Raw genomic sequence first — 121,896 nt, forward strand, 5'->3', positions numbered from 1 at the left:
TTTTAAGTGTATACCCTGATTTCTATACCTTTAATTAAAGGGATTTCAGTGACCAAGTAGTCCATCCTATACCCTGAAAGGAATCCCCAACATTACATCCCCGACAAGGAACCATCCTTCCACTGCTTGATGATATCTAATAAGGTCTGTCTGTCACTCCCCCAACTACCCATTCTACTTTTGCACCACAATATTTCTTAGGGAGTTCTCTTAACATTGAACTTAACTTTGTCCCTTTGCAACTTCTATGCACTGTTCCTGAATTCAACCCTCTATGGTCAAACAGAATAAGTCTAGTTATACTTCCACATTCTAAATATTAGGAGGTGACAATTGTCCCCTGAATTTTTCACTTCCAGACTAAATACCCTTAATCTTAGAAGGCAGCTAGTCCTACCTTCTCTCCTAGATAAGGAAACTAGGGCCCAGAGAAGGGCGCCCATCCTTACATTCAATTCCTCCTAATAGGTACAGGTGCCAGAATTTTAACCTTGCCCATCTGACTCCAAATACAAAGGCACAACAGAATAATGATAATGGCCAGTATTTATATAACACCTACTATGTGCCAGTCATCATACTGCCTTCCCATTTTATTTGTATATAAAAATAGTTTTACACATTCTTTCATTCTTTTTTTGAGGCATCAAGGTATATTGGATGGGGATAGAGGGTTAAAGTCTGACAGAGCTAGGTTTGCATTCTGCCTGTGACACAGAATAAATATCTAAGGTCTTTTCCAGCTCTATCATTTTCCCATTCTAGGTTTTAAGGTGAGTAAACCCAGGAGGGGGCCCATGGAACCGAGAGTTAAATCATTTCTTAGGCCACATTGCCCTCTAGGGGGAAAATCTCAGAACTAACCCTGCAGCCTGACTTAAGAAAACTACCATATTTCCTCGTGTATGCAATGCACCTTAATTTGGGGGCCTGAAATTTGAAAAAAAAAATGTATTATAAAAAGTTATTGAACTCAAGTTTTATTCATCATTAAATTCAAAGACATTCTGTTCATAGCTTTTAGGCATTTTGGGGAGCAAGTCTGGTGCATGAATACATGCTTAGTCTCTTGGGATTCATGAACCTAAAGCACCAGTTGTGTCCTCCTTTGAAATCGGTCACTTCTTTTTCATCAGCAATTCTTCCTGCCTCTTGCTGAACCAAATTTGTGAACACAGAAATTCCAATTGCCCTTTCCTCTACAATTCATATCTTCCATTCCCTCTCTGAATCATCCTATGTGACTGACTTGCCTCTCATGGCCTTCTGCTGTGACATTTTCAGTAGGGTTTTTTCTTCCTGTAGCCAGTCTTGGATTATTTTTCTCAGTTGGAAGAAGATCAAACTGACATTCAGCACTGTAAGAAAATCTTTTCTGAGCCATTTCTGGGCAGAATGTGGCAAAATGTGACCTAATATACTGGTAATAAATGAGAAACAATGAATTCAAAGACAACAAGCATGAAAAAAATGAGAAATGTATGTAAAAAAATCTACAACCAATGTATAAGAGACTCCCAGTTTTTAGACCCCAAACTTTTCAAAAAAGGTGTATCTTATATGGAGAAATACATAATTAACTATTGTAGCTTACATTTAGGGATACCATGTATCCATTAAGCCCTTTCATATACATATATATATATATAATATGCATATTATATATATATATATATAATTTATCAATATTGTGCTATTCCCTTGAGCAATTTTGGGCAATTAAGCTAGTCCTGGCTTTGGAGTCAATAGGAAAGAAGTTCAAAGCCAACCTCAGACACTTGACTAATTACTTGTGTGACCTTGGACAAGTCACTTAACCCTAATGGCCTCGCATTCAGTGTCATCTCCAGTTGCCCTGATTCATATCTGGCCACTGGACCCAGATGGCTCTGGAGTAAAAAGTGAGACTGGTGACTTAGCACAGCACCCCCTCACTCAAATCCAATTCATATGTTTGTCATGGTATCATCTTCCTGAAATTGTGATCTTCAAAAATAAAGGACAAACATTTTTAATATTATTATTCCCTTACAGGCATGGTTCCCTGGCTTTTAGAGTTCCATGTTCTCTGATACAGTGATTCCAAAAAGTCTATCATTACCTTTGGGACATAGAATACTCTTTGATCTTGATGCCATCTAGCCTTTAGACTTATAGGCAATTCCCAGTATGACTTGATACTCAAGCTTTTTCTCAGCGATAAACAGAACAGAGAAAAATATAAATACAAATTCACTGGAAAAGTGATGTGGATATTGGAGTTCCCCAGAGCAAACTGTTTTTCCATTAAGATGACTCACCTTGTTCCCTGTTAATACACTCATCTCCATGTTGTTGTTCAGTCATTTCAATCATATTCAACTCTTCATGATCCTACTTGGGGTTTTCTGGGCAAAGATACTAGAGAGCTTTACCATGTCCTTTTCCAGTTCATTTTACAATTAGGAAACTGAGGCAATCAGATTTAAATGACTGTCCCAAGGTCACAAAGCTAGTATCTGAGGCCAGATTGAACTCAGGAAGAGTCTTCCTGACTCTAGGCTTGGCACTCTATCCATTATACCAGGTCCTAGCTACCCATTTTATCTTCATAGTCAGAGTAGAAAAGCCAGTTTACAGAAAACCAATAATCTAGTCTCTCTGCCTTAATGAACTGTTTCCCCTGTAGCCTCAGAATGGCATCAAGGCTGGCATCCTTGCTGGAGTTATTGGTAACATCTGCTATTTCCCTGCTCTCATAGCTCATCTGCTCTGCTCATCTTTGTTGTGATAACAACCTCTCATCTTTAAGGATCATGTTTCCCTTTCTAAGAAGCCCTTGTGACCTGACCTCACCTCATATCCAGGGAGGGTCAGAAACTGGTTCTAATTTGCAAGGTTGTGGACATTCTCCCTCTGTCTATTAATACATAATGTGATTGCCAATATGTTATTAACAGATTGTTGGTTGACCTACCTATCTCTTGGATGTTAGCCAAGGAAGCAACTAAAGATTTATAGCATATTTCTTTCTGCTCTTAATTAAAAAAAAAAAGATGCAATTAGGTTTTTGGTCCTGCCTACTAGCAGAGGTTATTTGAAAGATTGGACGGAAAGGATGTACTTGATGACTGAAGAGTTTATCCAGCATTTCCCAACTTTTCCAGGAGACTTTTAAATACATTGATCAAACTTAAATTGGGGCAGCTAGGTGGCATAGTGGATAAAGCACCGGCCTTGGAGTCAGGAGTACCTGAGTTCAAATCCAGTCTCAGACACTTAATAATTACCTTGCTGTGTGGCCCTGGGCAAGCCACTTAACCCCATTTGCCTTGAAAAAAACCTAAAAAAAACCCCAAAAAACTTAAAATAGAGGCAAAATTTCAAGTTCTTAAAGAATGCTGGGAAAACCTCCCCTCCAGTGGGTAGATCCCTACCCTTTAGGTCTCCTTCTGGCCTCTCCAACTGGAGCTAAAAACTGGGTCTCATTCACATAGAAATTTTTTTTTCCAATTAGTTACAGCTAATGATACCTTGGATAGAACACTAGACCTACAGTCTAGACAGAGTTCTAATCTTGCCTCAGACCCTTAATAATTCTGTAACTCTGGACTTGTCACTTAACTCCTGCATGCCTTAGTTTCCTCAACTGTAAAATGGGAATCAGTCAGTCCTATTTCCCAGAGCTGCTATGAATATCAAATGAAATAAAATTTGTGAAGCATTTAACACATATAGGCACTAAATAAAGGTTTGTTTCCTTCCTTCTACTGATGCCTTTTGCTTTTGCAACATTATTATTTCCAACCATCATACTCCATTTCTACAAGGAAAGGTGGGAAATGTTAACACTCTCCTTACCTCTTTCTATGTATCATCCTTCCTGGATGCTCCATTTATTTTCTTTGCTCTTTTTGCATCTTGGAAGTTCTGTTAGGAACAGAAAACTGCCAACTTCATCTCTACTTGAGCTTTTTCAAGATGAGCAGATTGGAATTTTCAAAGACTGTGATAGGATCAGAGATTAAAGGTTAGAAAGAAACCTGGAAGCTATCAAATCCTTCATTTTACCAGTGGTTTGCCCAGAGGTCTCTAGTAAATTCCTGAATTCAGGATTTGAATTTAGCTAGGCAATACAATGGTTAAAGTACTGGACCTGGAGTCAGGAAGACTCATGTTCATGAGTTCAAATCTGACCTCATTAACTGTGTGATCCCAAGCAAGTCACTTAACTTTGCCTCCTCTTCCATAAAATGAGCTGGAGAAGGAAAAGGCAAACCACTGCCAAGAAAATCTCAAATGGGGGTCATGAAGGGTCAGACATGAGCTTTTCCTCATGTTCAGAAGTCAGATTTTCTAGAATACCACAATCATAACTAGGACATTGATGAGACCCCTGTGCCCATATTCTTTTGATTCAAGGCTCCTCCTGCTTCAGTGAGAACTGCTTTGGCTCAAACACTAATGCCAGATATATGCTTGCCAAAAAAACTATATAATGGAGAGCTCAAACAGGGCAAGTGCTCACAAGGAGGTCAGAAAAAGTGATACTGAGTCACCCTGAAGGTCTCACTGAAGAACTTTAGAGCATGGGATACACTGGCACAGGACTGCCTAGCATGGTGCACCATCATCAGTGAGGTGCTGCACTCTATGAGGAAGACAGAATTGAAGCAGCTCAAAAGAAACGCGACATCTGTAAATTTAGAGTACCCACCCCAGGTGTTCACATGGACTATTTGTGCCCAACCTGTGGTAGAGCATTCCAAGCTCATATTGGTCTCATCAGTCACAGTTGTACACACTGTAATTTCTCTCATAGTGATGTCATTATGGTCTTCTTCAGTAACAAAAGATAAGAACCAACTACCTCTAAGCTCAGTGCTGTCCTGGATATTCAAGGACAAAGAATGAAACAAATCCTACTTACAAGGAACTAGCTTGCAAATGAGGGAGACAATAAATAAATAAATATATTTATATATATATATATATATATATATATGTATGTATACATATATATATAATAAAATTATACAGTTAAATTATAAAGTGAATGACTGCAAAGTCTATAATGCAAGATAGGTTTGGAAACCATTGTGGTCACCCCCAAAACCACTCAACTGTATAAGAGTTCAGAGAAACATTAAAAAAAAAGACATGGATGACCTGATATAGAGTAAATAAAACAAAGAGAACAATAGACTCCTCCCTACTTCCTCCCCACACCCAACCACAACACTGTCAATGAAAAAAAAATATTGAGAAGCATTTGAACTGAGATTAAATATAGTAGCCTATTGGATTTATAGGAGGGAAAATAAACCCCATTCCTTTCTTTTGGGATGGGGTGTACGAAAATCTACAGAAGCTTCCTACACACTCTGTCCCCACCTTGTCACGGTTCATTGGCATCATTGCCACAGTCACCCAACTGCTTTCCCTGCTCCAGTCTTTGCCCACATCAATCACCCAACAGGCATTTCCTTTGCAAAATTTAGACAGGTCTAATCACTAACAGGAAAGTAATTTTCCTTAAGCCAAGATCTAAATTTGTGTATTCCTTCTCCTCTAATTCCAGTGGCTAAAATAGAAACCCTACAAAGTTTGGTACAGTATAGATATATAATATAGTAAAATATAGCATAAATAATTACTCAAACATAGCATAAAAATATGACATAATATAAATATAGCATAAATATATTTTTCCATAGACAATATAAAATTAAATACAATACAGTAAAATTCAGTATACATATTTATTCTTATATATACTTATAAAATATAGTATAATGCAGTCAAATCAGTATAAATATTTATTCATATATAGAGTATAATACAGTATATATTCTTTATACAGTATGGAATATAGCATAATACAGTAAAATTCAATGTAAATGTGTTCTTATACATACATATAAATACCAAGTATAATTTAGTAAAATGTAGCATAAATATTTCTTCAAATATACAGCATAAATCATAGTATAATACAAATATAGCTTAAATATGTTCATATATACAGTATAAAAATATATAGTACAATACAAATTCAGTATTTATTCTTATATATACTTTTTAGTATATGTATAGAAATACATAGTTTTCATTTACATCCTCATTGTTTCCTCCATTAGAATGGTAGCTCCTTGTGAATAGGCTTTATATGTGAATCCCCAGAATCTAGCAGAGTGTAAGGTAGACGCTTGCAGATGCTAAATAAATGCTTGGCAATTGATTTGACACAGTGATAGATGTAATTCCTGTTCTAGTTGGTTTTGCTTCCTTGTTTTTCGTTAAAAGGATGGATTCTTTTGGTGTGGTGGTGACTTGGGGGAGGTATTAGGGATCTTTTGGAAAATGGAAAGTGACTCTCATAAAAGCTGTCAATAATAATTAAAAATAAAATCCAAGCCCCTCCCCTGTCTATGTGCTTGCCTTCCTGTTGAGTCAGCAGCCCGGCTTCCTGTCAGCCCAGTCGTCTTCTCTGAAAGCTCCTTTCAACCCTAACAACTTGCTTAGTAACAATCTTCTTGAGGAATAAGGTGGAAAGGAATACGAGTGTACTAAGAACTGTTAGAAATCTTTTCTCACCTAATCCTCACAACCCCCCTGAGAAGTGGATAATATTATTGTCTTCTTTTTACAGATGAGGAAATAACAATTAAGTGACTGGCCCAGAGTCACAGAACTGGTAAGTGTCTGAAACGAGATTTGAACTTAAGGTCTTCTTGACTCCAAGCCCACACTCTATTCCTTGTACAGAACAATAGTTACTACCCTGCTTTTGACCTGTTAAGGGAAAGGCCGCTTCATTTCCAGAGCAGCAGCAAGGTGGTGCAGTAGATAGGAGTGCCGGGTCTGGAGTCAGGCAGATTCACCTTCCTTAGTTCAAACCTAACCTCAGACATTTACAAGTTGTGTGACCCTGGGCAAGTCACTTTACCCTCTTTGCCTTAATTTCCTCATCTGTAAAATGATCTGGAAAAAGAAATGGCAAAATTCTCCAGTATCCTTGCCTGGAAAATTCCAAATGGACTCACAAAAAGTTGGATGCAACTGAACAATGACAGCAAAGTATCATTTCTCAAGGTTTCTAGAATCAAACCAGACTTCTCTTCTTTGCTTCCCTTAACCAATCAGTTTGCCTTGACCTTCAGTCCCAGGCAAAGATTCTTTTGAATCTGACCACTGACATGGAACACCTGGAAAAGACTGAATAAAGAATTAGCTGGGCCAGCCAAAAGACCTACTGAAAAATTGTATCTGACAGCAAAGGTTCAATGAGATATCTTCAATGAAATATGCTTTATTGCTCCTTCAGAAAGGAGAGCTCTGAATAAATTGATATTGTCTAAATCTTGCCTATGCCTCAATTTTTTCATCTATAAAGTAGAAGTAATAATCTTTGTTCTACTTGGTTCAGGGAGTTTTATAAACACTACCCAATGTAAGGATAGTAGGGGTGGCTAGATGGCACAGTGGATAGAGCACCAGCCCTGGAGTCAGGAGTACCTGAGTTCAAATCTGAACTCAGACCTTAATAATTACCTAGCCATATGGCCTTGGGCAAGCCACTTAACCCCATTGCCTTGCAAAAACTAAAAAAAAAAAAAAGTAAGAATAGTGGTGACAACTTGCATATTGGATATTGCGTTTTAAAATTCATAAAAGACTTATTCCATAAAAATCCTGGGAAAGGAGGGAGAGAAATGGTGAGAAAAGCACAGATTGGAAAGCAGAAGAACTGTAGTCAAATCCTGGCTCTGCCACTGCTAGAGATCACAGGATCTAAAGTTCCAAAGTGTGTGACCTTGGTCAAGTCATTTCCTCTCTGGGACCTCAATTTTCTCATCTGTAAAATAACAAGGTTGCATTAGAACACTAAAGATACTAAGGATTTAAATCATATGAACCAAAAAAGTAGGATGAACCAAATTTTGCCAGTGAGTTGACAGGACTTAATCACTACTAATTTTTTTTCTTTGGTTTTTGCAAGGCAATGGGATTGAGTGACTTGCCCAAGGTCACACAACTAGGTAATTAAGTGTCTGAGGTCAAATATGAACTCAGGTTCTCCTGATTCCATGGCTGGTGCTCTAACCATGTGCCATCTAGCTGCCCCTGGACACTACAAATTATAACTCACATTGATTTAAATATGCTTTAAAGTTTGCAAAGTGCCTTACAAATATTATTTTATCCTCACAACAACAACCCTGAGAGATAAGTGCTAAGTATGTTATAATTCCCATTTTACAGATGAGCAAATTGAGGCAAAAGAGGTTAAGTGACTTGCCCAGAGTCACATAACTAACAAATGCCTGAGACTAGATTTGAACTCAGTTCTTATCACATCTAGACACAGCACTCTATCCACTGTGCCACTTGCTGTCTCATGAGTAGTGGAGTCATAATTTAAATATACCCTCTATTGATTCTAATTCTGTCTTTCTTTCAATACCCCTACAGTGTATGAGTGGTCAGATGGATAAAAGAGATAATGAAATACCAAGTAGGCCAGTCCTGAGTGGATAGTAAGGTGGGATGGGAAGGTCCTTTAGCATTCTCTGGAGCCTGACAGCTGAGAGCTCCTCCCTCCCCCCCTCCATCTGCACCTCTGGCTTTAGGTCTTTATCTGATTCATTCCTAAATAGCCAGAGTTTCTTCCTTTTTTTTTTCTGACCAATATATGAATTGATCACCTGAGTCTTATATGAAGTTCCCTTCCTTGGTCCAGTTCCAGAGAAACTGGTTTCCCATTCTGACTTACTCTCTGGTTTTTACTTCTATGACCCTGAAGAAGTCATTTAATGATATGAGTTTCCATGTCCTGAGAAAAACTGCTAATTGCATAGTGTTTTATATTTTGCAATGTATTTTGAATCAGATCCCATCTGAATCTCAAAACAGTTCTATGAGGGAGGTACTAAGGTATTATTGTCCCCATTTTACAGCTGAGGAAATTGAGGATCAGAGAGGTTAAGATACTATCCTTTGGTCACACAACTGATGAGTATCAAAGACAGGATTCAAAACATGATTTTCTTGAATCTCTGAAACAGTCTGTTCATTAAATCGTCATGTCTTTCTCTGAAAAGTGTGGGGATTGGATTAGATGAGATTAGAGCTCAGTCTTCTACAAGTCTATCCTGACTAGACCTGATGATCTAAGTAGCTACAAAGACACTACAGCTGTAGTTCTCTGGGCCCTGATGAGAGACAACCTTCCTGACTCTAATGAATACTAAGTGATTTCTGATATCTATATCTGTAATCTGGAGCCTGCAGCATCCATCCCTCCCATGGTCTAATGGAAACAACACTGGTCATAGAGTCTAAGGACCTGGCTTTGAGGTTCAGTTTCTACTATCTGTGTGACCTGGGACAAATCCCAACCTCTCTGATGCTTCCTTTCCCCATCCGTCATATGAAAGGTCTGGACTAGATCATCTCTGAAGTCTCTTTCATCCGAGATCTGTCATCTATGATCCTTTTTCTCTGAAGGAGGATGGTACCTCTGACAGGAGCAACTTGGGGTCCAGAGAAACCAGTTGCCATGGAAACAGAACATGAACTTCCAGGCAAAAGAAGTCCTTCTCTGATATGCTAGAAGAGAGAAGGCCAAGACCCAGGGTGTAGACTGGGAGAAGGGTGGAGTCCATCCAGTTTCATTGTTCACTAATAATCAGGGCTCAGTATATTCAGTATATGATGTGATAGGAAGGTAACATCCAGATTGACTCCCTGAGGATAGGGATAACCAAACACTTGGTAAGAACATTTTTCTTTCATTCAGCAAATGATTACTGAGCTCCAGGACTCTCCTATGGGTTGTAGCAGTGCACAAAGATACTATTCTCTAATGGAAAGAAGCTCATCCTACCAGAATTGGGAGAGGGAATAAGGGCAATAAGGCATGATGCCCAAGATTTCACCTTGCTCAGCCTCAATTTCCTCATCCGTAAAAAAATTATTAAAAAGCTGAAATTTCTAATGCTCTTTAAAAGTTTACAGAATGCTTTACAGATGAGTCTTACAATTGTTAGTGGTCACATGATTACTATGCCCATTTTACAAATAGGAAAACTGAGGGTGAGAGAAGTGACTTAAACAGAATCACTATTAAGTTTTAGAGACTAGGGTGGCTAGGTGGTGTAGTGGATAAAGCACCGGCCCTGGAGTCAGGAGTACCTGGGTTCAAATCTGGTCTCAGACATTTAATAATTACCTAGCTGTGTGGCCTTGGGCAAGCCACTTAACCCAATTTACCTTGCAAAAACCTAAAAAAAAAAGTTTTAGAGACTAAATTTGAACTTAGCTCTTTGTAAATTCCCAGCCCAATGCTTTATCCATTACACCAATATCTGTCATAGTAACAATGGATTGTTGTAAATGAATTCACACACACACACACACACACACACACACACACACATATATAAAGTACTTTCAAACCTTGAAGCACTTTGTGAATGCTGACTTTTACTGTTATTGTTGTTATTGGATTTTTTCAATTAAAATTTTATTTTATTTTTTCCAATTACAGGCAATGGTAGTTTTTTCAACATTCATCCATTTGTAAATTTATGTTTCACATTTTTCTATCACTCTCTTTTCCCTTCCCCTTTCCCATGGTGGCAAACAGTCTGGTAAAAGTTGTACATGTATAAATTGTGTTTAACGTATTTCTATATTATGTTGTGAAGGAGGGATTAGAACTAAGGAAAAAGAAAAAAAACATGAGAAAGAAAAAAAGTTTTTAAAAAGTGAACATGGGGTGGCTAGGTGGTGCAGAGAGGCGGCTAGGTGGTGTAGTGGATAAAGCACGGACCCTGGAGTCAGGAGTACCTAAGTTCAAATCCAGCCTCAGACACTTAATAATTACCTAGCTGTGTGTCCTTGGGCGAGCCACTTAACCCAATTTGCCTTGCAAAAATCTAAAAAAAAAAAAAGTGAATATGGTATACTTTGCTCTGCATTCAGACTCCATAGTCTTTTCCCCTGGATGTGGATGGTATTTTCCAGGACAGGTCTCTCAGGATTGTCCTTGATCTCTGCACTGCTGAGAGGAGTTGCATTTATCATAGTTTATCATCCCACAATGTTGTTAACAGTACAATGTTCTCCTTGTTTCTGCTCACTTCACTCGGCATCAGTTCATGCAAGTCTTTCCATGCCTTTCTAAAGCTCATAATTTCTTACAGAATAATAGTATTCCATAACATTCCTACATGATAATGTGTTCAGTCATTCCCCAATTGAGGGACATTCCCTCAATTTCCAATTCTTTTCCACTACAAAAGGTTTTTGTTCATATAAGACTTTCCCCATTTTTTAATGATTTCTTTGGGATATAGACCTAAGTATTGGTATTGCTGGATCAAAGAGTATGAACAGTTTTATTGCTCTTTGGGCATAATTCCAAATTGCTCTCCAAATAAGCTGGATCAGTTCATAACTCCACCAATGCATTAATGTCTTAATTTTCCCACATCCTCTCCAACATTGATCACTTTCCTCTTCTGTCACATTAACCAATCTAAATCTTGTACCCATTCTAACCTTATTTTGGTATAGGGTGTGACATATGTTCCATTTTTGCCATACTATTTTACAGTTTTCCCAAAAGCTTTTGTCAAATAGTGAGTTCTTATTCCAGAAGCTGATGTCTTTGGGTTTGTCAAACAGTAGATTACTAGTTGTCATTTACTGCTGTTTCCACTGTAATCCACTGATCCACTTCTCTATTTCTTAATCTGTCAGTACCTGGCAGTTTTGATGATTTCTGTTTTATAGTATAATTTTAGATTTGGCACAACTGGGCCACCTTCCTTTGCATTTTTTTTCATTGTTTTTTTATTGTTGCTATTATTACTAGCTATGTTGGACAAAAAGTCAGTCTTTTAAGTCAGAGAAAGAACCATCACTTGATTTTCTTAACTGACTATTCAGTTGTTTCACTGTGTCTGACTCTGTGACCCCATTTGAGGATTTCTTGCTAAAGATACAGGAGGGACTTGCCATTTCCTTCTCAAGCTTTTTTCAATAGATGAGGAGACTGAGGCAACCAGAATTAAGTGAGTTTGTCAGGCTCTCACAGCTCTTAAGTGTTTGAGACCTGATTTGAATTCATGAAGATGAGTCTTCCTCAGACCTAACACTTTATCCACTGTGCCACCTAGTTGCCCTGATTTTTCGAGAATCATTAAATTCCACTAACAAACATTTATTAAGCTCTTAATATGTGCCAGACATTGTGCTGAGTGATGAATACAAAGACAAGGCAAATACAAATTCCCTGCTTCTGAAGAGCACACAGTCCAGTGGGGAAGACAATATTCAAAAATCTGAGAACAAATAAGAAAATAACTAGCAAAAGGAAGGGATCTGAATTAAGGGAGATTGGGAAGGACTTCTAAAAGCAGGTAGAATTTTAGCTAGGACTGAGAGGAAGCTAGAGAAGCACATTCTTTATTTTTATTTTATTTATTTATTTTTTGCAAGGCAAATGGGGTTATGTGGCTTGCCCAAGGCCACACAGCTAGGTAATTTTTAAGTGTCTGAGACCGGATTTAAACCCAGGTACTCCTGACTCCAAGGCCAGTGCTTTATCCACTACACCACCTAGCCTCCCAGAGAAGCACATTCTTAGCAGGAAAGACCATTTAGTTAATATTCAGCAGATTAGGAAGAGGTGTGAACAGCTGAAGAGTGACCTCCTTGTTTGTTTGTTTTTTAATTTAACTTTATTTTTCCCATGACATGAAAAGGTAATTTCCAACATTCATCCATTTACAAGTTTATGAGTTCCACAATTTTTCTACCAACCTCCCTTCCCTCCCTGTTCCCCAAGACAGAAAATAATCTGATAAAAGTTATACTTGTACTATCCTGTTTAACATATTTTCATATTAGTCATATTGTGAAAGAGGAATTAGAATTAAGGGAGAAAAAACCATAAGAAAGAAAAAACATAAAATTAGTTTAAAAAAGTGAACATAGTATGCTTTGTTATGCATTCAGATTTCATAGTTCTTTCTTTAGATGTGGATGGCGTTTTCCATAACACACCTCTCAGGATTGTCCTTGATCTTTGAATGCTGAGAGGAGCTGCATCTATCATAGACAATCAACTCACAATGTTGTTGTTAATGTGTACAATGTTCTCTTGATTCTGCTCACTTCACTCAATATCAGTTGATGCAAATCTTTCCATGCTTTTTTTTTCTTTTTAGTTTTTCACTATGCATCCATTAGCAAATTTATAAGTTCCACATTTTTCTACCACCCTCCCTTCCCTCCCTCCTAATCTTGGCAGCAAAGAGTCAGGCAAAAGTTGTACATGTACATTTGTGATTAACATGTTTACATATTAGTCATTTTCTGTAAGAAAAATTAAAGAAAAAGAAAAAACCTTAAGATAGGAAAGAAAAACATAAGAGAAGTTTTTTAAAAAATGGACATAGTATACTTTCAGATTCCAAGGCTCCCCCTCCCCACCAGATGTGGATGGCATTATCCATTACAGGTCTCTCAAAGGTTGTTTTGATCTCTGATCTACTGAGGGAGCTGCATCCATCATAGTTGAACATCTTACAATGTTGTTGTTAATGCATACAATGTTCTTTTGGTTCTGTTCACCTCATTCAGTCTCAGTTCATACAAACCTTTCCATGCTTTTCTAAGGTCTGATCATTTATAATTTCTTACAGAACAACAGTACTCCATTCATATATGATAACTTGTTCAGCCATTCCCCAATTGAGGGTCATCCCTACAATTTCCAATTCTTTTCCACTACAGAAAGAGCTGCTATAAAGATTTTCATGTATATGAGTCTTTTTCCATGTTTTAATAATTTCTTTGGAATATAGACCTAGTATTTTGTATTGCTAGATCAGAGTATCTTGTTCTTTGGACATAGTTTAAGATTGCTCTCCAGAATGCTTGTATCGGTTCACAATTCCACCAACAGTTGCTTAGTGTTCCAGTTGTCCCACAACATCTCCAACTTTGATCATTTTCCTTTTTCGTCAAATTAGCCAATCAGATAGGTGTGAGATGGTACATCGTGGTTGTTTTAATGTTCATTTCTTTAAACAGTAAGGATTTGGAGTACTTTTTCATTTGATTATAAAAAGTTTTACTTTCTTCATCTGAAAACTGCCTGTTCATATCTTTTAATCATATATCAATTGGAGAATGACTTATAATCTTATAAATTTGAATCAGTTCTCTATCTGATTTAGAAATTAATCCTTTACCTTTTCCCCCTCCCTTTTATCACCACCTTCTTCCCTTTTCTTTCCCCTTCCCCACCCCCAAATTCCATGTAGGGGAAATTTCTAAACTGAGGTGGGAATGAATGTTATTTCCTCTTTGAGCCAAATCTGTTGAGTGTAAGATCATAGGATCTAAAGTATGACTTGTGTGACCTTAGTCACACCCTCCATTCTTTCCCTCTACTATTAAGTCTTTTGTGCCTCTTAATGAAGTGTTATTTATCTTCTAATGTCTGACCTTCTTATCCCTGAGTAATCATTTTTCTTTTCCCAAGTCCTTTTTGTTTTATAGCTGTCTTATATCCAGTCTATCAAAGTACATTCTTTTCAACTATCTTGATAGAAGTACAATTCTCAAGAGCCATAAGCATCCTTACGTCGTAATCAATTTAAATTCACATCCTCTTTTCAAGAACAATCCCTGTCACTATCCCAATAGATATACAACTTTCAAGAGTTGAGTATGATCACATTGCAATCATTTTATACCCATATCCCCTTTTCAGATATCCTCCCTTCCATTGTTCCAATAGGAATACAAACCTCACTTAATCCTGATTGCCTTGTATCCAGGGCCATCTCCAGTCATTCTGATCTGTATCTAGCCACTGAACCCAGATGGCTCTGAAGGAGAAAGTGAGGCTGGTGACTTAGCACAGTACCCCCCACTCAAATCCTATTCATGTGCTTGTCATGATATCACCTCCCTGATGTCATGGTCTTCTTTGAGAATGAAGGACAAAACACCATCCTCATCATCAAGTTAACTAACTCCTCTATGGTGTGATAGGGAAAGAAAGTGCATAGTTAAGAGTATAAACTAGAAGGAAGGATGGAGTTAGTTTTATTGTTCTTTAGCAGAGTTCAATATTTAAAATACAACATGTGATCTGAAGACAGAATGAAGGTGAGGATCTCCCCAAAATAGCTCCCTAAAAATGGGGATAATCAAACACATGGTTCCCTAGGTCTCAGTTTCTTCATCTGTAAAAGAAGGGAGCAAATTTAAACTAGATACCCTTAAGGTCCCTTCAAACTCTTGCTGTATGATGGTTTGAAATACTGAATTGTTGATCTGACTCCTTCTGGGGCATTGTAAGTCTGCCAGAACCAAGCAAGTGAAATGACTTGACTAAGGTCACTCAAGTCATACTTTGGATCCTATGAACCTATATGAGCAGAGTCGGGTATTAAATGCCCACCTTATCTCTTAATTCCCAACCCCTTTCCAGCCCTCCTTTGACCAAAGTCTGATTGGGTCTAGTGTGAATTTCCATTATATAAGGTGAGTTAGTGTCTCTCTTCATAGGAAGGTTGAGAAAATCACAAAAAAGGAACCAAAGTTCTGACAATTTCTCTCAGAGCTAGAGAGAATTCCTTGAGATTTGCTTCTTTGGCTGTGAAATGAGAGAGCTACTTAATCTTGTTGGGTCATGGAACCCTTTGGTAGTTTGGGAGAATCCTCATAATACTATTTTTAGAAACATAAAATAAAATACATACAATGAGAAAGGAACTTGATTGTAATGAAGTCATCAAAATATTTCTTCAAAAATTATGAAATTCGGGCAGCTAGGTGGCACAGTGGATAAAGCACCAGCCCTGGAGTCAGGAGTCCCTGGGTTCAAATCTGGTCTCATGTGGCCTTGGGCAAACCACTTAACCCCATTTGCCTTGCAAAAAACTAAAAAAAAATGTCAAAAATCATGAAACTCATGAAGCTTATGAAGAACCTCTAGGTAAGATCTAAGGTGCCTTCCAAAACTAATTATTCTCCTATCTAGTCCTGTCCGATCTCTTCCTCTGATAGATGTCCAGAATAATCAAATAGACTTGCCAAAGCTGACATGAGGAATTAAAGGAGGCCAGGCAGTATAATGGATAGCATATAAAATCAGGAATTTTTGAGTTCAAATCCTCAACTGTAAAATGAGAATAAGAACACAGCTTTCTGTGGGTTTTCATAGGATTGTTGAGATGCTATTTGGCCAGTGATTGCTGAACAAACACCAACTATTATGAATTTATATCATTATTGTGATGATGGAGTCAAACCTCCTTACATCTAAAACTAGCATTCTTTGAACCCCAACAGGGACACTCAATTATCTACCTCTCTAGGAAAAAACCTTGATAGCATATTCTATAACACTACGTATATTTATTAATATCAATTAAAGTAATTGAATTGTTCTCCAAGGATTGCTGATTTGATCCAGGCAGATGCTCTAATCAATCCAATCCAATAAGTATTTATTAAGGGCCTATTGTGGTGATTCAATGAATAGAGCACTGAGAGTGGAGTCTCCAAATCCAGTCTCAGACAATTATTAGCTGTGTGACCCAGGGCAAGTCACTTAATATCTATTTTGCCCTAATCTACTAGAGAAGTAAATGGCAAACTGCTCCAGGATATCTCCAAGAAAACCCCATGGGGGCACTATGTGGCACTGTGGACAGAGCACCAGGCCCTGGAGTCAGGAGGACCTGAGTTCAAATCTGACCTTAGACACAATAATTACCTAGCTGTGTGACCTTGGGCAAATCACTTAACCCCATTGTGTTGCCAAAAAAAGAAAGAAAGAAAGAAAGGAAGGAAGGAAGGAAGGAAGGAAGAAAGAAAGAAAGAAAGAAAGAAAGAAAGAAAGAAAGAAAGAAAGAAAGAAAGAAAGAAAGAAAGAAAGAAAGAAAGAAAGAAAGAAAGCCCCATGGATAGTATAATCCACGAAGGGTTGGGTGACTGAACAATAATTATGGACTAATTGCTAAGAAGACAAAAGACAAATTGAAAGCAGTCTTTGTCTTCAATAAAGTTATATATTAGTAGAAGATACAACATGTAAACAATGTTAATTAGAGATAATTTGGGGAGGAAGGAGAAGACATTACCAAGGAGATTAGGAAACTATTCCCTAGAAGATGGCTCACAAGTTGAACTGTGAAAAAAAAGAGAAAACCAAGCTTCCTGTAATAGACGTCTTCTGTTTCATGTACAACCCTTCCCCCACCCCATTCTACATATATATATATATATATATATATACATATATATATGGAAAAGGCAGCTTGGTGGTAAAGTGGATAGAATGGTTATTCAGGGGCCAAGATGACCTGAGTTCAAATGTGACATCAAACACTTACTAGCTGTGTGAAGCTAGACAAGTCACTTAATCCTGTCTGCCCAAATTTCCTCATCTGTCAAATGAACTAAAAAGCAGGAAATGGCAAACTATTTCAATATCATTGCCTAGAAAATTCTACATAGGAAAGGACTGAATAACAACGGAAAGTGTATATGAAAATGCCCATTTTATGGAGTAGTTGTTAAATTCTCATTTTTAAAATTAAGGGAAAATATCCAGATTAGTGGTGAAATAAGAAAGGAATGCTTTTCAAGAAGAGACGACAACATGTCTCACTGTGAAACAGGGAACATTTATATAATGCTTTAAGGTTTACAAAGTGCTTTCCAAATATTACTCCATTTTATCTTCACCTCAACCCTGGGAGATGGATGCTATTATTGTTCGCATGTTATATATGAGGAAACTGAGACAGACAGAGATGAAGCCAGTAAGTTCCCATGGCAATATTCAGACTCAAGCCTTCCTGACGCTAATTCTAAATTCACCATTCAATCCACTTCACCACCTAGTTGCCCTAGTGAAAGATTTAAATCCCAAGTTGAGGAGTACCTGTTTAATCCTAGAAACAATAAAAAGTTATGGAAGATGCTAAAGCACATAGGCAGGCTTGTACATGAGAAAGATTATTTTGGCAGTTGAGTGGAAAAAGAGACTAGAACCTGGAAGCCCAATCATCAGGTTGTCATAATAGTCCAGAAAAGAGATTATGAGGTCCTATGCTCCCTGGGATGTGTGTATGTAGAGAAAGAGGAAGGATCCCAAAGATGTTAAAGAAGTAAAAATCTTGCAAGACTTGGCAACTAACTGAATAGGGGGGTGAAGGAGAGGGAAGAATGGAAAGTCAACTGCAAGCTTGGGTCACTGGAAAAATGGTGATGCCCCCAATCAAAATGGAAACTTTGGAGGAGGATGGGTTGAAGGAGAAGATACATTTGGACATATTGAGTTTGAAATGGGGACCTCTAAATAGAAACCCCCTGCAAGCAACATGACCAAGTTCAGGAAAGCAGTGAGGACTGAATTAGTGAGTCATCTGTATACATATGGAAAGGAATAAGCATTTATATAGAACCTACTTATTCACTAAGCACTGTGCTAAGTACCTCATAAATATTATTTATATATAATAATTGAAACTTTGGGACCTGGTCCTCTATAGAAAGAGGAGAAAAGGATTCTAAGAATGACTTCACAGAGGAGTAAAAGTATCAAGTATCACAGAGGAGTATGAAGAACACTTAGGGAAATTGGGGGTGTTGGTGGTAAGGGAACAAATATTTATTAAGCACCTACGGTATGCCAGACATTGTGCTAAACACTGCTTTACAGACATTATCTCACCTGATCCTCACAACAATGCTGGGAGTGAGTGGTCTACCCTATCAAACCATAGGGACTATTACCACAGAGGGAAAATATCTGAAAAAAAGTTCACTGGGTTAACTTTTTTCTCTAAAGAAGCAAATTCCAATTTCTCCATAGTAGATGACCTCAAGAGTTGTTCTGTTTCTGTGCATAAGCTCCTAGTTCTGCTGGTCATGGGTTTTGGTTTTCAAGTCAAATCAGTAGTGAACTGGTTTCAGTTTTACAAAAGCTTTCACCAATAACCTTATAGAGTAGATTTTTTCATTATTAGTCTCCTCAATTAACATTTGAGGAAACTGAGGTCCAGGGGCACTAAAATTACATTTCTAGTTATGCCTGAAGATTCTTGTTCAACTACAGATTGGATTGAATGGTCTGTAATTTTTTTAAAAGTTTTGAATCAGAAGGCAAATCCCAAATTCTACTGATTGACTGACTTCCAGGACCCTTTGCCCTACATGATGATGCCTCAACTCTTATTAAGCAGAATTGTAGAGTTTGTGAACCAGATCCCATTTTTTTCCCCATTTACACAGAATCCAGGAAACTGCATGAAATAAAAATTAGAAAATTTACTTGGAAAAATAGAATAGGAAGGGTGGGAGACACTGTGTAATATGGCAAGAGACCAAGAGCCAGAAGACTTGAATTCTAACACCAGCTCTGCCCAGACTCTCTTGGTGACCTTGACTAAATCACTTGTTCTCTCTAGTCCTACATTGACCTTTAAGGTTCTTCCCAGATCTGGCACATTATGAATCACCCATTGACTTGGTACAAACAACAGAGAACAAAAAGTACCTTCCTGTTGGGTTCCTGCCCTGCCCTGTCCTGTGCTTAGGCGCCTGCCTGTGTCTTAGCTACCAATCAGCAGAAGACCCTTTGTTTAACTCCCTCAGCCTGACCCTGGGGAAGAGTCCAAGTTCCAGGGATTTGCTTCTCTAGGAAGACCCTACAGATTGTGAGTGATTAAAAACTTAGTGATTTGTTTATTTAAAAAGAAATTGGAAGCAAAGATCCATTTGCATTTAAAATGAAAAAAAAAATAAAAGGCTTTGAGTTGCTCCTTTAGGCTCCATCTGTCCTCCATTTTTACTAACTGTAAAAGTCCTTCTTGATTAGATTGTGCAAGCTTCCAAAACACTTGCTAACCTTGGGTAATTTTGGAAGAGTTAAGGACAGGAGCCCTGGATTTGGGGTTACCAGGACAAGTTCCAAATATACCAGAGTTGCCAATGATTACCTGGATGACTTTGGGTCAGTCACTTTTCTTCTCTGAGCCTCAGTTTATCTGATAGACTAAATGTTTAAGGACCTTTCCTATTCTGATCCTGTGAATCTAGGATTTGATTACAATTCTTTTTGCACCTAGCATGGTGCTTGATATAGAGTAGGCCTTTAAATGTTTGTTGAACTTGAACCATGGGAGTTCTTCTAACTTTAAATAATAAGATCTCATTTTTAATAGAACTTTAAGGTCTGCAACATATCTTACTTGGGACATTAACTTGCTACAAAAGCAGATGTAATGTGGGACTTCCTATGAAGGGGTGAAGGCAATGACTAAGTATAAAGGGTAGTAACTTGCTAGGACATTGCTGTTCTCCCATCTTGTAGATGGAGAGCAGATATCAGAACTGAGATCCCAAAGGAGCTGAGCTAGGGAAGCTGCTGCCAGTCCCTGCTCTCTAGCCCATCCACTTTCATGGACTACTGAAATGTATTTACATTTTGGTGTTCTTGTAATTAAAAATTCCTAAACTATATTCTCCCTGACATCCTTTGCAATTCTACCACAGATTCTATGATACATGATAACAAACAAGATTCTATGACATATAAAAATTATATTAACAACTTACACTATATGAAACCAGTCAGAGACCTTATCTGATCTGCTTGAGAGAGGGCCAAAGTTTTTTAGGCCTTAAGTCACAACAGCATGTTTATATTGGGATCTTTATCATAATTTTTTGAAGCAGAAAAAAACCCTTACAAAAGGAATATGAACCTCTGAAACATTAAATATTCATGATTTCAGGCTATATCTCTGAAATATGGTGCCAAATAATAGGTGATATTTGTTTTTCCATGGCAGGAGCCAAGGATGGATTGTTCCAGAGGTGGCTCTTCTACTCACTGGCAATGAGAACCTGCTACTTGAAGCAACACCCAAATCTCACAAGTAAATCATCAGGCCTGATGTGGTATCATGTATGATAGGATATTTCTGATCTGGTTTGCCCAGGGAGAGTCCTCGGACCTACTCATTACAGAGGTCTATGTGCTGGCTCAGGTTTGCATCAGCCCATGCCTAGTAACAAGGGTGCACCATGTTTGGAATTTACAGATGATGCCCTAGAGTTTGCCAGAATTATTCATGAGCTAAAGTTTGGTGTATCTATGAAAGATCTGGGCTATGATCATGGGTGTGTCTCCTAAGTTATAGAGGTGGATAGAATACTGATCTAAATCCTTAATTGCTATTTTTTTTCTCATTACCATCATTTCCTAATATATTCTTCTCATTTGCCCTTCCCAAACAGTTGCTATTTATATAAAAAAAGAGAGAGTAAGAAAGAAGAAAAGAAAGAGAGAAAGAGAAAGAGAGAGGGAGGGAGGAAGGAAGGAAGGAAGGAAGGAAGGAAGGAAGGAAGGAAGGAAGGAAGGAAGGAAGGAAGGAAGGAAGGAAGGAAGGAAGGAAGGAAGGAAAGAAGGAAGGAAGGAAAGAAGGAAGGAAGGAAAGAAGGGAAAGAGAAAAAGCAGTTCAGCAACACTAACACATAAGCCAAATCTAATATTAATGAAGTGTTCTGCATTCAGACTCCCAATTACTGTAAAGAAGGAAGGGAGGTACATTCTCATATCTTTTCTTCAGAGTCAAGTTTGGTTATTCTGCTTATAATGACTCACAATAGCTAGAATTTATATAGCATTGTAAGGTTTGCAAAGCATTTTATGTATTGTAACTCATCTGAGTCAACAACCCTGTAAGGTAAGCACTTCCTCATTTTAAGATGAAATTGCTGCAGGGTGGCTAGGTGGTGCGGTGGATAGAGCACTGGCTCTGGAGTCAGGAGGAGCTGAGTTCAAATCCAGCCTCAGACACTTAATAATTACCTAACTGTGTGGCCTTGGGCAAGCCACTTAATCCCACATTGTCTTGCAAAAACATTAAAATAAAAGATGAAATTACTAAGGATGAGAGAGAGCTTAAGCAACTTGCTCTGGGTTAAGTATCTAGGAAGCATGTGTTTAGTATTTGAACTCAGGTCTTCCTGACTTCCGGTCCAATATTCTATCTACTGAGCCCCAAACTGCCTCTTTTTATTCAATGTATAATTTCAATAGTTTTTCAGCATTAAATAATCCAGTCCAATTTCCTCAGGATGCCATTCATTTCATCTTTTGATATCTACCATGAACAGTTTTTTGGACATGAATATTTTGTTGTCAAAAACCAGCCATCTCAATTTTCACTGCAATAAATCACCAGACAGTTTACAATCAGGGTTGCTGAGTAGAAAATGGGGTAGAAGAAGCTAGTCTGAGTAGCCATCATCCATCTGACTAATGTGGAATTAGTGCTCACATCTCTTATGAATAGAGATCCTGCTTGTCTATATGGGGCCGCTAGATGGCGCCATGGTGCACAGAGAAACTGGCTTGACCTCAGAAAAACTCGGGAAAAACTAAAAAAAAAATCTTCCGAAGTTCAAACTTGTTGGATGACCCTGGGCAAGTCACTTCACCCTGTGTGTCTCAGTTTCCTCATCTGCAAAATGAGCCAGAGAAGAAAATCTGTTTCTTTGCCAAGAAAATCCCAAATGGATTCACCAAGAGTCAGAAACAACGGGAAAATGAACGCTAAAGGAAAATCCAGTTGTACAAACTAATAAAACTCAGATCTGGAAAGAAATTAAATCTTCTTTACCTCTTAATTCTATAACAATTGCTTTACTTCTTTTTTCAACTTCTTTTTGAAAAAACGTTGATGTCATTTTCTACTACTCCCCCAGTAGAATCATCTAAGCATATTATTATATGCCTAAAATAATAGCAATATTTATATAAGCAGCTTAACATTTTCAAATACTAATATATACATTCTACATATGTGTGTGCGTATATATGTGTGTATATGTATATATAATTTATGTGTGTGTGTATAAATATATAAACTTCATTTGATCCTCCCAACAACCCTGGGAGCTAGGTACTATTATTGGCACCATTTTACAGATAAGGAAACTAAGATACAAGGTGAATGCCATAGGTCACTTAACTAAGTATCTGAAATGGGATTCTGTCTCAAATTTTCTTGCCTCCACAATATACTTATTGTGCCCCTTAATGTCCATAAACAAATGCTTTGTAAAATTTCTTCTATTTGCTCTCTTCTCTGTGACTGCCATCACCCTGGGGCAGGCCTTCAGACCCTTATACCTGAGTTATCTCAATAGCTCGGTGGTTCATCTCCCTACCATGAGTCTCTTCCAGACTAGAGTCCATCCTCCACTCAGCAGGCAAAGTGATCTTTCTAAATTCAGATCTGACCTTGTCACTCCCCTTGCTCCTCCCAGACTTCTGCTCAATAAATTCCAGTGGTTCCCTTTCATTTCCAGGATCAAGTAAAATCCTCTGGCATTCAAAGCCCTTCATAATCTGGCCCCCTTCCTACCTTTCCTATCTTCTTTGTTCACCCTCATATACTCTCCATCAAGTGACTGTTCCTCACACACGACTCTACATCTCTCATCTCTTGGATAGTTTCACTGGCCTAAAATGCTTTCTCTCCTCATCTCCTGGCTTCCCTGGATTCAATCAAATCCCAGCTAAAGTGTCACATCCTAAGGGAAACCTTGCCTAATCTCCCTTGACAGTGCTGTCTCCCCCTCAGTTGATTATTTCCCATTTATCCTGTGTACAGCTTATTTGTACGTTGTTATTTGCCTGTTGTTTCCCCTCATTAGACTGTAAGGTTCTGGAGGGCAGGAACTGTCTCTTGCTTCTTTTTGCATCTCTAGGGTTTAGCAATCTGCCTACCCTTGCTGCTCAGTCCTGTCCGACTCTTCATGACCCCATAGACTATATAGCTCACCTTTACTGTCCGTGGGGTTTTTGTGGGAAAGATACTGGAATACTTTGTTATTTCTTTCTCCATTAAGGCAGAGGTTAAGTGATGTGCCATTAGTAGGTGTCTGAGATTCCATCTGAACTCAGATCATGCTGACCCCAGGCCCAGTTCTCTATTCATTAAGCCACCTAGCTTCCTCTAATCGGCCATTTGTTGCTGTTCAGCTGTTTCAACTGGGCCTGACATTTCATGACCCCATTTGGGGTCTTCCTGGCAAAGATATCGGAATGGTTTTCCATTTCCTTTTCCAGCTCATTTTACAGCTGTGGAAACTAAAGCTACAAGGTAAAGTGGCTTTCCTAAAGTCACACACAGCTGGTGTCTGAGGTCACATTTGTACTCAGGAAGATGACTCTTCTTTTTTCCAGGCCCAACACTCTATCCACTGGGTCCACTGGCTGAGTGAAGAGCACTTTGTAGGCACTTAATGATTCTTATTGATTGGATGACTGATTAAATACTTGTTGATTGAAGAGAGTCTTCTCTAAGTAACAAAGAAGAGTTAATTAAAACAAACCAGCCCTGTCTGACATAAGACTGCAATGCCCTAGGGCCAGGGCCCAGCCAGGCAACACAAAAAGCCCTTTGGGTGGGTGTTAGGTGGTGCACTGGATAAAGCCTGGAATCAGGAGGACCCAAGTTCAAATTTGGACTCAGACATTTGACACTTAACCATGATTACCTCCTATCCTGGACTATCTCCAGTTTTCCTGACTCCTATCTGGCCACTGGATCCAGATGGATCTGGAGGAGAAAGTGAGGCTGGTGACTGAACTCAGCAGCCCCCCTTCACTCCAATCCAATTCATGTGCTTGTCATGACTTTACCTCCCTGATGTCCTGGTCTTCTTCAAGAAAGGACAAGGTAGCAGTATCTCACATACACTCATTGTTTTCCCAACAGAATGCAAATTCCCTGAGGGTAAGGCTCTCCTACTTCAATTATCCACCCCCAACTAATCAATTCACTTTCTGCTTTCAGACCTCACAGAGCCTTAAGATTGGGGAGGCTTCTGATGAATTTACCTGGGGCAGGAATTCTTATGTAGTTGGCTATAATTGGACTAGCAAACGGACAGGAAGGGGAAGGGACAGGATATGGTTGGGGACCAGTTGGAACCCAGTATGGAATAATGTGAGATATGACAGGGAAGGGAGATTAAGCTTTTAGCCTTGGAGAAGACCAAGGGAATCTTGATTCAGAACTTTAAATATTTGGGGCAACTACAGTGGTTCAAGGGATAGAGCTCTGGTTCTGGAATCAAGTATACCTGAGTTCAAATTCAACTATGGACATTTACTAGCTGTAGGACCCTGGGCATGTCACTTCATTTCTATTTGCATAAAAAAAGCATCTTTGCCAAGATAACTTGATGGACTGTATAATCCCTGGGATCATGAAGTTGAAAAGTGTGATAGACTGCCTCAGGAAGTAAGACCTTCCCCAAGACCAAGAGGAGGCTGAATGATGTTCATGGGGAACACTGTAGGAGGAATGTAGGTCATGGTCAAAGACTTTTTGAGGGTCCTTCCAGTGAAAAGGGCACTGATTCTGGAGTCATAAGCTATCAGTTCAAATAAGACCTCTCATGCTTACTACCTGCAGCCTTGGGCAAGCTTATGACACACAATAACAGTCACTTGTACTTGTCTCCTATTTTGCAAAATGAAAGTATTGAGCAAGATAGACTTCCAGGTCTAAGTCTATAATTGAAGATCCTAAGTGTTTTGTTTTTTTTAAGAAATATTTTTTTACCCATTTTATGCCATTTAAATTATAACAAATGGGGGGGGGGCGGCTAGGTGGCCCAGTGGATAAAGCACCAGCCCTGGAGTCAGGAATACCTGGGTTCAAATCTGGTCTCAGACACTTAATAATTACCTAGCTGTGTGGCCTTGGGCAACCCACTTAACCCCATTTGCCTTGCAAAAAACCCCAAAAACCTAAAAATAAATAAATAAATAAATTATAACAAAAGGGAAACTGACTACTTACCTCTCTTTCCCGCCCCCCCCACCTTCCTATTTCCCTGTACCATCATCATGTTCCTCATTGAATCTGGGGAACTGGTGCTCCCAAGGCTTCAATCCTTACCATAGGTCTGAATTTTTGCCAAAATGATAATATATTCCATTTCTACAGTACTTCGAGGCAGCAAAGCCTTTCTACACAACTGGCCTTTACCATTGAGGAAACTGAGGCACAGAGCAATGTGAAGTGGCTCCCCTGTAGTCCCAGTATGGGAAAGGAGGCAGGAATCCAGGTCTCCTGAATCCAGATTCTGCTTGTTTTCCCACCCCAGCATCCTGGTGAGTTCATGTTATCAACTTAGATAAGGTTTAAAACCCAAATCAGATGAATGCCTTTCATCCCATAGAACTAGGGAAGCATTTAAACAAAGGGTTATTTTTTTTAAAGGGGTTGATTAATTTTAAACTACCACTCTGTGCAAGTGAGACCTATGTGCTAATTATGTGAGACACAGCACTAAGAACTGGAGGGCATAGTTTAATATCCAATGAGTCAAATGAGCTTTTTTCCTCTTCTGTGTACACATTCCAGTTTTAAGAGGAGTCTTTTAAGTGACTATGGCACTAATGAAGGGGGGTTTGATTTCCAGCTCTGGGAGCCTGAAAATTATCTCTCAGATGTATCTTAGATACAGCTGTCTGGAGCCTAGTTTCTGTATGAAGCCAGAATCTAAAAAAAAAGACAATCAGAGTTATGTTCCTGACGCCACTGTTGACTCACTAGAGAAAGATGTTATAGAATCAGAGATTCACAGCATGTCAGGACTGGAAAGGAACTTAGGTGTATTCTGCATTTCTATGTTGGAGCAGAGACAAGAGCATGGGCTTTGGAGTCATATGACTGATTCACTTACATCTTATGATCTTGGGCAGTCACTTCATTTCCCTGAACCTCAGTTTCCCTGTCTGTAAAATGAATTGATTGGACTGTATATCTTCTAAGGTAACTCCTGTGTCTAAATGTATCTATGATCTTAAGTCAGTACCCCATTTTACAGGTGAGGAAATAGAGGCTCTAAAAAGGAGAAAATAACTCACATAACCAGGAAGTGTAAGATCCAAGATTCAAGTCCATTTCTTCCAACTCTGGAGTCTAGTACTCTTGTCACTGGTCCAGTTTGGGTAAGCTGCTCTCTTAATTGATAATATACCAGACACTCATAAGGTACCCAGTATATATTTTAGAAAAACCTAAAATCATAGATTTAAATCTTAGAGGACTTCAAATCTCAGAGAAAACTGAGGTCCAGTGGGTCTAAGATCATATAGGTAATAAGGAACATGAAGATTTGAACTAACATCTTCTGACCTCAGATTTAGCACTCTTTCTAAAAGGGGCAGTTAGGTGGCCCAGTGGCTAGAGCTCTGGCCTAGGAGTCAGAAGTACAAGAGTTTGAATCCAGCCTCAGACACCAAAAACTTACTAACTGTGTGACTTTGAGCAAGTCGCTTAATCCAGTCATCTCCCATCATCCTGATTCATATCTGGCCACTGGATCCATATGACTCTGGAGGAAAAAATGAGACTGGTGACTTACCACAGCCCCCCCCTCACTCAGATACAGTTCACTACTTGTCAGGGCATCACTTCCCTGATATCATGGTCTTTTTTAATAATGAGGAACAAACATCATCATCACCACTCTTTCTACTTTATCTTGTATGGACAGAATGATTTTTTTTTGTCATTGTTGCCCCACAGGTAAAACAAAACAAAGAACATTTTGAGAGCTTTTTGAACTACTTTGATCCCAAAACCAGAGAGACATAAAGAATGTCTTGGTACTCATTAGACATGGTTAGATGGACTGACATAAGCCTTGCCAGTGTGGTGTTGTTTTGTAACAGGCCAGGCAAGTCAAAACAGACAAGAGCTAATTCCAGAGATGTGGGACACATAATTATTTCTCATTGAAATTAATTATTAGAGACCCTCCTAGCAGAGGCTAGAGGAAAAACTGGGAGATATGTGGCAGATGAAACTACCTGAACTCCCAAAGATGGTAAGTCAGACTAAAGCCAGCCGAGTCTTTTTTAAAACTGAGAAAAATGCAAATCTGGTTGCTTCTCTCTCTTGTCTGACAAGAGAAAGGCCAAGACGGAAGCCCAAGGGGGCAGCTAGGTGGCACAGTGAATAGAACACTAGCCCTGGAGTCAGGAGGGCCTGCGTTCAAATCCCACCTCACACACTTAATAATTATCTAGCTGTGTGGCCTTGGGCAAGTCACTTAACCCACTTAAGTAAAATATTAAAAAAAAAAGAAAGAAGCCCAGTTGACTTTTTTTTTAGGTTTTTGCTAGGCAATGGGGTTAAGTGGCTTGCCCAAGGCCACACAGCTAGATAATTATTAAGTGTCTGAGGTCAAATTTGAACTCAGGTACTCCTGACTCCAGGGCCAGTGCTCTATCCACTGTGTCATCTAGCCACCCCCAAATCACTTAACCCTTATTGCTTCATTTTCTCCTCTGTAAGATAAAGGAAGCCAGAAGCAACCAGAGGTAGCAAAGATTAAGTAGAGTATTACAGGCATGAGGAATAGCCAGGAAGAAAAGGCTCAACCAGAAGATGCAAAGTCCTGTATGAGGAGCAGCATAGATGGATGGAGGGCAGGTGCAAGATAAGAAGGAGGGAAAGGAAGGTAACAAGCAAACTGGAAAGTTAGGAGACAGCCACAATCAAATGAGGCAAAGAAGCAGTGGCAGATATTCAACCTTTGCAGCCAAAGTGCCTCCTTTTCAGCACAGTTAGTTGATTAGAACTAGTTATTCCAATGTCTGTATCTACCCACAATCTATTTCATCCTTGTTCTACAGGAAGCTTACTGCCCAGATTCTCCATGTGAAAACCCCCAGATAGTCATTCTTGCCCCAGAATCCCATCACACTACAGTTCTTGAATTTGTCCCTAATACTTTCTGCATGTGGAGTAGTATCAATATCTTTGAGGAATCCTTCCCCTACCCCCCATTCAATGAGGTGGTAATGGTGGTGGTGGTGGTAGTCCTAGAGATAAAATATATCCAAAGTAACTAAAATGTGATATGTCCTATTAATTGAGAGTCTAAACCCACAAACTCCTGGGAGAGGGGTTATATTTGAGTAAAGAAATATTGATCAACTCAAGGATGTAGTTTATTGAGTAGTCTCAACTGCTTGCTGCTGAACTGATCTCTTGATTAAGACCTTTATAAAGTTCTTCTAAAATTTGAACCCCTCCTGCTATCCTCCAGGACACCAGCGTCTCTCTAGCATGTCTAAAGGAGTAGAAGTTACATGTGGAAAGAGAATGGAAGTGCTCTGCCCCTGACAGGAGTTCTCCCTCACCAGTATTTCCCTACAAGGTGGGTGGAAGCAATTTCTTTTGACTCTTGATGCAATCAGAAACATCTTTAAAACTGCCCAGCCTGAGATTGTAGCTCCCTTGCTCTTTCCTGTCCTTCCTTTCCCGCTGTATCCACAAAGTCAAGATTCCAGTTAACCCACAGCCAGGGCTCTATGAACTAAATTTATGAGAGGGGAAAGATTTCCTTGCCCTGCTCCCCTTCATTTTACTCAAACTCTGAGAACTAGATCTGAGGGTATTTGTTTACCTCTGTTTCATTTGTCCTCAGTTTCCAGTGTAGACGATGACCCTACTGGGCCCACTAGACTTAGAAGCTTGAGTGATGATGACCTAGAAGTCAGAATTCCAGGTGAGAAGTTACAATCAGTTCATCCAGCAGAGAAATTGGTTGCCTGGGACACGAGCCCAAGTGGGGAATGGGTGAGTAGGATGTTGGACTTGGAACAGGCACAGTACTCTACAGGAACTGAACTAACTTATAAACCTATGAAGAGGGGCAGCTAGGTGGCGCAGTGGATAAAGCACCGGTCCTGGAGTCAGGAGTACCTGGGTTCAAATCCGGTCTCAGACACTTAATGATTGCCTAGCTGTGTGGCCTTGGGCAAGCCACTTAACCCCATTTGCCTAGCAAAAACCTAAAAAAATAATCATTAAACCTATGAAGGTAACTAGTTAATGCAGTGATTAGAGCTCTGGCCCTGGAATAAGGAAGATGTGAGTTCAAATCCACCCTTAAAGATTTAACTATCTGTACGTGACCCTGGGCAAATCATTTATTCTGATCACTTCAGTTTCCTCCCCTGTAAAAGGAGCTGGAGAAAGAATTGACAAACTACTCTACTATCTCTGCCAAGAAAATTCCAAATGTGGGTTTGAAATGATTCAATATGAAACTATGAATCCCTGTCCCCTCCCCAGAAACTGAAGAGTCATAAAAGGGGATAAATACTAAGTTCTACATGTTGGAGCATAATTTTGTATATTTGTAATTATGCCTTTGAAATAAATATTTCTTTGTAAAAGTTTATCTGATTGTTAGTGACTAAATGGTACTAAAGTGAAGGGGACAACCTTCTACCCTTAAGGAATACTACCACTGTGGGAGTGGAGTTATTAGTTGAGAGATTAAACACTCCCAAATCCCTGGGGGGGAGAGGTGATATTACACCTGGTCTTCAGATAGTATTATATTAGAGCCTTGTCAGAGACAAAACTGAGCTCTTCACTTTTGTGGGAACCCCTAGAGAAATTCTCTGCTTGAGATCTGTAATTTTTTGAGCTTAGCCTAGGCTGGGAAATCCTGCAGAAATAGCACTTGACTAAATACTTTGACTTCCACTGCCTAAAAGCCAGGCAAGTTACATTTTGTCTCTCTCCCAGGGTTCTCTGAGACCTTTAAGAGACACTGGGGAACGTCTAGGTTCTCTGCTACTGGCTCCAGTTTATCATTCAATCACTAACTATCAAAGAAGAAAAGGAAAAATTTGTTTCAAAAGGTATAATCATAATCACACACACACACAAACACACACACACACACATATACACACAAATTTGCTCCTTCAACATGTGAGAGGTATAATTTTCCTCTCTCCTTTCACTACCTTAGTCTCTAGGAAGAAGGGAATCAATTAGATTCACTGTTCCTATAGAGCACACAATTCCTAGTCCCAAACCCTTCTCCAGCTCCAGACACAGTCATTCTGGCTTCTCTGAGGCCTCTTTCCAGAATGGTTAGCTATCATATTCCACCTAGAATCCTGATTCCTGATTCTGAGGTGACTGTGGCTCAAACTCCTGGTTCTACTAAATCCAAGAATTTCCCGGCACCTAAAGCTGAGAAAGAAAAATGACAGATTGATTAAGACCTTTATAAAGTTCTTCTAAAATTTGAACCCCTCCTGCTATCCTCCAGGACACCAGCGTCTCTCTAGCATGTCTAAAGGAGTAGAACACAAACAACCCCAGAGTCATTCCTTGGAGCCTGGCTAAAAGAGAGGGAAGAACCAGAGAAGAAAGTTCTTCCCTTCTCACCAATTCAATTCATGGTACCAATGCTGTGAGTGAATCATGATCTTCATCTTCAGGAAACAGTAGAAAAGATAGTACAGAAAAGAGTGAGATTGTCTCAGTCTGACCAGTTAAAAAGATTCTACCTCTTCAAACCAAACAAGAGAAAGAGAGCATACCCCTCCTCTGGATGGGATAAGGGAAGTAGAATGTCTCCATTTTAGGAGATCTGGCCATGCCCAAGAAACGAGACAAATCAAGGGTAAAGATAAGGATTCATTCTTTCGTTCATCTTTTCCTTTAATCCATTGAAAAATTACATACTCTCAGAATTAAAAGATACCAGGAGGTACCTAGTTCAAATTCTACCTGAGCAGATATGTTCTCTATAAAATCCCAGATCTGGTCATTGAACCTCCACCTGAAGACTCTCAGTGATGGAGGACTCATGACCTCTAAAGGTAAACTCCTTCACCTTTGGAAAACTCTATTTAACTGTTGTTTTTTTCTTATAATGAGTCAAACTCTTTCTCTTTGATCTAATTGCTCCTTGTTCTAGTCTTTTAAGGCCAAGAATAGGCTCATTCTCCTTTTTCCATGTCAGACTATCAAATTCCTAAATATAGCAACCATATCCCTATTAAATCTTCTTTCTTACCAAGAGGAATGGGAATTCAGGGAATCCTGGAAGGAGTTGTATGAACTGATGCTGAGCAAGATAAGCAGAACATTGTACACCCTAACAGCAACATGGGGGTAATGATCAACCTTAATAGACTCCATTGCTCATTCCATCAGTGCAACAATCCAACACAATTCTGGGATATCTGTGGTGGAGAATTTTATCTGTATACAGAGGAAAGAATTGTGGAGTTTGAACAAAGACCAAAGACTATTACCTTTATTTAAAGAAAAAACCATTATCTTATTAATGTAAAATTTGCTATCTCTTATACTTTATTTTTTCCATTAAGGATATGATTTCTCTCTCATCACATTCAACTTAGATCAATGTACAACATGGAAACAATGTAAACACTAACAGACTGCGTTCTGTGGTGGGGTGGGGGGAGGGAAGCAAGATTAGGGGGAAAACTGTAAAATTCAAAATAAATAAATAAAATTTAAAAAATCTTCTCTCTTTAAATCTTCCCATTCTTTCAATCATACTTCATGTACATGTTTCTAGTAACACAATCTACTAGTTCTATTCTGAAAGAGGGCCTGTTATTAGTCACTGTTAATCTCTCATTTGGTTCTAAAGGGAATACATAAATTACATTGGTTAGTTAAGAACTGGGTGAAATGCCACTGAATAATTACCAGTTTGATTATGCTAGCTGCTTTTTGTGTTTTTCTTTTTTAATATTTTTAATTATTTTTCCCCAATTACCTATAAAAACAATTTTTAACACTCATTTTTGAAAATTTTGAGGTCCAAATTCTCTGCCTCCCTCCATTGAGAAGGGAAGCAAAATTGATATAGACTATATGGGTGTAGTCATGTAAGACATATTTCTATTTTAATCTTGTGAAAGAAAACAGACCAAAAAACAAGAAAAAAAAGTTTAAAAAAAGCATGTTTTGATATGCATTCAGACTCCATCAGATCCCACTCTGGAGATGGACAGTATTTTTCATCATAAGTCCCTTGGAACTTTTTTTGGATCATTATATTACTAAGAATACCTAAATCATTCATAATTTATCATTATACACTATTTTTATTACTGTGCAGTTTTCCTTGTTCTGCTCACTTCACTTTGCATCAGTTCATCTAAGTCTTTCCAGGTTTTTCTGAGTGCATTCCACTCATCATTTCTTATAGTACAACAGTAACCCACACACTCACATATTACAACTTGTTCAACCATTCCCCATTGGATGCATATCCCTCAATTTACAATTATTTGCTACAACAAAAAGAGCTGCTATAAATATTTTTTGTATATGTGTGTCCTTACCCCCTTTTTAGGAACTCTTTGGGATACAGACTGAATAGTAGTATAGTACTAGGTGCTTTTTTGAACAATTATTTCCTGTTTTAGTTTTATTTGGGGAGAACAAAGATTAATTGATTTTTTTCAAACTGCGAAAGTAAACCACATATAACAAACCAGATATGGAACAAGAGTGTTAATGAATACAATGTAGCTATAGCCTTCCTTATCCAAAGCTATTATGCATCCATTAATTCAGAGATTCATGTAAAGTTTTTTGGTTAGTTCTTATATTGAGCTGGCAGACCATTAAAGCCTCTAGATCTTTTTTTTGGGGGGGGGGATAACAATTGCCTTATTCTCTCCATCCTCTTATTGTACAGTTGATATTTTGGATCTAAGAGAAGAAATTAACATTTATCTCAATTAAATTTCAGTTGATTAGATTCAGACTATCAAGATCATTCAAGATCATTCTGGATTTTCATTTTTTCATTCTCTTTGTTAGCTGATCCTCTCAACTTTCTGTCATGTTCATATTTTATATGCAAACTGCCTAATTCAAACCTCTGGTAAACACATTAAAAAATACAGATTCAAGGACAGATCATTGTATCTCCTAGATACTGCCCTCCCAATGTTGGTCCATTAATCAGTACTCTTTTGAAGTGGTCGTGGACCTCTTCTGATTCTTCTCAAATATACTATCATCCAATCAATATTTCTTCATAAAATTTTATTGACTTTGGAGGGAAAATTCATTAAGGTGGTCATTGAAATCATACACATGGGGTATTAAGGGATGAATAACATCTCTGGTATAAGGACTTGGAGAGCCCTTTTCAGGGCTGCTCAAATACCTTTGATGTCCACCTTTCACCCAACTCTTACCTGTAACTCCAAATAGCTGTAGCATGTATAGCAACCACACCCAGATAAAGCCATATCCTATCATTACCTAAATCAGGTTGAGGGTAACCCACAGACCTCAAGTTCATTAGTAGTATCTATCCCCAAGCATGTGAAGACTTTCTTTGGTGAAATGGGTAGATGTGAACAATTTATTCCAATGGTTCATTAAGGTGGCAGAGATAGTATTTAGTGTTTGATCAGACATTGATGGCACCAAGGTCATCCACTGCATCCTGGATCATCACTGGTCCTGACTTTTGTTTTGCCAATCAACTTTAAAGACACTGATAGAAAGAGTGAAAAATGATGATTCTGGGCAACTCTACCTCACTTAAATCCAATTCACAAGACAGTACATTGCCCTATATCATTAGTTTTCTTCAAAAACAATGGACAAACAATAACATATATCATATAAGCGAATGAGTTTCCCACAAAGCTATAAGGAAATGGAAGAAGTACAAGAAACTCAGGACTGAATCTCAAAGCAGATAGTTTTGGATAGGGAGAAATAACAGCATCAACCAGGAAGAATGATCATACTGGAAAAACCAAGAAAATTCTTTCTTGAAGATGGCAAAGGTATTGGCTAAAATATTTTATTTCAACACCAATAAAATAATCCCCACCTTTTTTTTTGAACTGGGAAATCTTATCACTCAATTATGCAAGTGTTGAAACAGAGAATTGTTATGACTAAGAAGTATGCAAAGGAGAGATGATTTAAAAAGTGATATATATGATAATCTGGAGGGAGGAGAGGGTGGGTAGAAAAAAATTGTAGGTGACAAATATTCACCTACAATTGAAGGAAGTGGTAACAAAGTCTTCTCTAATATTATTTTTATTTGCTTTCTTTATTTTGTATTTATTTAACTATGTGAGTGACTTTCCCCAGTAAAATATAAACATCTTGCTGTCAAGTACTATTTTTGTTTGTCTCTGTATTCTTGTTATCTCATACCTAGTGCAAAAAATACAGATTCAAGGTCAGAATCACACACACACACACACACACACACACACGTGAGTGAGTATGCATATACCAAGCACCTATCATGGTATCTAATACATGGACATTTAATAGTTGTTTATTGAATTGAACTGAATTTACTCACTATCATTATCTGTGTGACTAGTAAAGTGTTAGGTGGGGTGAGTTTTCAAGAGAAAAATATATTCCCTTCTGTTAAGGAACTTATAGTGTAGTTGAGAGGATAAGGTACAGTTAATTATCCGTATAAGACAAAATATGAAGGGTCAAAATAAAAGAATAATTGCTCTAGGAATGCAAAGATAGAAAGAAAGGAAAAGAGAAAGCGGAGAGACAGAAGAGGAAAAAGAGAAGAGAGGAAAAGAGCAGAGAGATTCAGAGGAACTAGGGTAGTTGCAATAAGTTTCATGGAGAAGATGGACCTTGAGATGTCTTTTAAGAGGGGTTTGAAGGGACTAAGGATAGAAGGACAGTGAATGATAAGACAAAAAAAAAGTAGAGGTGGCACAGTGGATAGAGCATTGGCCCAAGTCAGGAGGACCTGAGTTCAAATTTGGCCTCAGACACTTAATAATTGACCAGCTGTGTGACCTTGGGCAAGTCACTTAATCCCATTGCCTTGAATAAGTAAAATTTTAGAAAACTTGGAAATCTCAAGCTGTAATTCTGACAGCTGGCTAGGTAGGCAATAAAACTTAAAAAAAAGGCAGAACATGATAGGAAGCCATAGGAAGGGACTAATTCCTTCATTTTATAAATAGAAACAGAGATCAGTAAAGGTGAAGAGATTTGCATCTAGATCATACAGGTAATGAAGAGCAGAACCACAAAGTAACCCTAAGCCTTCTGACTCTAAAACCAATATTCTTTTCATCAAACCACTACTGAAAATTATGAAAGAAAAGAAGGGCATATATGAATTTATGAAGCATGAGGACCAGGGACTAGGATATAAAAGCATTGATTGAAGATACCAGGAACATTTAGCTCAGTGAAGAGAAGACTAAGAGGGGACAAGATCGTTATTTCCAAGTGCCTAAAGGGCTGCCCTGGGGCCCCAGGGAAAAAAGTTAGGAACTAGGTAAAGAAGTCACAGGGAAAAGTTTGGGTTTGATGTCAGGACAAAATTCTTAACACTTGGAGCTACCCCAAAGTTGATCTGGTCACCCTCAAACATGAGATTTTCAGTCCATAAGCTGAATGTCACTTGTTGAGCTACATTATAGCAGAGATTGTATAAATACTGGTTGGACTTCCTGCATATCTTCTAACTCTGAGATGCTGTGAATTTCCAGACAATGAAGAGACTAGTGTGGCTGAAGCAGGAAATTCTCCCTTGGGAGCAGTGAGAGATAAAATTGGATAGGAAAGATGGAGCCAGACTATGGAGTACCTTGAAAGTCAATCTGAGGAATTTGGACTTTTATCCTGAGGGTGATAAGTAGCTAATGAAGATTTTTAAGTAGGGAAGCAACATAATAAAAGTAGTATTTTTAGGAAGATTGATCTCAAGATGTTAGACAGAATGATTTGGGAGTAGAAGATGAAGAGACTCGGTTATTACACAAATATTATGTGATAAAGTCCTAGGATAGGGTGGCACCAGTCAGAATGACAAAGAAGGGATAGATATGAAACAGTTTGAAATTATTAGGACTTGGCTGGGTATTAAAGGAAGAACAAAAAAAAATTCCCTTAGGCTTTGAGCTTAGGAGATCAGGAGAATTTTTTCTCCCAATAGAAATAAGGAAGTTAGGAAGGAGAATAATTTGAAGAAGGAAAGAGAATCAGCATGTATTAAGTGCTTACTGTGTCCCAAGCACTGTGCTAAGCTCTTTACAAATATTATCTCATTTAATCCTCATCACAATCTTGTGAGGTAGATGCTATTAGTATCCTCATTATACAGTTGATAAAATGAGGCAGACATAAATAACATGACCTGCTTAGAATCAACTCAAGTTAGTAAATCTTAGAAGTCGAATTTGAACTCACTCACTTCTTCCTAACTCCAGTCCTGAAAGACCAGCTATCTATGAAGGCAGCTAAACTCTACTCAACTCTAAACATTAGGTACCTTATGTGTAAGACATGGTCCTAGATCTGAGAAGGATATATAATCTCATCAATTTGAATGATTCCTCCAGAGATTATATCTCATCTATCTGTCCATCTTGGACAACTTATCGTGTCCATGTCTTCCCATAAGTTTGAACATTGTACTAGGATCTTTTTCACTTTTTCTTGATATTTTAAGATTAAGAGGTGAACACATGAACTATTTATTGGTCAACTAACATACTCAACACATGATTGGCTCATCATCTTTTCCTACCAAACACTTATTTGATAATACCCTTTACTCTGATTCTTTCTTCATAGTTTTTAAATTATTATTTGATGCAGTCTGTGCATGCTGCCTCTACCTCTTCATTGCCCTCTGAGTGATAAATGATTTTTAATTCTTTGGCAATTATAGTATTCCATGACTCCTAGTTATACATTAGTACCAATAGAATATTGATATTAAAAAGATGAGCCTTTATTTCAGGAAAAAGTTTAGAGTTTCTAAAAGAACTTTGCTTTTAAAAAAAAATTATTTCACTGATACTTCCCAGTGATTCCTCATCTGCTAACAGAACTCTCCCTTATAACAAGTAATATCAAGTACTGAATGGGGTGAGCAGGATGTTCAGGGAGGACTAGCACCTCTGATTGCTAGTGAGGGTTGCACCTGTCACCCAATTCTCACCTGTGACTCCAAGAAGCTGTCACACCCTGGGTAAACCCTCTAGTAGATGAGCTAAACCAGCCTGAGGGAAACTGACAGGTCTCAAACCTGTTGATGAGTTAGGGAGATGTTTGCCCTAAGCATTTGTTCCCTGGCAGAATAGACAGATGAGAATAATTTGTTACAATGCCCATGAAAGTGGTGAAAGCAGGCACTGTGGAGCATCTAGAGTTTGGGTAATTATTGACAATACCATGGTCATCCTATATCCCAAGTTATTGCCAGTCATTGACTTTTGTCTTGCCCCTAGCTTTTAGAGTGACACACAACTCTGACTCACTTAAATCTAATTTATATATGAGTCAGAAGACATCACCCATACCATTTTGCCATTTTACCATTCAGCAATTTTGCTATTTTAGTATTTAATATTCAACTTTTTTCTTTTGTTATTATTTTCCTATTTTCCCTATCTCATGGTCATGGGAATGGGCTAGTGATGAAGCAGCAGGTCTGGATATACTGAGAACTGTAGTCACAACCCTGCACAACTTGACTGAAGGAGCTGTGGGATTTGGCAACCCTATGATTGTCTGAGCAGAGTTTTTCCAAGTACTGTACTGATAATCTCCTAGCATGAATAAGGGGCTAGAAAAGATACTCATATAACCCTGGCCTGCAGCAGACAGGGATCCCACCCTGAAGTGGTAACACATAAAAAAATGCCCAAAAACCCTTGCAAAGATGATACCATTCACCATTGATGCATGAAATATGTGCATGCTTATGGACAACATGAAATCCAGTAGATCTGAAAAAGAAACAGTTTTTATTGCAAGAGAACTTAGCAGACATCTCATCTAAATAACAGCCCTGAGTGAAACCAAACCGGCAAAGGAAGGCCAGCTTATCAAAGTAAGAGCTAGATACACATTTTTTTTTCTGGAATAGATGTCATGATGAGGAACACTGTGAAGTTGGCAGAGGTTTTGCAATCAAATCTAACCTAGTCATAAAGCTAGTATGTCTCCCAAAAGGAGTGAATGAGAGGCTCATGATAATGTGATTGTCACTTGTGTGAAAGTGCCATACCACCATCATCAGTGCATGATGAACCCTGATGAGGTCAAGGAAAAATTTTATGAAGACCTGGAGACCCTCATCATCAAAGTGCTGAAAGAAGGCAAATTTGTAATTCTAGCCAGAGCACACACAGATTATCAGATATGGCAGGGAGACCTTGGGAGGAATGGAGTCAGAAACAGCAACAGCAATGGCCAACTACTATTGAAGACTTGCACATCTCATGACCTTTTCATCACCAACACTGTTTTCCATTTGCCTAAATGCAATAAAACTTCATGGATACACCCCTCTCAGCAAACATTGGCATTTAGAAGACTATCCTATTGTAAGGAGAAGAGGTATAAGATAGATATAAGACAGGATATAAAAGTAATGAAGGAGACATGTAGTGCAGAGTACTTGGAGGGATCACAGACTTACTCTCTCCAAGTTAAACATTCACCTTCAACAAAGTGGCAGCTACAAGGCTAGAAGAGTTAATATCAACAGATTAAAGTATTCTTCTGGTATGAACAGTCTATTGCTGACTTAGAAGGAAAACTGAACACATGGTTGGCAACAGTAGAGCAGAAAAGGAGTGGGCAGTTTTCAGAGATTTGATGTATAGCATGCATTTACTCAACTGGGCCAGAACCCTTGCAAACATCATGGTTGGTTCAATGAAAATGATAAGGAAACTCAGAAACTACTAAATAAAAAATGAGAATGTCATAGGGGGTTTAATCAGTAGGATAATTTATCCATCTCTTAAGAAGGCAACATTTAAATCCATCAAAAGTAAAGTACAAGCAAAGCTTAGAGAGATACAAGGTTCTTGACTCAGTAAGAAAGCAGATGAAAGTGCTTTGATGCTGCCTTGAAGACTATTTATGGATGAAAGACCTATAGTTCATCTCAGCTTTTCAGGAATGGAGTCACACTGATCAGGAATAAGGACATGATTCTAGAGTGATGGGCTGAAAATTTCCAACAGACCATCATCAACTAATGCTGAAGCCATTGACCAAATACCTCTGGTTGAAGTCAAACTTTCTCTAGCTGAACTTCCAACAGAAGAGATTTTGAGTACCAATAGACTCTTTACATGTGATAAAGAACCTGATGCTCATTTTATTCCTGAAAAGATTTACTAGAAAGGGGAACCACTGCTCATACAAAAGCTGACTGAAATCTTACAGGTTATATGGCAAGAAGAGGTTATCTTCCAGGAGATTAAGGGATGAAATTAATATAAATGAAAAGAAAATAGATTGTCCTGTAACCAAAGAGGCAGGGGTCATCTCTCTCTTAGTCACTGCTGACAAGACTTTTGAGAGAGTTCTCCTTAACCATCTGATTCTTCAACTGGTCATCTACCTGAGAGTTAGTGTGACTTCAGAAAGGGTTGAAAAATCGCTGACATGGTGTTTGCTGTCCAACAACTCCAGGAGACATGCCAGGAACAGAACAGAGGTCTATATATAATGTTTGTCATTCTGACCAAAGCCTTTGATACTGACAGCCACGAGAGCTTGTGGAAGATCATGGCAAAATTTGATTGCTTTGGAAAAGTTCCATCAGTATTGTATGTTAGTTTCATGATGGTAAACTTTCAAAAGTTTGAGATAATGAACAATTCTGTCATATTTTCCCAACACCAATGGAGCGCAACAGGGCTGTAAGCTTACTTTAGCATGATGTTTTCAGCAATATTGTTGGATGCCTTCTACAAGGAAGAAAATGGCATCAAGGTCAGCTACTACGCTGATGATAAATTATCTTGCAAAGGCTGAAAGCCAAGACTAACTGGAGTTGTTATATTTTGTTTTCAGATGGTTGTACACTCAGTGCAACCTCTGAAGCCAAAGTATAGATCAATTCTCTGCTGCTTGTGCTAATTTTGGTCTAACAATTAATGCCAAGAAATATATCAAAGTAAGTACTGTACTCTATGAGCAAAGCAGAATTGCAGTAGCTCAAAAGAAACATGAAATTTACAGATTTAGAGATGTCTCCTTTCCAAATACTTAACTGAACTATCTGTTCCTGACTTTTGGTAAGCCTTCTGAATTTTTATTGGTTTGATAGTCACAGCTGGATACACTGCTCATTGAACCCTGATATAGTGATGTAGATTTTGGTCCTCTTCTATTTTTCCAATTTATTTTTTGCATAGCATATTTTGCATTGCAAATATGCATTGCATAGTTTGACAACAATGAATGGACAATCAAGTGCAAAACTGCTTACCCTGACCTCCACTACCTGAAGGCCAACGGGTGTTAAATTTCATATCTCCCTGGGGTGGGTCTCTGGGACTCTTAAGGGATTTAGGGATATCTAAGCTCTCCACTAATGGATCTAACTCCCACCAAAGATATTCCATCAATATAGGGGTTGAGTCACTAGAACCCTAGTTACATTTAGTCACTTGGAGTCAGACTAGCTTTTGCAAAAATAAATTATTTTAAAGATATAATCACAAATATATAAAATTACTTCCTAACACACACTCACACACACACACACACACACACACACGCACATATTAAATCAGTCTCTAGGGAAGGAAAGGAGATTAGGTACACTGTATAACTCAGTTTTTACAGAACCTGGTCCTAAGTTATAAGTCCAAAACCTTTCTTGAGTTCAAGGTCCAGGCACACTGGTTTCTCAGGGTGTTTTTGTAGGCTGGCTGGGTACAATATTTTCACTGGAATCCTAGTTCCAAGGTTACCATCCCTTAAGCTCTGGGAAGAGGGTGGGATGGTGTTGCCACTTTCCCTTAGAACCTGAGGACCAGTGACATAAAACAAAAGAAACACCAGACCTGTTTCTTGGAGCCAAGTAGTGAATGGGGAGAGATCAGGGAAAGCAAGTCCTTCTACTTATACAGGTTCAGTTCATGGCATGCATTCTGTGAATAAACTGTGATCTTAAACCTCTGGATTCAATTAGAAAGAACATAAAAGAAAAAGAGTCCCAGTCTGGGAAATTTTAAAAACAAAGTCCTTCTAACTACATAGCCAATAAAATAAGGTTACTCCCACCCATGTGGGAGGAGAATACAGAGAAACAAAGTGTCTCCATGTTCGGTGATTTGAGTATTCTCCAAAGCCCCATTACAAATCAAAGCACACAGCAAATCAATACATTGCTCAGTTCTTGAAATATATGCCTGATTCAGCAACTATAATCCACTACTTCTTTACTGAGAATTGGTAGGCATGCTTTACCTCTGGTCCTATGATAGATGGCTATATTGATAAGCATTCAGAAGCTTTTCAATGTTCTTTTCTTTATGTGATTGTTTTCATTTTGTAGATTGTTCTTTTGTTACTGCCTCTAGTGCTTACTGGTTTCTGTATCAGTTAATAGAAATGTTTCCAAACTTCTTTGAGTTCTTCATATTTATCATTTATGTTGCATAAAACTGGATGCCTTGAAGTGGTATCATTGGATCAACAGTATAAATAATCTTTATTTTTATTTTATTTATTTTCATCCATTTGCACATGTATATTTCCAAGTTACAAAGTTTCCCTCCACCCTCCCTTCCTAACCCCCCTCCCTTCAGTTGGGAACAGTCAGGTTAGCATTTTAAATACATATTTACAAATTAGTCATTTTTGGCATAAAGAATTAGGATTTAAGGGAAAGAGATATATGAGATAATTTTTATAAAGTGTCTATCAGATTTGGTAGGGGTGTTTTTTTCCTGTGTGTTTTGTTTTGACTGGGGAGAATATAGTCCATAATCTGTCAAATATGGTTGTCCTAGCTTTCTGGACTGCCAAGAGGGGTTGCTTCCATCAAGTTTGTTCATCTCATAATGCTGATGTGTAAATTGTTCTCTTGACTCTACTCCCTTTGCTCAGCATCAGATCCTGTAGGTCATTCCATGCTTCTCTAGAGTCCAACCATTTAGTGTTTTTATAGAACAATAATATTCCTTAGTATTCATGTACCATAACATGTTTAGCCATTTCCCAATTGATGGGCATCCCCCTCAATTTCCAATTCTTTGCCACTACAAAAAGGGCTGCTGCGAATATTTTGGAACATGTAGGATTTTTTTCCATTTTTTACAATTTCTTCTGGTTATAGTCCTAGAATTGGAATTTCTGAGTCAAAGGGTATGAACAGTTTTATTGCTCTTTGGGCATAGTTCCATTAAATAATTTTTAAATATGATTCCAGGGGCAGTTAGATATTGCAGTCGATAGATCATTGACCCTGGAGTCAGGAGGACCTGAGTTGCAATGTGACCTCAGACACTTATTACCTAGCTGTGTGATCCTGGACAAGTCATTTAACCCCACTACCTTGCAACCCCCCCAAAATGATTACAAATTTTTTTCACCAGAATAGTTTGAGTAATTTGCAGCTTAACCAACAGTGTATTAATATGCTTGTCCTTCCACAGATTACGTTTACCATTTTCATTTTATGTTATCTTTGCCAATTTGATGGATATAAAATGAAACACTAAAAATTTATTTTTACTAAACTAATTGAAGTACTATTTCTTGTGATTGTTTTGTTTTGTTTTGTTTTGTTTTTGCAAGGCAATGGGGTTAAGTGACTTGCCCAAGGTCACACAGCTAGGAAATTATTAAGTGTCTCAAGTCTCAAGTCTCAAGATTTTAACTCGGGTACTCCTGACTCCAGGACTAGCACCATCTACTAGCCACCCCTATTTCTTGTGATTGTTGATAGGTTTCAGTTCTTTTGGAAATTTCTGAATGATATTGTAACTCTTATTTTTTTTTAGGTTTTTACAAGGCAATGGGGTTAAGTAGCTTGCCCAAGGCCACACAGCTAGGTCATTATTAAGTGTCTGAGACCGGATTTGAACCCAGGTACTCCTGACTCCAGGGCTGGTGCTCTATCCACTGCGTTACCTAGCCACTCCCATATTGTAACTCTTTATTAAGTTATAGTTCATTGTCTGGTGTGTCTTTGATATTAGAGATATTTGCTATACAGAATTTTTTTTTCCAATTAACTATTTCTCTTCAAATTCTAGAAGTACTTATTCTATTCATGTAATGTACTTTGATTTTTTAATCAAAATTATCCATTTTTATCACCTATAATCACAATCATTCCTTGTAAGAATCATTCCTCTAGTAATAGTTTAACAAGGTAATCCTTGCATCCTCCACTAAAACATTATGATTATTTTATTGATATAAAATGATCATGGATTATGAATTTCTCCAAAATTATTTGTTTTTATTTTTAACGATTGATTAGAATTGTATGTCCTGAGTATTCTGATAAATTTATTTCCAAGGTTTCTTTTTTGTGAAAGAGATTCCCCAGGATGAGGAAAAATCCTCATTGAGTTTTGGCCTATCCTATGAGAATGTGTTAACCTTTCTAGGGTTTGTGCTAATCAGATACATAAGTTATCAGAAATTTTTACCTTAAGAAAGAGCAAAACAGAATTAGGTTAAACAAGCACATTTATTGATATTTCTTTACATTGAGAGACCTGTATGCAGACTCTGGCTAGAGATGCCAGACTCCCCAAGATGAAAGCCTACTGTTTTCCTTAAATGACCTTGACCATCAGAAGGCATGATCTGAAATGTCATCTCCAGCTTGCCCAATCAAAGAAAGATAAAGTCTTCTGAACTCATCAATGTAGTGATCTCTCTGAGGACCAGAGGTAAAGCATGTTTGCCACTTCTCAGTAGAGAAGAAGAGAATTATAATTGCAGATTCAGGCATATATTTTAAGAACTGAACAATGTGTTGATTTGTTGTGCTTTTGGGGCATGTCCAAATCATCTAACATGGAGGTACCTTTCTTCTCTGTATTCTCCTTCCACATGGGTGGGAGTAATCTCATTTTATTGGCTATGTAGTTGGAATAGGCTTTGTCATTTAAAATTTTCCTGACTGGGGCTCTCTTTCTTGAATGTTCTTTCTTTTTGGGTCTACAAGTTGAAAATCACAGTTTAATCATACTTAGGATGGGGGGGCATGGTAGGAAGAGGCAGAGGGAACTGAAATCATCTAAAAGACCTTCAAACCTGGAGGGTTTTTTTGGATGGGATTAAGAAAGTAAGCCTTTGTCTTATTTACAATTTCAATTGCTAACTGATTTGATTAAATTAAGTGAAATTTGGATCTCACCCATCCCCTGTTCTCTAATTTTTTATCTTTAAAAAAGAGACTTTATGAAAAAAGGTGAATTTCTATGCACTTTTATTACAGAAATAGAAGTTTAAAATACATATGCATTTACACACACACACACACACACACACACACACATATGTAGAAGGGCAAACTTCATCGTTCACATTTTACTGCATTTTGGGGTATTTTAATGAACTTTTTCTATCTCTTCCTGTCAAGTTTATTAGTAATATACCAAGAGACTGATGATTTTTCTGGGTCTAATCTTATAACCTTCTACAGTACCGAAATTATTAACAGTTTTCACCATTTTTTGATTTCTACAATTCTCTAAGAAAACATAACATCTGCAGAGATAATTTTGCCTATACTTAATATCTAAATTAATTTTTCTTATCTTTATGCCATAGCTAATATTTTCTAGAATATATAAAATAGTGAACCCCAGTCATTTTAGAAATGCTGCTAGTATTTCTCCAATGTAAATGGTTAACTATCAGTTTTAGAGGGTTTTTTATTAATAATATTAAGAAATAATCTATTCCTCTATTTTCCCCATCTATTTAATATGAGTATATTTTATAAAAGGGTTTTTTCCATATATATATTCACCTATGTACATAATCATGGACTTTTTGTTTTACATTAATAAAGCATAAAGCTTTTCTAATGTAATTATCTCTGCATTCCTGGTATAAAAATAACCTGACCAATGTGAATACTCTTTTGAAGGTATTGCAGGAGACTATTTACTCACATTTTATTCAATATTTTTTGCATCAATATTTAGTGGTGACATTGTTCTATATTTTTCCTCTTATTTATCTTTCTGAAGTTTGAGTATTAAGACAGAGAAACAATGTCCTGATATTAATGATAATAAGAACTATGAACAAGGCTATCTTTGCTATTATGTGCATGGGAGACACTTTTAGAAGAGTCTTTAAGGGAGTATTTTACTCTGTAGAAACAAATGTTTTCATAATCAACAAACAATAAGCATGGTGAAATCTTGTGTTCTTTAAATCTTTTGATGCAAAAATTAATTGTACTAAGAATATTCATAGCAGCCCTATTTGTGGTGGCAAAGGATTGGAAATTAAGTGAATGTCCTTCAGTTGGGGAATGGCTTAACAAACTGTGGTATATGTATGTTATAGAACACTATTGTTCTATTAGAAACCAGGAGGGATGGGAATTCAGGGAAGCCTGGAAGGATTTGCATGAACTGATGCTGAGTGAGATGAGCAGAACCAGAAAATCACTGTACACCCTAATAGCAACATGGGGGTGATGATCAACCTTGATGGACCTGCATATTCCATCAGTGCAACAACCAGGGACAATTTTGGGCTGTCTGCAATGGAGAATACCATCTGTATACAGAGAAAGAATTATGGACTTTGAACAAAGACCAAAGACTAATTCCTTCAAATTAGGGAAAAAAACCTGTTATCTTATTATATAATTTTACTATCTCATACTTTATTTTTCTTCCTTAAGGATAATGATTTCTCTGTCATTACATTCAACTGAGATCAATGTATACCATGAAAACAATGTAAAGACAAACAGAATGCCTTCTGTGGGAGGTAGGGGATGGGAAGCAAGAATGGGGGGGAATTATAAAACTCAAAATAAGTAAAATCTTTCTAAAAAAATTAATTGTACTGTGAATTGTTGTTTGTGAAACCTTGTTTTTTCCTTTTACTACTTGCATCAAGGATGTCCTCAATGCAAAGATTATTATCATTAAAATATTATATTGATATGAAAATAGGTAAACATTTTTCTAAAATATTTATGTAATATAGAAGATAAATATTCATTGTTCTATGGAATTCAATGATAATAACTTCAGGGTCTAGATTTAGAGTGAGGAGTAGAGGAGACTCAGTCTATTAACAAACATTTATTAAATACAGAGGGGGCAGCTAGGTAGTCCAGTGGATACAGCACTGGCCCTGGAGTCAGGAGGAGTTTGAATCCAGCCTCAGATTTGACTCTTACTAGCTGTGTGACCTTGGGCAAGTCACTTAACTTAAACTGTCTTGAAACAAGGGCCATCTCCAGTCATCCTGATTCATAAGTGGCCTCTGGGACCAGATGGCTCTGGAGGAGAAAATGAGGTTGGTGACTTAGCACAGTACCCCCTCATTCAAATCCAGTTCACATGCTTGTCATGGTACCACTTCCCTGATGTCATGGTCTTCTTCAAGAATGAAAGACAGAATTGTAAATACAGTACCTACTATATGCTAGGGATACAAATAGAAAGAATAAAACAATCTCTGCTTGCAAGGAGATAAAATTGTTTTGGAGACAATAAGAATTACATATATAAATATGAAGAGAACAAATATTAATAAAAAATAAGTAGTCAAATGTAAGATCATTTGGAAAGAAAGAAGCAATTAGAAGGATCAGGAAATGCTTCATGTATAAAGGGGCACTTGAACTATATCTTGATGGAAAAGAGGGATTTTTGAGATGGAGGTGAAGAGAAAATATATTCTAGTCATGGAAGACAGCCAGCACAAAAGTACAAAGATGGAAGATTGAGTATTGTGGAAGGTAATGAGTCAAGTGCTGAACTTCCTGAGAAGGGGGAGACTGAAATAGAGGTTGGTAAACAAGAGGCACCATGACCTGTAATTGTTAGAAATTTTTTGTAGTTGAATTTAAAGGAGTAGAGGTGGCTGGGTTATAGAGATAAAGGGAGAGTTCACAAATACTGTAAGGAGCCTGGAAAATTCTGACTCCTCCAGGAGTATTGTTTTGGTCACTGAGAGGGCAGGAGAATATATAGTTAGTAATGGAGGAGATAGTATGATGTCAGCCAAAGAGAAGTTATAGCTTAATGGAGGTTAATATAGAAGTGTGAAAGAGGTTCAGGATGAAAGGAAGCTTATTTAGTATGGGATGGGAATTCCAGAGGTCATAGTAAAAAGGGTGGGAGAAATTAGGTTGAGATATGGATGACATAGGATTAAGGAGGCCCAAGAGAGTATAAAAGATAGGGTTTAGAGATAGTTTTTTCCTCTATGGCTAGTGACTGATGAATAAAAGGAAAAGAGAAACAGAAAGAGGAGGAACCATGGGATAGTAACAAATAATAGACTGTGAAACTGTCTCCTGATATCAATGATAATAACTATGAACAAGGTTATCTTTGTTATTTATTTTATTTTTTTAGGTTTTTGCAAGGCAAATGGGGTCAAGTGGCTTGCCCAAGGCCACACAGCTAGGTAATTATTAAGTGTCTGAGACTGGATTTGAACCCAGGTACTCCTGACTCCAGGGCTGGTGCTTTATCCACTGCGCCACCTAGCCACCTTGGTTATCTTTGTTATTATATGTTTCAAGGAATCTTGTGTAATTTTGGTGTGTACGTGGGAAACACTTTGAAGGAAGATTCTTTAAGGAAGTATTTTAGTTTCCAGAATCAAATGCTTTCATAGCCAACAAACAATAAGTATGGTAGAATCTTGTGTTCTCTAAATCTTTTATATAAAAATGCACTGTACTGTGCAACTTTGTGAAACTCTGTCTGTTTCTTCTTAGTACTTTCATCAAAGAGGTATATATCAATTATTCTCATAAAAATTTTAATTGATTTGAAAATAGGTATATGTAGTTATCATCAGTACTGATATTCTAATAATAACTCCAACAAGACTCTAGGTTCATATCAGTACTGGGTTTTTAGGGAAGGAAGGGTGGGAGAAAAAGTATAAAATTCAAAACTTTACTGAAAAATGATAGGTAGAAACTACTATTGTATATAATTGGAAAACAAAAAAATATTTATATAATAAAAATATATTGGGTTTCTATCAGTGGCTTGATTGTTATAATCTGTATAGATGAAATAATCATTTCTCAAGCACTCTCAAGTCACATGCAAGCATGTCTCTACTTTTGACATATGCTTCAACAATAAATCACCAACAGGTATCCTTGGGGAGAAAGAAATTGCTCATAGACAAGGTTTATCCATTCTCCAACTATATGTATGCTCTACTGAATGCTGATCTGTCTTCTTTAAGTCCAAGAATCTGAAAATATGAGAGACAGAGACAGATCAGACATAGAGAAACAGAGAGATGATGGGCTTTTAGCTCTTTTATAATTCATACACATGGATGATAATTAGCTTACCAATCTTGAACTCCCTGTGTCCTATTAGAAAGCATCTGGAGACATGTCCATACTCTCTGGGGAGGTACTCTTTGGATTTTTCCAAACCATGTATCTCATTCTGTAATTTCATTATGATGATTAGGCAAACACATAAAACTGACCCTTGAGCCCTACCAAACTCTGGTCCATTTGCCTTTAGTACAAATATATTTTCTATCTTTTCTCAACTGCTTTACTGCCTGTTAGTAGTATGTCCATTTTTATTTTTTAATACCCTTAGGTTGACTTTATTTAGTTGGGTCTACTGATAAATTTTGTTTAAACTAGTTTTACCCTCTACTAATCCTTTATGAAGCATGAAGTCATACTAATCATAATCTTCCATGAGATTTTCAAATAGACTTGAACTCTAAATATGTAGTATGCTTAGCTGCTATATCTCTTTGATTAACAAATCAAGTATTTGCTAACAAAGATACTCTTTAGATTTTTCATTTGGCAATTGACTTACAGTGGCAAATTTTTCTGTATGATATTATTGTAATCAATGTCATTGTCCTTTATTCTATCTATAGCCCCATTTCTGGGCATCAGTAATGTGTCTAAATCAAGTAGAAGTTAATTGTTGCATATTTTTATTGCTCACCATATCTTTTTTTTCATTTTTATTCTTTCTTCTGGCTTTGTATTAATTTTGATCTTTGCTATAAGTTGGTTGCCTGATTGTACATAGACTGCTAATTCGGGAATGAAGCATTTCTTATCTGTCATTTCTTATCTGTTAAAAATATATTCAGTACTATTTCTGTGATCTTATATAGGGCTCATCATCATAAGAAGTACTTTCTTTTTTTGGAAGGAAATATTCACAATGCATTGCTGTCTTTTTTGTAGAATACAAAATCTTTGGTCTATCTTCTTTTTTATTTCATCATATTTTCTCAGATATTTTCACTATTCTCACCTCTTCTCATCTTTTCATTAAAGGTAATGAGAAGGGGCGGCTAGGTGGCATAGTAGATAAAGCACTGGCCTTGGAGTCATGAGTACCTGGGTTCAAATCCGGTCTCAGACACTTAATAATTACTTAGCTGTGTGGCCTTGGGCAAGCCACTTAAGCCTATTTGCCTCGTAAAAAAAAACAACCTAAAAACAAAATAATAAAGGTAATGAGAATCAAAAGGCTTTTGTTTAACAGGGATCTTTTTTTTTTTTACTAGATCCTTTTATTTCATTGGTATAAGAATAGCCCCTATGAGGAAATTCCTTCTACTGACTTAAGGTTTAGATCTCTCAATCAGCACTATTCAGGAAACAAAAATCTAAGCCAAAAAAAAAAAAGATATTTTTTGATTACAAATGTCAACTCTGGGAACAAATGAACAGTTGCAGAGGTTTTGCAACCACTGTTAACTCCAAAAACATCAAAGTGCTTATTCAGGTTATAAGTAAAAAACTTTTTAATTCCTTTGGGGAAGGGAAATTAGACATGTAAGAATCTCCTCTAGGTGGAGACCCGAGGCAATGGGGCTAAAGCTTGATTTATATGTTTGTAACTAGGAAAAAGATCAGTATAGTGAGGCAATAGTGATGAGGCATAACAGTGAGGCAAGGTTCTCTAGTGACAAAAAGTTCATTCATAGCAAGCCTTCAAGTCTGGGGCTTTTGGCGTTTGCCCCAGCTCAGAAACCGTTAGTTCTTTAATTTAGTTGCAGCAGTGTTCATCTAGACCAGTTATGTCTAACCTGTGTCCCATGGCCACATGCAACTCTCAAAGTCCATTCATGTGTCCTGCATCACAGAAAGTGAAATTTCATGAACATGCCCTGTTCATGATGTTTCTTTTGGGGAGTACATACATTTGTGAGCATCTTTTTTCCTCCATATGAAACAATACAAAAAGTAAAAACAGAACAAAAATTTCTGACAAGCATCTTGAAAATATTCTTTGCATTGCCACAACCTCTATCAAACCAGATATAGATACACAAGTATGGAAAAACAGCTCAGTGTTTGGATTAAAGAATGTCATGTTTTGAGATAACCCTGGGGGGGTGGAGCCAAGATGGCAGCAGAAGTACAGTCTCCCTTAGGTGCTTTCTCCAAAATATTACAAAAACCTTAAAATTATGACTCTAACTAAATTTTTGAGAGACAGAACTCACAGAAAGATCCAGTGAGGCAATTCTCCAGCCCATGGTAACCTGGAAAATAATTGGGAAGGCTCTGATCCATGGGGTTGGAGAGGTAGCAGTGCCAGAGCAAAGTAACTTCAGCCTTCCCAGAACAGTCCCAGAGTGCCTGGGAGCACCTGCTCCTGGCAGCAGAAGAGGTTTCCTAACCTGCATCCCAGGGAGCACCAAGCACAACTTGGAAGATCAGCAGTGAGACCTCTGCCAGAGTGAGCATGAAGCCCAGGCCAGTATGGCCCTTCTCAGTGCAGCCGAGGCCCTCAGCTCAGCCTAGATCCCAGGAAACAGAAGCAGGCTTATGGAGATGCTCAGCAGGGAGCTGCCCAGCAGTTGCATCCTGAGTATTCAGCCCATGGAAGGTAAGGGAGTGGTGGGGGGAGACTACTGAGGTCTGTCCTCTGTCCCTGGGACAGGACTCTGGAGATTTACTATATTCAGACCATGGATACAGTCTGGGGCCCCCAAAGAGCAGGGCCCCTCCTCATAGCCCTAGCAGAGGGGTGCACTTATGATCATTCAATAGGAAAGCAGTTAGAACCTCACATACTGAGGTCCTTGTGGGGGGGTGTCCCAATAATACTCAAAAACTCAGGAAGCACCCCCAAACCAGGCACAGACTGGGGAATGAGTAAACAGGAAAAAAAAGGAACCTGACCATAGACAATTACTTTGGTCCCGTGGAGGACCAAACCACACAATCAGAAGATGAGAAAGTCCAAGGTTCTGCATCTAAAGACTCCAAGAAGTATAGAAGTTGGGCTCAGGCTATGATGGAACTCAAAAAAGATTTTGAAAATCAAATAAGGGAGGTAGAAGAAAAAAACTGAAAAAATAAATGAGAGAGATGCAGGTAAAATATGAAAACAAAGTCAACAGCTTAGTCAAGGAGATCCAAAAAAATGTTGAAGAAAACATGTTAAAAACCAGTTTAGGTCAAATGGATAGAACAGTTCAAAAAGTTATTGAGGAGAAGAATGCTTTAAAAAGGAAAATTGGCCAAATGGAAAAGGAGATAAGAAAGCTCTCTGAGGAAAACAAATCCTTCAGATGTAGAATGGAGCTAAAGGAAGCTGATGACTTTGTGAGAAATCAAGACACCAATTCAACAAAAGAATTCAAACAAAAGCATGAAAAACTAGAAGAAAATGTGAACTATCTCATTGAAAAAACAACTGATCTGGAAAACAGATCCAAGAAAGATAATTTTAAAATTATTGAACTACTTGAAAGTCATGATCAGGAAAGAGCCTTGACCTCATTTTTAAAGAATTTCTATAGGAAAATTGCCCTGATATCCTAGAAGCAGAGGGTAAAATAGAAATTCCAACCCCCTTTGGAAAGAGATCCCCCAAAAAAACCAACCCCCAGGAATATTATAGCCAAGTTCCAGAACTCCCAAGTCAAAGAGAAAATATTACAAGCAGCCAGAAGGACACAATTCAAATATTGTGGAGCTGCAGTCAGGGTCACACAGGACTTAGCAGCATCCATACTAAGGGCTCATAGGGCTTGGAATAATATATTCTGGAAGATAAAAGAACTTGGAATGCCACCAAGAATCAGCTACCCAGCAAAACTAAACATTCTCTTCCAAGAGAAAAGATGGACTTTCAATGAAACAAGAGAATTTCAAATGTTCCTGTTGAAATGACCAGAGCTGAACAGAAAGTTTGACCTTCAAGTACAGGACTCAGGTGAAGCATAAAGAGGATGAGAAAGGTAAATTATGAGGAACTTAATGATGCTGAACTGCATGTATTTCTGCATGAAAAGATGATACTGATAAATATTCATATAAACCTTCTCATTTAATAAAGTAGAGGGATCTTTTATAAATGAGGCACAGGAGAGAACTGAATTTGAAGATATAATATACTGTAAAAATAGAGTCAGTGGGTGAAAGGGAAATGTACTAGGAGTAAGAGAAAGAGAGGTAGAATAGGCTAAGATATTTCATATAAAAGATATTTCATGTAGCTTTTGCAATGGTATGGAAGGGGGGGAAGGTGAAGTCATCTGAAATGACTCAGAGAGGAAACAGCATACACACTCAATAGGGTATAGATATCCAAAAGAAAAAGGAGAGAAAGGGGACAGGGGGAGGTGAAAGGGGATGTGGATGATAGAGCAGAGGACAGATCATAGAAAGGATAGTCAGATATAACACATTTTCTTTTTTACTTTTTGCAAGGTGGTGAGATAGGGTAGTCTGTCTGGGACCACGGGACCAAGTGGTTGCTGGGTCTCTAGGGTGGGATGTAGGCTTGGAGCCTCTTGGCCCCAGGGCTGGTGCTCTGTCTGCTGCGCCACTTGGCTGCCCCACAGCACATTTTTGAAGAGGCACAGAGTGAAAGGGGAGAGAAAATATAATAGATGGTAGTGGGGAGGAATGGATGGAGGGAATTACAATTGGCAACAGTAACTGTGGAAAAATATGGAAGTAACTTCTATGATGGACTTAAGTCCATAAAGAATGTGATCCACCAGAAACAGAGCTGATGGTATCAGAACACAGACTGAAACACATTTTTTTCTCCTTTTTTATTTTATTTTTCATGAGATTTTATATTTTTGTGGGGGAGGGGGTATTATGTTTACTCTTGAGAATATTTTAGTAATGTGTAAATAAATTAAAGAACAATTTAAAAGTCATGTTCTTATTTTTTTGTTTAAAAAGTTAAAATATTATTATTATTATTATTATAATTATTTTTTTTTTTACTTTATTATATTATTGCATTTTATTGTTATACTCATTGGTAAAATGGGTTACATTGTGATCAGAAGATCCTGATGCAGACTTAAAAATCCTCAAAAACACAAACATTTCAATGTGCAAAGAATACTAAAGAGAATTGTATCACATAGCAATAGACTGGTTCTAGCTAAGGAGGCTAAGGACACAGTCTCCCAGTAAAGAGCCTCAGCTCTGGACTCCCCTGAACCAGACTCAATACTGGGATCATCAGGGTTTTTATCAGTGGATCTGGTTCCACCCCTGCTGTGAAGCCCCAGGGAAAATTACCTAAATCTTATTTTTGGTTCTTGTTGTGTATCTTTCCAAATAGAAAAGTAGTCAACATGATGGATGAGTATTTGCCTCCTTTACTACATAAAAAATACTTAAAGCACAAGACTCAAAAGTGCTCATTGACAAAGACTTAAAACATCAAACAGTAACCCCTAAATTCATTTACTGGGAAATTGATACTTATGTGGGCTTGTCTGGGTATACCCAGATCACCAAATGTAATTAATACTTGTTACCTGGCCCTAAAGACCAGGTATATCAAATTTCACTGTCACCCTTGGGGTTTTCTCATAGCCTTAAGGAGTTTTAGGGTGTCTAGACTGATTCCAGTGCCCATGGATAGTAGTCCTCTTGGGTGTAGGAGAGGCCCCCTGTGCCCCAGTTTCATATAGTTACTAACAGATTGACTTTCACAAAGGAATATATATTTCAAAACATATAACAACTATACATACTTACTTTCCCATCAAGAGGGAGGCATAGTCTATCACCCACTCAGTGCTGCCTCCACCACTTCAGACTCTTTGGAAGGGAAGGGGATTGATTAGGTCTGTAGTTTAGCTCCATTCCTGTAGAACCTAGTCCCAGTTCCAAATCCCAAACTAACATCAAGTTCAAATCCCAGATGCCCTAGCTTCTCAGAACTTCCCTGCTGAGCTGGCTGAATGCATGTACCTTCACTTCTGGAATCCTGGCTCCAAAACTGCTACCACAGTCACCAAAGAAAGTGTGAAGGATAAACAAAATAGAACAAAAACAAATATTCCCAGGTCCAATCCTCAGAGTAAAAAAGGGGAGCAGAGGGAGGAAGTTCTTCCTCTCTCTGGTTCAGTTCATGAAGTCTTTTTTGTGGATAAATTGGGATCTTCACCCTCTGGATGCCACAGGAAAGTCTGAGACAGAAAGAGAGTAACCATCCCAATGTGATCAGTTCTAAAGATGCCACCTGTGACTGTGAAATCATTCAAAGGAGGCTACCACCACCTATGTGATAAGGAATAAAGAGTGCTTCCATTGTAGGAGATCAGGACATATCCCAACAAGTCCCTTTAGAATGCCCTCATTTTAGGCTATCTGGACTTGTCTAGATGTGCCTGGTTACACTTAAAATATTACAGTGTGAAAGATTTTGTGGTACTGTTGAATATACATTTTACATTCACCTTAGCTCAGCTCTTTGCTTTCAAAGCAATTCCCTCAAGAGCCTTCTCTTCTGGGAAGCAAGTGCCTGGCTTGGGTTTCTTCTGCTGTGATGGTCATCTCCTTCAAAGAAGGATAAGATTACAGAAAACTCAGCCTGTTGTCAGTCAGGTACCAACCAGGAAGCCCATGAACCCTAATACTCCCAAGATGGTTACCTGGTTTAAAAAGTCCATCTCTCAAGATTGCTGTTAAACTTCTGGAACTTGGAATTGTACCAGTGTTCCAATTGTTTTTCAGATATGTCCATTCTGGAGGAAAATGACCCTGGTTTCCTCTTGGTTTTTGAGGAAAACTTTTGCTTTCTCAGGAAAAAAGTCCAAGTTCCAAAAGAGAAAGCAGGTTTATTCTCATAAATGCATAGCCTCTGATAAGGAAAAATTCATTTCTATTAAAGAAGTACCACCTTCCTTCCCAAATACATTCTATTGCTCTTAAAAAAAAAAGATTGTTGTTAAGTTATCTGTGCTCAGCAAAAGACAGACAAAGCAAGCTAAGAAGCCAAGGAATCATGGTCCAGAATCACCTACACAGCCCATATGTTCACTGATAAGTTCTATAGGCCACCATATGTGCCAGAAAGAGGAAGTTTCCCACTAGATAACTAAGGTTGGGGAGAGAGTGCCAGGGGAAGAGAAAATAGCTTCTAAGGCTCAATTTTCTTTAAGATATACCTCCCATGCCACCATCAGAGTATTCAAAAGACCAAAGAAAGATCTTGCTTCCAAGTGCTGCAGCACTGAGCCATATATGTCTTCAGAAATGTCTTGAGCAGTTTGACTCACTGCCATATATGTTCAATGCATGTGCTGCAAAGCAACTTCTGCTATAGTAAGAAATTGAGAACTGCTTGGGATGGAGGAAATTTTGAGTTTCAATGACTTCCAAGGATCACACAGGAATAAGGGTTTGAGATTGGATTTGAGTTCAAGCCCTCCTGTGTGCTCTATTCACTGCACTACCTAGCCCTTTTAAAAAAAGTTTGGCCCTTTCTGAACTTTTTCTTGTTTTCTATGTATTTTAAATGTTTTACTGAAATTATTTTTCTTTTTTTCATTTCTATCACTACACTATCTCTGTCTCCATCAAGAAGGAGCCCTGTGATAGAACTAGGATTCCATTCCCCTTCCCTAGGGAATAGTCAATTGACTTTTCCCTAGTGAAAAGTCAATAAAACTGTTTCTGGGACATGAATGGCCCCTGCCTTTCTTGATGTCAGTTCCTGGTCACCTGAAAGTGTTAAGATGACCTCTACAACTTGATGAATGTAACTGGCTAAAGGTTGAGGAAGAACATGAAAGAATCCATGTAAAAGACAAATTCTGAACCAGAAGAAATTTCTTGGGACAAAAATATTCTATATACATATATGTAGTATAGTAGAAACAAAGTGAAAGAAAAAGTAAAGGTAGAAGCCAGTAGCAGCAATCACATCAATGACTTAAGTCACCAGGAGAGGATAAGCAGTAAAGGTATAGAATGCATGAGAGGTTACCTGGGAGACCACATTCTCCAAGAGCAGACAAGCTTTACCAGAAGACAGGTCAACGGGGGATAAGCATTAAGGATGGGTATAGGGGCAAGGAGAGTTTATTTGGAGGAACATATTCCCTCCAGAGCAAGTTTCCCTCCTAAGCTAATACAATTAATTCAACTGAGTGAGTAAACTTTGTTAATGTAAGGTAGATGGTGTTAATGTAAGTATTTGATCATTGTAGAAGGAATAGATTAATTGAAGAACATATTTCTCTTAACATTTTCCCTACTTTACCATGAGTCAGCACACCTTGTCCTTCTAAATGTACACATTTCCATATTGAGATTAAAAAAAATGTCTTTGTATCCATATCCTATATCCTTGGCTATCTTAGGGTTGAATAATTCTTCTTTTGGAGAAGGAAATGGGTCACAAAGATTCTGATACCACTGAAAAGACTGAACAAGAGCAACACACCTGGTTTGTTATCTCTTCAATGATGGACAAATACCTCATTTCCTCCCCAAACTGAGCATTAACTAACAGAGTTATTGGCATTAGGCTTTCCCTTAATAGCTCCATTTTAACTAATAAGCATAAATAAGCAAATCAACATATAGTCCATTTAAAAAATGTATATTTTATTCCATTACTCTATCTCTTCCCTGTCAAGAGGTGACTTCATCATCAGACATGTAAAGTCATACTTTGTCACTGCCTTGATCATAAGGTTTTTAGAATAGTTTCCTTTATTGTAGTCCCTAAAAAATAAAAAGTCCTGTTTCAATTGTGGCTATATATTTTTTGCAAGATGAGTTATTTCTTTTTGTCTTTGACTTCTTTGGGGTATATGCTTTGTGGTTGTGTCATTGAGTCAAAGCAAATTAGCATGCCTGTCTTCCCAAAGTCCATCCAACAATTGTCATTTTCCTCTTTTGTCATCTCTGCCAAGCTGCTGAATGTGAGGAAATATCTTAGACTGCTATGTTTTAGATTTCTCTTTAGTAGTGAGTTAGGGCAGTTGACAATTGATAGCTTTCATCTTTCTATTTGAAAATTCATCTAGCAGAGAAATAATTCTTATTCTGACATGTTTCTATCACTTCCCTATGTATCTTGGATGGTGGATATTCATCAGTTTGTTGCATGTTTTCCTTATATAACTTTTTTTGTAACTGTATGTATTTTGCTCATGCAAAAGTTTTTTTCTATTTTTACAAAATTGTCTATTTTGTCCTCTCTTATCATTTCTAACCTATATTTAGTTAGGAATTTTCCTTCAATCATATTTGTGAAAGGTATTTTCTCTTCTCTTCTAATCTTTTTATACTAGGACTTTTTATATTTATGTTTTACATCCAATTGGAGATATACAGTTTAGATTGTTGATGAAAATCTGATTTCTGCCAGATTTGCTTTCCAGTTTCCCTAGCTGTATGGTCAAATAGAGTGCCCTTAACTTAGTAGTTGTTATCCTTGACTATATTTAACAAATATTATTCTACCTTGTTTGATTATTTATCTAGTCATTTTCATTGTTCAGTATACATACATAAATACATACATACATAGATAAAGAGATCAGAAATGACCAATGAATTGATTTGGTTTGCCTGGGCTATAATTATTGCTTAAAAGTTAAGTACTATGGGAGGGTCTGCTGCCAGTATTCTGTTAGTTTAAGCTCAATTTGGGTATGATTTGTAGGAGCTAACAAAGGGAAGTTTATTTAGATCTAACACAACAAAGATATAGGACAAGATTGGAAATTATTAAACTTCTAGAGACAGTTCCCTTTATCTCAATATGGAAATAGAAAAAGCTGGTCAAGGTATGCTGACTCTTGATCAATATCACATAGTTTTGGTAATAATTGCTTTTCGAGTTTGGGAGCTACTACCGCCAGTTTATCTATCAATCAAATTATTTTCACAGTGATCCTTCTGCGAAGGAATATTATAAGCACCATAAAGCATTATGACTAAAGGTTCTTTGAAATGATATTCTTTGATGTCTTTGCACACGTGATAAAAACCAAATTCTCTGACTTTTCTATTTCCCAGGAGAGGCTGCTCCTATTACACATAGAGGTTGTAGTTTGTCCTTTGTTCTGGAAGAAGACTATGAGGTAAGGAAGGTGATGCCATGACATTTCTCTCTTACTTAGCCTTAATCACTGAATAGGCATTGCCTTAGTCTAATTGTGACCTGGGAAGGACTTTAGTTTAAAATGACCTAGCTCTCCTATTGTATCCAGGATCAGCTCCTATCATCCCAGATGGCTCCAGAGGAAAAAATGAGGCTGGTACCTTTGCACAGGACCCTTCCTCCTTGAATTAAATCCAATTCCCTTGCATGTCATGGTGATGAAGTGGAAATACTGGGCAAAAAGTAATTAGTTAACTTATTTGTACTTTTCCATAGTGACTTTCTCCCTACAAACTTCATCTTGTGTAATTTAAGGAAATGTTATATTTTTCTAACATCTTTGAGAAAACTTATTTTGTTCCTCTCCTTGAAATGATAGACACTATCTCATTCTGAACAGAAATTTTCCCATCTTATATATACTTGAGATCCTGTAAACATTTCTCCATGCCTTATGTCTAATTGTCACTCCCCAGACATGGCCAGAACTATATGGCTCACTGAAGCACTCCAAAAATGTTGAAATAACAATTTTATTCAAATAATGAGCAAACACATCATCCTTAATTATGTAGGTGATTCCCTAAACCACACTTGCACTGTAAGCATCCCCCCTTAAGTCCTCCCCAATCCCTCAAGCTTACCCTCTCTTCCTTAACTTTCCTTTTAAAAGTTCTATTTATCTTCCCATATATTGCTAGTTCTTGGAACTCAGTCCACTTGGAGAAGCATAATAAACTCTTTATATCCCCGAACCTGCTCAACCCAAAACTACACTCCAAGAATGGCATCACCTCCCTGATGTCATAGTCTTCTTGGTGAAAGGAGGACAAACAATAGCATCTAGAACTAGACCACTGGTCATTTCTTGGCCAACTCCAGACTGTTCCTTATCCCCTCCTCATCCTGATTCTCCTAAAAATGTGCTCTTTGCTTAGAAGAATGTTAGTCTAGCTTATTTGTAATGGTATCCTAGGCCTTGCCCTATGCAAGGACACAGGAAGGACTCAATAAATGCTATTTTATTTTCATTCATTCCTCCTTCAATCTGGTCAAAGATAAACAAAGAGATAACCTTTTTCAGTAAAGTCTGACTTTTAGAGTCCATTGGGTGGTAGTGGTTGTTGTTGCTGCTGTTGTTGTTTTGTTAAAAAGCTCCTAGAGTGATTTGTCATTTCCTTTTCCAGCTCATTTTCCAGATGAAGAAATTAGGATAAAAAGGATTAAGTGACTTGTCTTGGGTCACACAATTAGTGTCTGTGGCTGGATTTGAACTCACATCTTCCTGACTCCAGGTTAGTTGCACTGCCACCCTGCTACCTGTTTAGTGGATCAAAGCTTAAATAGTGGATCAAAGCTTAAATAAGTTTGTCTTTTAATTTCAGGGAATGGAATCTTCTGTGAAATTGACAGTCTTTTAATCAAGAAAGACTGATTAATCTTTAATTCAAGTAAAGTCAAGTTTTCAGTCAAGAACAATCTCATAATATTTTTTCTTAATATCAACACAACTGTTAAAAGCTATATTTCCAGACTAGCAGTTGTTGTTCATCACGTCCAATTCTTTGACCCCGTTTGGGGTTTTCCATTTCGGGGACAAAGATCTTGGAATGGTTTGCCATCTCTCTCTCCATCCAAAACAGTTACGAGAGGATTAGGAAAAATTTTGAATAGAAGTTTGCATTTAAGCTACAGTATTTGAAGAGATGGCAACCCAGTTAAGAAAAACATACTGAATTACCTGATAAGGGAATTATAGGAGTACAAACCAAAGTGCTACATGAAAGAAAAGAGGGTGGAGTAAAGATTGTTACTGATGCAAGGAACAGAGGTGTCATCATAGTGAAGTGGTCTTTGAATTAGATTTTAAAGATTGGCTCATAAACTGATGGTTTGGGAGCTGGAAGGTAACAGAGATCATCAATGCCAACCTCCTTATGCAAGATAGAGGAATTTGAGAATCAGGTAGTTTAAGTGACTTGTATGGGATTGTACAGATGGTAAATGGTTTTGAACCCAGGTCCTCTGAATCCAAAGCTAATATGTTCCAATGCCATCAGAAGCAGGATTCAATGGGCAAAGACAAGGAAAAGAAGGAAAGAGAGGACTCCAGAAACAGACAAAGGCATCAGGATTGAGGAAGCAAGGGACAGCTAGGTGGTGCAATGGATAGAGCACTGGCCCTAGAGTCAGGAGGATATGAGTTCAAATTTGGCCTCAGACATGTAATAATTACTAGCTGTGTGACCTTGGACAAGTCACTTGACCCCATTGCCTGCCCCCTCCCACCAAAAAAAACCCAAATAACTGAATGCTTAAAATTCTTTACAAATAACTGGGAGAAAATAAAACATTTTTTTAAAAAAAGATTGAGAAAGTAAGAAAATTGTCCAAAGACTAAAAAGTGGTACCAGGTTGTAGAGGGTCTTGAATGCCAAGCAAAGATGTTTTAAATTTATCTGGTTAAGCCACAATGAAACAATGAAGATTTCAGAACAGTGGAATATGTTCAGATCAATGCATAAGAAAAATTTTTCTGACAGACCTTTTAGGAACCTATTGCAAAAGCCTGAAAAATGGTAATGATGGTTTATGGCATGGTCATGGCTGTGTAAATAAAAAGTAGAGGATGGATGAAAGAGATGCCATACAGCAGAACCTATAAGACTAAATTACAAATTAAATATGAGAGGAAACGAAGGAAGAATTTTTTAAAGAAGTGACATTATTTCATGTGTGATTTTGAACCTCTCTGGGTCTCAGTTTCTTCATCTGTAAAATATAGGGATTGGATTATATGACCTCTAAGGTCCCTTTTCACTTTATATTTATGCTGATCTAAGAATTATGAGGTACTTTACATAAACAGGAAGTGATTCAGATAGAAACTCTGATATCTGGTCTTCTGTAGAGATCTCTTACTCTTCCCCAAAACACTGTATATGCTGTATGCATATGCAAGGGTGGGGATCTATTGAGTCACTCCTACCTAAAACAAGTGACAGAATACTACATCCAGTATCCTAGTCAAGTGGGAACTCACTTGAATCAAATAAATAAAAGACATTCAAAATTGAGTATTGAAAAGTTTTGATCATTCTAGATGTATAAATTAAATGAAATGTCAACAAAGAGGAAATTTAGTCATGCCCTGGGGTAATCTATAAATCTATAAAAATCTATAATTTATGACAGGGATTATTTGAGAGAGATTCAAGGGAATAGCAACAGTGTTCTAGTTAAACTTCATGAGAAGGAGCTGCTTGGGGTTGGGAGTAGGGAGAGAAAAGAGCTCTTAGGCCTTTGCTTTGGTTTCTTCCCCACCCCACTCCACCCCCATTCTCCTTCAAAGTAGAACCTTGAGCTTCAAAGAATTTTATTTTGGACTTCTCATCTTCCCATATACAGTAGCAGCTATTGGCAGTGTCTGCATCTGAAGCCAAAGAAAAACTGGATAAAGACAGTCTTGAAAAAGCCCAGTAAAAAAAGCTACACCGTGCCCAAGGGGAATTTCTTGAGCATCCCATTATAGGAAGGAAAAAGACTTCCATCAACCAGGAGCTGTGAGGTACTCCTTTGCCACATATGCCCTCTAAGCTTGAACCCACTTTCCCTTGGACTCTGTATGTACTTGAGGGAGAATGTGTCAAAGACAGTGGGATCCAAGGATGTTTTGTAACAACTGTTTCTTACTACATAACCTTAGTAAATACTCCTTTCTAAAATCTGAGTTTCCTTGACTAAATGATTTTCAACTGATAATTATGGTGGCAAACATACAAATGGGAGCTCAAAAGCTACACAGCATTAGAAAGTCATTCACCTAAGTCTCAGAACTACCCCTAGATCCTATGTTCTCGATATCCAACTCATCAGAGTGAGTAGGAACTAGGATTAAGCTCCAAAACATTTGTTATATACAATAATTATTTAGGCAAGGCAGGTCAAACAGGCAGAGATCTTGTCCTCCCTAGATATTATAATTAATGTATGACCTTGGGAGAGACAGATAAACATCAAAATACCACAGATGACTATTTATAGTTAAGACTCACATAGAATTAAGGAAAGAAATAAAAAGTCACAGCCTTTGTTTCTCTGTCCTCTTATTCTCTGACTCCTTAGTCATTAGTTCCACATTCTTCAAAAGAATGAATTAATGGGATGATGTGGGAGGAGGAAGAATTGTGATTTTAACTTTGTCCTCCTACTTCTGAACATGCACAGATTGCTCTGGAGTCCCTTGCTTCATTCTGTCAATAGGAAGGGGAATACATTGCATTCCAGTCTTTTTTTCTCTTCTTAATGCCTAGCTAGTTTATAATAATAATAATAATTTTATTATTACATTCATATAATAGACTATTATTATTTTGATGGAGATGCAACATTATTCAGTGGGAAAACCCTGTATTGGGAATCAAAGAACCTCAGATAAAATCCTACCTCTCTCATGTGTGACTTTGGATACCTTCTCTTGGCCAAAGTTTCTCATCTATAAGGGTTGATCTCAATAACCTTAAATCTCTTCTAGTTTTTATAATCCTTTGACAAGCATTTACAGAATGAGAAAGCACAAATGGTTGCAATCTTCTTTGTTGATCCATCCTGTGAAATCATGGGATCACAGATTTATAACTGGAAGGAGCTTAGAGGTTATCAAGTACAACTGAGATCTAGAGTGTGCCCAAGGCTGCATAGCTAGTAAATATTTGAGGGAATACTCAAAATCCACATCCTTCTTACTCCAAGTCTTATACTGTCAACATCATGATGATAATTCATCATTCATTCATCCAGGATGAACTCCTGACTTTCTGAACTTTATCATGTCAGAGAAATCTTTTCTTGCACTCCCCTCCCTATCCCATCTCTCATCACCTCTGGATTGTATTACCATAGTCAGCCTCCTATTAGGTCTGCCTTTACTCTCTTTTCCCTATGTCATTCCACTACTCTAAGAATCTTTCATAGTAGTTCCCCACTGCTTTCAAAATATAATCTAGATTTGGATTTTCTTTCAAGGCTGATTATACATTACTTCCTCTCCCATTGTCTATATTCCAACCAAACTGGCCCAGCTGCTGTTTCTTATAACTTTCCATCCCTTACCTTAATGTCTTCACACAGGCTTTCTTCTATGGTTAGAATGCTGCCCTTTCTCATCTTAACTTTGTGGAATCCCCAGCTCTCTCTGGGACTCAGTTTAAGTGCTACTTCCTTCAGGAGACCCTTTCTCTGTAGTCTCTTTCCTTAATTATTCTCACCATAATAACTTTGTATTTGTTTTATATATAGCTTGCAATTAATTATCTGTAGGTTTAGTTTGTTGATTGACCTATTGATTGAAGTCAATCTAGGCATCCTCTACATTAGTCGTGTCAACCTTAGGTAGAAAGAGACTGCTAATATATACACACATCCACATCCACACATACATAAACATACACATTCACACCTATAGCCAACTACACCATATAAAATATACATACATATATCATACATACATGGATCCCTATGGAGGCATATTGACTTAGCTACATATTAAGATTGTTGTTTGGGTGAGGTTCATAGGCAATCCATTGGACACCTCTGCTCTCTAGATGCCTTTTGACCTTGAAAAGCCAAGAAAGAGAAAAAACCTGGAAGCAAGAATTATTACTCCCAGTTCCTTTTTTTGGTTTATTCTGACCAACTGCACTTGTTCAAAGTCAATGTATTAATAATGTGAATCGTTGCTTTATCATTTATCTATAAGACTTTAAGTAAATGATTTGATCTCTCTGGGTATGTTTCGTCAACCATAAAATGGGGATACTCACACTTGCAATAGTTATTTATCATAGTGTTGTTTTGAGGAAAGCCATTTGAAAATTTTACAATGATATCTAATTACTATTATTGTTGCCATTATCATGAATAATTGGAACTTGTTTCAACCCCTGCTTTTGTAATATGTAGAAGCAGCTATGCCCCCATCTAGGATACATATAAGTAAGTCTGATCAATAAATATGTAGACTCCAGAGGCATTTTTATCAAATTTCTTGTCTTCAGGTACAATGGTTATATTTTCTTTCTTTGAATTCAAAGCAAAGCAAGTTGCAAACAAGGTGTTTCTTCACTCTGACACCACTGTGAAGGATCAAGAACAAATCACTGTTCCACAGCAATGGATTGGTAAATATTTATCAACTCAACCTCTAGACAAAAAAAAAAAGGTGCTCAGGATACACTTTCAAGTTTAATATGCATGATTAACATTTTCTCCAACACTTTCTTAAAGTTTAGGCAATCAACAAAATAATAAATCAAGTGATAAATTCTAACCTTGAAAATTTAACAGGGGTGGCTAAGGTGGCGTAGTGGATAAAGCACCAGCCCTGGAGTCAGGAGTACCTTGGGTTCAAATCTGGTCTCAGATACTTAATAATTATGTAGCTGTGTGGCCTTGGGCAAGCCACTTAACCCCGTTTGCCATGCAAAAACCTAAAAAAAAATTTAACATAGGTTCTTATAAGTCAGTCTAAGTTGCCTTTAGTATCCAAAAAGATTTCCAAATAATGATCACAAGATTCATTCAGAGGAAAATTTGGGAGAGTGCCTTTTAGTTTCATCTGAAAATATATCTTAAATACTCAACATTGAAACTTTTAAAAAATTTAGAAAAATATCATTCATTATCAATAGACATTGCATTCCCAGAGCTTATAATTGGTGGGTTCAAGAATCTTTACTGCCATGAAACAGGGGAGGTCACAGGGACTCCAGGGCTGGGGGTTCTGGATCTAGTGAGTTAGGCAAGTGAATGCAAAGATGGGAAATCAAGCTAAGCAATCAAAGGGATCTTGGAAGGGAGCTCAGAGGTCATCTAGTTAATCCACAGAGTCATGGGGTTTAGAGCAGAAAGGGACCTTAAATATCATCCTGCCCAATTGCCCCATTTTCTTTATCCAAACTTGTCTGAACAGATGAGGACATTGGGGATCAAAGGTCATACAAGTACTCTGAGTCAGGCAGAACATAGATTTAAACTCACAACTTCTAACTATAAACAGTGACTGCTTCTCCCACTACATCAGAGGCATGAATCCAAACAACAGGCCACACAAGTGGTTATCCAATCTCCGCTTTTAAACAACTTCCAGTGTTGGGAAATGGACAGTCTCCTAAGCCAGCCCATTTTATTTTTGGAATATTTTGAAATTTCCTAATTTTAAAGAAATTCTTCTTTAAAATCTTTCCCTTGTTATTGCCCATTAACTCCAAAGCCACACAAGATAACTAAAACATTTACACAAAGGCCTCTGTTCTCCAGGTTAAATATCTGTAATGCATTTCAAAAAATTTTCATGTAACAGTTTTTTTATTCTCTCTCCAGACTGACCATTTTTTAAAAACTTACTTCAGCTTTTTAATTGCCCTCTTAAAATTAGTACCCAGCAATAGGTGTCTAGCCAGTTCAAAAATGTGGAGAGATCAATAAAGGCCTGAAGTTCCACAAGAGCATAATATTTAGATTTGGAAGAGAGGCCCCCTCATAGAAATTTCTTGTGTAAGGAACAAAAAAAAAAAACCTCTGTTTAACAGATCAAAAAATAATGGAGGGGGGTGGCTAGGTGGCACAGCAGATAAAGCATGGCCCTGGAATCAGGAGTACCTAGGTTCAAATCCAGTCTGGGACACTTAATAATTACCTAGCTGTGTGGCCTTGGGCAAGCCACTTAACCCCATTTGCCTTGCAAAAATCTAAAAAAAAAACATCCAACAGAAGATTTGATATTTGAACTTGGAGGTGATAGGGAGTCACTGGAGTTTATTGAGTAGGGGTAAGGGGTTCACATGGACAGATCTATGGTGTTTTGACAGTTGAGAGATGGAAGTGGGAGAGAATTGTGCAGGGAGACTTAACCAGCAGGCTATTGAAACAGTCCAGACATGAGATATGATGAGGGTCAGTACCAGGGTGATGACAGTATCAAAGGAGAGAAGGGGGCATGTTAGAGATGTGGCAAGAAATTGGATATGGGGGTATTGAAAGTGAGGAGAAATCAAGGGTGACATCAAGGTTATAAACCTGGGTGACTGACAGGATGGTGGTTTCCTTGACAGGGAAATTTGTAAGATGGGAAGGGTTTGGGGGGAAAAGATAATTGAATCAGTTTTTGTTATGTTGAGTTTAACTACAGGAAATCCAGTTTGAGATGTCTAATAGGCAGCTGGAAATGTAATATTGGAGGTCAGGAGAGAGGTTAGGACAGGATAGGTAGATTTGAGAATCATCAGCAGAAGTAGCTTCCCCCTTATTCCTAAATGAGGATGAGGGGAATGGGCCTGAAGCAAGTCTGGAGGGTACTGTCATTCCCAGGGCTTCTAAAACTAACTACTTTTTGCTGGCATGTGATTCAAATATTTCTGGTGGTGATGAGGAAGGTGGCTCCCCATTTCATTTATTTATCCCTTCATGAGGATTATGGGGGCAGGGCTAGAAGCAGGTTTGGTGGTGTCAAGACCATTGACATTCCCAAGACATTTAATATATCTTCAGGAAATGAGCTTGGTGGGGTTGTTTTTTTGGGGGGGTTGTTATTTTTTTCTAGTTACATATAAAGATGGTTTTCAACATTGTTTTTGAGATTTTGAGTTCCACATTTTCTTCCTATTTTCCCTTCTTTCCCCCTCCCCTCGAGGCAGTGAGTAATCTGATATAAGCCATATACATCTGCAATCATGTTAAACATATTTTCATCTTGAGTCAGATTGTGAAAGAAAAATCAGAACAAGCTGGGGAAAAACTTGAGAAAGAAAAAAAACAAAGTTAAAAAATTGATCTGCTTTCAGACTCTATAATTCTTTCTCTAGATGTGAATGGGAGCTTGGAGTTTAAACAAGTAACCAGTAACAAGGTAGCCCAGGTTATAGGCTCAGGGCTATTGGTTTTGGAAGATGATCTGGTGATGTACAGAAGAGGTGAAATATAAAGAGAAGTAGGAAGGATGTAGAAAGACCAGTCATTCACAAATATTTATTAAGTACCTAGTATGTGTCAGGTTAAGCTGTGCTAAACTCTGGGAATATAAATTTAAAAAAAAAGTCCTTGTCCTTAAATGGTGGGTTTAGCATTCATGGCTCCACTGTCCAATTTAGAGACCAATGGGGGTTGCTTTTTCTAGTAGGGTCATTGAAGGTTCAATTCAACTCTATTCAGTTTAATTTAAAAAGTATTTGTCAAGTGCTTACTATGTACAAGACAAGGGTGTTAAACCATGGGGTTACAAAGACAAAGAAATATGAGGGCTCCAGGAGTTAAAAAGCTCCTGCTTCATTTCTATCTCAAGGTCTAGAATAGTGCCTGTGTTAAGTAGTAGGCACTTATTAAAAGATCCTTCAGTAGAATAGGATCAAATATGTGTTTCCAAGTAAGCAAATGGAACAATTTCCAGATGAAAGAACGTTACTAGATTCTGTCAAGAAAGGTTTCCTTCGTTAGGTTGTAATGGAAAATCTGAATTCTAAGAGGTGAAGCTAAGGATTGAGAGGATTCTAGATATGAGGAAGGCAGGGAGAGAAGTGGAAGGTAGAAGGTACTGTGTGAAGACCAGCTAACTGGGCAAATAAATGGGACAAGAGAATGAGTAAAGTAGAGTATTAGTAAAAAAAGACGGGAAAGGGAGGTGGGACCCAGACTATGAAGGATTTTAAATACTAGGTTGTGGAGTTTGCATTTTGTCCAAGAAGTAATAGGAAGGCATTGAAGACTTTGGAAAAGAGGGGCTATGGTCAGACTTGAGTTCTAAGAGTATCAATTTGGCAGATGTAATGGATGGATTTTTAAGATGATAGATTTGTAAAAGGGAACTATAGTAATGATCTGAGGAGGGATGATAAAGGCCTGATCTTGAGCCCAGCCTATGGGAAGGGAAAGACAGGAACGGAGTCAAGAGTTGTTGTGAAGGGAGGATTATTAAGACTTTCATAGTGGGAGTAGAAAAGAGAAGTAAGGGATCAGGTCTATCTGTAATGGGATTTATTGAGTGTAATAGCCTTTCCCTCCCTATTTCAATTATAGTAGCAGCAAGAGATTCCCTAAACCAGAGGTAAGCTGGAGAGGACCGTGTCTCAGTTCTGGGAGTAATCAATGGATCAATAAAAATGTATTGAGTGCCTGACTATATCCAGAGCAATGGACTAGGTGTGGAGGGAGCCATTCAAAAGGATATAAAACAGGCTCCCTGCCAGACTGGAGCTCACAATCAAGAGGAGATTGAGACACAAACATAATTAATTATAATCCAGTATTGGGGTGGAGTGGATAAAGTGAGTATTGGACTTGGAGTCTGGGAAAACCCCAGAGCTCTATCCACTGTGCCACTTAACTCCTCCTGTGGAGTTCTGAACAACATTTTTATGACCACACAACATTATGTGATAAGTATGTTGGCTTGGAGCCAGAAAGATCTATGTTTAAGTCTCACCTCTGACAATCAGTTATATAACTCCAACAAGTCACTTTATGTGCTTTAGGCAACTCCCTTGGGCTTATCACAAGCATAGTCCCAAGCAAAAAACAAGCAAACCCCCAAAAAAAATCCAAAAAAACAAAATACCCCAGAAAGGATCAAAACAAAGTGTTAGGTGAATTTTGATGGAGAGATCCCAGGCTTTATAGAAGGGAAAGGAACATCTTTAAATATTGCCTCAAAATAACCTGGGTTTGGGTCCTGGCTGACACTTTATATGTCTGATCTGACCCTTAGCAAGTTCCTGACCTCTGGGTCCTCCAGTTCCCTAATCATCTCTTAATCACTCATTAAATTGCCAGGCATCATTCTAAGAGGTAGGACACAAAGAAAGGTAGAAGTCAGTCCCCGATCTTAGCTCACAATCTTTTTTTTTTTTTAGCTTTTAGTTTTTGCAAGGCAATGGGGTTAAGTGGCTTGCCCAAGGCCACACGGCTAGGTCATTATTAAATATCTGAGGCCGAATTTGAACTCAGGTCGTCCTCACTCCAGGGTCGGTGCTCTATCCACCTAGCTCACAATCTAATGGGGAAAACTACATATAAATAACTATGTACAAATAAGCGGCACAAATGACAAATCGGATGTTCCCTCGTCCTCCTTTCCAGTTCTAGAAACATCAAGTCCATACCGCCATTATTCATTTATTTATTTATGAAGGTTTTTGCAAGGCCAAGTGCTTGCCCAAGGCGTGTCGGAGGCGGACTTGAACTCCAGGGCTCTATCCACGGCGCCTGCTGCCATTATTTTCCCCAAAGACCGTGTCAGGTTCCGTGCCCCATGCGGGTGATTTTCCCGAGGATTTGTTTGCTCGGCCCGCCCGGTTCTGAGGACTTATTTGGGTTTCCTGGCCCAGGTCCCGTCGTGCTTTGCCATTCCCTTCTCGGGCTCTTTTACTAGGAGGGCACCGAGGTAAGCAGGGCCAGGGCCTGGCCCAGAACCAGGGCTCGGAAGCGCAGGGAGGCCAGGGCTGAACTCGCGGGGCCGGGGCTCGCGGCCTGCAGCCCGGCCCGCTCCGCCCCCGGCTCGGGGCTCTCCGCGGCTGCGCTCCGAGTGGAAGAGAAGCCTGCGGAGGGCCGGGCTCGGGCCGCCTGGGCGCCCCTGCAGCCCAGGTCCTCCCCGAGCTCCCGCGCCCGAGGCCCCGCCCACGCCTGCGCACTAGGGCCCTCCCCGTCCCTCCGGGCCCCGCCCTCCCGCCGCTGGCCCCCCGCCCCGGGACCTGTGCGCGCGCACCGCCTCGCGCCCGCCTTCCCTCAAAGGCCCCGGCCCCGGCCCAGCCGGCTCCTCAGTGACCTGCGCGCGGCGGCCGCGGCGGAACACGCTCCGGAGGCGGCGCTGACGGGACTGGAGCCGCCGGGATCTGGTAGGCAGGGCCGCGCCGCCCCCCGGGCCCCAGCGGGGAGCCGCGGCTCGAGCCGGGCCGGGCCGGCCTGGACCGGGCAGAGCGAGGCATCCGGCGTCGGAGCGGGGCCGCGGCCGCCGGCATCCTCCCTCCTCCCCCAGCCCCCCCGCGCGCCTTCCCGGCCTGGGTGACGGGCGCCTCGCCGGCCAATCGGGGCGCGGGCGGCCGAGCCTCCTGCCCAATGGGCTGCTTGCTTAACGGGCGGGGGGGCGGGCCGGCCGGGGCCGCGGGCTCGTGGCTCCTCGCGCCGGCCGCGTGGCCGCCGCCGCCGGGGTCTGCCACCTGGCTTGGGGGGTCCCCGTTTCCTTCGGGGCCACGGCGAGAGCTGCGGGGGCGCCCGCGCCCACGGACCCTCCGGCCCCATCCCGCCTCTAGCGAGGGGAAAGCCGGAGCCTCGGTAGCGACTCGCCGTGGGGCCGGGGGCAGGTCCCTGCCCCGCCCGGGCCTCCAGACCCCCGAGCAGGGTCGGGGTCCTGGCCCTTAGGGCCCCGGGGGGTTTCAGCAGATTGCTGAGGAGTATGACAGGGATTTGTCAAAACTCCCAACTTGGGGTGAGGGGGGCTCCTTAATGTGGAAAACGAGGTGCTGTGCGAGCCCTTCACCCGCGACTTCACCAGCATCCACAGCTTTTCACGCTTCTGGACTAACTGTACCCCAAGGATGAAGAGGGGGGTTCCTCCCTAGGCAGTCCGCATGGCCCCGCGAGGGGGAGGATGCTCGCTCCTTGCTAACTTCACTGACAGCCCCACAAAGTCGGGGCAGCGTTCCCTGAGGCTGTGAAGTCCTCCTGGCTCTGAGGCTGTTTCATCTCATCCCACGGGGTCCCATTGCCATCCTCCTCCTGTTCTCTTCTCCATTTGGACTTGCCCTCCCTTAGCTGTGTTGACTTTTCTCAACCGCCCCGTTTTCTTCCTCTTGTCCTAAAACTCTTAGTGGCCGGTATGCTTACTGTATTTGGGATGAGGAGGAGCCCAGAGTTTTAAGTCCCACCTCTGATCCTAGCAATAAGCCCATGGACAAGTAAGTCGCATAACTTGTGGAGAGCATGGGGCCTGGCACATTGGTACTAAAGAAATACTGGTTGATTGTTGTTGATTGACCTATGAAAGGACTCTGGGCATAATAATACTGAAGAGAGCTTAATTTACATTATTATTGAGAAGAGCCAATGTGATAGGATATGTAAAGTATTTTCCTGGATTTATGCCCCCTAAACATCAATATTATTAATAATTAAGAAAAAGAAAAGATCATTGACCTTTGCATGAGCAGCATGAAAGGGTCACATAACCAGTGTCAGAACAAATTTGACCCCATGTGTCTTCCTGATTTCATCACTATCATATGGTTCACTTTAGTAAAAATTGTCCCTATCAATTAATAGTAACTCATTTCTTAATTCCTCAGACGCCTTAGGAATTGCTTTCTTTTTTTTTTTTGTTTTAAATGTTAATTATTTAAGGCAGTGGGGTTAAGAGTGACTTGCCCAAGGTCATACAGCTAGGCAATTATTAAGTGTTTGAGGGCAGATTTGAACTCAGATCTTCCTGACTCCAGGGTGGTGCTCTACCCACTCCACCACCTAGCTGCTCCAGGAATTGCTTTCTTCTAGCAATCAATATGAGGTACTTATTATTATAGAATATTTTATATACCCATCTCATTTTAACCTCACAAGATCCTTCTGATATAGCTAATAAAAGTATGATTAGCCCCATCTTGTTGAGCAAACAGACTCAGTATTTCAAAAGACTAGTCCATTTCTGCATAGTAATCAAGTAAACAGTGGACCTGAGGCTTAAACTAAGATTCTGGTTATTTTTCATTTTTCTACTCTGCTCCTGATACAGATTATTTTGTTTTATTGCAGACTAAACTTTCAAATGCATACTTTTCTGATGCTTATCTTTTTTCTTGGGATGCACAGTCTTAATTATAGAGAAGTTTATGGCAAGTTAATTGTTTTAAATGTAAAATGTTTTTTGTTTTTTAGTTTTTGCAAGGCAAGGCAGTTAAGTGGCTTGCCCAAGGCCACATGGCTAGGTAATTAAGTGTCTGCGGCTGGATTTGAACTCAGGTACTCCTGACTCCAAGGCCAGTGCTCTATCCACTGCGCCACCTAGCCGCCCCAAAATGTATCTTTTTAAAGAAAATTCCTAGGTTGTATCCCATAGAATTTCAAGAGTTAGAAGGGACCCGAGAAGTCACAAATCTAACCTATATTTAGCTTGACATAAGTTTTGTGACCCCATCAGCCTCAGTTTCTTCATCTGTAAGCATTAAGGATAATATGAGGATGATAATCACACCCATATATTTTATAGCTATTGGTAACCAAGAATCCCTATTAGGGCATTGCTGACAAGTTGGCCATCTTGCTTTTGCTTGAAGTTTTTTGCTGAGGGGAAAAACCTACCAATACTTCAGGGACAGCTGATTTTATTTTTTGATAGTGCTAATAAATTCAAAACTTTTCCCTTTTTCTCAAGTCTATATCCACCTATATAACTGACAGGTGTTCTGTCCTCTGGTGTCCAGCAGAAAAAAAAAATCTTAATTTCTTCTTTCATAGTTGAAAACAGTACCCAAAGCCTTTTGCCAGGCTACAAATCCCATTTTCCTTCTAACAGTTATCTTCTGACTTAACTTCCTTACCTTAGCATCCTAGTCATTCCTTTTCTTTTATAGCAGTTTCTTAGAATGTTAAAACAAGTCTTTTTCCTGTTGAAATAGTGTTTTAGTTTGGGCTAGCATTGGACTTTTTGTATTAAGTGGACATTAACTTAAGCTAAATTGGAAGAGGTTTACCATACTCAGCACGGCTTGATGCATTTTCTTGTTGAAGCAGTCCTTCAAAACTGTTAATGCATCAGTAGAAATGATGTGACTTGAATTTAACTTCAATGGAAATTGATCTCCATATTAATTATTTCATCCCTACTTTGGCATAAAAATTCTGGGAAGTAATCTGCATCTGTTGTGTTTTCTGGGTGATGCACTGCAATTTGGCTTAATAGCTTTTGGAGGTTTAGTGGGACTTTGGTACAGCTCCATGCAGTTGGCTGAATCTTTTTCCATTTAAGGAAAATTTGTCAGGAGTGCCAGTACATTAGAGTTTGGCTCTCAAAAGGACCCAAATCCTCAGTTTCTGAAATTGTTCATCAGAGATTTAGAGCTAGGATCCTTGTTGAATTAAGTCACAAATATGTCAAAACTATAGACTATAGAATATAGAAATTAGAATATTCTATTCTAATTTCTTTGCACTTTTTTCTTCACCAATTTAATCAAATGTGGAATGTAATTAACAGTTTTATTTCATGTATTTTCTCAGTGTTTTGATTTTCTAAAAGTATTTTAATGGTGTTCATTTTTTCTAATAGTGTTACTTCCTGGTGATTCTTGGATACCTACCCCTCAGAGAGAACCCTTCTTTTGTAATAAATGATTTATTTTTATTCTAAAGAAGACTTTTTTCCTGTCTTTCCCTCAGGTCTTGAATAAAATGAAGTACATTCTAGTCACTGGTGGCGTTATCTCAGGAATTGGAAAGGGGATCATTGCCAGTAGTGTTGGGACAATTTTAAAATCATGTGGTTTACATGTGACTTCAATTAAAATTGACCCATATATCAATATTGATGCTGGAACATTCTCTCCTTATGAGCATGGTAAGCAGCATTCTCTCTTTTTTAACAGTGCTTAAATGTAGGAACACAGGGGTGAAAGTCCTTTTACAAAACCTGTTGAGGTGTTAAGAGCACTCTGATGAGTTTTCTTTATCAGCAGATCAGAGAGGATATGTTTTAAGATAGTCAAAGATTTGGGCCCTGTGGAGCTGAAGCAGCAAATCTCCTTTTGGTAGCTTGAATTTGGGAGTTACTGACAGGACTGCTTGCTGAACTTGGATTTTTGTATTAAGTTAGGTTTTGTGTTAACACATTGTATAGCTGAAAGTTTTCAGACCCAGGATCTTAAGAAGTAGAATCCACACATTGAAGAATTTAAGAAGCTGGTCATTTGGAACTTGGGAAAATAGAAGGTGAAGGTTCCCCTACTTAACTATAGGTTATTGACTTCCCACAGATTACAACATTATTCATGATACAGCAGGATTAAATTTTACACATGCGGCTAGCTTTACTCTGAAGCATTTAGGTCAGATTGCATTAGAACAAAAATCCTTTTGAATAAAAGCATCCATAAAACCCAGTGCTACTTACTTATTGAAACAGTGATTAACATTACCCTATAGCAAGATAATTTGGACAGGGTCTTGCATTTATGGGAAATGTTTTTCCTTTTTCTGTAAATTTATTCTTCACATGGGTAGTCCAGTTAGCATTGCCCTGGGAAAAGCAGTTCCAGTAAATTAATGCTTCTACTTGAGGTGAAGAGAAACGGACACAACTTCATATTCTTTGAATCTTTTTTTAGTACAGCTAGAGTACATAGAGTGCTGTAGATGGAGTTTGGAAGACCTGAGTTCTAATTCTACTTTTTTTCCTCCTTTTTAATTGGGAATATTTATTAAATACTCAATCATTGCAGATATTGTATTTACTTACCAGACTAATGAAGCCAAAAAGACTAAAATTAAGCATGCTACATGTTTTAATTCCTACTTTATTATTTTTTAGAAAGATTTTATTTTGAGTTTTACAATTTTCCCCCCATTCTTACTTTCCTCCTCCCTACTTCCCACAGAAGGCATTCTGTTAGTGTTTATATTGGTTCCATGTTATACATTGATCTCAGTTGAATGTGATGACAGAGAAATCATATCCTTAAGGAAGAAATATAAAGTATGATAAAGTAAAATTACATTGTAATATAATGTTTTTTTTCCCCTAATTTGACGGTAATAGTCTTTTGGTCTTTGTTCAAAGTCCATAATACTTTTTCTGGATACAGATGGTATTCTCCATTGCAGATAGCTCAAAATTGTCCCTGGTTGTAGCACTGAAGAGATGAGCAAGTCCATCAGGGTTGATCATCACCCCCATGTTGCTGTTAGGGTGTACAGTGTTTTTCTGGTTCTGCTCATCTCGCTCAGCATCAGTTCATGCAAATCCCTCCAGGCTTCCTTGAATTCCCATTCCTCCTGGTTTCTAATAGAACAAGTGTTCCATGACATACATATACCACAGTTTGCTAAGCCATTCCCCAATTGAAAGACATTTACTTGATTTCCAATTCTTTGCCACCACAAACAGGGCTGCTATAAATATTTTTGAACAAGTGATGTGTAAAACACTTTCCACAGAAATTTTGTACCTACTTTGTTCAATGAAGCTATTAAAGAAAAAAATGATACAATACTATTCATCAAGGGATTTTTATTCTAATAAAGTAACAAAATAAAAGATGGCAAAGGATTGCTTTTTTTTAAGGTTTTTGCAAGGCAAATGGAGCTAAGTGGCTTGCCCAAGGCCACACAACTAGGTAATCATTAAGTGCCTGAGGTCAATTTGAACTCAGGTTCTCCTGACTCCAGGACTGGTGCTCTATCCACTGCAGCACCTGGCTGCCCAGAAGGATTGCTTTTTTACTGTCCATTGGTGGAGAATCCTTTATCCTTCTGTTTGTGTAGTTTTTGGTTTTCCCTGTCAAAAATAGTGTGAAAGGGTGTACTTGATATTATTTTTTGATTCAAAATGCTATGGTGCTCTATGATTACTAACCTCAACTTTTTCAACATTTTCTTCAGGTGAAGTTTTTGTACTTGATGATGGTGGGGAGGTCGACCTCGATCTGGGCAATTATGAACGGTTCCTTGATATCCGTCTCACCAAGGACAATAACCTGACCACTGGAAAGATTTACCAGTATGTTATTAACAAGGAGCGTAAAGGAGACTACTTGGGAAAAACTGTCCAAGGTAATATTAGATGTCTCTTTGGTTTGGGGCATGTGTCACTACCTCTGTCTGAAAACAGAAAGGACTTCTTTGATATTGCAGAACCCCTAGTGTTATCCGAAAGAGGGGTAGATTATTGCTTTTGTTAAATCTGTCCATGGGAGTTTTGTGGGGTTTTTTTTTAAGTGTTCTTTTTGTGGCTCTTACAGGCAAGGTAATGTCAAGGAGTTCCTTCAAGTGAAACTGAATGGCTTAGAAATAATGTCTGCCTTTAATTGTATGTTAATCACTTAGAACTTAGCCTCACAGTTATGTGAAAGTTCCTGCAAGGAATGGCATTGTCTTAAGCTTCACTTCAGTCCCAAATACCTTCTTATTTTTTATTTTTTGCAAGACTGTGGAGTTAAATGATCTGCCCAAGGTCACACAGCTAGGTAATTATTAAATGTCTGAGGTCAGATTTGAACTCCGGTCCTCCCGACTCCAGGGCCAGTGCTCTATCCACTGTGCCACTTAGCTACCCCCCCCCCCCCAACCTTTTATACAGAAATTAAGTGATGGACATGAAACAATGAAGGTGACTGAGTAAGGCAAGGATGGGGCATGAGGATTGGATTGTGGAAGTATCTCAAAGTGGAAGGCAGCTTTAATACCATATATAATGTGTAAACCTAGAGATAATATGTTGGGTAGACAATGATCCATAGTACATAAGAAGAACCATACTCCTTTTTGAAATCCTAGATTATACAAAACAAAAGAGCATTTTTATCAATATGCAATTTAGTGAATTTTTATCAATGTACAATTTAAGAATACTTTATATAGGATCAGTTCCTTGGAATGGACATATGTCCAGATTTAAACTTGCATAGTACTGTTTTACCTTGGTTACCAACCCAACTGAATTTCAGAGGAGAGATCATTCAATCCAAATCATACCAACAAGAATCCCTTCCAGAGTTTGTCCAGGAATTCAGTCTTTGTTTGAAACCTTCAGGCAGAAGGAATTCACTACTTCCTAGGGCAGTACATTCCACATGCATTGTCCTAATTGTTGGAATGCTTTTCTTAACCTTCAATTAAAATTTCTTCTTTGGAACTTCCACTCATTGTTCTCTAGGGCCAAGGAGAACAAATCTAATTCCTTTTTCACATGACAGCCATCTATGAAATACTTTAAAGCACAGCATTCTCTGTTGTCTCCCTACTCCCACCCCTGAAAAACCTCTCCCTCCTACCTCAGTCCAAGTTTTATCTTCTGGCTAAACATCTAGTTCCCTCAACTGATCCTCTTGTATGACCTAGACTTTGTGCTGGTCACCTCTCCACTGTGTGCTCTTCAGCTTATTAATGTCTTTCCTAAAATTTTCAAATTCACCTCCCCACAGCTGAACACAATACCAGGAGAACACTCCAATGGTACCAACATCCTCAAAAAACCCCACAAATTAACATTATCTAGGATGTTATCTATTTTTATTTATTAAACATTTCCCAATTATATTAATCTACTTTGTGGCCTCACAGGGGGAGTTTTGTAACTGGGAGATTGACATCTGGTTTACAGAAGCCTAAAATTTGATCAGCTTTTTTGACTTCCGTATCATAAGTATTTGCTCATTGAATTTTTGGTCCACTAAAATTCCTAAATCTTTTTTTGACTTAATCACCCCTTTCTGGCATATGGTTGTAAAGGTGATTTCTTAAGTGTTGTAAATTTTATCTTATTGGACTTTGTTCAGTATTCTAGCCTGTCAGTACCTCTTAAATTTGACTATTATATAATATGTTAGCAATACTGCCCAACTTTTGCAAATTTGAAAGAATGACATTTATGCCCTCATTTGAGTCTTTAATAAATATGTTTAACATAAACATTTCAAACTAGGCTATTCCACCAGAGATTTCCTTCTGTGTTGTCAAAACTACTGCCCATTGATTCCTCTTGGGGTCAGGATATTCAGACAATTCTTTGGGTTTTCCTTTTTAAATTATTCAAAACCGTGTACTTAACATCAATACAATTAAATTTGCCTTGTGATTCTGTACTGATTAATTAACTTTATCCATGGTGTCATCTTGACTTTTTTTTTCAATCTTCCTAAGCATATGAGGATTCTTTGTCTATTTTAAATGAGTTTTTCTTTATGTGGTCCTAGTAATATGCACTTCATTCTTCTGGTTCTTTTTTTACTTTGGCATTATTTTACAAAGGCTTTTCCAGATTTCTTTGTATTTTTTTTGCATTTGTCAGTCTTAATTACATTAGTGTTCTCTGACACCAATTTACCACAATTTATTTAACCATTCTTCTCTTGATAGGCTTTTAGCCTGTTGCCACTTTTTCATGATTGCATATGTTGTCATTAAAATCTTTGAACAAATAGCATTGAAACAGTTTTGAATCCACCGAACTGTACCATTACAATCTCCATCTTTCTCTGTCTTCCAAAGAAGCATCAAAGACATTGTCTGATGTTTTGTTAAGAGTAAACTACTTGTAGAGCACTGAACATGTTTGACAGTGTAGTAACCTCTAGGAAGGAAATGTGTCAAAATGGAATGAGCTTATTAGTCTAATATGTTCCTGAGAAAGTCATGCTGGATCTTTGATCAGCACTTCATTTCCCAGATGGCCACTTATTCTCTGGGTCTTAGTCTGGAACTTATTGAAAATAGTGTACTGAGGTCTCTTAGAAAGCCAAAGCCTATAATCCTGATAGGAGTGATGGCACTCTCCTAGGTTCTGTAGAAAATGAGTTAAACAGTTTGGGCCCCATGGAATTCATGATTTTAGCCATTTAATTTAATTCTAGCCATCTAGAATTTTCTACTTGGCTTGTAGATCTGGGACAGAGGTGTCTAGGTCAGGCTAGGCAAAGTGGAAGGAAATTGGGCAGCTGGACTAAACAACTGTTCCTGGTAGGAATTCATTTCCTTGGGAATTCCTGATTTGATGCATTCTGTAGCATCTTCTTTAACTTCAGCCTCCACTCTAAACCTCTTTCCCCCTATTTCCTCAGTTTATCAGGAAAGACTATGGTCTTATTTTGGAATCCAGATCCCATATATTTATATATTATATAAATATATGATCCATAGTAGTACTTGCGACTTGAAAGGGTTGGAACATTGTCAACTTGGGGAATCATGGGGACAGTTGGGCATCAGGGCAGCCGTGTGTAAAGAGTACCCTGGAAAGGATGATCAGGCTTAAGGATTTGATGTTGCAGAGGACTGTGCTTATTTATCTGTGGATAATTGGTTTGAATTTACTTCTTGAATATTTTGCATTCCAACCTTTTATTTACTTAGGGAAAGTTTAGTGACTTGGTTCAAAAATAAATTTATCTTACATTGGTATCAATGCTATTGGAAAAGTCTAAGTTGTACATTTTTTCCTTTTTCTAGTTGTCCCTCACATCACAGATGCAATACAAGAATGGGTAATGAGACAGGCATTAATTCCTGTAGATGAAGATGGCATAAAACCCCAAGTGTGTGTGATTGAGGTTTGTACATTCTTCTAATCTTTTTTTAGTCCTAGACTACTAGTGGACAGAGATTTCTCTTGTTTTATCTCCCTAGCCAGTCTTGGACATTCAGCACAACTTTCATGAAGAAGTGCTGAAACCTCTTGCCTGTCCCTGAAACTGGATTACATTGTTTCAGCTGAAAGGAAGGTAGCACTAATCATGCCTAGGGATTGCCACTTTAGACATTTGTAACTCAAATGTTACCATTACAGGTCACTTTTCTCCCTTTATGAAATGAGGATAACATTTGTGCCACCTACTTCACTGTGAAGAAAGCCCTTTGTAAATTTTAAATAGATATTGAAATGAGTATTCTAAGTTCAACATCTTACTGTAGAAGGGATACTGAGTTCTAGAGAAAGGCTTTGCATTGCTGAGGCAATGCATTGTATGCATCTGTCTTGAGGACCAGTCAGTGATGGGATTGTGCCACAAGAATTGAAGGGTTGAATTCTATCTACCCCCCTATCCACACTAATGAAATCATGGAGCTTGGAATTTTGGGGGCTACATAAGAACCTCTACTAAGTCATAAGGTACATACAAATAATGAGTATGCATACAGTAAAGTCAATTACCTTTAAAGTATGAGTAGATATTGATGATAGTTATTTTCTTGAATAAAGATTTAATATGGCAGCATTTCTAATTTGACTTAATTTTGACTATAGAAATGATGAAGTAATTGTTGCTATTGATTATTGTTAAAAAATAATAATTCAAGTTATCTCAATGCATCTTCAAAGATAGGAGACAAATGCTCCAGCTCTCTCGGTTTGCATTTCTGCAGTCAATTTACGAAATAACTTGGTGAATAGGAATTAGACAGCTCCCCTTTTACAAAGAGGATCAATTGTTTCTTTTTTGCCTAATTTTGTTTTTCCCTAGCATAAGTATCAAGAGAGCTAGAATAATCTTGTCCAATAGAAGTGAAATTACAAATCAAGGGTGTGGTGTTCCTGATGACATTGTATACTTTTATCAGAAAATATATTGCTATGCTGCTTATTTGATTGAGATAACAGGTTTTTAATAAGCTGCTGCTCAAAAAGAGGAAGGGAATGGGAAAATAGAGAAAGTCTTAATGATATGCTTCTAAAATTACTTTGTGTTTTCAGCTCGGAGGGACTGTAGGAGATATAGAAAGCATGCACTTCATTGAAGCCTTCCGCCAGTTTCAATTCAAAGTCAAAAGAGAAAACTTCTGCAACATTCATGTCAGCCTTGTTCCACAGGTGAGGTACTAAAACTTCTAAAGGAACCTGAGAAAGTGGAGAGGAGTTGCACACTAAAGGGAAAGTTTGATTTTTTTTGTCTTCTGTTCCAAAGGGGATAAAAAGGAAAGAGAAAGAACTGGTTCCTTTGGGTAATAGAGCAAATGGGAACCTAGCACATGATCAAATTAACTTCCCTATTTTTAACATTTAAGGAAAATGTCAACATTTCAATTCCATATTTAAAGAAAATTCCTTTTTTCCTTTTATAAAATAGCCAAGTTCTACAGGTGAACAGAAGACTAAACCTACTCAGAATAGTGTTCGTGAACTCAGAGGACTTGGACTTTCACCAGATTTGGTAATTTTTCTAAATCTTTTGTGCTAGACAAAATTTTAATCTCAAATGTGAGGCTAAAATTATTCTTAGCTAGAAATGAATAAAAACTTTTCAATGGGATGGAAAAATTTTAATGCCTTTTAATAATAGAGTGCTCTCTAAAGTCATCCGACACATACCTAGAAGTCATGACCCTCTCAGCTCTTGAAGTTCTGTACCAGCTCTGGCAAAGGCATATCTAACTTTTCATGACCCCATTTCAGGGTTTTCTTGCAAAGATACCTGGAGTGATTTGTCATTTCCTTCTCCAACTCATTTTAGAGATAAGGAAACTTGAGGCAGACAGGTGAAGTGTCTTCTTTTTTTAAATTATATTTATTTTATTTTTGTACACATGATTTTTTTTAATACATTACTAAAATATTCTTGTTTAAGAGTAAACATAATAGCCCTTCCCCTCAAAATATAGACCCTCATGAGCAATAAAGTAAAGAGGAAACAATTAAAACTAAAAAAAAAAATAACAGGGGCAGCTAGGTGGCACAGTGGACAGAGCACAGGCCCTGGAGTCAAGAGCACCCAAACCCAAATCTGGCCCCAGACACCCAACAATATCCCAGCTGTGTGACCCTGGGCAAGCCACCTCAACCCCACTGCCCTGCAAAAATAAAAAAAAAAACCACCCCAAAATAAAATAAAATGATGATGATGATGATGATGATGACGACGACGACGATGACGATGACAACAACGACAGGGGTGGCCAGGTGGTGCAGTGGACGCAATACTGGGGCCCTGGAGTCAGGAGCACCTGGGTCCAAATCTGGCCTTAGACATCCAACAATCACCCAGCCATGTGGCCCCGGACAAGCCACCCAACCCCATCTGCCCCGCAACCCCCCCCCCAAATAATATCATCATCATCATCATCATAATAATAATAATAATAATAATAATAATAAATGTGCTTCAGTCTGTGTTCCAACATTACCAGCTAGCTCTGTCTCAGGAGGATCACATGCTTTATGATAAGTCCATCACAAAAGCTATGAAGTGTCTTTTCTAGGGTCACACAGCTAGTAAGTGTATGACTCAGGAAAATGGGTCTTTCTGACTCCAGGTCTTGGAATCTATTCACTGTGCTAGCTGCCCCCAGTAGTATATCTTATCAGGTTAGAAAAATTTGAAATGGGCCTGGCAGTGAGCTTTTAATCAGCGTCTATTGTTTCTGGATTAGTCAAGTTTCAATATCCTAATCACCAGAATGTTGGCAGATTGTTTTGACTTCCTTTCTAAGGAATAATGTGAACTATTTTGGTATAGATCAACTACATATGCTAATACTGTAGATACTTGAAATTTAAGTAAGTATATTTCTTTGTAATAGAAATTTCCTTCAGTGATATTGTTTATGGTAATATATATTCCAAATTAATTTTATATGGGATTGAGGATGAAAAATATCCCTACAACAAAAGTGAATTGAAATTTTGGAGCAGAATAACACTTATCTTCCTATTCCTGTCTCTAAAGGTCATGTAATTTTAATACATAGTATTGTAGAGGACAGTATATCCAGCATTCTGGTTTTCCTACAAAGAACTCTCTAGTGGAAGGAACTACTCAAAGTCCATAGAACATAGTTTGGAAAGCATGTTGTGGCTAGTGTTGTCTTATGTACTGTTCTATCTTTGATTTTTCTTCTCTATTAATATAATTTTTTTTGGTTTTTGCAAGGCAATGGGGTTAAGTGACTTGTTCAAGGTCATACAGTTAAGTAATTAAGTGTCTGAGGCCGATTTGAACTTAAGTCCTCCTCCAAGGTCCAGTACGCTATTCACTGCACTCTATTAATATAATTTTAAAAGTAATAGGCATATCATTCTTATAGCAATTATGTAGTCTTCATTTGGTTTCTCATTTCTTGGCCTGCCTCCAAGTTTTGGATCTGCAAAATTTAGCTAAAAAGAGACAAGGGGGCATTTTCAAGTTTCTCCAGAATCTGATCTGAAATGAAATGATAGCTGTTTGCATTCGCTTGAATGATATTGTTTGTATATTTTTGATTTCTTCTGCTAAATTGTGTTTTCATATTTGGACTAGGTGGTATGCAGATGCTCCAATCCTCTTGATACCTCAGTGAAGGAGAAGATATCCATGTTCTGTCATGTCGAGCCAGAGCAAGTAAGTATTTGGTTCCAGACCTTCTATTTGGGGTATTGAGTAGGATGAGAATTAGTTCACAGCATAAGCTTATCTTAGAATTACTGTATTTTTAACTTTATATACTCTTGGCTAAGGGGACCTTTGTTGCTTTTCATAGATGGAATGATATAATGGAAGGGAATACTTCATTTGGAATTTGAAAGCCCTTTCCACTTAGGAGCTATTTAACTTTTGAGTAACTGTTCCATGTACAACTCATATGGCTGGTATGCAATGAAAAATATTCTTTGCAAAAAATTCTAGGAATGTAGAAGCAAGGGTTGTTTCTGTTAATGGAGGGGGTCATTGCTATGCCCTGACCAATTCTACCACCAAAGTTATTCCTAGGGATCCCTTTGACTGGTTTAAGAGACTACCAGGATCTGACACTGGGACTTCTGGGCATCAAGTTTCCCCAAATGTAAAATTGATTGAATTGGGTTTGGCTTTGATTTTTCATATTTTTCATATTTTCAGGTCTCTTCTTGTATGTGGTTTTTCAGTAATAAAAATGAACTATGGAAAAATCTGCATATTTCTATAGTTCTTAGGAGTTAGATTTGCCAAGGGTGGAACTGAGCTTTGCCTTTCCCAAAGAGGTAGTTTTTGATGCCTGATGAGAATTATGGCTATTTTTCTCCCTGCTTTTTTTCAGATGATGGGTTTCTTCACGAGTTGTTGACTGACTGACACATTCCATGTGTGTATCATATACAATGTCACTTTTTGTCCTCAAATGAGGCAAGTTTCAGGTGTTCACTAATCCTATCTCATTTGGTTTTGACTAATAATCTATTTCTTAGGGGCAGCTATGTTGCACAGAGGCTATAGTTAGGAGGACCAGAGTTCAAATGATCTATTTCTTAGTTTCCTCAATTTTACAGTAAAGAGGTTTCTTAGGAAGAAAGTGTTTTATAAACTTTAGAGAAAATTCACCATTGTAGCCAGGAAAACATTCAGAAGGCCATTTTTCCTTAAAGGGACAGTATGTGGTTTATTAGCATTAAATAGAAATGGCAAGATATTTTTTACATTCATCTAATTGTACTTTTTACTTTGGAGAACAAGGTATTACCCATTTGATCTTCCCCGTGTAGACAAAAATGCCAACTCTCAGGTCATCAAATAACTTTTTTTTTCCCTAGGTCTGTGATGCAATACTAGTACAATACATAAAAGAAATGTTCTGAAGCTAGAAGGGGGAATCATTTCTTTAATTCTCATTTTAATGGGTCTTTATTTTAGGAGCCAATTAGATTCTTTGAAGAATTACCATAATGGAAAACATTACTTTCTAAGGCAGCCCATTCTACTTTATGGATACTCTCCCTGCTCCTCCACTTCTTCTTGTTCCAGTACCATTCATCTACTTCTGAGACTAGTTCAGACTGATAACCATTTGGATCCATTTAAATACTTAATTAGAAAAAAAATTAGGGCATGTGCATTAGAAAACCCTTACAGATATCACATGTCTAAGGACATATGAATAATAACCAAATTTCTATTAAAGTAAGGGAAGGATCACTTCAGCATGTCCTGGAAAAGGGGTCATTTAGCTTGGCTCTTTAACAAACAGCCTGGAAGGAGAACCAGGAGAGAGAGTGAAGCTGCAAAAACTTAAGAACCAGAACTTCCTTTATCTTTGTCTTCTTTCAGTCTTCCATCTTGAGCATTATGGGATTGACTCCAGGTTTAGTTTGGATGTTCTACATACTCAAGGATCTTTGCTAGTAATTTTATTTTTTGCAAGGCAATGGGGTTAAGTGACTTGTCCAAGGTTACACAGCTAGGTGATAAGTGATTGGGGTCACATTTGAACTCAGGTTTTGACTCCAGGATTGGTCTTCTATTCACTGCATTACCTAGCTGCTGGATAGTAATTTTTTAAAAATAGTTTTAAAATGCTATCCTTTGACTTTGCATTGCCTAGATTTCCCCTTAATTTCACTTTCTCTCCCTGTCAACCATCATGATAAATGGAAGGTGGGGGGAATCAAACTGATAAATACATTAAAAGAAACTGACATTTTCTGCTCAGTGTTCCACAAATATGGATTTTTATTTCTGCAAAGGAACAAGCTTCCAAATAATTTTTTCCCAAGGTTCAGGCAATATGTCTATCACATTCTTTTCCTTTGACATTGGCAGGCTCTGCCCCATTTCGCCATTTAGTCCCTGCTTTGGACCCTAGGGCAGATAGTTCAGATGAATTTAAGATCCTTGACTTCATGGAAAGCTCAGTCTAATGGGGGAATAAGACATAATCTTAACTATTATTTACACGTTAGCATATATTAACCTTCACTTATATGAAACCTTAAATTTATTACATACTTTCCTCACAACTACAGATAGAGAGTACAAGTATTATCCCTATAGATGAGGAGATTGACTCTTAACACACACCTGCTCACAAGTGTCAGAATCCAGAGAACAACATTCAGGGCAAGCAGTGGGAAGTCTGAAGGATAGGCAGTTTCTATGAAGATGGATCAAGGAAGACTTCCTGAAGATGTAGTCATTCCCTCTTGGAGCACCCCCCCCCGGTGGTAAACAGTCTGATAAAAATGTATAATGTACAATTTTTATCAAACATGTTTATATATCAGTCATTTTGTATATGAGGAATTGGGCCAAGGGGAAAGAAAACCATGGGATAGGAAGGAAAAACATAAGATAGAAGTTTTTAAAAAAGTGAACATAGTATCCATTCAGGTTATGTGCTTTTTATTGTTTGTTTGTTCCAACCCCCCCCCCCCCCATGTGGATGGCCTTGTCTATAACAGATCTTCTAGGATTGTCCTAGATCTCTGAATTGTTGAGAGGAGCTGCATCCTTCTTAGTTGATCAATGTTCTCTTGGTTCTGCTTCCTTGGTTCAACATTAGTTTGTGTAATTCTTTCCATGCTTCTCTAAAGTCTGACCATTCCTTTCTTTTTTTTTTTAATAGAACAACAGTATTGACCTGAGTTTTAATGAAATTGGGATTCTAAGAAGTGGTGATGAGGAGGAATTGCACTTAGACATTTGGGATAGTGTAAAAGACATGAAGATAAGCTAGGCTAACTGGGTTGGCAGGGGGGACAAAAGGGTAATGATATATAATAGCACTGGAAACGGAGTTTGGGGCCAGCTTGTGATGGGTTTTTAAAGTCTTTGAGGAAGAAATTTAGTCAGAAAATACTGGTCTGGTCCCATGTCCTTAACTGATCTGTGTTGAGTCATAATCATGGCTTAGTAGATCATCCTCCCAAATGCATACACATGTTGTCTCAGACCTAGCCTCCTTAAGTGGGAGTATTACCTTTATGGTGCCTCTTAATTCTCTAGGACTAGCAGTCTTTGACCAAGCCCCAAAGGGGCTGGGATGACTTCTTAGAAAAAAAAATAAGAATTGAAAACCCACGTCTGGTATAATTTCCTTCATTGGGGAAATTCCTATTTAGAGCTTGATCCTAGTTGGTTTTCTCAACATCTCTGTTCCCTATTCCGAAGTTTCCATTTTCTTATCAAAGTAATATTTCTAGAATTGGCCATTAAATAGGAACTTCCCCATGAAAGGGAAGGAACTTCCCTATGTAATTAATATAACAGACATTCCCCTAAGTAAGCTGCTATTAACTTTTGCCCTCCTACCTCCAGGGAGCTTACAGCCTTAGTCTCCTTTTTGTATGTAGTAAGGGCAGCATTCAGCTTTTTGGACATCACTAAGCTAGGATGGAGTTTCTTTTGCTCTTATTTGGCCAAGGACACTTTATGATTGTAGGGTTCCTAGACAACTGAGCTACCTCTATGAGAGAAATTCTCTAGCTTCAGCGGGGTGGGCAGCTAGGTGCTGCAGTGCCCTGAAAACAAGAGGACCTGAGTTCAAATTTGGCCTCGGGCACTTAATAATTGCCTAGCTGTGTGACTTTGGGCAAGCCAATTAACCCCATTACTTTAAATAAATCAAACAGAACAGAACAGCCCTGGTTTCAGGGCCTTTAATAAATGAGCAGGTGTTTTGGGCTTGGATCAGGTGAGGGGGAGCCAAATCATCATTCCCAGAGTCCTGGAAAAGTTCCAGACTGTTAGCAGGCATATATTGTATGGATGTCACAAACCAGGAAGTGATATCTGATATCTTGGGTTAAAAATAAAAATCTTAACAGGCTGAAACAGTGACCAAAATCTATTAAGATTTAATGTGGACAAATGGAGCCATTATTTTCTGGTTTAAAGAAATCAGCTTTGTGGTCTTCTGAGTTGAGTGTACTGAAAACCTTGTGGGACAAGAGTTTCATTTGCCAGTGAAATAAAAGGCTAATGTGATTTTAGACAACTTGTTCAAAATAGTATTTATAGTCCCTTCTCTACCCAATCTTTATCAGACCTTAGTTCTGAGTATCATATTTTTTAGCAAGGCATTGACTAACATGGTAAGGGAATTGGAAACCATGCTGTATAAGGGGGAGCCATTTGAAAGAACTGACTAGATAAGAAAGGAAATTGGAGGGGATTATGGAGATTAAAACTACCTCAAACTATTTGAAAGTTATCTCGGCAAAGAAGAATTAGTTTTACTCAGTTGGGCCCCATGGTTAAATGATGAAGGTGGAAATGACAGAGAGACAGGTTTTGTCTAAGGAAACTATATGGTGATGGTTGTCTAAAATTAGAATTGGGGTGCCTCAAATTAGATTTCTGGGAAGACTCATGTGAAATAATGGTAGGGTTAAGTGGGACAGCTAAATGACACATTGGATAGAGTTCAACAGTCCAAACCAGGAAAGATTTAACTTTGTGATTTCAAATCTGACCTCAAGACATTTACTAAGCTATGTCACTCTGGGCAAATCATGTAATCCATTTTACTTCAGTTTTTTCGTCTGTCAAACGAGGTAGAGAAGGAAGTGACAAACTGCTCCAGTACCTTTGCCAAGAAAACCCCAAGTAGAGTCACAAAGAGTTGGACATGACTGAAAACCTACTGAATAACATGAGGACATCTCATTTTTTAAAATATTTTAGTTTTCCAGTTACTTGTTTTGGTAGTTTTTCAACAATCATCCATTTACAAATTTGTAAGTTACACATTTTTCTATCAATTTCCCTTCCCTACTCCCTCCCCTTGGGCAGCAAAGGGTGGTAAAAATTGCACATGCACATTTCAGTTTAACTTATTTACATAGTAGTCATTTTGTGTAAGAGGAATTAGAACTAAGGAAAAAGAAAGAAAATCATGAGATAACATGATTTAACATGAGAAATTTTAAAAAAGTGACCATAGTATACATTCAGATTCTGTGTTGAGGTTTTTTTTGTTTTTTTTTTTCCTCTGAATATGGATGGCATTGTCTATAACAGGTCTCCCAGGGTTGTCTTTGGATCTCTGAACTGCTGAGAGGGGCTGCATTCATTCATCATAGTTGATCAACTCACAATGTTGTTGTTAATGTGTACAATGTTCTCTTGGTTCTGTTCCCTTCACTCACCATCAGTTCATGTAATTCTTTCCATGCTTTTCTAAAATGACATGTTCTTGTGATATTGATTTTTGAATCCATGTAAAAGATGGGGGAAGTGTGGCTAACAGTCACCCTTCTAAACTAGGTTGCTCAGAAAAAATCTGCAACTTTTAATGGTCTGCAAGTTCAGTCTGAATCAATTCTATGATAATGCAACCAAAAATATCCAGTCCTAGGCAGTGTTAAGAGTCACACTACCTAGAACTAGAGAGGTAATAAATTCCCTCTGTAGTCTACCCTAGCTAAATTGAGTCTGGAAAAATGGGTTCTCAACATCACATTTTGGAAAGGAATTGATCAATCTGAGCCAGTTCTGAGAGGGACTACCAAGATAGTCGCATCAAGGTCATGCCATGAGCGATTAAAGGAATGGTTGAACTTGAGAAAGAGTAGACATTTGGGCAGCAAACCAACTGCCCTTAAATACTCTAGGGAATAATGTAGAGAGGCAGATTTGAAGGGGAGTGTGGCATAAATGGTAAAGTGCTAGAATTGAAGTCAGTGTGAACCGTGGTTGAAGCCACCTCTGACACTCCCGAGCTGTCTGATCTGTGGACAAGGCATTGAACCCCTGAACTAGTTTCCTCCAGCTTTAAATGATGATACAACTCTGTTGTACAACTACATCTCAGGGTTGTTTCTGTGCTCAAATGAGATAAATTAGCATGTGGCATCCTGTTATTTAGGCTTAGGCTTGATGAAAATTATTCCAAAACTGAATGAATAATTCAGGAGGTGTGGATTTCACTAGAGAATTTGAGCAAAGTTTGGATGACCATTTGCTGAAGTTGAAGGACATTTCTTGCCAGTTTTATAAGTTGGACTTTCTAGAGAACTGATGAGGTTTCCTCCAACTTTGATTGCCATATTCCTGCTACTTCCTTTTTTAAAATGTGAATTAGTGATATGTTTGTAGGACTTGAAATCTGTAGCTGAAAGCTGGAGGGTTATCAAAATGGGGGAACTGACCCAGGTCGAATGTCTTCCAAAGGGAAAAATTGGAGAGATTGCAGAGTTTGAGACCAGAGAAGAGCAGATAGTCATGGGGGTTGTCTGTTGGATGACTGTTGTATGTTTGCTAGTCACTGACCTGAATGCAGGGACAGGTTCTTGGAACTAGTGGGTAAAGTACCCTATTTCAAGTTCCATCTAAAATTCCACTTTCTACAAAAAGTCTTTCCCAATCCCCCTTCATGTTATAGTGCCTTCCCTCTCTGATTATCCCCCAATTAATCTCTTCTCTCACTTGATCAGAGCTGCTTACATGTGATTACAGAAATTTTTTCCCTTATTTGCTCTTGGCTTGTGTGGTAAATGCCTGAAATGCTTAGTGATGCATTTCCTTAGAGGATTGAGAAAGTACCTGGCCTGTGGATGAAGGCTTCAGTGTTAAACTGGACAAGCCTTTACTTAAAAAAAATCTGCCTACTTGTATTGGTTTCTGTTGCACAGTTTAGTTGTGTGTTTAAATGGCTATGTGTGACTCAAGGGCAGAAGACAACTCAGAGGGATGATTGTTTTCAAGATTTTAGTTTCATGAGGAGACATTCTCCTCCTCTGCCCCCATCCCTTTAATAGTAGTAAAGAAAGGTAGGGCTATCTTTTGATGGAAGGTTTTTATGCTGCTTGTAGGCCTAATTGTAGAAGAGAGATAGGGAGATAGAGCTTGAGAAATGATGCTTCCCCAATTAGAGGTTTTGTTTGGTTTAAAGTTTTGCATAGTAGGAAAGGATACCACAGAGATATACCAAAGGGCAAATATGTTGCTAGTCATGGGTCACCATTTATGTAAATGCCACATCTTCCATCCCTGAAAATAATAGCAGGTTCTCCTCAAACTCTTGTCAGTAAAATAGACTTTTCAGTTAGGTAAGAAATCAGTACAAGTTGATCTGCTTGTATTTTTTCATGTTTCTTAGAATGGCACAATTTGTTCCTTAATGAATCTATATTTTATTAAGATTAAGAATCAGAAAAATATATGAGGTGATTATGACATTTTAATAATCACCTCACTATAGAGACTAGAGCACCTGAGAAGGCTTTTGATTATAACTAGAAAGCAGCTCTAGCATTATGGTTTATCATGAGCTTGTAGTCTCATTTCACATAGATGATGTGAGATGTCAAGGATGGTCTATGTTTTCTGACCTTTGGGAGCTTTATGATTCTTATCATTTTTTCTTTTGGTAGTCAAGGGAGATCTTTTTTTTTTCACAGTATTAACAAAGAGTGGTCATTGGTGAAATTATTCCCTGCTGAAGAAAGAGATCTATATTTAATGTCAATGATAACTCATTTAACATTAAAGTCATGTGGGTGCTAGTGGGGTAAAGGGAACTTCTGGTCTCAGCCTTAGGTCAGTGGCAGGAAAGAAAAAAATCAGCCTTACAGGGAGACTACAGGCTGTGTTTCTCTTGAAAGATCTGTAGTCCTTGGTCTCTTCCCTAACCGCCCCCCCTTTTTAATTTTATTAAAATGTTGTTTTATTTTTTCCAATTTATATGCAAAGATACTTTTCAACATTCCATCTTTTTGTAGGATTTTGAGTTCCACATTTTTCTCCCTCTCTTCCTTTCCTTCCCATTCTCCATGATAGCAAATAATCTGATATAGGTTATTTATGAACACTCTTGTTTAACATAGTTCCAGTTAGTCATGTTGTGAAAGAAGAATAAAAACTAAAGGGGAAAAAATATGAGAAAGTAAAAAAAAAAAAACAAGTTTTAAAAAGTGATCTGCATTCAGATTCTACAATTTTTTTCTCTGGATGTGGATGGCATTCTCCATCACAAGTATTTTAGAATTATCCTTGATTGGGGCGGCTAGGTGGCATAGTGGATAAAGCACCGGCCCCGGAGTCAGGAGTACCTGGGTTCAAATCTGGTCTCAGACACTTAATAATTACCTAGCTGTGTGGCCTTGGGTAAGCCACTTAACCCCGTTTGCCTTGCAAAAACCTTAAAAAAAATTATCCTTGGTCACTGAACTGCTGAGAAGAACAAAGTTCATCATAGTTAATCATACAATGTCACTATTACTGTATACAATATTCTGGTTCTGTTCACTTCACTCAGCATCAGTTCATGTAAGTCTTTCCAGAGGTTTTTGAAGTCTACCAGCTCATGATTTTCTTGCAGAACAATAATATTGCATTACATTCATATAGCACAATTTGGGCAACCCCTCAATTTCCAATTTTGTGCCATTACAAAAAGAGCTTCTGTAAATATTTTTGTGCATGTGAGTCTTTCCCCCCTTTTCATGATCTCTTTGGGATACAGACCTGGTAGTGGCATTGCTGGATCAAAGTAGACAGTTTTTTGTTTTTTTTTTTTAGGTTTTTGCTAGGCAAATGGGGTTAAGTGGCTTGCCCAAGGCCACACAGCTAGGTAATTATTAAGTGTCTGAGACCAGATTTGAACCCAGGTACTCCTGACTCCGGGGCCGGTGCTTTATCCACTACTTCACCTAGCCGCCCCCAAAGTAGACAGTTTTGTTGCCCTTTGGGCATAGTTCCAGTTGCTCTTGGAAATGGTTGAATTCTGTTCACAACTCTACCAAAAGTGCATTAGTGTCCCAGTTTTCCCATATCCTTTCCAATATTGATCATTTTTCTTTTTTTGACATTTTAATCAATCTAATAATTATGAGGTGCTACTCAAGAGTTGTTTTAATTTGCATTTCCCTAATCAATTTTAGAACCTTTTTGGTTTTTTTGATTCATTTAATATTTCAGTTTTGAAAATCAATAAGTCATAAACCAGGCATAAGACAGTCAAACCAGGCATAAACTCATAGAATGTCAATGTTAGTAGGGATGTATAAGATTATCTAGCCCAAAGCCTTAATTTTAAAGAAGGGAAAATAGAAATCCAAGGCAGATAAATGAAATCAAGGGAATTGGTGAAAGTTATTCTGAGGTCAAATAGACTTCATTTCTGTATCATATTAAAATACTAGAAGACAGCAGGTTTTGGTGGAAATTGGACTGAATTTGGAATCAAAACACGTACATTCAAATCACTTTTCTGTCCCTGACTACCTGTGTGACCTTGGGCAAGTCACCTCATTTTTTAAAAAGATTTTATTTATTTTGAGTTTTACTATTTTTCCCCTAATCTTACTTCCTTCTCCCCACCCCCCACAGAAGGCAATTTGCCAGTCTTTACATTGTTTCCATGGTATACATTGATCCAAATTGAATGTGATGAGAGAGAAATCACATCCTTTAGGAAGAAACATAAAGTATAAGAGATAGCAAGATCAAACAATGAGATATCAAGGTTTTTTTTCTAAATTAAAGGTTATAGTCCTTGGTCTTTGTTCAAACTCCACAGTTCTTTCTCTGGATACAGATGGTATTTGTTGCTCTTTGGGCATAGTTCCAAATCTTAACCCCCCTTTTCCTCAGGAATGACAAAAGCTGTTGATTATCTGAACTGTGGCATCATTGGATGTATCAGAAAAGAAACATGAGCATACTTTTATATAGACACTGGGGTTGCTCATGTGTCTACCTTCCCCAAAGTGTGTTTTGGGGAATTATAGTGTTTTTCCATTGAGGGGTGTTGGATATTACTTCATCATAACTAACCAAATTGTTGTCCCCTCCTTTTAGAGTGGATTGGTTTAATAAAGCATCAATTCACACCCAAAGGGCAACAAAAATGTGCATACCCTTTGAACCAGCAATACCACTGCTGGGTCTATACCCTGAAGAGATGATGAAAAAGGGTAAAAACATCACTTGTACAAAAATATTCATAGCAGCCCTGTTTGTGGTGGCAAAGAATTGGAAATCAAGTAAATGTCCTTTAGTAGGGAAATGGCTTAGCAAACTATGGTATATATATGTCATGGAACACTATTGTTCTATTAGAAACCAGGAGGGATGGGAATTCAGGGAAGCCTGGAGGGATTTGCATGAACTGATGCTGAGCGAGATGAGCAGAACCAGAAAAACACTGTTACCCTAACAGCAACATGGGGGTGATGTTCAACCTTGAAGGACTTGCTCATTCCTTCAGTGCAACAACCAGGGACAATTTTGGGCTGTCTGCAATGGAGAATACCATCTGTATCCAGAGAAAGAACTGTGGAGTTTGAACAAAGACCAAGGACTATTCCCTTTAATTTAGAAAAAAAACAACCCATTGATACCTTATTGTCTGATCTTGCTATCTCTTATACTTTGTTTCTTCCTTAAGGATATGATTTCTCTCTCATCACATTCAATTTGGATCAATGTATACCATGGAAACAATGTAAAAACTGGCAAAGTGCCTTCTGTCGGAGGTTGGGGGAGGGAGTAAGATAAGGGGAAAATTGTAAAACTCAAAATAAATAAAATCTTTTAAAAAAAATGAAGGACAAAAAAAATTAAAGTATCAGTTCTCCAAATGTGGTCCTTGAACCCCTGGAGGTGCTGGATATCCCATCATTTTAGGGAGTCTTCTTGGGCAAAGCTATTTTCATATTAACAGTAAGATGTTATTTGTTTTTTTAAAATGCTTCTCTTTTCCAGCAACATATCTGTTTGTTGCCAGTTGGCAAAAATTGAATGCAGGAGCAGATATGAAAATTCAGCTATTTTAAGTCAGACATTTAAGAAATTTGCAAAAAATATGTAAAATAATGCCACTTTTTAAACTTTTCACAAATGCTTTTTATGTTAATTTAATAAATTTGTTTTAAAATGAATGTTTTTAAAATGTATTTTAAAATTTTCTGCAAACATAGAATTTCCAGGTAGATGAACAAAAGTTGTTTGAGGAGGATCCTCAGTTTTTAAAAATATAAAAGTGAGGTCCTGAGACAAAGTTTGAGAAACCACTTGATAATATATTTTCCTCCTATCCATCCCTATTGATTTTTCTTATGCTTTATTTTTAAATTCCACCGACTTTGTATTTAACAGGTGATCTGTGTCCATGACGTTTCTTCCATTTACCGAGTCCCTCTGTTATTAGAAGAACAGGGTGTTGTAGACTACTTCTTACGTAGACTTGACCTTCCAATTGAGAGGCAGCCAAGAAAGATGCTGATGAAATGGAAAGAAATGGCTGACAGGTAAGTGGTATAGCTAGAGCAAGCTTTGGTTACCCAGTCTTTTTTGTGCCTTATATTTCACAAGGCTAGTAATATTAAGTTGTATCAAATTGTAATCACTTACTTGCTCCACTGTCACTTTGAACTTTTGAAAAAAAAAATTTAGGTATTCTTTATGACTGCTGCTCATTTCCTTCCCTAAAACTCATTTGTTCAGTTCATTCAAGCATTTTGTATAATAAAGTGTCTTAATCATTATATGAAGATCTTGCAACTAGACTTTTAATTTTTCTGTGTTTGGAGCCCTGGATGATGTACTTAATGTGGTGAATATTAATATGACCTCCCTTTTTGAGTTGCTTTTAGATTTTTTTTTTCAAGGCAATGGGGTTAAGTGGCTTGCCCAAGGCCACACGACTAGGTGTCTGAGGTCGGATTTGAACCCAGGTACTCCTGACTCCAAGGCAGGTGCTCTATTCACTATGCCACCTAGCCGCCCCTTGAGTTGCTTTTTAAAGAAATGGTTAAGGGCTTATAAGATGGTCTTGAACATAGAACAAGACAGACTCAACAAAGGGATCAAGAGAGCTTTAACTCACAACTAAATGTTTCTCAACTCTGGGGAAGGCGTTGATAATTTATATTGAATTAAATCGGAGACACCTGTCAAGGAGACATCGTTTTCTGCAAAAAATCAGATCAGATCTAAGTTTGTTGATAAAAATTTTTTGGAACTTAGTCTGATTATATTTAAACATACATGCCACTTGTTAATTTTGCTGATAGGAACTAGATAACAGCTTTTTGGACCTTTGCTGAGATCATCCTAAGTTTTTGGGGGGGGGTGTTGCAAGGCAATGGGGTTACGTGACTTGCCCAAGATCACATAGCTACGTAATTATTGTCTGAGTTGGATTTTAACTTGGTTCCTATTGACTCCGGGGCTGGTGCTCTATCCATTGCACCACCTAGATGTCCCCTAAGTTTTATTTTTAATGTGAAAAAATGGTTTTTGGTTTTGGAAATTCACATTTGAATTCAAAGTGTTTTCTTGATGATCTTGCCTCCTTCCTTCCCAATAATTAAAATTGCCTCCCAATAAGTAAATGTCTGTAATCTTTCAATTGTAATAGTCACTATGATAAATTGGCAATTGTTGAGAAGATAACTATGAGAGAAACCCAGGGCATCTTTATGAAACGGGGAAAATAAGAACAATCCAGATAACTTAGATGTTGTAATTTTTGTAGGGGCTACTTTTGAGCTAGATTAGAGCTGCATGGGACAACTAGGTGGTGCAGTGGATAGAGCACTGACTTGGAGTCAAGAGGATCTGAGTTCAGATCTGACTGCAGAAACACTTGATACTTATTTCCCTTGTGATCTTTGGGAAGTCACTTGACCTAACCCCATTGCCTCCTTTCTGGGTTTTAGTTTACTCACATGAAACAAAGTGGAGCATCCTTTATACCTCCAAATCCTATAACCTATATTGCTATGTATGCTTTCTTTTTTCTGCCCTGCAATTATTTAGAGTTTGAATTAAACCATATTAGGGCTAGGAGAACCGGGGCATCATCTAGTCACACTCATTTTATGGTTGAGATGAAGCAGGGATCCAATCCCTTTCTTATCCCTGCCCCCCTAAGATGGCTGTAAATCATAACCAGCACACTTTTTAGTGGCAGAAAATTATCTCAGACATGTAGGCAACCAGCTTATAATAAGCCTTTTGATCCTGGAAGCCTCAGAAGTCAGAATGAATAACTCTGGCAGTCAGAGGTAGAAGTGGGCAGGATTTGGCCCTGGCCCTTGAGACTTTACTCAGCTGTGCTGGTTTCTTTCTGCACCATTGCTTCATCCTCGAGAGCCCCTGTCTGCTGCCTCATTTTACTTCACCGCTGGAGAAGTTAAGTGATTAGCTCAAGTGGTAGAGCTAGCTTTCAAACTTGTCTTCTGACTCCAATTTCAGGAATCGTCCTGTCAGGCTGCTTCTTGCAGGCAGGGCTTTGTCTGTTTTGAGTTTTTAAACTTAGGCTTGATTGCCAAAGCCTTTGTGTTACTGTACCTGCTTGGCTCCCTGGATTCAGAACTCTGTGGCAGGTGAATTTTCAATTTGTTTCAGCTGACTTTGCCCAATTCATCTTTTTCCTACCCATTTTTGGGTATAATATTGAGGACTGTCCTCAGTCCTCCGTTGGAGAGCCATCTTCCCCAAAGTGCTCTGCCTGTCTCTTTTACTGTTGAGCCCAGGGACCCAGTAAAGGAGCTCTCCCCATTCTGACCTCTTCAGTGACCATAGACACACTGAACCAGACCTGCTTCTCCCCCACTTCCCATTGCATATTTACATTCTGCCTCATTACCATGCACAAGTTTAGTGTTGGCTTTTGGACCTGCAGGTACGATCGTTTGCTGGAAACTTGCTCCATTGCTCTGGTTGGGAAATACACTAAGTTCTCAGACTCCTACGCCTCTGTCATTAAAGCCCTGGAGCATTCTGCCCTGGCTATCAACCACAAGCTGGAGATAAAGGTGGGTGAGGGGGGAGGGTAACATGAGTATGGAAATGGCTTCCCAGTCAAGGACTCATTGAAAGTTCCTTAAATTAGTGTCAGGCATCTGTGTTTTAAGTTTGCTACCGTGTTAGGACTCTTGTAAAATGGCAAAAACAGTAGTAATAGCTTCCATTATCAAAAACATTTCTGTAGCTTTGTAGTTTACCATTCTCTTTCCTTCCCACCCCTGTAAGACAGGATCATTGATTCAGAGGAGGATCATTTGCTCCCAAGTCCTGAGTTTTTACACATAAGGGGAGTGTGACCCATAGAGGTCACATCCTTTACTTAGCTGAAGCTATAGATTAGATACCTTGGTCAAGCTTGTGATTCAGACCTAACTTCCATGATACCAGATGCAGCTCCCTGCCTTCCCAGTAGTTAGAGAAACAGCAGGGCTTTGTGTCAGTAGGACCAGCTTGAGCCTACACAATGGACCTGAGTTCCTATATTGGAGACTATAACCATGGGCAAGTCATTTTAAGTCCCTGAGCAGCCTCAGTTTAGTCATCTGAAAACCACAGATAATAACTCTTATACCTATCTGTAAGATTGTCATAAGGGGCAAATGAGAAAATATATGTAAAGTGCCTTGCAAATCCTAAAATATCAGTGATTATTGTGCCATGCTTAGGACAAATCCATTATTCTCATTTTAAAGTTGGGAGGGGGGATGACTTGTTTGTGGTCATACAGCTAGTAAGTGATGGGGCAAAGACTTGACTCCATGTCTTCTGACCAGACTAACTGGCAAAAAACTCTGTGAAGGTGTACATATGTGTGCTGTGTCATGTGTGAGATCTGCCACATGTGAGTTGTGATTATGAGTATGTGAGATGTAACTTTTGTGTGTGTATGTTAGTGTGAGTGAGAGATGTGAAGGAATCTGACCCTAGTGATGGGTTATGAGTTGCTTGCCATATCCTTTTCTTGGTTAACTCTTGGTTTGAGTGATGGTAGAAAACAAAATGAGAGTGTTCATAGAAACTTGCTTCATTATTTTCTTTGAAACATTGTTTTCTTCTCTGGAAGGACTTTAGGTTTCTAGTTGGCTCTGGCTGATCTTTAGGAAGTGGTAGGATAAAGATAGAAAAATAATTATGGTCCAGGTCTATGGCTGGAAGGGTCAGGTGACCAGGTCTAAGAACTACTGGGAAATGGACCAGGCCTGGGCTGGCTGAAAGCCCTGATGGGCTGCATCCCCTCTCCCAACTACTAACATACTTCAGATAGAGCTAGTTTCCCAAAAGTCCAATTTTTGGTATTGTCATGATGGTTGGGTTCCTCCTCCCATCCCCCAAGATTGATAGCAAAGCCTACCTTGAGGCAGTAGTATCAGATAGAAACAACCTTGTTAGGTCCAGGGCAGAGGGGGGCCCCTTTACACAAAAACCCTGTATCTAAGCTTAGGGGGATGGGGAAAGAGAGCTGTCCTTTGTGAAGGAAACAGCCTGTCAACCTGAAGAGCTTCTCTGCAGAGCTCCTCAGCTCCCATGCATTTAATGACCATCTCTCTGGATAATTCTCAAATCTTTGAATTCTGCCTCAATTCCTCTATTGCCCTCTAGTCTTGCTCCAGTTGCTTTTCAGGCATCCTTGAGCTGGATGTCTGGTAGACATCCAAACTAGATATGTCTAAAACTAAATTTACCTCTTCCCTTTACCCTCTCCTCCATCTTCCTTCCTAATTACTGCTACACCATCCTCCCAGTTCTTTAGTACTTTGTTAAATTCCTACTGGCATAGGCAAATCTCAGATTAGGGCTGTGTTCCATCTTGCAGGGAAGAGAGCTTTCTAATTTTGTTAGCAAGGAGATGTGAAATAAAAATCATGATAAGGCCAGACCACTGGTTTCATGTCTACTTTTCTGGCTTCCCCCAGTATATAGATTCAGCTGACTTGGAACCAAGTACTTTACAAGAAGAACCTGTCCGATATCATGAAGCTTGGCAGAAACTCTGTAGTGCCAAGTAAGGAGCACCTTGTGTCTTGGGTTTTAAGGCCAAGCCTTCAGGTGTTGGGTGGGGGCAGGGAAGGGGCACAATCTGCTTTCCTAATGTTAGTGACATGTGTCTCCTGTAACTAATGTGAGAGGCTTTGCAGCATCACTGAAATGAAGGCACCAGTTAGACATAGCTATCAGCTCCAGCAAAGTGCCTTTAGAGACTTGGTGGTCTGGGCTGGAAGGGTGCCAGATTAATCCAAATTTGACATTTTAAAGAGGATGAAAAATGACTGCAAGGGGGCACAGCCCAGACTCGTACCTGGACTTCTGGCTCCAAAGCCAACAGATACCATACTGCCAGAAGTTGTTTGGCAATATGTTTTTTAAAATCCCCAAAGTAAAATGCATCAGTATTTTCCTGTGTTCGTTAGGGTTCCTAGAATGTTAAACCTATGGAAAGGAGATGGGCAGGGAGAGCCCACCTGTACACTTGTTTTTTTCCCTGCAGTGGAGTGCTGGTTCCAGGGGGGTTTGGTGTTCGAGGAACAGAAGGGAAAATTCAAGCCATCTCCTGGGCACGGAAACAGAAAAAGCCTTTCCTAGGTAAAAGGTCCAATAACATTGATGATGTAGGACTCACCTGGAGCAGCAGCAGGCAAGGGGCTGGGGAGGTGCCCATTGGGAGCCCAGTGATAAAGCACAAATGCCCTCATTTCTATAGATAGCACAGTTAGAAAAGAAGCCTCCTTTTTGCTTGGGAAAAATCCAAACTCCCTTTTAGAATAGAATTTCTCAGCTTGGGACTTACCTTCTTTTCTCCCTAAGGGAGAAGTGTGTGAGTTTGAGGAGAGCCTGGGGAGAGTCAAATATCAATTGAGAGCTCCCCCCCCCCCAAAAAAATAAGTGCAGTTGTTTTACAGTGCTCAGGAGACCTAATGTATTATCCGCTTCTAAATTGAGATACAAATTGCCTCTAATTGCAAGACTTCTTAGTGCAATGAGTCTTAGTAATTTTCAATTTGATTAGTTGCAAATGGGAAGCTTAATGAAAGGAAGGAAACTTGAATTTCTAAAAACCCTTTATGGCAAACACACTGCTTATGTTCTCCAAGCCTTGAAGTTCCAGCTTGACAAAGTTAGAAGCTTTCCCTTACATGTTATCTGTACCTCAGGTTTTTGAACAAAATAAGGCATGAAGTCAAGGTCATGTGGACTGACAATGCTGCTTTGACTCAGAAAAGTGTGATGTTCTTTGGCAGGGGTGGGGAACTCTGTTTATTTGAATATAACATCATTCATGGGCTGTACAAAATTATCAGCTCAGAAATTAGCCTGCTATATCTGGTTGGACATCCATTCCTAAAAAAGCTCCTCAAATGATTGAATTTTGAGTCCTGTTTGTTGTAGCAGTGCCAGATCAAATGAAGGCCAGCAGGCCAGATATTCCTCATCCCTTTCCTGCCCCCCCCCGCCAAACACACACATACCCTCAGGAATGCCCCCAGAGAGCTCAGCTTCTATAGGTAGCTGACATATTTCTGATCTTTTCTCCTTTGTCCTCAGGTGTGTGCTTAGGAATGCAATTGGCAGTGGTTGAATTTTCACGAAGTGTTTTGGGTTGGCAAGGTATGACTAAAACTTCTTCCTTTGTTAACTATTCACTGGGATAGAGGCCATCCATCAACATCAGCCTGAGTAGCTGTGTGTTGTCACCAGAGCATTCTGTGCTCTGATAGTCACAGTTAAGGAGAGAGCTTTATTGAGCACCCCAGTTGTGTGCTTGGGGGTGAGCTCCTGAAGAGAAATAATTTTTAGGGAACACATTGACTTACAAGACAAGAACCCTATGAGGTGATATACTTGTGTCTCAGCCTCATTTATAGACTGAGGAAATGGGTTGACTGAAAAGCAACTTCTCTTGACTTCAGTTTCCAGGGCTCTTTTTACAATAAAAAGATCCTGTCAGAGTTCATAGACTATCTGAGGATATAAGAAACGTACTCATGACAAGTTATCCAAGAGACTGTACAGAGTTGCTTTTATTATTATTATTATTATTATTAGTAGTAGTAGTAGTAGTAGTAGTAGTAGTATTTTTAGTTTTAGTTTTTGCAAGGCAGTGGGGTTAAGTGATTTGCCAAAGGTCACACAGCTAGGCAGTTGTTAAGTGTCTGAGGATGGATTTGAACTCAGGTCCTCCTGACTCCAGGGCTGGTGCTTTATCCACTGCACCACCTAGCTGCCCCTTGCCTACTCTTAAGACTTCAGAAAATAGTCACAGATTTGAGAAAAAGGAGATAAATATTATTCTCTTTCGGTTTTGCTCTTATCTTTGGTTAATAATAGCTAACATTATGCAATGCTTTATCTGTAATATGGGTGTGTATACATATTCACATCTGTAGATAACACATCCACCTGTCTCCACCATCTGTCCATCCATCCATTCATTCATCCATCTGTTTATTCTAGCTATCTATCACTTCATTTGGTCCTCACAGCTATTCTGTTTAGGGGCTCTTGATTGTCTTCACTTAATAGATTAGGAAAAAGAATCCAGCAGAATTATTTCTGTTCTTGCTGAGAGCAGGGAAAAGAAAGTTCTAGCTAAAGAAGAGCATCAAGACCTGAATTGCTTGCAACTATTCTTCTCCTAAAAAAAGATTTTGGTTTTCACAGATGCCAATTCAACAGAGTTTGATCCTAAAACAAGTCATCCTGTGGTAAGCCTCTCATGTTGACCCTATGATCCCTTTTTGGCTGGGGTTTTTTGTAAGTAAATTGGGAATGCCAAGCAAGCCTTTGTCCTCATCCCACCTTCTTTGGCTCTTTGACTCTGCTGGTACAGAAATCCCTGGTCTTTTCACTGTATGGAATTTTCTGTGTCCAAAAAGGCATAGTATAAGAGAGGATAGCTAAAATCTTCCAAATAAGTTTTGAGAATCAGTTTTGGTGACCAAGTCAAATTATTTCCTCCACTAAAGTACTATAATGTCAGAGGTGCTAGGAAGGAAAGGACGAAAATAGCCACTTAATGTTTTGTATTCTCATGCAACTTCTGTTTTGTCTAATTTACAGGTAATTGACATGCCAGAACACAATCCTGGACAAATGGGTGGCACCATGAGACTTGGCAAGAGGAGGACCCTCTTCCAAACCAAGAACTCAGTTATGAGTAAGAGTTGCTTCTCCTTTTGACCTGAACCTTCAGCTTGAGACAAGCTGGGGTAGGGCTGAGGGACTGTGAGCCTTAAGAGATCTGCTGCTCTTTCTGATGTAATTTTTTTTTCTTGCTGAGACTTGGTTCTTTGTGGCAAGAGAGCTGGGAAGAACAGTTGCTGGAAATTATGTGAAGGCAGATTTTGGTTCAGTATAAAAACTCACAACTAGAGTGTATTCCAAGATGAAATGGGATTCTTTGAATTGTTGAATGTGATGGTTTTGAGGAGAGGATTGTTGATGCTTTGCATGAAGTTTGGACTGTGGTTTCATCAAACCAGACTAAAATATATCTTCTGTCCTCTTCAGTCTAGAGAAAAAATGCAGCTCCTTTTTGTCCTTAGCTAGGGTCCTGTTGAGTCTTGATAATTGTACAGCTCAGGAAAGTGACACATATCAATGAAGAGTGATGGGTTTGCCATGACTACCTGCCTAGCTCAGTTTCTTTCAGGCTCTAGAAAGATAAGCAAATCCCACCTATCATCACAGGCTTTAATATGACATGTCTGTCAGCTTTGACAGATGCCTTGTACCAGCCTTGCAGGGACACCCTCTCAAAGCAAGAGGTTTTTGTTTTAATAACATTATATTTAGAGAATAAGTTATTTGTTGCCTTTATCCTGTGAGTGGTCTAAAGTTGGCAGAAGTCATATAATCTTGGACCTGGCTCTTGTGTTGTTAGCTGTTGAAGGGTATATGTTCTTGGAGACCCAGATGATGAGCTCGAAAGGACTGAATAAATTGATTCTGGAATTGAGGTTCTTCCAGGAGAATGTGAAAATACAGCTTGCATTCTGTTCCCTTTCTAGGAAAACTGTATGGGGATTCTGATCACTTGGAGGAAAGACATCGGCACAGGTTTGAGGTATGCATTGGCGTTTGTGAAGCCTTCTTTCTGTATTCCAAGAAGCACCATGTCACTGATGGAGCATTCTGTACCCCCAGGTGAATCCAGTCTTAAAGAAGTGTTTGGAAGAACAAGGCTTGAAGTTTGTGGGCCAAGATGTTGAAGGAGAGCGAATGGAGATTGTGGAACTGGATGGTAAGGACTTGGATTAATGGCAGGTTCATAAGCTTTCAGATTCAACAAAAATATCTTTAAAAATTAAACAAGTAGGGGGCGGCTAGGTGGCGCAGTGGATAGAGCACCGGCCCTGGAGTCAGGAGTACCTGGGTTCAAATCCAGCCTCAGACACTTAATAATTACCTAGCTGTGTGGCCTTGGGCAAGCCACTTAACCCCATTTGCCTTGCAAAAAAAAACCCCAAAAATTAAACAAGTGGGTTTAAGTGTCTGAGGTCAAATTTGAACCCAGAGAATAATTTTGGGCTGTCTGCAAAGGAGAGTGCCATCTGTATTCAGATAAGGAGTTGTGGAGTTTGAACAAAGTTCAAGGATTATTCCCTTTAATTTAGGAAAAAAAAACAGATATCTTATTGTCTGATCTTGTTACTTCTTAGACTTCTTATCTCTTCTTTAAGGATATGATTTCTCTCTCATCACACTCAGTTTGGATCAAGGTACAACGTGGAAACAAAGTAAAGACTGACAGGTTGCTTTCTGTGGGGGGGCGAGTAAGATTGGGGGGAAAATTGTAAATCTCAGATAATATCTTTAATAAAAATAAATTAAAAAAAAAATTGAACCCAGGTGGCTCCTGACTGCAAGGCCGGTGCTCTATCCACTGTGCCACCTAACCACCCCGGTTTTTTTTTTAAATCATAAAACTGGTGAATTTATTTGTGAAGGGAGTTCCCAATAAATAATTTCTTTAACCATTGCAGACTGCTGGTACATTTTCTATAATCTTAGGTGCCAGGAAGGTCCCATGGCTAGTAAATGTCAAAGAAAGGACTGGGACCTAGGTAGGGCTTTGTGTCTCCTAGGCAAAAGCTCTGCCATATATATTAACCACTCTGAAACTTAATTACTTGCAAAAATAATCAGATAAAAATGAAAAATCTTCCATAGACTCCTTAGCATTTACTAGAGTAAAGAGTGGGTTTAAAAAACAAATGCTTTTGTTTTCTACCCCTTCTAGGATTATTTGAAATTTTGCTCCTGTAGTTATTTTTCAATATTTCAATCCTTACCCTGGGAAGGGCAAGAAAGGAGGTTAGGGGAAGTGGTGTTGTTAACTTCTCACATTTTTATACTCCTTCTTCAGAACAGTGTAAATTTGTGGAAAGTTCAGTATAAAAGTCCAAAATCCTCAATAGTCTAGCCAGGTCCAAATGAAGATTAAACTTGGCGTGGGGGGGGTTAACCTTTTCCCTTTTCCCTAGGTGTGATCTGGGTTAATCATTTTAAAAACCATTACTTTCTGTCACATGTGAGGCACTCAAAACTAAAGATGCAAACCTGAAAAAAAATCTGTCCTTGAGGAACCTTACGATCAAATGGGGTTAAGAGAAATGTAAAACATACAGCAATGTGATCCGAGAAAAGTGCTGTAAGTTTGTTGAAAGAAAGAAGGAAAGAAGACTTTCAGTTGTTAAGGGAGAAGCCTGGAAGGAAAAGAAAGAGTTCAGGTGCTGATATGAGGAAGGGATCCTTTCAGGCACTGGCAGGGGTTGGGGAGTGGGGTGACACAATTGCATGGCTGACCAAGATCTGAAAGCAATTTGGCTGAAATGGGAAAGGTAGAAGAAGAATTGTTCAGTTGTGTCCCAACTTTTTTTGACAATGTTTGGGATTTTCTTGGCAGACACACTGGTGTGATTTGCATTTCCTCCTCCAACTCATTTTACAGATGAGAAACTAAGGCAAACAGGGTCAAGTACTTGGCCAAGATCACAGTTATGTGACTGAGGCTAGATTTGGAAGGAGTCTTGTAGCATCAAGTCCTAGGCTCTGAACTCTGGCTTCCCCTAGTGGCCTCAGAGGAGGGACTAAGCACTAGACTGCTAAGGGCACTGAGCAGGAAGTGAAATCTGCACACTGGCCATGTCCAAGGTTCTCACCTTGGCTATCAAGCGCTCCTTAAGGTGGCCAGTGCTGCTGCTTGGTTCCTTTGAGCTAAGGGCTAGTTGGTGTTGATTAGATACTGTGTAAATTGTTTTTCTGGTTCTTAAACAATTGCTCCCTTACTTTCTTCCTCTTTTTTTCATCACCCTCAGAGGATGTGTTATTGTTTCCTCAATTTCCATTTCTTAAGATTTTGCTTACCTTTATGTTCATCTTCTCTTTTAAGTGTAATATTTTAACTTTAATTACTAACTTCTGTATGTCACTGCTCAAATGCAAAGGAGGGGAATTAATATGAACATTCGTGGGAGGGCATTTCACTCTTCATCAGTTCATACAAGTCTCATTGGGAGGATTACCAAGGATGGGTTGGAAAGGTTAGAGCTTTGAGTCAGGAGGCATCGACCATAGCCCAGGTTTTAACCTGGTGAATATGAGCACACAGGTAGTGGGAGTCAAGAGGACATTAAGACAGCCTGGAAGTAGATTCAACCATACTTGGTCATTCATTAGACAACTGTCATCATAATAGTCCTTTTAAATTTATTTTTCAGATCATCCATTTTTTGTTGGCGTTCAATACCATCCTGAGTTCTTGTCCAGACCCATCAAGCCGTCACCCCCTTACTTTGGTCTCTTATTGGCCTCTGCTGGAAAGCTCACCCACTATCTCCAGAAAGGCTGCAGACTCTCTCCCAGGTGTGAAATCTTATGGGCTTGTCTTTGGTGCTTTGCTGATGATGATCTTAGAAGGCAAGCCAAAGGGAACACATGAACTTTCATGTATTCTTTTCATGGGTGCCTTTCTAATTTTGTGTGGTTTTTCCCCCTCAAATGATCTAGATTTTTTTCTTAATCCAAGTTTTGGTTTTCATTGGTACAACACTTTTCTCTTTGACTTGTAGCCCTTAGTTGTCTCTGCTGTATGCCACAATGTTTGGGACATGATGGACCAGCTGTATGGAGCAAATAGGCCTGGAATGCCTTGATCTTCACAGTTGTGGAGGATTTATTGATACAAGGAACCAGAATATAAAAATCTTCATACATCCCTTATTTTTATAGGGATGAAAACTAAGGCTGCATAGCTGTTAAGTGGCAAAGATTGGTCTTGTGTTATCAGCTGGACAACAACAGAATTAGCTGAAATTTTTGAGAGCAGAGGTTACTTTCCTTAAGTCATATTTTCTCTGATAATATTCTTGCCCCAAAATCTTAAAGGCATGTGCCATAGGAAGCAAAGCAAGGATATGAACAGGGACGCGAGGTCTACCAATAGAGGTAGCTGTCAGCCCTGAACAACTGCGGCAAGGTGGATTGTAGATCTTTCATAGAATCCTTACAATTTAATAAAGTAGTATTAAAGACAAAGAGTGGTTACAAAAAAAAAAACAAATTGTTTTGTTCTCTACTTCTCTACCCCTTCTAGGATTATTTGAAGTTCTACTCTGGTAGTTATTTTTCAGTATTTCAGTCCTTAGCCCTGGGAAAGAAGAAAGGAGATTAGGAGCCTTTTTGTAGGAGATCTTTAATAGAATTCTCTGGTTTCTGCAGGGACACCTACAGTGACCGGAGTGGGAGCAGCTCCCCTGACTCTGAAATCACCGAGTTGAAGTTTCCATCAATAAATCATGATTGATGCCTGGTAATGTCCATTAATAATGCTGATTTGCTTAGTTGGGTTTGTATAAAGACCTGATGCCACAGGATAGTGCTGGGCATCCCTTGGGTGAGAAGGCCCTAGGGATCACAATCAAACCATCACATCTTTTTCCTGTACAGATGTTACGAAGGCATTGAGGTTTACTTCATGCACCTCAGTAGAGATATGCCTGCTGGAGGCACAAGGAAGCAACTAAGTCTTTCATGCCTCTTTCCATACCTCCTGGAAAATCAGAGTTAGCACAAAACTACAAAAACTTGATTGTGAGGGTGTCAGGCAGTTCTTTGTTGACTTTGTCCAATATTGGTCTGATCAACCACAATCAGACACTGACTTTCCTCTAACATAGTGATGTCATTTTTTGTCTTCAATAACAAAGACAGGAACCAACCTAACCATCCTAGCCTAGTTGTTACCAAGCCTATCTCTCACAGTAGCCTTGTGAGAAAGTTAGTTCCAAATTTTATCTCTATTTTACAGATGAGGAAATTAAGATATGGACAGATGAAATGTTTTGCCCAGAGTCACATAGGTAGGAAGAGGCTGGATTTGAACTCATTCTTCAGATTATAGGGGTTGGCAAATTAGAGCCTATAGGCTAAGAATAACTTTTATTTTGAATCAAGTTTTATTCTATTGTAAAATATAAAATCATTAACTCTCAACTGGTACAAAAACTTATTGTGATCCAGGTTTGTTGACCCTGGCCTAGGAGATTGGAACTCTCAAGGCCTTACTACTTGACTCAAGTAACTTTCAATTTTTCTCTAATGATGATTGGAATTGATAGTCTGAATAGTCTGACATTCGTGGAGGAAAATATCTTTGTTTCAAAGGCCCTCAGACAATTTCCCCTCTTGAGTAGTCACACTAAAGAAATGGGTCAACAGCAGACTTTGAATCCATCACCTCAGTTTTCTTTTGGTATTTGTTGAGTTATAAGCTGTGGTAGCCAAGGATTTATTTGTAACATAAGCATCTTTCAGACTTGTTGTTGCTTGGGCTTTGGCCAAGGAAGCCACTGATGGTCAATAAAAAGTGCTGGACCTGGGGTGGACATCTGGGAAACTATTCATTTATGCTTGGAATGAGTAGCCAGCAATTTTGTGTATATATGTGGGAACCACAGATAACAATTATAAAAAAGGGAATTTAGGGTTAAAAGTGACTCCTTAGCCAGAGGACCCAAGTAAGTAGACTATTTTTGCTAGAACTGCTTACATGTTCTCAATGTGGTGTATGGAGAGTGTATCTATTGGTCTTGCTTCTGAATTTTGGTATCTTTTGCTTTACTTTGCCTATAATATTCTTAAGTACAAAGGTTAATAGTTGAATCTTAGAATATTAGAACTAGAAAAGGACCTTGGACAGCTGGTTCTGTGTCATGTCATCATATTACAGATAAGGAAATGAGCTCAGAGAGAACCTTTCACATGATAGAGCCTTGGAGCCTTGAAATGGCTTTGGGACAAATAAGACTATCTTCTAGGGAGGAAGAGATAAGAACTGAAGCAGTGAACAGAATTATGTTCCTGAGTGTTCAGACAGTTCAGTGGCTTCTTTCAGGGATGCTCTGCTTGGGAACTTTTAGACTAGGTTCACAGATGTTTCAGGCTCATTCCCTTGAGCATTATAGATCCAGTCTTTTTTGAACTAGGGCCTGAATTTCAGATGTGTTGCTAATAATATTTGGGGGGGAGCATACCACAGGAGAAGAGGTGGTACAGCCTGTACCATACTAGAGGTTATCCCTCACACCTGTTCCATACCTAGGCCATATCACAAAATGACTAAAATGTCTTTTCTCTTTATCCAGGGACAACTCTGCCACAAGAGCCATTGGACTGATGGACTTAACAGCCTTGAATTCACTTTCAGCATTTATGTTTTTTAATTAAAATTATTTTATTACGGGGGGGGAAATATCCCAAACTTTGTCAGTTATTGCATGTCCCATCATGTAGACTTGGATGTTCCCCTTCTCCCTCTTCTGTAAAGCATTGCCCCATTCCCAGGCCCTAATGAGTATGTTGGGGTTCCTAGGGAGGAAACAGAAGGAAAGCTTCAGAGGCAATGGGTGGCAGGGTTGGCTTAGGTAGCCCTTTGCTTGAAAGAGTACTATCCTTTCTCCTTCTGCCAGTGGAGATGTGGATAGGTAGGTCTTGCATGCCCAGCCTTCTAGTCTCCAGATGGCACAGAACACAGGGCCATTTGAAAACTATGCTTTGTGATATAGTTCAGGTGTCTTGAGACTATATCATGCCACCAAGAGAGGAGAAATCCAAGGAAGAATTGTGATCTGAGCTGGGATGGGGATCAGCCCCACCTGTGGGCCTAATGTGTACTTGGTGTGAAATCATGTGAAATGCTATCCACCCCCAAGCTTTGGGCTGCCTGTTCCAACCTACCTCCAAGACCAGGTAGTCCTCCTTGCATCAAGGGGTGGCTTTTATAAGGAACATGGAGTTGCCTCTCAGGTCTTTGGAGGAGGGGGACAAGCTTTGCCTTTTTAAAAAGTGGGGGGGAGCTCTTCCCAAATGGTGTTAATGCAAGTGTAAGATGCTATTTTCTTATGTGCTGTAACTAGGGATGGAGCTGCCTTCCCATAGTCCTCTAGCCAGACTTTGTGTATTTTGTCACTGGAATAAAACCAAAACTACCCAGTTTTTTTTGTCTTGTGTCTTCAATGATTATCTTTTTTTTTAAATTTTTTTTTAGGTTTTTTTGTAAGGCAAATGGGGTTAAGTGGCTTGCCCAAGGCCACACAACTAGGTAATTATTAAGTGTCTGAGACCGGATTTGAACCCAGGTACTCCTGAGGGCCAGTGCTTTATCTGCTATGCCACCTAGCCGCCCCTAATGATTATCTTTTACTTTACCTCACCAAGTATCTATGTACATGCCCATAAGCTACTGTTATTAGTCTTTGTACACATGTCTGGGGCTTCTAAGACTGAATTATTCACGAGGTATTAGGGAGTATATGTGACTGACTAGACAGAGAAGAGACTTCTCCTTCCCAGGAAAGTATTTGACACTTGGGGTGGCAGGGGGAAGGGGGAGGGGGTTATGATCTCGGTCCCACTGGGAAGAATGGGTGAAAATTGTAGAGGCAAATTTTGGCTCAGAAGACTTCAACATTTATTAAGCTGCTGTTTAAAGTACAGAAAATACAAAGATAAAGAGTGTAGTGGCCTCTCCCCTATGGAGCTCACATTATTTTCAGCAAACTAGCATACATACATAAACAAGTATATACTGTAGAGTAATGTTTAATGGGGTGGGGTGGGGTGGAATGAGGAGGGGAAGGAGCAATCAGGAAAGACTTCCTGAAAAAAGCAGGGCCTTTAACTGAATTAGGAGAGAAAGTGAGACTTTTAAGAAGTACAAGGTTGTTCAGGGAGAGCATCTCAGCCTGTGGGACACACAGCTAGTGCAGAGACAGAAATGTGGCATGGCATCTGTGAAGATTTGGTAGATGAAGAATAGAATAGATAAAGGCTAGTAAAACAGGTTGGAACCAGGTTATGGAGGGCTCTAAATAATTGCAAAAGAACGCAGTCACTGAGCCAGTAGGATAACAACATGGTTAGATCCGTGCTTTAGGGAAATCACTTGGACAGCTAGCCGAGTAGAGAGCAGATCAGAGCAGAGATATCAGATAGTCCAGGTGAAAAGTGAAGTGATGAGGCCTTGTTCAAATGTGGTTAGTCCCTCATCACTGGAGGTGAAAAGTCTTCAAATGAACTTGGATGATTCTCTAGTTGGATGTGCCATGGAGACTTGCTGCCCAAGAGATTCTAAGAGATGTAACCCTATGCTGTTCCATAGATCATGGTTCTAAAGCTAAAAGGGCCTTAGAGGTCATTTAATCCAACTTTCTTTAAAAGAAAGGAAGCTTGGGCCCAGTGAGGTTATGACTTGCAAGGTCACAGGTCAGAATTAGGATTTGAATCTAGGTCTTTTGACTGCAAAGCCAATATACCCTTTCTGTTGTTCCACCCCATCACCAGATCCTGTTTGGTCCTTCTTCCCCCTATGACATTCCCCACATTACCTGTTATATAATTGTTATAGTGTTATATATTCTTGCCTAACACACATCCACCTTTATAGTAAATGACTTTGACCTTGATCTTTAGGAAGCAGATGTACACTTCCTCAACTCCCATTTCTTTAGAGTGTAACATCACCATTACTCTTTATCATTTCATTCTCGGCATTGAATTCCTGTATTTGGGCCTTTAATCCCATTCCCTTCCACTTTGAGGGTCAAATCATCTCAGGAAACTTCTTTTTCCACTGACCCTTTGCCATCTACCTACAAATGCATTCTCAAACCTTTCCATTCTAGGAAGGTCTTCCTTTGAATAGCCTACCTTTGTCTTCTTCATGACTAAACTTGAAACAAGTTTCCTATCCAGTATTTTTATTTAACAGCTACTGGGTTGCAGTGGACTCAGGAAGACCTGACTTCTAATCCAGCCTGAAATACTTTAGCTGTGTGATCCTGAGCTACTCACTTAACCTTGTTTGCCTCAGTTTCCTCATGTGAAATGTGCTGGAGAAGGAAATGGCAAACCACTTTGCCAAGAAAACCTCAATGTGATCAGAGGTGGACCTTCTGAAATAAGGGAATAACAAATTCTTAGTTCTCATTTTTCCTTCAATTCTTTGCCAAGGGTTTGCCTCCCCCCCTCCCAGGATCTCCAATGATGACACTCCTAGTTGTCAAATTCAATATTTTTTTTTCATTCTTCATTGTCTGCATCTCTGGCATCTTCGCATAAATGCCTTTTTCCCCTTGGCTCCTCTCTGACCACTTCTCCCTCCCCTCTACAGGCTTCATATGGATTTCCTAATAGGTGCTCTTTAGTGAAAGATCTGACCTTAGCCATTTCAATCCTGTCACTTCAGATATGTTAGCCCTGTATTGATTTTTATTTGCTTTTAGGACAATTCCACCTGGATTCCAAGCCAGCACCTCAAACTCATGTCCAGAACCGTACTCATCTTTTCCCCAAAATCTGTTCATTCAGGCTCCTGTTTAAAATCTTTCCTCTACCTCTGCCCAACCACTTCTTACCAGTTATCTGGATTTGGCAGTTTCCCTTCCTTGCTTCAGCCACCCTTAGTACAAGGTCCCATTTTGCTGCTGATGTGAACTTTTTACAATAGTCACTTTATAATCAGAATAATTTTTCTTTCACATTTAATTGTGTTGTTCCTTGACTCAAGAATCTGTTGTAGTTGTCCTTTCTATAAAGCTTTTTCTGTCAGATATTAAAAGCCTTCCAAAATCTGAAGTGACTGACCCTCCCCTTCTCCACACCTTCCTTTTTGGTTAACTTGGATCACTCACTTGCCCAGTGTGCGCCATGATCTCCATCCTGTGGTTTGGTTTATATTGTTTCCTATGTCTTGCCTGACTCCATTTTCAGCCTCCACTCAACTTTGTGCCTCTCTTTTAGGTGATGTTTTGATCTTCCACCCCTCCTCCAACCCCCATCAGCCTGGGAGATCCATGAGGACAGTATCATATCTAAATTTTGCTAGGACAGTCATGAACTAATTTCCTGGGCAGCTAAGATATGTAGTAAATGTTTGCTGAGGGGACTCATAACTGGCCTTTCCATTTAAGAGGCATGATACTGAGTCTGATTTTTTTGAGTTCAGAAGGGTCAACTATACCTAAATGAATCTTCCTTGGGAATTCTGACCATCACAAGACAGTATCATCCTTTCTCCTGCTTAGGTAGAGCTGGTGGCTGAGTTCCGAGTCTGCCCTGTGGCCCTAGACCTAGGACCCAGTTCAGCCGCCATTGAAGTCATGACCATTGCTGACCCAGATATCACTGACTTTATTAAAGAGCTTTGCAAAGAACATTTCCCAGCAGGCCTGTGTAGGGAGCAGGTTAATGATGGCTATCACATGAAAGCAAAAGTGATTCATGGACAGAACTATCCTTGCTTGCTAGCTTCCTAGCTTCCTCCCTCAGGGGACTCCAGGATCCCGATGGTGTTGCTTGAAGATGAAGGAAAATTGGCAGGCAGTACCAGCTTTCTCAGAGCTGAGGCTGGGAGAAGTTTCCCCTGAAGTGGAGGATTGATAATGAGTCATTTTAAAAGTGACTTTTCCGTGCCCCCCCGACCTGTGTCTGCCCCGGTACATCACTTCACCAGCGCTGGTTTCAAATAGCTGAGAACCATCTGGAGGGGCCAGTGGGGGAGCCTGCCTAGGGGCTTGCCCCCCTGAGGGGCCTGATCATGAGTCGGAGCTCAAGTAGAAAGTGCCCTTTTGGAAGACATGTATGATTCAGTTTGTTGTGGCCACAGCCTTTGGGGTGAAGGTGGCAAGGCCTGTCACATGATGCAGCAGATGCAGGAGGACTGCTGCTGGCACAGCTGTTGGCACAGGCCCTGTTTCAGCTGTTCCTGGAGATGCTCCTTCTCCATGGTCAGGATACTGACCCTTGTTTTCAGCTTCTTCAGCTTTGCGACCCAGTTCTGAGGATACACAAGTCAGTTAGGGACCAGCAGCCAGGGAGCACAGGCCTATCTTGAACTCTTCACTCCCACTGCCAGTCTGCTAACAATAATGGTGGGAGGCCCTGTCTTCTCTTCATGCCTGGACTGGCAGTTTCCCTTCCTTGCTTCAGCCAAAGGCTCTACCTTTTCTGCCTCCACCTCTCCTTTCTTTCCCCTTCAATCCTTCACAGGTTTCACTATTCACTCGACCACTAGTCGTGACCACTGCTCAGTCATCCCTCTCTGGAACTTAGTGACTCCCTATTGCCTATGCTGCTGATCTCAGCACTCTAGGCTCTGCACAGTCTGCTTCCAATCTCTGCCTTCAACCATATCTTTTTAACCCCCTTTAGCAGGTTTGCTGTTATATTCCAACCAAAATGGACTTATGCTCCATTCACTGTGCTTGCCCTGCTCTCACCAGACTTTATACCTATTTTCAGGCTTTCTCCCATACTGGAATGATTTTCTCCCCACAACTTTCCTGGTCACTTCCCTCAACTCCCACCCAATTTCTACCTTGCAAAGTCCATCCTTCCAAGTATTAAGCACTCCCTTTTATCTTCTACTTGAACCTCATGTTATAAACAGAAAGACTTAGGTCCACTGAGAGGGAAGGGACTTACTCAAGGTCACACGGACAGCCATCAGGATGTATAGTGGGATCTTCTGATGCCCAGGCCAGAATTATCTCCATGACCTAACCCTGTGTAGGCCCTAAAGCTGAAGCCTTGGCTTATTACTTACATGCTGCCCTTAAAAGACTTCCTTCTCTAGGACAGGTTCCCTGACTATTCTAGTTAGAAACCATCTTCTCCCTTTGGATACAGAGAGCCCTTGACTTGCACCCAAGGGCCAGTTTACCTGTATTATGTATTCAGAATTCTCTGTGTATGTAGGTTATATCATAACTATGCTGGTAGGCCTTATTGTTGATAAATTTCTCTCCCACTGCTGGGCAGATAAAGCACATCATAAATATTGAATTGAACACCCAGGCTAATATTGGTCATTGGGCCTGGGAAGGCAGACATTTTAGGTGTCCTCTAAGGGGACTAGAGTCACAGGACCTAAGTTTGAATCTCAGCTCTAGATGCCTAAGTGACCTTGCATAAATCCCTTCTCCTCTCTGGGCCTTAGCTTCTTCATCTGTCAAATGAGTTTGGACTAAGGTCCCAACTAGCTCTAAGACCTTATGACCCTAGGATGTCCAGGGCCAGGCCACCAGAGTTACCTGCCTGCACCACTCCTGAATGGCACTGCCAGAAAGCGGACCTTGGGTGCTGCCATCTCGTCGCAGGAACACTTCCCCCAGGTCAGTCTCATAGAGCAGTGGTTCTGAGAGGGGCTTGGGCCTGTGCACTGTGAGGCGGATCACCTTGAGCAGGTGGTTGTTGCTGCCCCCTACCTTTAGCACTGGAATGAATGTGAGTGTATAGGCATTGGGAAACACCTGGGGCTTGAATCTCTGCAAGATGGAGTCCACCATTACCCGCACTCGGTCCTCCTCTCGGTGGCTGCAGTGGATACCACGCACAAGTCCATTGTCCTCAATGCCCACAAAGAGACTGCCGCCCTCACTGTTGAGGAAGGCGCAGACATAGCGGCGGACGTGATGCTTCAGGGCCAGGTTCAGGTATTCACCACCCCCACGCTTGAACTCCATGTTACGAGTTTCATTACCGAGCAAGGTCCCGTAGAAGAGCTTCTCCTGTCCTATAATTTCCTGGTTTGTGATGGCGCTGTCTGATTGAGCAGCATAGGGCAAATGTGGAGAGTGGGGTCGGGAGCCCCTGTAAGGTAGGATGCTGACTGTGGTGGCGGAGGGCCAGTCTGTTGGAAACCCAGAGCTGGGCTGGACTGGGACTGGTCGGAAGGCATAGTAGTGGTTGAGTTCGTAAGAGTCATAGTTGTGGGTGCTGCCATCATCTGTGGACTCGTAGCTCTGGAGGGACAGGAGGGGAAGGGGGCCTGGGAAAAAGCAGGGAGTTCCCATTCTCCATAGCATGCAGGGAGGGGCTTAGCTGCCAGAAATATTTCTGGGATAAGGCTTATTTCTTCCCCTCTTTAGATTCTAGAGGAAGTTTCTGGTCACTACCCAGGCCTGTTCCTTGAACAGTGAGTAGGGACAGCTCCACTATTAGAATTTTCCTACACATGAAGGGCCTCCTTGGCGAAGGGGTCCAGCTTCTGCAACCGTGGGACATGTGGGAGTGGGAGGTTGGGAGAAGGCAAGCTATCCTTGGTCTATTAGTAGAATCCCAACTTGGATTAGACTAGGTTAAGGTCTCTTGGAAATTAAGCCACTGGGTTCCTTCACAAAGGAAGGGAAGTGAATGGGGGTGTTTAGATCCAGTATGAAACTATGAATCTCTTTCTTAGGCTCTTACACCCCCAGAAAGGAAGAAAGGAGATGACTCAAATGGGACTCTTTGGGACTTGGATGGTAAAACTCACTACTTCCCAAGGAAGTCCACTCCACTGTAAGACAGCTCTGTTGGGAAGTTTTTCCTTGCATCAAACCAAAATTTATGTTATAGCAGCTTCCATTTAATTGAATCTACTCTTAAAATACCCTTCAGGTCTGGGTCATTGCTTTTCCCCAGGTGGGATGAGAGAATATCTGAAAGCCAGGATGACCTTCTTGGTTATAAATAACAATCTCACACTTCTGAAATGAGTACAAACCCCTACAATGCTTCACAGAATTTTGGAATCTCAGGGTTTCTATTCCAATTTTTTCCCCCTTCCCCCAAAGAAGGAATTCTCTCTAAAGTGTCCCAAAATGATCCAGAATGGTCCTTTGACCTGTTTAAAGATCTCTGGGATGGGGATTTTCTGTGTCCTGAGGCAGCCTGTCCTGCCTTTAGGCATCTGATCATTAATCCAAAGTTGGAGAGCTGAAAATATGCCAGTATGTATCTTTGAGTCCAAAAAGCTTCCTAAGTAGGTGAGTGTATTGAGGTTGTTTACTGCAGTGGACACTCCTCACCTTCTGAGACCCAGAGAGAACTAAGTTTAAATGCTGACTTAGAACCTTGTATGATGAACGAAAAGACATTTGCCACTCTCTAGACTGCAGCTTCCTTGGCATTTTTTGAATATCCCAGAGTTTTGTTTTGTTTTTTTATGATAGTCAAATGAGAAGATACACATAGAGTGGTTTGTAATCTTAAAGCACTATGGAAATTTTAGTGGTCACTATTTTCACTTAGACTTCATCTAAGGAAAAATCTTTTAACTTCAAACTATCCCAAAATGGAATGGTCCAATCCAGGAGACAGCAGGAGTCTTCTCCTTAGAGTTCTCAAAGCAAAACCTGGGTGATCATTTCCTGGAGTTTTAGTCTAGATGTGGTTCCTCTGCCAACTTCTTGAGACTGTTATAGAAAGGGCTCTCCTAGGCATTGGCTTCAAGAGGCCAGTGCCCACTGAATGGGTAATAGAATGGGTAGTAGACTGCCAACACCTGTTCTTGGATCAGGTGTTTTAAGTCCCTCTTCTGACACCAACAAGACTCACAGGTCTTTACCCCATTTCCCCTATGGTCCCAGATTAGGTGATAATGAGAACTACCTTTGATCACTCTTGTCTCAGATCTCTCACACTAAGGAGTCTTATAAAAAAAGCTCAAAGGCTGAATCTTTCAAGCCTGGAAATTTTCAGAGGACAGAATTAGGGAATGCTAGGAGTTTATAACTGACCTACCAAGCTCTGACTTGAAAGGAATTATAAGTGTGGATAGAAGCTGCTAAAAAATGAAGATACAGACCCATTGTAAGAAAAACCTCCAAGCACAGCTTTCCCAAAATAGGAGTGGGCTAACTTTGGGAGTCAGTGGACACTCCCATTTAGCTGTGGCTGGATGGCTGCTTATTCTCCTTCATATGTGACTGGAAGTAGAGGGTCTGTGAGGATTGTTCCAATTCTGAGATATGATTTTATGAAATTTTTCTTTACATTGGACCAAAAATCTGTTTCTCAGTGCTTTATACTCATTACTCTTCTAGGCCATCCTGGTGGGACTCAACAAGTCTAATCCTTTTATGTGACAACCATTCATCTATTTGACTCTTCTATTGTTTCCTGGCCTTTTCACTACCGTCTAGCTGATTGAAATTCTACCCTTAGTACTGAGTTTTCCTTTGAAATCTGATTCCACTAGCTGTGTGGTCTCGGGCAAGCCACTTAACCCCCATTTGCCTTGCAAAAAAAACCAAAACTTAAAAAAAAAAGAAATCTGATTCCATCCCATCTGCCCTGCTATGCCCTCTTCCCAGGTACTGCTTTTTCTTTTCCCATTTCATGGCTGAACCTTCCTCTCTCCTCTCCCTTTCCCATTAGTCTCTGCTTTTAGGATATTGACAGGTTGGGTACAACTCAGATATATTACCTGATGTGAACCCCAGGCTCTTAGAAGTGTTCTGATGGCTCAGCCCCTGACCTACTCCCCCTCTATCTACACTCCTCTCTCTCCAAAGATGGGGTGACTGGGAATAGACCAGAGGAGTTAAGGTGAGAGCCTAGAAGGAAGTGAAGAATGCCCCGCCCCCCCATTCCAACTGACAGCCAGTCTAGCAGCTGTTCAGTCAGTCAATTAAGGTAGGATGGGGGTGTCCACTCAGGGGAACTGGGTCCTGTGATTATACAATAGTCCACATTCTAGGAGGAGTCTTTTTTCCTCATGGTTCACCAAGGTCTCCAGCCTTTGTTTTGTTTGTTTGGTTTTTTAGGTTTTTGCAAGGCAAATGGGGTTAAGTGGCTTGCCCAAGGCCACATGGCTAGGTAATTATGAAGTGTCTGAGACTGGATTTGAACCCAAGTACTCCTGACTCCAGGGCCGGTGCTTTATCCACTGCGCCACCTAGCGGCCCCTCTCAAGCCTTTGTTAAAGTCTATCATGATTTACAGAACTGTCCCTAGTAATTGTTTTTTCACAGCATTGCAAGGGCTAGGGTTGAGATTTTTTTCAAGATGCATCCTGGAGCACCTTTCAGATGCCAATACAGATGCTGCAGATGGAGGTTGTGTTCACCCCCAACCCCACCCTGGCCCTGCCCTGCCCATCCTACCTCTCTGCTGAAGAGGATCCGTGGGCCTTCGCTCACTGCCAGCACCTTGCCCCTTGCCACGAGGTCCTTCAGAAGCAAATGGTCCTCAGCAGCCTGCTGCAGTTGCTGGGCTACAGTACTGGAAGCCACTGAGGTGGGCACCTGTATCAGGGCATGGGCACGACGATGTTTCTTTATCACCTTGATGTCCTCCCGCTCCAGTGGAAGGTGCAGACGCTCAAACATATCCCTCAGCAGGCAGGAGAGGACTGCTCCTGAGAACTGCGGGTTCAAGTGGTTCACACATAAGGTGTGCAAAGGTGGGGGTATTTTGGAGAAGGGGCCCTCAAGAGGTGGCTCTTCTGGAGCAGGCTGCATATGGAGGGGATCTCCTGAGGGTTTTCCTTCAAGGTTCTCTTTGGAGATGGTCTCTTCTTCCAGCATCTTCAAGGAAGATTCTCCCTTTGGGTTCCTGGAGGGAGATTCCCCAATGGGATTTTCTGTTAGCATCTCTGGTAGAACTGATCCTGATAAAGGTACCTCTAGCAGGGACTCCCAGGACAGTGTCTCTGATAGAGTTTCTCCTGCTGGAATTTCTACTTGTGTTTCTCTGGGAATTTCTGAGGGAGTTTCTTTGGTTCTATCTTCTAGGGATTCATCTGGGAAGGTCTTTTCCTCGACTGTTTTCATGGACTCCAATGGACTGGTCTCTTCTGTTGGAGTCTCTAAGTAGGACATCTCTGTGGGGGTCTCTTTGGGGGTGGCCTCCCCTACTGAATTTGGTCTCCAGAGTGTTTCTTTGGGGTTCAGACCCTGAGGTGTTTCCATGAGGGTCTCCTTTGGGGAGGGCTTTGTTGAGCTCATCTCCAAAGATGATTTTTGATTCTGGAGAATGCCCACTAGCTCCTCTCCTACAGTCACCTTCTTCACTCCTCAGTCCTTTTACTCCTAAGGACTGTGCTCTGTGCCTCTGGGTCTCAAGGATTCAGAGATGACTGAAGTGGATGAGCAGCTGGGCCCTGGACAGGAAGGGGAAGCTTTTTGGGGGAAGCCCACACACTTTCCAGGGACGGCGAGGCTGCCAAGTGACAGGTTGGAAGGAGCAAGAATGGGCCCCAACTGGGCCTGGCCTCTTTTGGCTCCCAATCTCGAATGCAGAGAAGGTAGAAGGGGAGAAATGATGGCCTGATGGGGAGGCCCTGCAGTGTGGGGCCTTGCTCCGGCTTGGGTCCTAGAGAACAAAAGAAAACAGTGTAAAGTTGAGGAGGCTCAAAACCTTCCCCAGAAAAGCTGAGACAGGCAATCTAATATATTCAAAAGAGGACTGATCTTAACAGTCAGATGACTTGGGTTTGACTAGGAGCTAGGACAAATCACTTAAGAGTATGAGCACAGTGAGGTTATCAATAAATTCAAGCAACTTGAAATACATGAATCTCCTAGATGGAATAGACAAAATTTTATAGTTGGAAGGGAACTCAAGAGATTTCCTAGTCAAGCTTAAATTTGAACAGTAGCCCCAAGTCTTTGCATGCAAACTGCAGTGACACCACCATTTCCCATTTGGGTTGCATGGATTGTTAGACGTTTTCTCTTATACCAAACTAGCAGTGTAATATTATTATATAAAGCAGTGGATTTGTTGTGGGTAGAGGCATAAAACAGTGAAAGGATTATTAGTTATAGAGTCTGATCTGGATTCAAACCTGCTTTCGAGTCTAATAATCTTCCAGAGTCAAATTTTTTTTCAGCTGAAAATTAAGGGGTTGGGGAAAGTGAGATAGATGATCTCTGGGGTTCCATCAAAGTCCTGATCCATGATCCAAACCAACTTGGTTTAGACTCCACTCTTACTCTTTTTTAAAAAAAAATCTGTATGATTGACTATAGGCAAGCCATTCTAGATCTCCGCTGGATTAGATGCTCTCTTAAAATTCCAACAGTTCTAAATCTATGTTCCTATGACTTGAAAACTTCCTGCAGCTCTAACATGTTTCCACTGTTCCTAAGCTTTGCCCTCTAGGGCAAAGAAGAAAAATAT

The 121,896-nt window shown here is 39.3% G+C and overlaps 2 protein-coding genes across 4 annotated transcripts; one reads left to right on the plus strand and one right to left on the minus strand.

The window, feature by feature from the left end:
- Window positions 1–71,063: 71,063 nt before the first annotated feature.
- CTPS1 (CTP synthase 1) lies at window positions 71,064–110,940 on the plus strand. 2 transcript variants are annotated; one of them, XM_074217754.1, is made up of 19 exons: window positions 71,064–71,166; window positions 74,699–74,876; window positions 76,916–77,086; window positions 80,480–80,580; window positions 81,723–81,839; window positions 82,096–82,179; window positions 84,262–84,342; window positions 95,794–95,945; window positions 98,327–98,459; window positions 100,365–100,453; window positions 100,937–101,031; window positions 101,992–102,054; window positions 103,108–103,151; window positions 103,507–103,603; window positions 104,457–104,512; window positions 104,593–104,689; window positions 107,169–107,313; window positions 108,169–108,259; window positions 110,094–110,940. In XM_074217754.1, the coding sequence occupies exons 2-18, from the start codon at window positions 74,711–74,713 to the stop codon at window positions 108,251–108,253; spliced, it is 1,776 nt and encodes a 591-aa protein (XP_074073855.1). In that variant the 5' UTR covers window positions 71,064–71,166; window positions 74,699–74,710; the 3' UTR covers window positions 108,254–108,259; window positions 110,094–110,940. The 2 variants fall into 2 exon arrangements, with proteins under 2 accessions (XP_074073855.1, XP_074073856.1); XM_074217755.1 differs by lacking the exon at window positions 71,064–71,166 and adding an exon at window positions 71,700–72,225.
- Window positions 110,941–114,281: 3,341 nt separating this feature from the next.
- On the minus strand, window positions 114,282–120,982 carry SLFNL1 (schlafen like 1). 2 transcript variants are annotated; one of them, XM_074217770.1, is made up of 3 exons: window positions 119,877–120,982; window positions 116,040–116,750; window positions 114,282–114,784 (listed from the first exon to the last, which is right to left on the minus strand). In XM_074217770.1, exons 1-3 carry the CDS (start codon window positions 120,717–120,719, stop codon window positions 114,641–114,643), a joined length of 1,698 nt encoding a protein of 565 aa, XP_074073871.1. In that variant the 5' UTR covers window positions 120,720–120,982; the 3' UTR covers window positions 114,282–114,640. The 2 variants fall into 2 exon arrangements, with proteins under 2 accessions (XP_074073871.1, XP_074073872.1); XM_074217771.1 differs by having other exon boundaries at window positions 114,673–114,784; window positions 116,044–116,750.
- Window positions 120,983–121,896: the final 914 nt, after the last annotated feature.

Source organism: Macrotis lagotis, chromosome 1, assembly GCF_037893015.1.
Source record: "Macrotis lagotis isolate mMagLag1 chromosome 1, bilby.v1.9.chrom.fasta, whole genome shotgun sequence".
Taxonomy (NCBI): domain Eukaryota; kingdom Metazoa; phylum Chordata; class Mammalia; order Peramelemorphia; family Peramelidae; genus Macrotis; species Macrotis lagotis.

Excerpts from the sequence above, each read along its gene's own strand:
- CTPS1 (XM_074217754.1), top strand. The coding sequence starts at position 74,711 with ATGAAGTACATTCTAGTCACTGGTGGCGTTATCTCAGGAATTGGAAAG. Across the intron at positions 80,581-81,722 it reads CCCAAGTGTGTGTGATTGAG|CTCGGAGGGACTGTAGGAGA; the intron begins GTTTGTACATTC and ends TTGTGTTTTCAG. Across the intron at positions 102,055-103,107 it reads AAGTGTTTTGGGTTGGCAAG|ATGCCAATTCAACAGAGTTT; the intron begins GTATGACTAAAA and ends TGGTTTTCACAG.
- SLFNL1 (XM_074217770.1), bottom strand. The coding sequence starts at position 120,719 with ATGAGCTCAACAAAGCCCTCCCCAAAGGAGACCCTCATGGAAACACCT. Across the intron at positions 116,751-119,876 it reads GGATCCTCTTCAGCAGAGAG|AGCTACGAGTCCACAGATGA; the intron begins GTAGGATGGGCA and ends CTGTCCCTCCAG. Across the intron at positions 114,785-116,039 it reads TTCAGGAGTGGTGCAGGCAG|AACTGGGTCGCAAAGCTGAA; the intron begins GTAACTCTGGTG and ends GTGTATCCTCAG.